The sequence below is a fragment of the Melanerpes formicivorus genome, unplaced genomic scaffold (genome assembly GCF_026170545.1).
Source record: "Melanerpes formicivorus ecotype bairdi unplaced genomic scaffold, bMelFor1.0.p_v2 SCAF_42, whole genome shotgun sequence".
NCBI lineage: Eukaryota > Metazoa > Chordata > Aves > Piciformes > Picidae > Melanerpes > Melanerpes formicivorus.
Window position 1 is genome coordinate 1052209 of NW_027142394.1, and position 140317 is coordinate 1192525.

The 140317-nt window shown below is 51.3% G+C and overlaps 1 protein-coding gene across 1 annotated transcript; it reads left to right on the forward strand.

Moving 5' to 3' along the window:
* Positions 1 to 1107: 1107 nt before the first annotated feature.
* Positions 1108 to 98199, forward strand: TAF4B (TATA-box binding protein associated factor 4b). The gene is made up of 16 exons (XM_068158739.1): positions 1108 to 1393; positions 11638 to 11786; positions 13648 to 13755; positions 20744 to 20911; positions 21050 to 21172; positions 22944 to 23033; positions 26249 to 26497; positions 27533 to 27862; positions 38701 to 38836; positions 40579 to 40684; positions 49953 to 50125; positions 53463 to 53593; positions 61206 to 61331; positions 62378 to 62434; positions 75389 to 75508; positions 96355 to 98199. The coding sequence occupies exons 1-16, from the start codon at positions 1108 to 1110 to the stop codon at positions 96520 to 96522; spliced, it is 2520 nt and encodes an 839-aa protein (XP_068014840.1). The 3' UTR covers positions 96523 to 98199.
* Positions 98200 to 140317: the final 42118 nt, after the last annotated feature.

A 140317-nucleotide genomic window follows, 5' to 3' on the forward strand; every position in this document is an offset into this window, starting at 1 on the left:
GGAGGGTACTCCAAAACCTGTCAAGATTTGCCCCGAACTTAGCTATGACAAGCCTCAAACCAGCACAACTTCAGGGCAGAATTACTCAAGGCCTTGCTGACATCCCTACCAAACAAGCAAAACTTTCAGTTGCTCGCTGTGTTTTTTTCAAAGCTCTATTGTCTGTATCCGGACAGAGTTCCACTCACTGTGCAGGGCAGAGCTGCACAGCCCTCCCCAGCCTTCCTCCAAGCCCAGCCCTGCCTGCGAAGGTCACACGGAACAACTTTGTCACTTTCATCCTCGCAGGCAGGTGCTGCTTTCAGCGTTTTGTTCTGTCCGCAAGATCAGCCCTGGTCCTGAACTGATAGCGAACTTCCGTCGCGTTTTGGAGCTCCTTCTGTGCCTACCGAGGCCCCCAGGCCAGGCGCAGCCCCCGGTGCAGCGGCAGCAGGCGGGTACGGCGGGAGGCACGGCGGCTGCCAGCTCTGCGGCGGACACAGAAGGCGTCGTTGCTCAGCTGCGGTCGGGCGGGCGGTGAGGCGATGCTGGGACCGCAGCCGCGCCCCGCAGCGAGCCGGGGGCAGCGTCGCCTCCCGAGCGAGTCCCTGCGGAGCCGCGCACCGTGTCCTTGGCCCGGCGCGGACGGGGAGGTGGGGTGCAGCCCCCTCCTCCCCTGCCTGAACCCCGCGCTCAAACCCCAGCAGGCGCGGGAGAGGATCTCACGACGCCACCAACTTTCTCCTCACCGGGGAGGGACAAGCCGAGCCCCGGCGCACGCCGGGCGGGCGGGCTCTGAGGGGCGGCGGGGCTAGGCCAGGTCGGGCGCCGCCGCAGTAGGGCGAGCCGGCGGCGTGGGCCCGCCCTCGGTCCGTCCTTCTCCCTCCTCTGTCCCTCCTCTCCTTTCCTCCCTCCCTCCCTCCTGCCGGCGGCAGGGGAGGCCGGGCCGGCCGGGCCCACGTGTGCGGCGCCCGGGAGCTGGCAGAGCGGGGTCCACCATGTGTTTCCGTCAGCGAGCCGCCGGCCGGCAGAGCAGCGCCTGAGCGTTCCCCCACCCGCGATGCTGCGGAGCGCTGCGGGGCTCTACGCGACGCGGCCGCCCCCTGTCCGCTCGCCGCCTCCTCCTCCATGAGCACTTCGGCGGCAGCGCTCCCCGTTAGGCTGATGCCCGGCGGGCACCCGGAGCAGGCGGCGGCGGGGGCCGTGCCACCCGTGAGGCTCCTCTGCGTCCCCGCCGCGGGCCCGGCGGCCGAGGGGGGCAGCCCCGCCGCCAAGGTGCCCGGCGGCCCGGCGCCTTCCGCCGCCCCGCAACCGACGCGCCTGCCGGCCGGCCCCGGGGGCCCGCGGCCGGTGGCACCCAAGGAGCCGTCCACGGCCACCCTCCGCTTACCGGCCAACTTCCAGCTGCCCCCAGGTGAGCTTGCGGGCTGGGTCCCACGGCGTGACTTGCCCTGGGAAGGGGCAGGTCGGGGTCTGCAGCCGGGAGCCCTCCGCCTTGCCCTTGGAGCGGGAGTGAGCGGGCCGGGCGGCGGGGGGTCTGCTGCGGGAGGGACTGCTTCAGGCAGCTGCCGAAAGTTGGGGGCGAGTTGCTTTTCTGCCCCGGAGCGGTGGGGATGGGGATGTTTGCCGGTGTGACAGGCGTCGGGCAGGGCCGTGGGGCAGGTCAGGCGGCGCTGGGGATGCTCCTGGCATCAGGGGTACCCCTGGCGCGTCCGCAGGATGGATCGGGAAGGCTCTGGATTAAGGCAACTTTTGACTTTGGTGGATGACGGCACGAGGAGCGGGGGGACTGACCGAAAGCGAAAACTCGGTGGCCAAGTTACTTGAGTAAAACTTGGGGCTTTCGGGGAAGGCAGGTGACGGAGCCAGGCAGGGAAGCGTGAGAGAGGCAGCGACTGCCAAGGGACTCCCACTCCAGTGCAAGTCATGCTGCTCTGACCCCCCCGCGGCAAGCTTCTCTGGGGAATTGCTTTCACTATGACCAGGCCGATGTGAACCGTTAGTGAAACAGAGTATTACCCCGATAAGGAGTGTCAGATAGAAATTCCAGTATGTGTTGCCCTCTGAAACGCCGCGTTCTATAGAGCATATGTGGGGAACGAGGAGTTCAGAGAGGTAGCACACTTCTGGGTGTCCTACAGTGGCAAAGGAAATACTGATGTGGGAGCAGTGCTGATAAAGATGGCTTAGTACTTTGGGCAGCGGCAGAGGTTTAGCCAGAGCTCTCACCTGCACTTCCTCACTGAAGGAAGTAACTGTTGTTGGTTCTGAGACTCCTGGTCCTGCTGTTAGGCTGCATTGAAATGCCTTCTGATAAAGAAAGTAGCTTTGATTACACGGCTCTTGGACTTACTATGTTGAGATCCCAAGATATGTAATCACTTTGTTGCTATTGTTGCTATGATTATTTCCTGCCAGGACAGTTCCTTTGCTGGAGCATGTGTTGTAATTACTTTCAGGTAGGATGTTGTCTAAAAGGATGACTGGTTTCAAATTAATTCCTCTGTTATGAATGCATAATTGCATTTTCCCTCTGTCTTTCTCTCTTCCCTTCCCTCTGTCTTTCTCTCTTCCCTTCCCTCTGTCTTTCTCTCTTCCCTTCCCTCTGTCTTTCTCTCTTCCCTTCCCTCTGTCTTTCTCTCTTCCCTTCCCTCTGTCTTTCTCTCTTCCCTTCCCTCTGTCTTTCTCTCTTCCCTTCCCTCTGTCTTTCTCGCTTCCCTTCCCTCTGTCTTTCTCGCTTCCCTTCCCTCTCTCTTCCCCGCTTCCCTTCCCTCTCTCTTCCCCGCTTCCCTTCCCTCTCTCTTCCCCGCTTCCCTTCCCTTCCCTCTCTCTTCCCCGCTTCCCTTCCCTTCCCTCTCTCTTCCCCGCTTCCCTTCCCTTCCCTCTCTCTTCCCCGCTTCCCTTCCCTTCCCTCTCTCTTCCCCGCTTCCCTTCCCTTCCCTCTCTCTTCCCCGCTTCCCTTCCCTTCCCTCTCTCTTCCCCGCTTCCCTTCCCTCTCTCTTCCCCGCTTCCCTTCCCTCTGCCTCTCTCTTCCCCTCTTCCCTTCCCTCTGCCTCTCTCTTCCCCTCTTCCCTTCCCTCTGCCTCTCTCTTCCCCTCTTCCCTTCCCTCTGCCTCTCTCTTCCCCTCTTCCCTTCCCTCTGCCTCTCTCTTCCCCTCTTCCCTTCCCCTCTGCCTCTCTCTTCCCCTCTTCCCTTCCCCTCTGCCGCTTCTTGCCCTCTTCCCTTCCCCTCTGCCGCTTCTTGCCCTCTTCCCTTCCCCTCTGCCGCTTCTTGCCCTCTTCCCTTCCCCTCTGCCGCTTCTTGCCCTCTTCCCTTCCCCTCTGCCTCTTCTTGCCCTCTTGCCCTCTCAGACACGTGTACTGCTCAAGGAAATGTACGATGCTAATGCAATTAAAGACAAGACTGCCTGTAATCAGCAAGTTTCACTATCGGTTTCCCAGCACTCACACGGGCAGTCAGCAATCAAGGAGTTTCAGTCCTTGCCAACTTTCCTCTGAATTCAACCATGTTGGGAATCCATTTATTCATTTTTGTAGAAGGACCATCAAGATCTTCAGGATTTCTATTTAATATTTTGGCTTTCTGGGACGTGTTGGCACCCAAGCACCTGTCTGTGTAGGTGAATGCTCATGTGAGCTGAGCTGCCTGTGCTTGGGGAACTGCAAGTTAACCAAACTTCTGGTTTTCCTTGTAGTTTGGGCTTGGTTTCATGAAGGCATGTTGCTGAATGCCATCTGACTTAGACTGTGGCACTAGCAGGTGTAAGAAAATCAGCATTACCCTTCATTGCATCAGCTCATTTGCCTTGCTCCTGGGACAAGAGACAAAGCAGGCAGAGCTTGTATTGGAAGTTCAGAGGAGCCAGTGCTGTGCAGCAATGTGCTTGGGAAAGTGGTGGAGTCGACAGTCCTGGTGGTATTTTAAAGTCATGGTTTAGTGGTGGCTTGGCAGTGCTGGGTTAATGGTTGGCCTTGAGGATCTGAAGGGTCTTTCCCAACCCAAATGATTCTGTGATTAATAGTAACTGTGTGGGGTTTCATGCTCTAGAAGAAGCACAGAAGTTGTCATATGGAGTGTAAAGAACAGGTCTTATGAGGAGTGGCTGAGGGGCCTGGGGTTGTTTAATCTGAGGAGGAGGGGGCTGAGAGGAGACCTGTTTGCAATCTACAACTCCCTGAAAGGAGGGTAAGGCTAGCTGGGGGTTGGTCTCTTCCTAGTATCAGCTGATAGGCCAAGAATAAATGGCCTCAAGTTGCAGCAGGGGTGGTTTAGGTTGGGTATTAGGAAAAATGTCTTTGCTGCAAGACAAGAGTGATAGAATAGGATAGAATAGAATAGAACAGGATAGAATAGGATAGAATAGACCAGACCAGGTTGGAAGAGACCTTGAAGATCATCATGTCCAACCCATCATCCAACACCATCTAATCAACTAAGCCATGCAACCAAGCACCCTATCAAGTCTCCTCCTAAACACCTCCAGTGATGGTGACTCCACCACCTCCCTGTGCAGCACATTCCAATGGCCAATCACTCTCTCTATGAAGAATTTCTTCCTAACATCCAGTCTAAGTCTCCCCTGGCACAGCTTGAGACTGTGTCCTCTTCTTCTGGTGCTGCTTGCCTGGCAGAAGAGACCAACCCCCACCTGGCTACAACCTCCCTTCAGGTAGCTGTAGAGAGCAAGAAGGTCTCCCCTGAGCCTCCTCTTCTCCAGGCTATGCAACCCCAGCTCCCTCAGCCTCTCCTCATAGGGCTTGTGTTCCAAACCCCTCCCCAGCTTTGTTGCCCTTCTCTGGACATGTTTTAGCAACTCAACATCTTTCCTAAACTGCTGCCAGAACAGGCTGCCCAGGGGGGTGGTGGAGACACCAGCCCTGAAGGCATTCAAGAAACCTGTGACCATGGCACTCTGGGACATGGTTTAATGGCCATGGTGGTGTTGTGATGAAGATTCCACTCGATCTCAGAGGGCTTTTCCAGCCCAAAGAGTTCTGTGACTGTATGTTTCAAACAGGGCACTGTTGCAGGAGAGCTTGTCTAAATAAACAGCCCAAGGACAACTGAAAATTGCATTGTAGCTTGGGTGAGGGTTAGCATTCCACCTCTGTCTTGTGTGGGGAGTCAGTTTTTAATGAATAATAAAAGAATTCAGAATTGTAAATGCAAGATGAATGGCATTGCAGCTGCAACTGTTACTGGCCTTCAAGGGAAGAGAGGAATAAGCCAGCCAGTGCTTAGGCTTGAAGCGTTTGTGTTGCAGATAGCTGGCAAAATCCAGCCATGCAGGATAAACTGCAGAAGGGAGAAGGCTTTCAGAGCACATTGTTCAACCTGTGGCACATGCAGAGAGAAATGCAAGCAGAAAGCTTCCCCCCCTTGACTTTCAGAGGGAGATACCTGAGCACAAGCCCTACGAGGAGAGGCTGAGGGAGCTGGGGTTGCTTAGCCTGGAGAAGAGGAGGCTCAGGGGAGACCTTCTTGCTCTCTCCAACTCCCTGAAGGGAGGTTGTAGCCAGGTGGGGGTTGGTCTCTTCTCCCAGGCAAGCAGCACCAGAACAAGAGGACACAGTCTCAAGCTGTGCCAGGGGAGGTTTAGGCTGGAGGTGAGGAGAAAGTTCTTCCCAGAGAGAGTCATTGGCCATTGGAATGTGCTGCCCAGGGAGGTTGGTGGTGTCACCATCCCTGGAGGTGTTCAAGAGGGGATTGGATGTGGCACTTGGTGCCAGGGTTTAGTCATGAGGTCTGTGGTGACAGGTTGGACTTGTTGATCTTTGAGGTCTCTTCCAACCTTGGTGATTCTGTGATTCTGTGCCTGATTCTGTGTCTTCTTAAGTGGAAGGCTCTTGCATGATCTACCCAAGGGCCCTTTCTTCCATTGCCCTCTTTGTTGACAAACAGGGTAGCAGCACTTCAGAAGGCTTTGCAAACAGCAGTCTGGGGGTCTGGCAGAGAGCAGACCAGCATGGGGAGTCAGTGCTGCCCCAGCCCTGAGCTCTGCTGCTTGTGTGGTCTGTGCTGATGCTCACAAAACTGCAAATGGCTCCTGTCATGGACCATCTGCTTCAAAGGACATTGTGTCCTCAGATGACCTGAGCCTCAAGTTGTTGTTCGGGGGGGGGGGGGGGTATGGGGGGAATGGTTGAGCTGTGCTGGTAACAAGACAAAATAGTTAAAAGGCTTGGGAAGGGCAAGGAGTGGCAAGGTGCCCATGGGCCAGAAGTGTCTGCAGCTCATCTTACTGCCTTTGGGCCCCAAAATGCTTTGGAAAGTAGAAAGAAAGACCAGGAAAATGAAAGGGAGAATTTTGGTCCTGGGATTCTGGTTTTTAATTTTCTTCTCCTGAACTTGTTTTTTTTTTGCCCCTTCTGTGTCTGTCCTTGTGGTTATCATTGTGTCCCTGCATGCTGAAGGACAGTTAGCAGATGTGTCTGCTTCTCTTGTGGAGGGACACAAAATAAACACAGACTCATGGAATAGTTTCAGTTGGAAGGGACCTTAAAGAGCATCTAATTCCAGCTCCCCTGCCATGGGTGGGGATGCCTCCTCCTAGACCTGGTGGGTCAAGGTGACCAGGTGCCAACCTGGTTTACAACACCTTCACCTCCAGAGCTTCTCTGGACAACCTGTTTCAGTGCCTTGCCACCCTCATGTGGGAGAATTGCTTCCCAATGTCTCATCTCAAATCCATCTTCTTCCAGTTTGAAGCCATCAGGCCTCTTACTCCATGCCTTTGTCAAAAGTCTCTCCCCAGCTGTCCTGTACCCCCCCTCAGCCCCCACCCCAGAGCCTTGTCTTCGCCAGGCTGAGCAACACCAACTCTCTCAGCCTGTCTTCATAGCAGAGGATCTCCAGCCCTCAGATCATCTTTATGGCTCTCCTTTGGACCTGCTCTAACAGTTCCATGTCCTTCTAGTGTTGGGGGTGCCAGAGCTGGACACAGGACGCCAAGTGGGATCTCATGAGAACAGACCAGAGGGGCAGAATCACCTCCATGACCTGCTGCCCACACTGCTTTGGATGCAGCCCAGGATGCTGGGGATCCTTCCTTGTTACCTTAAGATCTGCTTGTAGCAGGAGGCTCTTCAAAGAGCTCTCCTGATGCTACTGCTGCTGGTTACTGTTCACATCAGCAGCCTCTGGTGTGTGTTTCTCTGGTTTAGGCTGTCAGCAGGGCTGAGCCTGTGTGGTGTCAGCAAGAAGAGCTTGCCTGGAGCCTGCCATAATTTGCAGCAGGAAGCTGGTGCAAGGCATGGCCACCCTGTAGAGTTTCCTTTGCACCTGACTTGGAGGAGAATGGCAGCAGGCACAGGCTCTTGGTTTCTGTTTGCAGCTCACTTCTCTTCACTTTGATGTTTTGACCTGTCCTTGGCAGGTTTTCCAGAGCCTACAGCTTATCTGGGCTGATAGTGAGGAGGCGCTCAGGGAACACAAGCAGCGCTGTGCAGCTGGCCAGGGCTGTGTGGGAGGAGGGAGGCAGTTGGTGTGGGGACACCTGTGGATGGGAGGGAGAGAGATGATGTGAGTGTCCCAAAACTGCTGTGGGGAGGTACAGTCTGTTCTCACATCATGGTGGGGGGTGGAAGGGACCTTTGGGAGTCATCTAGTCCAACTCCTCTGCTAAAGCAGGTTTCTCTAGATCAAGTGGCCCAGGATTGTGTCCAAGAGGTCTCCAGAGATGGAATCACAGAATTGTTTTAATTGGAAAAGACCTCCAAGGTCATTGAGTCCAACCATCCACCTACCACCACCATGGCCCCTAAACCATGTCCCACAGTGCCATGGCCACAGGTTTCTTGAACACCTCCAGGGATGGGGACTCTGCCACCTCCCTGGGCAGCCTGTTCCAATCCCTGACACTCTTGCAAGACAGAAATTGTTCCTAGTCTCAAACCTAACCTTCCCCTGGCACAATTTCAGGCCATTTCATTCTATCATCTGATACTGGAGAGAAGAGACCAAGACCCACCTCAGTCCAGCCTCCTTTCAGGGAGCTGTAGAGAGCAATGAGGTCTCCCTCAGCCTCCTCTTCTCCACACTCAACACCCCCAGCTCCCTCAGCTGCTCCTCCCCAGCCCTCTTCTCCAGACCCTTCCCAGTTGTGTTGCCGTTCTCTGGACCTGTTCCAGCACCTCAATGTCCTTCAGGGAGTGAGGGGCTCAAAACTGAACCCAGGACTCAAGGTGCTGAGTCCAGAGGCATAATCCCTACCCTGCTCCTTCTGGCCTCACTGTTGCTGATCCAGGTCAGGATGCTACTGGCTTTGGAGCTCAGCACCCTCACAGGAAAGCTTTTCCTTATGGTTTAAGTGAGATCTCCTGTATCTCATAGAAGCATAGAATGATTTGGATTGGAAAGCACCTTTAAAGGTCATTTAGTCCAATGCCTGTCTCATTGGGCTTCTCTTAATTTTGCATAGAAACTGAGGTAAGCTGAAGAGGTGAGGGCTGGTAAACCTCTGGATGCTGCTGCCACTGCCATCTGCTTTTGAAACTGGCCTAATACCTCTCAAGTGCAGTGCTCTAAATCTTCCTCTTCATGTTCTAGTTGTTATTTCTTGAGTGGAAACCCCCATGAATTTGATATGTTCATGCTTGCACCTGGCCCTTCACTTGGAATGGGAGGTAGAGCTGACCTGAAAATACTTCATTTCCATTCCATGTGGTTAGGGTGAGGCTGTCTAAAGATTGTTTTAGCTTTAACAAGACAAAAACCCCACAGAAACCTCTAGATTCTGGATATTGAGGTGTCCCTGCCCGTGGCAGGAGGGTTGGAACTGCCTGAGCCTTGAGGTCCCTTCCAACCCTATCAATTCTATGAGGCAGTGTACCCTTTTATTTATAGCAAACAACAGATGTCCATCCCAACCACCTAAAGGAAATCTGGACCTCACATTGATTCTTGGAGGGACTGGAAATAACTGACAGGTCATGGATGTTTCCTGGGCATAGTTCCAGGATGGCACCACTGGTTCTGCTTGAATCCAGAGTGTATTTATGACACTTGAATCTCAAGAGGGTTTGGTTTTATTGTGGTAGGCATGGAGGATTCCCAGCCAAGGGGGATGATGGACTCAATCTCCAGAGCATCAGTAAAGATATTGAATAGGATTGGGCCCAGCACTGATCCCTGGGGGACACCACTAGTGACTGGCTGTAATCAACTTCTGTGGAGAGCTTGTGGGTACAGCACTGTGTTGTACTGGGCTGCCTGTGCCCTGTTGTAGCATGCAAATACTTTGGGATAATCACAGAATCACAGACTGTTAGTGATTGGAAGGGACCTCTGGAGCTCATCAAGCCCAACCCCCTTGCCAAAGCAGGGTCACCTAGGGCAGCTCACACAGGAACACATCCAGATGGGTCTTGAAAGTCTCCAGAGAAGGAGACTCCACAACCTCTCTGGGCAGCCTGCTCCAGGGCTCCAGCACCCTTAAGTGATGAAGTTTTTCCTCATGTTGAGGTGGAACCTCCTGGGTTCTGGTTTGTGTCCCTTGCCCCTTGTGTTTAAGAAGCAGAGATGTGGTGCTGAGGGACATGGTTTAGCACCAGACTGCTTCTGCTGTGCAGTATGACTCAGAGAAATATCACAGTGTCACAGTATCACTAAGGTTGGAAGAGACCTCAAAGATCATCAAGTCCAACCTGTCACCACAGACCTCATGACTAGACCATGGCACCAAGTGCCACATCCAGTCCCCTCTTGAACACCTCCAGGGATGGTGACTCCACCACCTCCCTGGGCAGCACATTCCAATGGCGACCGACTTGCTTGGTGAAAGTAGAAGTTATGCTTCTGATGGTTTGGCTTCACAAGCAAATGTAATGAGTAGTGACAAAATATCCAAACAGATGAAAACAAAACATTTCATGCATCCCAAGTCTCTAAAGGAGTTAGATGATGAATTTGTGTGTGCCTTCTGAAAAGGCAGAGCCAGCAATGGCATCTGAAAGCAGGCTTAGGATAGCCTAAAACCTGCAGGAGCAACACTTCTGCCACCCTGAATGAGGACCTAGGGCAGAGAGAAATGCTGTGGCCATCAAAATGTGATGTGAACAAGGAAAGAAAGGGTCACCCTGACTGATCATCAATTGATTAAGAATCACTGAGATGACATGACATAAAATTAGAAATCTGATGTTTTCCATGGTTCCAACTTTCCATTGATTAAATGAAGAGATCCCTCTGTACCTAAATGTAATTGTGGTGAAGACTTCAGTGGAGGAGGTGAAAATGGTGGAGCAACAGATGGGGTAACAGTGTTTTATCTGGACACACAACTGCCTTCTGCATCTGGTCCATTCTGCCACTCTGCTCTGGTGAGATGTCCCCTGGAGCACTGTGTCCAGCTGTGGGACCCCCCAACACAAGAGACACATGGACCTGCTGGAGCAGCTCCAGAGGAGGCCACCAAGACAATCAGAGGACTTGAGCACCTCTCTCATGGGGACAGGCTGAAAGAGCTGGGGCTATGCAGCCTGGAGAAGAGAAGGCTCTAGGGAGACCTTAGAGCTGCTTTTCAATATCTGCAAGGGAGTCACAGAATCATAAAATCAACCAGGTTGGAAAAGACCTCAGAGATCATCAAGTCCAACCTATTACCTAATACCTACCACTTCCTGACAACTAAACCATGGCTCCAAGTGCCACATCCAATCCCCTCTTGAACACCTTCAGGGATGGGGACTCCACCACCTCCCTGGGCAGCACATTCCAATGACTAATGACTCTCTCTGGGAAGAACTTTCTCCTCACCTCCAATCTAAACCTCCCCTGGCACAGCTTGAGACTGTGTCCTCTTGTTCTGGTGCTGCTTGCCTGGGAGAAGAGACCAACCCCCACCTGGCTACAACCTCCCTTCAGGGAGTTGTAGACAGCAAGAAGGTCTCCCCTGAGCCTCCTCTTCTCCAGGCTAAGCAACCCCAGCTCCCTCAGCCTCTCCTCACAGGGCTGTGCTCCAGACCTCTCCCCAGACTTGTTGCCCTTCTCTGGACACCTTCAAGTCTCTCAATGTCCTTCTTAAATTGAGGATCCCAGAGCTGGACACAGGACTCCAGGTGTGGCCTCAGCAGTGCTGAGCACAGGGCACAATGACTTCCCTGCTCCTGCTGGCCACACTGTTCCTGATGCAGGCCAGGATGCCATTGGCCCTCTTGGCCCCCTGGGCACACTGCTGGCTCATGTTCAGCTGCTGTCAACCAGTCCCCCCAGGTCCCTCTCTGCCTGGCTGCTCTCCACCTACTCTGCCCCCAGCCTGTAGCACTGCCTGGGGTTGTTGTGACCAAAGTGCAGCACCTGGCACTTGGATGCCATCCTCTTGGACTCCACCTATCTGTCCAGCCTGTCGAGGTCCCTCTGCATGCTAAGCTTGCAGTTGCATTTCAATTTGCACCATTTATGCACACTGGGTTGTTTTTGTGTGTGTGTGGCTGGCTGGTCAAGCGTTCCCCTTGCCTTCAGGAGTAGGTTTCTGCCATAAAATGCAGAGTAGAGCTGCTGCACACTTAGATTTGGCCTTTCTCAGCAGCTGTTCCTCGGGGTGAGAAACTAAACATTACATTATCTTACCAGTGTGGTCTAGTTATTATCCCCCTCCCAGAAGCATGGGAAAGCCACATTATTTGATTTCTAACAGTCTGGATGTTTTTCTCCAACAGGAACTATTCTTATCAGAAGCAATAATGGCCAACTGATGCTGCTGTCTCAACAAGCAATAGCACAGGCTCAGAAGCAGCCCCAAAATCACACAAGCCTGAGACCAGCTGTGCCGACCAGCACCCCTGCAGTCAGAATATGTGCTGTGCAGGTAACTTCTCCCACACCTTCAGTTCCATGTAGTTGCTGGGTGTGTAGCTGCAGCAGGGTTTGCAGGTAGGTTATGGAGGGTTAGTTAAGCATTTGAGTGCTTTCTGAATCATAGAGTCAGGGAATACACTGGGTTGGAAGGGACCTCTAAAGGTCATCTTGTGCAACCCTCCTGCCACGAGCAGGGACATCCCCCACTAGATCAGGGTGCTCTGAGCCCCACCAAGTCTGACCTTGAGTGTCTCCTCCACCACCTCCCTAGGCAATCTGTTCCAGTGTTCCACCACCCTCACAGTCACAACTTCTTCCTAATGTCCACTCTAAATCTACCCTGCTCTAGTTTCAAAACATTGCCCTGTGTTCCTATCACTACAAGCCTTTGTACAAAGTCCCTCCCAAGCTTTCTTGTAGGCCCCCCTCAGGCACTGGAAGGCTGCTCTGAGGTCTTCCCAGAGCCTTTTCATCTCCAGGCTGAACACCCCCAACTCTCTCAGCCTGTCTTTGTAGGAGAGATACTGCAGCCCTCTGACCACTCTCTTCTGGAGCCACTCCAGCAGGTCCCTGTCCTTCTTGTACTGGGAGCCCCATAGCTGGACACAGCACTGCAGGTGAGGTCTCAGCAGAGCAGAGGGGCAGAATCACCTGTCTCCTTCTGCTGGCCACTCTGCTTTTGATGCAGCCCAAGATGCCACTGGCCTCTGGGCACAAGTGCTCATTGTTGGCTCATGCCCAGCTTTTTGTCCTCCAGCACCCCAAAGTCCTTTTCACAGGGCTGCTCTCTGTCACAACATCCTCCAGCCTGGACTGATTATGGGGGTTGCCCCAACTCAGGTGCAGGACCTTGTCCTTGGCCTTACTGAAGCTCATGAGGCTCACCTGGGTCCACTTCTCCAGCTTGTCCAGCCTGGTGGTGGTTGGTTTTGCACACAGGCTGTGTCCTTTGTCAGTGTGAGAGCACCTGCTAGCTGGTACAGGTGCTGGAGTTCAAATGAAGGAATTCCTCTGGTGGTGTAAAGGGTTTGAAGAAAGAGCAAAACCCAAACCACTAAACTGAACAACCTAAACCCAAAGCCCCTACCCAAATTACTGCTGGCAACTGCAATGTTGTGATCCTCTGGTGGGGTACTTCTCTGAGGCTGAGTGAAACCAAGGACCTTTCCCATGCTCCCAGGATGTTCCTCCTTCTCTGAGCTCTGCTGGCTTTTTGCTGCCGTCTCTTGTAATGTGGTCAGCATGCAGGAGGAAGGGCAGGTACAAAAAAGCCACCATTTGCCAATTTCTTGCCAAATGCTCATCCTTTAGCTGTTTTATTCTGATTAGGACCCACAAGAAAGTTGGGGAGGGACTTTTTACAAGGGCTTGTAGTGATGGGATGAGGGGGAATGGATTGAAGCTGGAACAGGGCAGATTTAGACTGGAAATTAAGAAGAGATTAGGATTAGGTGGTGAGACACTGAAACAGGTTGCCCAGGGAGGCTGTGGATGTCCTCTCCCTAAAGGTGTTCAAGGCCAGGCTGGATGAGTCCTTGAGCAAGCTGGGCTGGTGGATGTGTCCCTGCCCATGGCAGTGGGGTTGGAACTGGATGAGCTTTAAGGTCCCTTCCAACCCAGCCCATTCTCTGATCTATGATTGGGTGTCATGTCTAAATGTCTCTGCATCCAGTCTAGCAGTTTAATAACTGGGGAGTGAACAGCTTTATAGAGCAGTGTTTAAACTGCATGGGCTGTGAGAGTGATGCCTATTAAGGGTGTCCTGGTTTACATCAGACATGAGCAGGCACCAGCCTCAGTGTCTGCTTTGTCCCTGACTTGTCTGACAGCTGCTCTCTGCACATGTTTTCTTGTTTGCTTTTTTTTCCAAGAACTCTGGCACCCAGTTACTAAAGAAAATAGCAGCTACCCCTGGGAAACCATCATCTCCAGCAACAAAGGCTGTGGCTTCTCCTGTTCAGCCACCTGCTGCAGTACAGGTAGGTGGCAAGCTTTATAGAGTGGTGGGGTAAGTGCCAGAGGGAGCTGAAGGAAACACAGATATAAGGATGAGCAGAGAGCTGGAGCACCTCTCCTGTGAGGACAGACTGAAGGAGTTGGGGCTGTTCAGTCTGCAGAAGAGAAGGCTCCCAGGTGACCTCATTGTGGCCTTCCAGTATCTGAAGGGGGCTACAAGAAGGCTGGGGAGGGACTGCTCAGGATCTCAGGCAGTGATAGGACTAGGGGGAATGGAATGAAGCTGGAGGTGGGGAGATTGAGGCTGGAGGTGAGGAGGAAGTTCTTCCCCATGAGAGTGGTGAAGCCCTGGAATGGGTTGTCCAGGGAGGTGGTTGAGGCCCCATCCCTGGAGGTGTTTAAGGCCAGGCTGGATGAGGCTCTGGCCAGGCTGATCTAGTGTGGGGTGTCCCTGCCCATGGCAGGGGGCTTGGAACTAGATGATCCTTGTGGTTTCTGTTTCTATTCTATTCCTATTCTATTCTATTCTATTCTGTTCTATCCCATCCCATTCTATCCCATCCCATTCTATCCCATCCCATCCCATCCCATCCCATCCTATCCTATCCCATCCTATCCTATCCCAGGTATAATTCCCAGGATCACAGAACTGGTATTTGAGAGGACAATAGGGATGTCTGCACTAGTCAGGCTGCTTTGCAGGTTTATGTTTTTTTCCCCCTCATTAAAAGCTGAAGGAAGGTCATAGCTGTAGGCCTGTATTCTCCAGCTGAATTTGGTACCCAGGATCCCCAGATACAACTGTAAGCAAACACTGGTTGGAAATGCCTCATTATTTTTAGGTAGTGGTTTTTTCCTTTGGTCTTCTTTCCAAAGTCTCTTCTGCTGGAGAAAAGTATTGTTGGACTCTTGTGAAGAGGCACTTGCTACCTGTAGAGTATAAAACTTCTCCTATCATAGTATCATAGAATCAGTCAGGGTTGGAAGGGACCACAAGGATCATCGAGTTCCAACCCCCCTGCCATGGGCAGGGACACCCCACACTAGATCAGGCTGCCCAGAGCCTCCTAGATACACCTTTTCCTCTGCTTTTGAGGATGTGTGATGAAAAGTAAGACTTCCTTCTGCAGCTAACATATTCTGTTCTCTTCATCAGCTGAAGGAGAAATCAGGAAGCAGTCTGACTTGTACACACCTTTTGTGAGCAAGAGCTTGAAGGAGACAGGGCTGTAGTGGTTGACCAAGCAGTCAGTAAATGAGCAGCATCAGTCATTAAAAAACTGGAGTGGTTGTATGCTCTTGACCTTGAGGGTGCTTGAAGGACTGGGGGTATGTTTGCTGACAGTGGTAACCAACAGTCTGACTTACAAATGTGTCCTCCTGCTGTTCTTCTCTGTCAGCAACTGAAATTAATCACAGCTCTCTCTCTCTGATCTTTCTTTTGTCTTCCTTCTCACTGCAGATGGATAATGTTGGGGCTCGAAGGGAAAACCTGGAGGCCTCTCTTAGTGCTTTTTCTATTCTGCTTGGGCTGGAACCAACATACACTTTGTGGCTAAGAACAGCCCTGCATAATCTTTACCCTCTCTTATTGTGGGGTGCTAGCTTGCAACCCTTGTGCTTGTGATGTCTGCATAGAGATCCAGAGCCTGTAAAAGCAGTAGTCATCTGCTGCCCTTGGCCTGCTAGGGGAGAGGAAGGTGAAGATTTCTGCCATCTGATGGATGAAGCTGCTTGCATCCTCACACTTAGCACTGAGATTCATCATGCTATTCACCCTTCCTTTTTTAACTTCCATCTGCCTTTTGACTTGCTGCTTCTGTTACTTTCTTACTTCAGTTTTTGCTGTGATCAGTTGAACTTGTGTTCTCCTGAGGGATTTAAGGAGGTGGACATGGGAGGGTTTTTGTAAGCCAGATGTTTTTCTTTGCTTCCATTGTAGGAACTTGAATGCTTCTAATGAGCCACAGAGCTGGATTTAAAGAGCAAGAATCATGGCTCTAGGAGAAATGAATAGTGCTGTTGTGTTTGGAGTGGCTTCCTTGGAGCCCTTCTCCTGCAGAGCCTTGCAAAGCCCTCTGTAGAAGCTGCTCATACATTTAAGACTAAAGGGCTGTAGTGTGGATACCTCCTGCCATGACAGGGCCACTGCACTCCTCACCCTGGGGTGGATGAGAGAAGAGAGCTGAAAAAGGGAGTCTGTGCATAAGGGTGCAGGAAACTTCTGGGGAAAAGAAGGAAGAGCCCTTGGGTCTGGTTTCCTTGGCAGCAGTACATTCATCAGTCCTAAAAGAATCATCAAATGGTTTGGGTTGGAAGGGACATGAAATATTATCTAGTTCCAACCCCCTGCCATGGGGAGGAACACCTTCCACCAGCCCAGGTTGCTCCAGGCCCTGTCCACTCTGGCCTTGAACACCTCCAGGGAGGGAGCATCCACAGCCTCCCTGGGCAAGCTGTGCCAGTCTCTCACCACCCTCACTGGAAAGAATTTCTTCCTAATCTCCAGTCTCAATCCCCCTCCTCAAGCTTCACTCCCTTCCCTCTCATCCTATCACTACAAGCCCTTGTGAAAGGTCACTCCCAGCTTTCTTGTAGGTCCCCTTGAAGAACTTGCTGATGGTAGTCTGGGCAGCTCTTTGAGCTCAGTGGAGAGCAGGGGAAGTCATTACAGAAAGTGGGAGAGAGCAGAGAGGGAACAATCCTTGGCTCTGTTATGCATCTCCTAGGCTGGGCAAAGTGCACCTCGAAGCACTACTCTCAGCCAATCCCTTTGCTCACTGGCGTCAGGATTATTCTCCTCACCTACAAAACCATTTCAATTCTTTATCATTCCTGCTCTGAGGGCAGACAAAATGCCTGCACTCTTTCATTTATTTATTTTTTTTCCCCCCTTCTTCCCAGATGGGGTCACAAAGCTGCAAAGTAGCTAATTAGCATCATGCTGGGGCACTTTCATTGAGATGCAGAGCACTACTCTTGAAATTACCTCCAAATATGCAGGATTAATGCCATCTTTTTGGCAACTGCTCCTCCGTTGTTGGAGGTGAGAATGAGAATTGTCAGTGGTGAAAAAGGTTGAGGGCAGCTGACAGAAGTCAATTCCCATGTATTCCTCTTCCTGGGAAAAGGGTCCAGCAGCTTTCCTGTTGTTCTCTCCCTCAGCTGATCAAGTGCTGTTCTGGTCTGGATGTGTAAACATGCTGGAATTTGCAAGAGATCAGCTCCCATGCACCTCATGCCTTCCACTTTCCAAAGCCCAGGGCGCTGCAGTTTGACAGCTCTGTACTCTGGCCCCTTCCATCTCCCTCCCGTCCATCTGTTTGTGGGATTCTCATGCCCAGTTTGCCTCCCTGTGGTCTTAGAGCTGTTGAGCCTCATCCTTGGAAGAGTCAGTGGTGGTGGCAAAGATCCTGCAGAGAGCTATTAAAGTGTTACCAACAGTGGGAGCCTGAGCTGGAAGCCTTGCTGGTAGCTGCCTGCTTTGTTCATATCAAACTGGCAGCAGCTTGGGAGGGGGGGACACCCACCCAGGAGGTGAAGAAAGGAAGAGAAAAAAGAATGACAGAAATGTGGGTTTGCTTTAGCTTTCAATGTCTGTTCATTGATTTTCTCTACCCTGCAAGACTTCAAAGCCCTTTGATATTCTACCTGATGTCTGTCCAGCTCTAATTAGGTTTTGTTTTATCCATGGTAGGTTAAGTTGGGCTCTTGTGTTACTGTCTGATCATCAATGCAATTAGCAAGTATTCATTTGTGATTGTTGAGTTCAACTGGGGTGTTCAAATGTGTTGAAGTCATAGAATCACAGAATGTTTTGGGTTGGAAGGACCTCCTAAGGTCTTCTGGTCCAACCACCCTTAAGCGAGCAGGGGACATCCTCCACTAGATCAGGTTGCTCAGAGCCTTGTCCAGCCTGACCTTGAATATCTCCAGGGATGGGACCTGTTCCAGTGTTCTACCACCCTCATGGTGCAGAACTTGTTCCTAACATCCAATCAGAATCTGCTCTTCTCTCATTTCAAACCCTTGTCTCTCATCTTATCTGTACAAGCCCTTATCATAAGTCCCTCCTCAGCCTTCCTGTAGCCCCCTTCAGGTACTGGCAGGCTGCTATTAGGTTTCCCTGGAGCCTTCTCTTCTCCAGGCTGACCAACCCCAGCTCCCTCAGACTGTCCTCACAGCAGAAGTGCTCCAGCTCTCTGATCATCTTTGTGGCCCTCCTCTGGACCTGCTCCATCAGGTCCATGTCCTTCCTGTGCTGATGGCTTTGGAGCTGAGTGCAGTGCTCCAGGTGAGGTCTCCCTGGAGCAGAGGGGCAGAATCATCTCTCTCCTTCTGCTGCCCACACTCCTTTCATGCAGCCCAGAATGCCACTGACCTTCTGGGCTGCAAGAGCACACTGTCAGTGAAAGCAACTGTGTGGATTTTGGCCTAGGAAGCCAGGCTTTCCCATTCCCTTGAGAGGTTTGGATGGAGAATGACTGTCAAATTCAGCTTTCAAATGCCAGCCTGAAACTCTTGATTTCTGTAACCTGCAGATTCTGTCAGTCTTTTAAGTTTTCAAGCTTGGGAAACCGTAAGCAGTGGGGTTTGTAGAGGAAAAGTGCTTTACTCTATTGTAAGTGGTTTACACTGACTGTTTTCCCTTCTATCAGGACTGTGTTGAGCTTCTTGGGTTGTTGATTGTGCAGGCTTTGGGTTCTGCTTTAAAATCTGAGCAGAAATAGTTCAGTTTAGTAGATTTTCCTCTCAAAACTACCATTTAGAATCAGAGAATTGTTAGGGTTGGAAGTGAACTCAAGGATCATCTAGTTCCACCCCCCCTGCCATGGGCAGGGACCCCTCACACTAGAACCATTTAGCATGGTTTGGAAAGGAGAGGGGAAGCTGTGCTCTTAAACTCAGGAGACCTTCATTGCTCTCCTTTCCCTGCAGCTTCTGAATCCATTGGTTCAAATTCTAAAGAGATTCTAAAAAGAGACCTCAAAAATAGCTGAATTTTGTAATGATTTGTGTCACAGCAGAGGAGGAGAGGGAGAGATCCAAGTCACTGCCCACAAGGAGAAGGCAGGAAGCACTTGTTAGGTGTTTGTGCTTAGCTGCCTGCTAAGTAGTACATGCATGCTTCCAGAGTGGACAATGTTCTGCCTCCTGTGCATGTGATAGGAAGAGTCAGGGGTGTTGCAACTAGGAGAGGAGCTGCAGGGGAAGAAAGGAAGAGAAATCATTGAATGGTTTGGGTAGGAATGGAATGGAATGGAATGGAATGGAATGGAATGGAATGGAATGGAATGGAATGGAATAGAATAGACCAGACCAGACCAGACCAGGTTGGAAGAGGCCTTCAAGATCATCAAGTCCAACCTATCACCCAACACCACCTAATCAACTAAACCATGGCACCAAGCACCCCATCCAGTCTCCTCCTAAACACCTCCAGGGATGGTGACTCCATCGCCTCCCTGGGCAGCCCATTCCAATGGGCAATCACTCTCTCTGTAGAATTTCCTCCTAACATCCAGTCTGAACCTCCCCTGGCACAGCTTGAGACTGTGTCCTCTTGTTCTGGTGCTGCTTGCCTGGGAGAAGAGACCAACCCCCACCTGGCTCCAACCTCCCTTGAGGTAGCTGTAGAGAGCAAGAAGGTCTCCCCTGAGCCTCCTCTTCTCCAGGCTAAGCAACCCCAGCTCCCTCAGCCTCTCCTCACAGGGCTGTGCTCCAGACCCCTCCCCAGCTTTCTTGCCCTTCTCTGGACACCTTCCAGCAACTCAACATCTTTCCTAACCTGAGGAGCCCAGAACTGGACTTAAAGATCATCTAGTTCCAACCCCCATACCACACCTCCTATTAGAACAGGTTGCTGAAGGTGAGTAGATGCCAGCCTGGCTTTGAACACCAGGCTTGGAGCCTCCTCAACTTCTCTGGTCAACCTGTTCCAGTGCCTTACTACTATTGTGGGAATTCATTCCTTCTTAACAGTCTTGTTTCTCTTCAGAGTGGTATCACATGGCTTAGCATTGTCCAAACTTCATTAGTCTTAAACTGCAGCAGCCTGGCAGAGTTAATTTGTTTCTTCAAGACAATTTTACCACCTTCTTCTCACTTGAAGTTGCAGGCAGTGCTTTGGGCTGGGTGAGCCTTTGTCATTTCATAGACTGATGGGTTCATAGGAAGCTGTTCAGCTTTCCTCATGCTCATTAGTTTACCAAAAGCAACCTGAACAGGTTTGAAAATCATAGACTCATGGAGTGGTTTGGTTTGGAAAGGGCCTTAAAGATCATCCAGTTCCAACTCTCTGCCGTGGGCAGGGACACCTCCTGCTAGCCCAGATTGATCAAGGCCTCATCCAACCTGGCCTGGAACACCTCCAGAGAGAGGGCATCCACAAGCTCCCTGGGCAACCTGTTTCTTCCCATTGCTCTTGATTTTCAAACAGAATTATGCCAGGGGAGTTCTGCATTGGGGAAGGAATAACACCAGGCACCAGCAGAGTCTAGGAGTTGTCCTTCTGGAAAGCATCTACATGGACAAAGACCTCAAGAGTCCCAGTGGACAGCAAGTTTCATAGTTTCAAGTTATCCTTTGTGGCCAAGAGGGCCAAAGTTATCCTGGGGTCCATCAAGAAAAGTGTGTCCAGCAGGTCTAAGGAGGTTGTCCTCCCTCTCTACTCTGCCCCAGTGAGACCAGTGTCCAGTGTTGGGCTCCACAATTCAAGAGGTGGTGGAAGCCTCATCCCTGGAAGTTTTTAAGGCCAGGCTGGATGTGGCTGTGAGCAACCTGATGTACTGTGAGGTGTCCCTGCCCGTGGCAGGGGGCTTGGAACTGGCTGATCCTTGAGGTGTCCCTTCCAACCCTGACAATTCTATAGGTCTGTATTAAATAGAGCCTTAAAAACAGAGGTAAAAGCCATTCACTGATGCTTTAAATGGTGCTGTGGAGGGAGGAGAATAATCCAGCATGTCTGTCACGTAAAGTCTTTGGTTCCAAAGTGTTAATTTTCCTTTCCAGGCAGCAGCTGCAGCAGGCAGTAGTACTGCAGTTACTGCTGCAAAGCCTTCGAGTACTGGAACACCTGTAAAACTTCCAGTTACAGGACCACCTGCACAAGCTATTTCCCCAAAGGCAGGCTCTGTGAAAGCAGAGGGCACAGCAGCAGCACAGACCAGCACTTCTACAGTAAGGAGAGAAAAAAAAAACCCCACCAACCCAACCACCCAACAGCTTTTTAATTAAAAATTAACAGTCTCTCTGTTCAGCTGAGGTTGGAGAGCCAGAGCAACCCCTAACGCTCCTCTCTCCTCCTTTCCCTGCTAGGAGATGCTAGAGAACGTGAAGAAATGCAGGAATTTTCTTGCCACACTAATAAAGCTGGCATCCAGTGGACCTCAGGCCTCTGTGATGGGGCAGAATGTGAAGAGCCTGGTGCAAAACCTCCTGGTGAGCTAAAATCTCTCTCATCTGTCTGTTGTTGGTGTCTTGGACTTTCAGCAGCCTTTTGTTCCCTGGGTTTTGGTTGGGTTTCTGCCTGGTTGCTTGGTTGGGGGTTTGTTAGGGGTTTTTTGTTTGTCTTTATAAAGCTGAAGTGTTGGCTTTGTGGCTGAGGCATAGAATCATGGAATGGCTTAGGTTGGAAGGGAACTTAGAGATCATCAACTCCAATCCACCTGCCTTGGGCAGGGAAGCCTCTCACTAGACTAAGTTGCCCAAGGCCTCATCCACCTCTATAATCCTTGCAGGTCCCTTCCAACCCTTAACACTCTGAGGGCACCATTGGCCTTGTTCCTTAGGTTGCTGTACCTTCCTGGAGGAGACAATGTTCTTGATGAATGTGGCAGGGCCACTGGGAAAGGACAGCAGTGTCTGGCCAATGGCATCCTGGCCTGGATCAGGAACAGTGTGGCCAGCAGGAGCAGGGAACTCATCCTGCCCTGTGCTCAGCACTTGTGGTTCGGCCACACCTTGAGTCCTGTGTCCAGTTCTGGGCCCCTCAGTTTAGGAGAGATGTTGAGTTGCTGGAAGGTGTCCAGAGAAGGGCAAGAAAGCTGGGGAGGGGTCTGGAGCACAGCCCTGTGAGGAGAGGCTGAGGGAGCTGGGGTTGCTTAGCCTGGAGAAGAGGAGGCTCAGGAGAGACCTCATTGCTCTCTCCAACTCCCTGATGGGAGGTTGTAGCCAGGTGGGGGTTGGTCTCTTCTCCCAGGCAAGCAGCACCAGAACAAGAGGACACAGTCTCAAGCTGTGCCAGGGGAGGTTTAGGTTGGATGTTAGGAAGAAATTCTTCCCAGAAAGAGAGATTGGCCATTGGAATGTGCTGCCCAGGGAAGTGGTGGAGTCCCCATCACTGGAGGTGTTTAGGAAGCGACTGGATGAGGCACTTGGTGCCATGGTTGAGTAGATCAGATGGTGTTGGGTGATACGTTGGACTTGATGATCTCTGAGGTCTTTTCCAACCTGGTTTATTCTACTCTACTCTACTCTACTCTAGTCTACTCTACTCCATACCATCCACCTTAGCCCTGGAGCTGTGGCACTGAAGTAGTGAGTGAGGGCTTTCAGGATTCTGCTGTGGCTTCCTCACCCTCCCAAGCCCTTGAGTCAGGTGTTTATGTTGGGGCAGAGCAGAAAGCATTAAGACAGGAGACACCTCTGTGAGGCTGAGGACTGTTACCGTGGTGGTATGCAGCGGTGATGTTCTGATGCTCAGTGCCTCCTGCGTTTGAAAGCCCATGCTAAGTGCTCTGCTTTATTATTCCTTAGGCTAGAATTGCCTTACAACAGCCAGGGAGTAGCCTTTTGTCTCAGGTCTCCTTAGGCAGAAAGCCTCTTTTACAGGCAAGAAGTGCTTGCAGTGGATTTAAAACATCTCTGCATAACAAGAAGGTGCTCCAAAGGATCAGTGCTGCTGGCAAACTTGTTTCTGTGGGTTCACTTCAGTGAAGGGCTGTCTGAACAAGTACCCTTCAGTGTGTTAACTGCCTGTAGTTGAAGGGAGTAATTGAATTTGATAACACCACATCTCAATGACAACATCACCCTACCCTAAACCCTTCTGTTTATAAATACAGCAGGGAAAAGGAAAAGGTTGAGTGCTAAAGGTGAACACTCCCACGGTGATGTAAGTGTCCATGAAGTTTTGATGGCAAGTGGGGGGAAAAAAAGGAAGTGGATTCCCAGTTCTATCTTAACCATTGTCATGGTGCTTTCCTCTCAGGAAGCAAAAATTGAACCAGAAGAATTTACCAAGAAGCTGTACACAGAGCTCAAGTCATCTCCACAGCCATATTTAGTTCCTTTTCTCAAGGTAAGTGTCTGATGGTGGATAGCTGGTGTGAAATGAGGGGAGGGAGGAGGACCAGGAAAGCAAAGCAAAGGGGCATAAAAGTTCATAAAAGTCATAGAATGGTTTGGGTTGGAAGGGACCTTCAAGGCCATCTTCAAGGCCATGAGAGTGGTGAAGCCCTGGAATAGGTTGTCCAGGGAGGTGCTTGGGGCCCTGTCCCTGGAGGTGTTTAAGGCCAGGCTGGATGAGGCTCTGGCCAGGCTGATCTAGTGTGGGGTGTCCCTGCCCATGGCAAGGGGGTTGGAACTAGATGATCCTTGTGGTCCCTTCCAACCCTGACTGATACTATGATGATACTATGACACTATGATCTGGTTCCACCTGCCTGCCATGGGCATTCCAGTAGGAATTTCCATGGGTAAGCTGAGGGAATGGTGCTGAACCTGGCTCTGTGTGACTGTTGCTCTTGGGAAGACAATTATCTTTTGGGTAGGGGGGGGTGTAGGATTTCAGCAGACTAATTGGTGCTGTGTTCTTAAACTGGAGAGTAATTATCCTCCAGTCGTTAATGGAGACTAATGCCTTGGAAGCTGCTGCCTCTGCACCAGAGCAGCTGCACTGAGGTGACCTCTTACTTCCTCATCAGAGCTGTAGCTGTTCTGACTCCTAATACATAGGACTGACAACAGTGGCTGTGCAAAGCTCACAGAACCATAGGATTATTTCACTTGGAAAAGCCCTCTTAAAAATCATTGAGTCCAGCCATCAACCCAACACCCCCCTGGCCATTAAACCATGTCCCAGGTGCCATGGCCACACCTTTCTTGAACACCTCTAGGGATGGTGACTCTACCTGGGCAGCCTGTTCCAATCCCTGACCACTCTTACAGCAAAGACATTTTTCCTAAGCTCCAACCTAACCTTCCCCTGGCACAATTTGAGGCCATTTCCTCTCCTTCTGTCCCCTGATGCTAGGGAGAAGAGACCAAATCCCACCAGGCTTCTTTCAGGGAGCCATAAAGAGCACTGAGGTCTCCCCTCAGCCTCCTCTTCTCCACACTAAACACCCCCAGGTCCCTCAGCTGCTCCTCACCAGCCCTGTTCTTCAGACCCTTCCCCAGCTTTGTTGCCCTTCTCTGAGCTTGCTCCCAGCACCTCCATGTCCTTGCACACACAGTATGCAGATTTTAAGTTCAAAGAGTCTACTTGAAGCTGTTCATCTGTCTGCTGCTTTGTGTTAAAAAAGAGGCAGGGGAAAAAAACCCAAACAGCAAATAAAACCAACCCCAAAACAAGGAAGAACTTCTTTGCAGTGAGGGTGGTGAGACACTAGAACAGGCTGTCCAGGGAGGTTGTGGATGCTCCCTCCCTGGAGGTGTTCAAGGCCAGGCTGGATGAGGCCTTCAGCAAGCTGGGCTGGTGGGAGGTGTCTCTGCCAGGGCCAAGCTGGTTGGAACTGGATGATCTTTAAGGTCTCTTCTAACCCAAACCATTCTTTCATTCTGTGATTTTCCACATCTGTTCAGGATGCATTAGGTCAATAAGTGAGCATGAGGAAAGCTGAGCAGCTTTGCAAAAAGGAAAGGAAGTGAGTGTTCAGGACAGTTGTGCTGCAGAAGGGATGCAAGCAATTTGCTCACTTGATGTATTAGCATGTGAGACATGTTCCTTTTGCACACAGCCCAGAGCAGCAGCATTGTGCTGGAGACTCACAAGCTGTTGAGGGGGTAAAAAAGGGGTTGTGAGAATATGCAGAGCTGAATCCCACTGGTTCTGAGCAGTAACAGCCTCTTGCCAGCGAGCCCTTTAGCAAGCACTGATCAGATGCCCTCTGGGGCTGCTCTTCTCCAGGCTCAACAGCCCCAGGTTACACAAGAGCTTGTTTCCCACCAAAAAATCCCAAGGGGGCTGGAGGAACATCAGGGACATGCACAACAGGGCTGTTGGGCTTCCCTTTCCTGATCTCTTTGAGGATGCTCCTGCTCACTGCAGGGGGTTGGACTCCATGACCTTTGGGGGTCCTTTCCAATCCAACCTACGCTATGCTGTGACATTCATAGGATCATAGAATCAACCAGGTTGGAAAAGACCTCAGAGATCATCAAGTCCTAATACCTAACACCTCCTGACAACTAAACCATGGCTCCAAGTGCCACATCCAAGCCTTTCTTGAACACCTCCAAGGATGGGGACCCCACCACCTCCCTGGGCAGCACATCCCAATGGCCAGTTGCTCTTCCTGGAAGAACTTTCTCCTCACTTCCAGCCTAAACCTCCCCTGGCACAGCTTGAGACTGTGTCCTCTTGTTCTGGTGCTGCTTGCCTGAGAGAAGAGACCAACCCCCACCTGGCTACAACCTCCCTTCAGGTAGTTGTAGACAGCAAGAAGGTCTCCCCTGAGCCTCCTCTTGTCCAGGCTAAGCAACCCCAGCTCCCTCAGCCTCTCCTCACAGGGCTGTGCTGCAGACCCCTCCCCAGCCTCATTGCCCTAAACATTGCACATAGTCAAGGAGAAACACCTGGAGAGGGCTGGTAGATTGTTCTGTCCATCAACCTCCTCAAACATGGGCAGTAAAAGCGTTGTGAGATACCTTTGCTGAAGCTCTGTTGCAGAGAGCTGACTGCCTTCAGTTGTGCTGCTGCAGCTGCACAGCCATCGCTGAAGCGCTGTCCCCCTCTAGCGTAGGCAGCGCTGTACTGGAACAGAGCTGCTCCTGCTTTGCAGCTTGGTTCTGGCTTGACTGGAGGGTTGGTAGCTCTCTGTCAGATGGTTACAATACAGCAGGGCTTTGGGCAAAGCAAGCATTTATTTATCGAAGTGGTAAAGCAGTGGAAATGATCGGATGCTGAAACACGAACTCCAGACTGAAAAGTAGAAGCAAAACCCAACCCCAACAAAACAAACAAAGCGGGGGGGAAAAAACAACCCCAACAACAAAACACACACAAAAAAACCCCAACATAGGGGATGGGTTTCCCTTCAAGTGCAATTTGCTCTGTGCTGTGAAGCCGTGGTGACTGCTGACCTTTGCTCAGCCACTGGTGGGGATTCTCGTGCTCCTCGCTGAGCAGTGTTGTCATCAGCTTCAGGGGGGCCTGATTTCTGGGGGAAGGAATTTATGGTCCTGTGAAAAATTCAGTGGGGAGAGGAGGTGGAGGAGGCAGCTGCTGATGTGTGAGTGCTGTGGAAGGTGCTGCTGATGTTACAGGCAGGGTTTTCTCCTTCTTTCTCCTAGAAGAGTCTGCTCGCCCTGCGGCAGCTGGTGCCCAACGCTCAGAGCTTCATCCAGCAGTGTCTGCAGCAGCCAGCCCCAGCACAAGAAGCTGGTTTAACTTGTGCCCCTGCAGCCCCAGCTCCTTCCATAGCAGTGGCAACCTCAGCTGTAGCAACAACTGCTCCTCCAGTTACAAACCCAGGGTCTGCCTCTGGAACAGTCACAGCCTCTGCAGTTGTGAGACCAGTGTCTGCCTCTGGAACAGTCACAGTCTCTCCAGAAACAAACCCAGTGTCTGCCTCTGGAACAATCACAGCTTCTGCAGTGGTGAGACCAGTGTCTGCTTCTGGAACAGTCACAATCTCTGCAGTTGTGAGACCAGTGTCTGCCCCTGGAACAGTCACAGTCTCTCCAGAAACAAACCCAGTGTCTGCCCCTGGAACAGTCACAGCTTCTGCAGTCCTGAGACCAGTGTCTGCCTCTGGAACAGTCACAGCCTCTGCAGTCTTGAGACCAGTGTCTGCCACTGGAACAGTCACAGTCTCTCCAGAAACAAACCCAGTGTCTGCCTCTGGAACAGTCACAGCCTCTGCAGTCCTGAGACCAGTGTCTGCCTCTGGAACAGTCACAGTCTCTCCAGAAACAAACCCAGTGTCTGCCTCTGGAACAGTCACAGCTTCTGCAGTCCTGAGACCAGTGTCTGCCCCTGGAACAGTCACAGCCTCTGCAGTTGTGAGACCAGTGTCTGCCTCTGGAACAGTCACAGTCTCTCCAGAAACAAACCCAGTGTCTGCCTCTGGAACAGTCACAGTCTCTCCAGAAACAAACCCAGTGTCTGCCTCTGGAACAGTCACAGCTTCTTCAGTCCTGAGACCAGTGTCTGCCCCTGGAACAGTCACAGCCTCTGCAGTCCTGAGACCAGTGTCTGCCTCTGGAACAGTCACAGCCTCTGCAGTCCTGAGACCAGTGTCTGCCTCTGGAACAGTCACAGTCTCTCCAGAAACAAACCCAGTGTCTGCCTCTGGAACAGTCACAGCCTCTGCAGTTGTGAGACCAGTGTCTGCCCCTGGAACAGTCACAGCCTCTGCAGTTGTGAGACCAGTGTCTGCCTCTGGAACAGTCACAGCCTCTGCAGTTGTGAGACCAGTGTCTGCCCCTGGAACAGTCACAGCCTCTGCAGTTGTGAGACCAGTGTCTGCCCCTGGTTCAGTCACAGCCTCTGCAGTTGTGAGACCAGTGTCTGCCCCTGGAACAGCCACAGCCTTTGCAGCTATAAAGCCAGCCCTTGCCAGAGCCCCAGTGAAGGCTTCTCTGCAGGTGTTGAAGCCTGCTCCTCCCTCTGCAGTGGTGCCAGCATCTCTCAGGCCTGCACCCTCAGTCCTCACCACAAGGCCAGCACCATCAGGCCTGAGTGCTGTCCAAGCTGTCAAGCCAGCCTTCACTTCTGCAGTAGTGACATCCTCCCTCCAGTCTGTGAAGCCAGTGCTGGTCTCTAAAGTGACCTCTTCCTCACCAAGCCCTCTGCAGCCCCTGAAGCCCGCGGCTGGAACTCCCATCAGTATCAAAGTCTCCCATCCAGGCTCCGTGGCTGCACAGTCAGTGGGTGCTCAGCAGGTGGTTAAGGTGAAACAGTTGGTAAGATGAATTTCTCAGGCTTCTTTGCTTTGACTCTTAGCAAAGAGGAAATTGATTGGGCCTTAGCTTGTTCTTTTCCAGCATGGGAAGGTGGCTGTCATGAGCTCATCAGGTATGTCTCTCACAGGGTGGGGATACTGAGCCCTTGTGGAGAAGGTGACCAAGGCCAAGTGCAAGGTCCTGCAGCTGGGTCAGGGCAATCCCAAGCACAAAGCCAGGCTGGGCAAGGAACGGCTCGAGAGCTGGCTGGAGGAGAAGGCCTTGGGGGTGTCAGTTAGAAACAAACTCCCCAGGAGCCAGCACTGGTCCCTGGCAGCCCACAGCCAGCTGAGTGCTGAGCTGCAGCCAGAGCAGGGAGAGCAGCAGCACAGGGAGGGGATTCTGCCCCTCTGCTCTGCTCTGCTCAGACCCCACCTGCAGCACTGCCTCCAGCTCTGGGCCCCCAGCACAAGGAGCTGAAACTGCTGGAGAGGGTCTAGAGGAGGCCATGCAGATGATCAGAGGGTTGGAGAACCTCCCCTGTGGGGATAGGCTGAGAGAGTTTGAGGCTGGAGAAGAGAAGGCTCCCAGGAGACCTTAGAGTAGCTTTCCAGTACCTGAAGGGGACCTAATAGGAAGCTGGGAAGGGACTTTTGACAAGGGCTTGCAGTGCCAGGACAAGGGGCAATGGCTTTGAGCTGGAAAAGGGCAGATTTAAACTGGAGATTAGGAAGAAAGTCTTTGGATTGAGGGTGGTGAGACACTGGAACAGGCTGCCCAGGGAGGTTGTGGATGCCCCCTCCCTGGAGGTGTTCAGGGCCAGGCTGGATGAGCAGCCTGGTCTGGTGGAAGGTTTCCAGGCTCATGGCAGGGAATTACAACTAAATGATCTTTAAGGTCCCTCCCAACACAAACCATTCTTGGAACCTGAAGCAAGCTGTAAGCTTGATCTCTTGCAAGCTCTGCTGACCACCATTGCACCAGACTGAACATCCAGCTTGAGGCAGGAGGGAATACAAGTTCTGACCCCTAGGCTAGGCTGGCATCTGCAGGGGAAGGCAGGGCATGCTGGTATCAGAAGTTGCTGGTGGGCTGCTGATGTTAATTACTGTTAGATGTCTTGTTAGGGCTGAGCCTCAGCCAGCCACCAAGGAGTCCAGGCTCTTTGCCTTGATAGTTCCTACCTTGGGTACAAGGCACAAGGGACTTGGAGATATTTAGTGATATGTTAACTGAAATGCACAAAGTAGCTCAAGGAGCTTTTCAAGCAGAGTTCTGACCTCCAGATTTACTGAGACATGTTAATTATGAAGTCATCCAAAAGTTTTCCATCAGGCCTCATTAGCTAACAAATTCCAGGAGGAATAAATGTCTTGATGAAACAATACCCTCAAAAGCAAGGTGTTAACAGCTTTCCTGCTTTTTTTCTCTTGGCACAGGTTAACTTCTTGCTAATGCTAATGTTAAATACCAACCAAGTGTGGATCACAGGCAGGCAAACTGCAGCACAGGAGGTTCCATGGAAACAGAAGGAGAATATTCCTCCTTTTGAGGGTCCAGGCTGCCCAGAGAGGTTGTAGAGTCTCCATCTCTGGAGGCATTCAAAGCCCACCTGGCTATGTGCCTGGTTTGTTTACTCTGGGTCATCCTGCTCTAGCAGTGGGGTTGGGCTGGATGGTCCCTTCTAGCCTCTACCATTCAGTGATAACCAAAAGAGTAACACTGAAATCCATGAGGTTTGGCTCATGGGTGTTTGAGGCAGTGAGGAGTGTGCTGCCTGACTGCTCTGCCTGTAAGGAACTCAAGTGTCTTGAGAGAATGTGAGCCAACAGTGTGTGCTTGCAGCCCAGAAGGCCAGTGGCATCCTGAGGTGCATCCAAAGGTCCTGAGGTGCATCAAAAGGTCCTGAGGTGCATCAAAAGGTCCTGAGGTGCATCAAAAGCAGCATGGCCAGCAGGTCAAGAGAGGTGATTCTGCCACTCTGCTCTGCTGGGGCCTCACCTCTGGAGTATTGTGTCCAGTTCAGGAGCCTTCAACACAGGAAGGACATGGACCTGATGGAGCAGGTCCAGAGGAGGGCCATGAAAATGATCCTCCTCTGGAGCACCTCTGCTCTGGGGACAGGCTGAGGGAGCTAGGGGTGTTCAGCCTGGAGAAGAGAAGGCTTCAGCAAGACCTTAGAGCAGCCTGCCAGCACCTAAAGGGGGCTACAAGAAGGCTGCAGAAGGACTGCTTCCAAAGGCATGCAGTGACAGGAGGAGGGGCAATGGTTTGAAATGAAGGAAGAAGAGATTCAGATTAGGTGTTAGGAACAAATTCTTTACTATGAGGGTGGTGGAACACTGGAGCAGTCTGCCCAGGGCGGTGGTTGAGGCCCCATCCCTGGAGACCTTCAAGGTCAGGCTCCACAAGCCTCTGAGCTGCCTGATCTGGTGGAGGATGTCCCTGCTGACTGCAGGGGAGTTGGACTGGATGAGCTTTGGAGGTGTCTCCCAAGCCAAACCATTGTATGACTAGTGTCCCTCTGGCAGATGACTCAGTTCTTGACCAGGACTTCCTTGTGCAGAATCTTTGTTTTTCCTTTGAAAGAGGGCAGAACCTTGGACTTCCCCTTAAGCTAGATCTGCTTTGCCAGCCCTTGTGGGTGACTCTCCTTTGTGGTTTGTTTGTTGTGGGCACCTGATTTAGCAGTATTCAGACCCCCCTAAAATCTTTGGCTTTTTGAGCTTGCCTCCTTTCACCATGCAGTAGGTGGCTGCAATGGTGAGAATCCTGCATTCTAAATGAAGGGCTTTAAGAAGAACAAAGCACTCAGCTCTGTGGAAGGGGTGGAGGGGCTCCTTTGGGGCTAAAAAAAAAGACCTACCAACCACACAAGCCCAGGAAAAGCCCCAAACAGTTACCCAGCATATGCACTGACAGGCTTTGATGCAGCAGCTAAAGCCAACTTGGAAAAGGGGTTGGTAGCCTTACTGTCTTTGAGGAGTGAATTTCACATTGCAGCCAGAAGAAAATGAGGACTTCTTAGGTTGTCCAAGGGCTGGAGAGCAGTTTGTTGGCTGCAGAGTAAGCCCTGTGATCCAGGGGAAAGGTTGGCCATCTGTGCAAGCAGAGGAGGAAGCTGAACTCAGCCCTGGGGAGCTGAAACAGTTCTTGAATGTGAGATTGGTGAGCTCAAGGAACGGCTTCAGCCTCCTGCACCTCTGCAGTGCTGCAGCCTGGTTTCTTTTCTTCACCATGCCTTGCCAACCCTGAACTGCATCCCAAGCATGCTTTTGCCCTCACTTGGGTAGGTCCCAGGCACAGTGATTGAAGTCCTTGGAGGCTTGCTCTTCAGAGCACCTGTTTCATTTTGCTCTTGCACGGAGCTGAAAGGCTGAGTTGAGCACTTTGCATCTTGGCTGTATCAGGAGCTTGATGTTTGCTCAGACAATCTCTTAGCACAAAGAGCAGGTTAGCTAGAAGCAGCTGCATCTTCTAGGGCTTCCCTGCTGCCTTTCCTTGAAAGGACAGAGGGTCTGTTTCCCCCTCACAAGAAAACAAATCTGGATCTCCCCTCCCCAAGCAGAAGGCTCCTGCTGCCAGCTGAAGGGAAGCCCATGCCAGCTGTGCAAATCTGTCCACACAATGCTGCCAGCAATTTCTTTCCCTTTCCAGCCTGCAGAGCTCTCTGCTGCCATACACTCCCTCTGCATGCCCAGTTCTAATTTAGGTCTCTTCTGCTTGAGCAGTGTAAAGTGAACTGCCACGTGCCAGCTCCAATGTAGTGTTGGTGGTGCTTAAGAATGCAGCAGTGCAGTGGTGTGATGCTAGAATCACCTCCAGAGTGTTGCAGCATGGAATTTCATGGAGCCATGGAATTGTTTGGGTTGGAAAAGGCAACTTTGAGACCAACCATTCTCTAACTCTACCAAGGTATCAGGAATAGTGTGGCCAGCAGGAGCAGGGAAGTCATTGTGCCCTGTGCTCAGCACTGGTTAGGCCACACCTTGAGTCCTGTGTCCAGTTCTGGGCTCCTCAGTTTAAGAAGGACATTGAGACACTTGAAGGTGTCCAGAGAAGGGCAACAAGGCTGGGGAGGGGTCTGGAGCACAGCCCTGTGAGGAGAGGCTGAGGGAGCTGGGGTTGCTTAGCCTGGAGAAGAGGAGGCTCAGGGGAGACCTTCTTGCTGTCTCCAGCTCCCTGAAGGGAGGTTGTAGCCAGGTGGGGGTTGGTCTCTTCTCCCAGGCAAGCAGCACCAGAAGAAGAGGACACAGTCTCAAGCTGTGCCAGGGGAGGTTTAGGCTGGAGGTGAGGAGAAAGTTCTTCATAGAGAGAGTGATTGCCCATTGGAATGTGCTGCCCAGGGAGGTGGTGGAGTCACCATCCCTGGAGATGTTCAAAACAGGCTTGGATGTGGCACTTGGAGCCAGGGTTTAGTTGTCAGGAGGTGTTAGGCCTTTTCCAACCTTATTGATTCTGTCATTCTATAAACCCTGTCCCTCAGCACCACATCTCTGCCTCTGAAACACCTCCAGAGATGGAGATTCAGCCACCTCCCTGGGCAGCCTGTGCCAGTCTTTCAGAACCCTCTCAGGGAAGAAGTTTCTTCTGATGTCCAACCTAAACCTCCCCTGGTGCAATGTGAGGTCCTCTCCTCTCATCCTGTCGCTTGGTGCTGGGAAGAAGAGACCACCACCCCTGGCTCCAGCCTCCTCTCAGGGACTCATTTCCACAGCATGATAATGAAAGCTCCTGGTTTGTGTGGTGGACACAAGGGGGGTGTTTTGCAGGGAAGCTGTTGGGATGGATCATATGCCTGTGCTGTGAGAGTTTCATGTTTGTGGAAGGGCTCTCTCCTGGTGGCTCTCTTAACACAGCCCCATTTGAAGGCACTGGCTTACAAAGAAGTTCCATCTTGGAAACGAAGCCTGTCTTGCTGTAGTAGTTTGTCTCTTGTTAAAGCTTCATGTTAGGCATAAAGAGCAAGAGTTTCATGGTGTAGTCCCTGCAATTACCATCAAGATGTGCTCCCTGGACATTGCTAACAGCTGAAGCAAGGAGTGAAGTGCTTGTGCTGTTCCAACTGCTTGTTCTTAATCAGGAGTTAGTGTCAAGTCCCCTCAGAGCTGAGCTTTCTTCAGCAGTCTCTCGGTTTTTCAAGAGCTTTTTTTTTGCCCTGGGTGTAAGGCATTTGCATTCTGCCGGTGAGGCTTCCTCCATGAAGCAGTAGTGCTTGTAGTGTGTGATGATAGCTCAACATCTCTCTGCTGAGCTCCCCACTTTGCTGTGTGAATGTAAAGCAGGTTCAAGTCAGGCTAATGGAGAGGCTCTCGCGGGCAGCTGTCTCTGTGCCGGCAGTGGATGTTGCATTCCCTTTCCCTTTTAAACTCAGGAGTGTGGATGATTTTTATTTGATGTCTCTGTCAACCTACTTAATGGGGCACAAAGGAACAGTCCCTTTTCTTTATTACTCCTTGCTGCTAACCTGAAGCAAAGAGGCAGTAGCTCTTTCTCACAGATATTGCCCATTCTTGTAACTCTTCTTCCTGGCGTCAGATCCTTGTCGGCCTTTCTAGGATTGCTGTCCTCTCCTGCTGCAAATCCCAAGGACTCACAGCTTTTGTTAGTCTAGCAGCTAGGATGGCAAACAGAACATCAGCTCTGCTGCCAGCACATCCCTTCTGTTTCTCCTGGATTCATAGCATCACTGAATCACAGCGTGGTTTGGGTTGGAAGAGACCTTAAAGATCGTCTCGTTCCAACACCCCATCCACACCTTGCACCAGCCCAGCCTCCTCAAGGCCTCACCCATCCCAGCCTTCCACACCTCCAGGGAGGGGCATCTATAACCTCCCTGGGCAACCTGTGCCAGTGTCTCACCACCCTCACTCCAAAGAATTTCTTCCTAATCTCTAGTCCAAACTTCCCCTCTGGCAGCTTCAATCCACTCCCTACAACAAGCCCTTGTCAGAAGTCCCTCCCCAGCTCTCCTGTAGCCCCCTTCAGGTACTGGAAGGCTGCTCTAAGCTCTCCCCAGAGCCTTCTCTTCTGCAGGCTGAACAGCCCCAACTCTCACAGCCTGTCCCCAGAGGGGAAGTGCACCAGCCCTCTGATCATCTTCATGGCCTCCAAACCCCAGCCTCAAAAGGTTTTTTTTTTGCTCCTGTGCTGTGTCAGTGTTCTGCATGCTGAGGATGAAGCATCATGTCCCCTGGTGGAAGGGAGAGTCTCTGGGGACCTGTCAGTGTGGGTGCTGGCAGAGGCTGTGAGCAGTTTGTCCAAGCTGGGTGGTGGCTCAGTAATGATCTGATCATCAGTGGTGCTGTGAAGCATAGCATATGGAAGCTGAGCCTTTCAGAAAGGTCAAACCCTGCTTTGTTCAAAACACAAGCAAATGTTAGTGCCTGCACTGCTGCAGGAGGAGGTGCTGGATGTGTGAGCCTTGACTCAGCCCTCAGCCTGTCCCTGCAACTCCCATGGTCCATTCCTCTCAGGGATCTTGCCTTTCTTCCACTGGCACAGGTTGCCCAGGGAGGTTGTGGATGCCTCCTCCCTGGACATGTTCAAGACCAGTCTGGATGGAGACCTTGAGCAAGCTGGGCTGTTCAGTCTGGAGGAGAGAAGGCTCTGGGGAGGCCATAAAGAAGCCTTGCAGTACCAGAAAGGGCTACAGGAGAGCTGGGGAGGGACTTCTGACAAGGGCTTGGTGTGATAGGAGGAGGGGGAATGGATTGGAGCTGAAAGAGGGAGACTGAAACTGGAGATGAGGAAGAAATTCTTTCCCATGAGGGTGGTGAGACACTGGAACAGGTTGCCCAGGGAGGCTGTGGATGTCCCCTCCCTGGAGGTGTTCAGAGGCAGGTTGGATGAAGCCTTGAGCAAGCTGTGCTGGTGGGAGGTGTCTCTGCCCATGGCAGGGGGTTGGAACTGGGTGATCTGTAAGGTCCCTTCCTAGCCAACCCCTTTATGACTCTGGGAACTGCCTGTTGTCTGCTTTTCAGACACCACCTTCAGCTCCCTTACTCTGCTGTTGGGATCCAGCCTCTCTGATACTCCAAGTGCCTCTTGCTGTGGATGGGGGATGCTTCTGATGATGATGTTTGCTGATAAACCTGAAGTTAGATGCCAGAAGGAGAGAGCCTAATTTCTTGAGTGCAATCAATGTCAGTAGTTTAATTACACTTGTGCAGTGTTGCTGTGCCAGCACTCCTTAGACTTTCAGATGTTAGAGTAAAAGCTGTAGAGGAGAAAGATTAGTTTCCTGACCCTGATAAAGTCCTTTACTAGCTTTTTGCTGCTGTAGAAATAGGATTCTATCTCAAGACATCAAAATCATAGAAGGGCTCCTGTTTGAAGGGACCTTAGGCATGATCTACTCCAATCTCCCTGCCATGGGCAGGGACACCTTCCACCAGCCCAGCTTGCTCAGGCCTCGTCCAACCTGACCCTGAACCACCTCCAGGGAGGGGACATCCACAGCCTCCCTGAGCAACCTGTTCCAGAGTCTCCCTACCTTTGTGCTGAAGAACCTCTTCCTGAGATGCAGTCTAAGTAACCTTCTGCTTTGGGAAAAGCACAAGTTTCTCCTCCTTGTAATCAAGAACCTTTGCAAAGGATGTACCAAAAGCTGCAGACCACATTTGAGTAGCCAGGAGGCTTTGAAATGAGGCTTGTGGGAAGGCTGCAATTTTATTCCTTTCTTGCATTTTAATGGCCTCTGAAGAGGAGGAATTGCTCTTGATCAGCTGTGCCTGTAGCTCTGTGTTGTGATGACATCCTGCTGGCTGCTTTTGCTTCTTTCAAGAGCCTCTTTAAACCAAACTATCAACCCCCTTCCTTTCCCCCCCTTCAGCAGTGTGCTGATGCTTTTGTGTGGCAGCTTTACTGACTGGAGGTGAGTAGTTGGTAGTTGCTGCTTCATGAGCCCATGTCTTCAGTGCACTTTTCCTTCTTGCTTTGAAACTCAGCAGCTCCATTTCCAAGCAGTGGTGTGGCTGCATCCATGGATCAGTAACTTTGTAGTGTGCTCTCCTAAGTTCTTGACAGGAAAAGGATTTGATCATAGTATCATCATAGTATCAGTCAGGGTTGGAAGGGACCACAAGGATCATCTAGTTCCAACCCCCCTGCCATGGGCAGGGACACCCCACACTAGATCAGCCTGCCCACAGCCTCATCCAGCCTGGGCTTAAACACCTCCAGGGACAGGGCCTCAACCACCTCCTTGGACAACACATTCCAGGCCTTCACCACTCTCTTGGGGAAGAACTTCCTCCTCCCCTCCAGCCTCAATCTCCCCACCTCCAGCTTCATTCCATTCCCCCTAGTCCTATCACTCCCTGAGATCCTGAGCAGTCCCTCCCCAGCCTTCTTGTAGCCCTCTTCAGATACTGGAAGGCCACAATGAGGTCACCTGGGAGCCTTCTCTTCTCCAGCCTGAACAGCCCCAACTCCTTCAGTCTGTCCTCATAGGAGAGGTGCTCCAGCCCTCTGATCATCCTCCTGGCCCTGCTCTGGACACCTTCCAGCCCCTCCAGATCCCTCTTGTCATAGGGGCTCCAGACCTGGAGGCAGGACTCCAGGTGGGGTCTCCCCAGAGCTGAGCAGAGGGGGAGAATCACCTCCCTTGCCCTGCTGGCCACACTTCTCCTGATGCAGCCCAGTATCTGATTTGCTTTCTGGGCTGCAAGTGCACACTGAGAGCTCCTGTTGAGCTTCTTGTCCCCCAGCACCCCCAAGGCTCTCTCCTCAGGGCTGCTTTCCAGCCAGTCCCTGCCCAGCCTGGATTTGTGCCTGGGGTTGCCTCGACCCAGCTGCAGGACCCTGCACTTGGTCTGGTTGAACCTCCTGAGGTTGGCTTGTGCCCAGCTCTGCAGCCTGTCCAGGTCCCTCTGGATGGATCCCTTCCCTCCAGCTGTCTGCTGCACCACACAGCTTGGTGTCATCAGCAAACCTGCTGAGGGTGCACTCAGTGCCACTGTCCATGGCACCCACAAAGATGTTGAACAAGCCTGGTGCCAGGAGTGATCCCTGAGGGACTCTGCTTGTCCCTGGCCTCCCCTGGGACATGGAGCCATGGACAGCCACTCTTTGGGTGCAGCCATCAAGCCTGTTCTGTATCCATCTAGTGGTCACCCATCACACCCATGTGTCACCAGTTTGGAGGCCAGGAGGTGGTGCGGGACAGTGTCGAAGGCTTTGCTTGATGCAAGACTCCTGGTTGTTTTGGTAGTCTCCCTTCCCAGCTAGGTGTATGTGATACTTACTCTCTTGACCTCATTGGCAGGCAGACTCAATATTCAATTCTGGGTCTGTTCAGCAAGGCTTAGAGAGAGGAAAAGCCTCTTAGTCTAAGGGCTTGTGTAATACTCAGTGAAACTCCTCTAATGGGGTTATCAATAGAGAGGAGGGAGAGCTCTGCTAATTAAATCAAGCAGTTAAATTAAGTCACTTTGACCAGCATGGTAACTTCTATGACTCCTTCCAACAAATCTTCAGTGCTCTTTGGGAAAGCTGCCAGTGTGCACTTGCAGCCCAGAAAGCCAATCACATCCTGGGCTGCAGCAAGAGAAGCAGAGTCAGAAGGGCCAGGGAGGGGATTCTCCCCCTCTGCTCTGCTCTGCTGAGACCCCACCTGGAATACTGCATCCAGTTCTGGAGCCTGTGTTACAAGAAGGATCTGGAGGTGCTGGAAGGTGTCCAGAGAAGGGCCACAAGGATGAGCAGGGGCCTGGAGCTGCTCTGCTATGAGGACAGACTGAGAGAGTTGAGGTTGTTCACTTTGGAGAAGAGAAGGCTCTGAGGAGACCTAATTGTGGCCTTCCAGGATCTGAAGGGGGCTCCAAGAAGGCTGGGGAGGGACTTTTGAGGGTGTCAGGGAGGGATAGGACTGAGGGGGATGGAGCAAAACTAGAAATGGGTAGATTGAGACTGGATGTTAGGAAGAAGTTTTTCCCCATGAGGGTGGTGAGAGCCTGGCACAGGTTGCCCAGGGAGGTGGTGGAAGCCTCATCCCTGGAGGTGTTTGCAGCCAGGCTGGATGTGGCTGTGAGCAACCTGCTGTAGTGTGAGGTGTCCCTGCCCATGGCAGGGGGGTTGGAACTGGCTGATCCTTGAGGTCCCTTCCAACTCTAAGAGTTCTGTGATTCTAATGTCCCTGCCTGAGCCTGGCTTCTGAAGTCAGTCACTGAAGTCTTGACTGCTGCATCCCTCCTGCATCAGGACCATTTCCACCTGGTGGGACCCAGTCTGCTGCCCCAACAGAGATGAGAATTTTTCAAAGATGAAAATGTTTCCCTGTGAGAGCAATCAGATATTGGCATCTTCTCCCCAGGGAAGCAGTGGATGCCTCTACATGGGACAGTTTGAAGACTCAGTTTGACAGGGTGCTGGGCCAGCTCATTTCAGCTGCACTATCACCTAGAAAGGTTGAATCATAGAATTGTTAGGCCTGGAAGGGACCTCAAGGATCAGCCAGTTCCAACCCCCCTGCCATGGGCAGGGACACCTCACACTACAGCAGGTTGCTCCCAGCCACATCCAGCCTGGCCCTAAAACCCTCCAGGCATGAGGCTTCCACCACCTCCCTTGGGGTCCCCTCCAACCTGGCCATTCTGGATTTTGTGTGAGCTTAAACCCCACCTCCAGGTGTGAAGAATTGTTGTCACAAAGTTAACAAACCAACCAACCAACACAAAACCCAAACCCAAAGAAACAAAATCACCCCCCAAAAGCTGAGGTTTCTCTGAGCAGGCTGTTTGCCCTACACTGGAAGCCAGCCATGCCTGTCCAGCAGCACTTCTGCCTCAGTGAGCACCTTGATACTTCTCTGATTGTTTAGCTTTTCTCACTCTTGATATTGGCTGTCCCCCTCCCAGGTAGTCCAGCAACCACCAGGAGCCGTTGTAAAGCAAGTATCCACACTGCCCCAGCCCTCAACACTGACCCTGCAGACATCTGCTGAGGAAAGGATGCCACTGAATCCCCTGCTTCAGACTAACCAGTTGCCTCCAGGTAAAGTGGAACTACTGCAATGCAGAAGGGAGAGGACTGCTGAGGTATAGAAGAAAGCCCAGGCTGTTGTAGGATGGTAAGAAGGTGGTTGCCTGGTGGGAGCAACCAGCTCTGTCAGGAGATTCTAAGAGTGTATCCAGTCAAGGGAGGTTCTCCTGCCCCTCTACTGTGCCCTAGTGGGGCTACATCTGGAGTACTGGCTCCAGTTCTGTGCTTCCCAGTTCAAGAGAAACAGGGAACTCATGGAGAGAGTCCAGCACAGGCTACAAAGATTCTGGGGTGCTGGAGCAGCTCCGTGAGGAGCAAAGGCTGAGAGCCCTGGGGCTGTTGAGTCTGGAGAGAGCAGCCCCAGAGGGGATCTGATCAATGCTCAGCAAGAGCTAAAGAGTGAGGGGCAAGAGGCTGGGGTCAGACTCTGCTCAGTGGTGCCCAGGGACAGCACAAGTGACAACAGGTACAAACTGCAACCCAGGAGGTTCCATCTGAACAGGAGGAGAAGCTTCTTTGGTGTGAAGGTGCTGGAGTCCTGCAGCAGGCTGCCCAGAGAGGTTGTGGAGTCTCCTTCTCTGGGTAGATTCCAAAGCCACCTGGACATTGTGATCCTGGGCAAGCTGCTGTGGGTGTCCTGCTTTAGCAGGGGGTTGGACTGGGTGATCTCCAGAGGTCACTTCCAGCCCCACCATGTTGGGATCCTGTATGATTCCGTGTGAAGCTAAACATCCTGACCTGTATCAGGAAGAGTGTGGCCAGCAGGAGCAGGGAGGTCATTCTGCCCTGCGCTCAGCACTGCTGAGGCCACACCTTGAGTCCTGTGTCCAGTTCTGAGCCCCTCAGTTTAGGAAAGATGTTGAGTTGCTGGAAGGTGTCCAGAGAAGGGCAACAAAGCTGGGGAGGGGTCTGGAGCACAGCCCTGTGAGGAGAGGCTGAGGGAGCTGGGGTTGCTTAGCCTGGAGAAGAGGAGGCTCAGGGGAGACCTTCTTGCTCTCTCCAACTCCCTGAAGGCAGGTTGTAGCCAGGTGGGGGTTGGTCTCTTCTCCCAGGCAACCAGCACCAGAACAAGAGGACACAGTCTCAAGCTGTGCCAGGGGAAGTTTAGGCTGGAGGTGAGGAGAAAGTTCTTCCCAGAAAGAGAGATTGGCCATGGGAATGTGCTGCCCAGGGAGGTGGTGGAGTCCCCATCCCTGGAGGTGTTTAAGAGCCTGGATGAGGCACTTGGTGCCATGGTTTAGTTGGTTAGATGGTGTTGGGTGACTGGTTGGACTTGATGATCTCAGAGGTCTTTTCCAACCTGGTTTATTCTGTATTCTCTTAATTCTGTCTCTTTACTGTCTGCTTGGAGTTGTGATGAGGAGCTCAGTGCCCTGTCTGCTTCTGTCATGTCCGTCAGACGTTTGTACTTGTTATAGTACTATGAGTAAGCTCTCTGCAGTGAAGGTCCTTTAGACTGTGATGCTTGGGAGTTGTTCCATGAGGCTTTGCTTTTTCCTTCAGCAGGTCTAGGCTGAGTTTGTCTTAGCCAGCCAGTCTCCTCTGGCCAGCACAGAGGAGGGGTTTGCTGAGAGCATGCAGGGATTTTGGCCACAGAGAGCAGAGTGAGTGCAAGACTCTGGAGTGTCTGCTTTTCAAATGGATCTCATTAGCAGTTATTGAGTAGCCTTTGCTAGCAGCATGAGCTGATTAAACACTCACCTTAGCATTTTTCTTCTTGACTCTGGCATGTTCTTTGTTTTGCTTTGTTTTAGGTTCCATTCTGAAACAGATCACCCTGCCAGGAAATAAAATTCTGTCCCTTCAGGCATCTCCTCTTCAGAAAGCTGAAAGAAAAGAGAATGGAGCAGCATCCTTCAGGTAACAAAGAAACAACATCAGTGTAGGGGTTTACTGTAGGAAGGAACAAAAGGACCAGATGGTGGGAAAAGGGCCCACAGAACAGCAAGTGTCTTTGGTAACTTGGTTGTGCTAGGTTTTTTCACCCTCTAATATTAATTGCCAAGGGAGAACCTAACCATTTTGAGCTTGTTGCAGATGTTAAGTATTCTTAATATAGGAAAACTGTCCTGGTGAGGTTGGATTTTTCATCATGCTGTCCCAGAAAGCTAGAGGTTGGAAGGGACCTCTGGAGGTCATCCAATCCAACCCCTGTGCTAAAGCAGGGTCACCCACAGCAGCTTGCCCAGGATTGCAATGTCCAGGTGGGTTTGGACTCTCTCCAGAGAAGGAGACTCCACAACCTCTCTGGGCAGCCTGCTCCAGGGCTCCAGCACCCTCACACCAAAGGATTTTTCCCTCCTGTTCATTTGGAACCTCCTGGGTTGCAGTTAGAATAGAATAGAATAGAATAGAATAGAATAGAATAGAATAGAATAGAATAGAATAGAATAGAATAGAATAGAATAGACCAGGTTGGAAGAGACCTTCAAGATCATCACGTCCAACCCATCAACCAATCCAACACCACCTAAACAACTAACCCATGGCACCAAGCACCCCATCAAGTCTCCTCCTGAACACCTCCAGGGATGGTGACTCCACCACCTCCCCAGGCAGCTCATTCCAATGGGCAATCTCTCTCTCTGTATAGAACTTCTTCCTAACCTCCAACCTAAACCTCCCCTGGCACAGCCTGAGACTGTGTCCTCTTGTTCTGGTGCTGGTTGCCTGGGAGAAGAGACCAACCCCCACCTGGCTACAACCTCCCTTCAGGGAGTTGGAGAGAGTAAGAAGGTCTCCCCGAGTCTCCTCTTCTCCAGGCTAAGCAACTCCAGCTCCCTCAGCCTCTCCTCACAGGGCTGTGTTCCAAACCCCTCACCAACTTTGTTGCCCTTCTCTGGACACCTTCCAGCAAGTCAACCTCCTTCCTAAACTGAGGGGCCCAGAACTGGACACAGGACTCAAGGTGTGGCCTAACCAGTGCAGTGTACAGGGGCAGAATGACCTCCCTGCTCCTGCTGGCCACACTCTTCCTGATGCAGGCCAGGATGCCATTGGCCCTCCTGGCTGCCTGGGCACACTGCAGGCTCATGTTCAGCCTGCCATTGACCAGTACCCCCAGGTCCCTCTCTGCCTGGCTGCTCTCCAGCCACTCTGACCCCAGCCTGTAGCACTGCCTGGGGTTGTTGTGGCCAATGTGCAGCACCTGGCACTTGGATGTGTTCAATCTCCTGCCCTTGGCCTCTGCCCATCTGTCCAGCCTGTCGAGGTCCCTCTGAAGAGCCTCTCTACCCTCCAGCAGATCAACTCCTGACCCCAGCTTGGTGTCATCAGCAAACTTACTGATTTGTGTCTCTTGTCCCTTGCCCTATCACTGGGCAGCACTGAGAAGGGCCCAGCCCCATCCTCTTGCCCACTCCCCTTTAGATACTTAGGAACTTTGAGATGATCTCCTCTTGGGCTGCTGTTTTCCAGGCTGAAAGGCCCCAGGTCTCTCAGCCTCTCCTCATCAGAGAGATGCTCCAATCTCCTCAGCATCTTCATAGCCTCCATTGGACTCTTCCCAGTGGTTCTCAGTCTTGTTTGAACTGGAGAGCCCAGAACTGGACACAGTACTCCAGGTACAGCTTCACTATGGGAGAGTAGAGGAGCAGGAGAACCTCCTTCAACCTGCTGGATGCACTTTTAGTGCCCCCCAGGATACCATTGGCCTGCTTGGCCACAAGAGCACATTGCTGTCTTCCAGTATTCCCAGCTGTCCTGGGTCAGGGCTGGGCTGGGCACTAAACAAGGGGCAGAGGCTCTCTGGGAACCCCTCTGCATTCCTAAAAGGGGAATAAGGGAAAGAAAGTGATGGGATGGGAAAGGAACTAAACCAGCTGGGATGGAAATAATAACAAAAAGAGTAGAATATATCCAGATAGAAAATGAGTATTGAGCCCAGCCCCCTGAGGGCAGTCAGTCACTGTCACCACTGATGCTGTGGCAGAAGTCCCAGACTGGACTCAGTAGCAGATGAGAACTGATTCCAGGGCTGGATTGTGGAATTCAGGAACTAGTGCATCAGGATAAAAGCAAAATGGACAGAGCCCTCCTCAGGCACCAGCCACTGAAGAAGAGAGTGAAGAAGAGAGAGGAGCTTGACCCTGCTGATGCCTCAGCTTTATCCTGATGATGACATCCATGGGCTGCAGTCCCTTGTTGGTCAGTTTAGGGTCACCTGTCCTGTCTGCTCCTCTCTGCAGCTGCAGCCTTTTACTTCCTGCACCCCAGTGTGGGGCATACACAGATGTCTGCAGCCCAACCCTTGGTGCTACCTCTCCCCATCACATTCTCACTGCTAGCAGCAGCCCCTGGCTGTGCAAACCTGCCCTGAGCTGCAGAAAGCACTGGCCCTGAGCAGAGACTGAGCTGGGAAGGGCCAGCAGTGAGCAGAAGCAGCTCTGCTCTAGCACACACCAGGACAGCAGCACAGCTGTCCTTTGTGACCTGTGATCCATCACACTGGTGATCATGTGTGAGGCAGAGAGAGGCACCGTGGCCCCCTCTGAGGTTTTATGGTGGGGTTGGCTCTGGGCAGAGAGCATGGTGTGTGATTGATGTGGTGGCACATGTGACACTCCAGACTGTCTGCTCTCATTGCCAGATCTCCTCCAGCCTTGCTCCCTCTGCCATTGTGTCTGGGCTAGGTTGGGATATGAGAAGGCAATACTCACTCAGAGGTACTTGGGAAGCTGTAATTTGACCTTGTCTGCTCTGTAATGGACTGGGGTTAGTTGCTTGAGATGAGCAGTAGCAAAAATGGTGATTCCCTCTGATTAAAGAAACCTTCTTGAAAGGATTTCAGCTAAGCAAGGGCATTGCTGGCACTTGGCTTGCTCCATGGCTTGCCTTGTAAAGGGCACTGCAAAAGCCTGGCACCTTCCCTTGAAGTACTGATCAGCACTGAAGAGATTCCCCTTCAGTCTGCTCTTTTCTAGGCTAAGCAGCCCCAATCCTCTCAGCCTTTCCTCATAAGAGAGATGATGTGGTCCCCTCAGCATCTTTGTAGCCCAGTTTAGCAGACTTGTTCTCCAAAGCCCATACAGCTCTGACTTCTGGTCTGGGAGGTACTAACAGTCTCAACTAGCAGACAAACAGCAGACAGCAAAGTAGAGAACATCCGAGGAGCTGCTCCTCCTGCTCCATGGGAGTGGCTCTTGCTCTGCTGAAGTTGTCCTGTCCCATGTAGTTGCCTTTGACAGTGCATGGAGGTTGGGATCAGTTGTGCTTTGCTGATTTTCCCTTTGAGCTCCTCACTCCTGGAAGGACACTAAGTTGCTGGAGTGTGTCCAGAGAAGCTGGTGAGGGGTCTGGAGAACAGGGCTGGTGAGCTGAGGAACCTGAGGTGATTTAGTCTGGAGAAGAGGAGGCTGAGGGGAAACCTCAGTGCTCTTTACATCTCCCTGCAAGGAGGTTGCAGTGAGGTGGGGATTGGTCTCAGGCTGGGGGCAGAGTGGCTGGAGAGCAGCCAGGCAGAGGGACCTGGGGGGTACTTGTTGACAGCAGCTGAACATGAGCTAGCAGTGTGCCCAGGGGGCCAAGAAGGCCAATGGCATCCTGGCCTGCATCAGGAAAAGTGTGGCCAGCAGGAGCAGGGAGGTCATTGTGCCCTGTGCTCAGCACTGGTTAGGCCACACCTTGAGTCTTGTGTCCAGTTCTGGGCTCCTCAGGTCAGGAAAGATGTTGAGCTGCTGGAAGGTGTCCAGAGAAGGGCAATGAGGCTGGGGAGGGGTCTGGAGCACAGCCCTGTGAGGAGAGGCTGAGGGAGCTGGGGTTGCTTAGCCTGGAGAAGAGGAGGCTCAGGGGAGACCTCCTTGCTCTCTCCAACTCCCTGAAGGGAGGTTGTAGCCAGGTGGGGATTGGTCTCTTCTGCCAGGCAAGCAGCACCAGAACAAGAGGACACAGTCTCAAGCTGTGCCAGGGGAGGTTTAGGCTGGAGGTGAGGATAAAATTCTTCCCAGAAAGAGAGATTGGCCATTGGGATGTGCTGCCCAGGGAGGTGGTGGAGTCACCATCACTGAAGGTGTTTAAGGAGAGCCTAGATGAGGCACTTGGTGCCATGGTTTAGTTGGTTAGATGGTGTTGGGTGACAGGTTGAACTTGATGATCTCTGAGGTCTTCTCCTAACCTGATTAATTCTGTATTCTCCCTAGTACCAGGTATAGGACAAGAGGAAATGGCCTGGAATTGTGCCAGGGGAGGGTTAGGTTGGAGATCAGGAAAAATTGCTTTGCTGCAAGGGTGGTCAGGCACTGGAACAGGCTGCCCCCCTGAGGAGTCCCCATCCCTGGAGGTGTTCAAGAAACCTGTGGCCATGGCACTCTGGGACATGGTTTAACATTAGGCCGTGGTGGTGGTAGGTCGATGGCTGCACTGGATGACCTTAGAGGGCTTTTCCAAGCCAAACAGCTCTGTGATTCTATAGAATGGAGCAAATGAAGATGGATTCAGGAGATGTGCATTGGTCAAACACCAGAGGGTGCCCCAGGCTCACTTTTCAGCCCGTACAGACACATTCACAGCTGTGCCCTGCATCTGCCTTGCTTGGGCTTCTCTTTCAGTGGCACTGAGTATCAGCCATGACTTCATGCAGGATAACCCTCAGAACTTGGTGTTTGTTCTCTTTCCCCCTCTGTCCTGACAAGCTTCAGCCACTGGGGATTTGTCACAGCTGGGAGAGTTTTCCTTCTTGATTTCTGGATGTGACCTGATCAAATGCAGGAGGGATGAAAGGGAGTGGTGGAGAAGAGAGGATTTCTGGAGGGATGGCAGAAAATGAAAGCAAGGCAGCATCCAACAGAAACATCTGCAGGGATGCTCTGGAGTCTTTGCCATTTAGCAGCTCAGAAGGATTTTAATAACAATAATAATAATAAACCAGGTTGGAAGAGACCTTCAAGATCATCACATCCAACCCATCAACCAATCCAACACCACCTAAACAACTAACCCATGGCACCAAGCACCCCATCAAGTCTCCTCCTGAACACCTCCAAAGATGGTGACTCCACCACCTCCCCAGGCAGCACATTCCAATGGGCAATCAATCTCTCTGTATGGAACTTCTTCCTAACATCCAACCTAAACCTCCCCTGGCACAGCCTGAGACTGTGTCCTCTTGTTCTGGTGCTGGCTGCCTGGGAGAAGAGACCAACCCCCACCTGGCTACAACCTCCCTTCAGGGAGTTGTAGAGAGCAAGATGGTGTCCCCTGAGCCTCCTCTTCTCCAGGCTAAGCAACCCCAGCTCCCTCAGCCTCTCCTCACAGGGCTGTGTTCCAAACCCCTCACCAACTTCGTTGCCCTTCTCTGGACTCGTTCCAGCAAGTCAACCTCCTTCCTGAACTGAGGGGCTCACTCCAAGTGCACAATGCCTTAGTATCATAGTATCAGTCAGGGTTGGAAGGGACCACAAGGATCCTCTAGCTCCAACCCCCCTGCCATGGGCAGGGACACCCCACACTAGACCAGGCTGGCCAGAGCCTTGCTTCAAATGATTGAGGATTGCTTGAAGAGCAAGAGCAAGGAGTTTTTAGTCTGTTTATAGTGTTAAGGTTGTACTTAAAGTACAAAACAGAGTAGTTTTTGCTCTTTCACTATTTACTAGGAATTTACTCTTTACTCCTGTTGAGCATTTTGCTATTTGCTGGGCAGTTTTTGCTATTTACTATGTAGTTCTAACTACTCTTTTTTATCCTTCTGATACTAACATCACATGGATTCTAACACTCAGCTGACTCTTTACTGAGCACTCCTTGATAGGGCATATCATGCCACATATAATGCTCCTTTCTTGGGGTGAAGTAAATTAAGGCCAGCAGCATTTCCATAGGTGCAAATTAATCTGCCTCTGACTAAGTACAGACTTCTGTCCCACAGAGATGAAGTTAGAATTCACAGGGTCACAGGATGTCAGTATGAAGGGACCCAAAGAATCATAGAATCATAGAATCAATAAGGTTGGAAAAGACCTCAGAGATCATCAAGTCCAACCTATCACCCAACACCTCATGACAACTAAACCATGAGATCATCCAGTCCACCCCCCCTGCCAGAGCAGGACCATACAATCTAGCTCAGGTCACACAGCAACACATCCAGACAGGCCTTGAAAGTCTCCAGAGAAGGAGACTCCACAACCTCTCTGGGCAGCCTGCTCCAGTGCTCTGGGACCCTCACAGTAAAGAAGTTCCCCCTTGTGTTGAGGTGGAACCTCCTGTGCTGCAGCTTACATTGCAGAGCTGGTCCTTAGTACACAGATGTCTGCTTGCCTACAAGCTCTGGAATGTGTGTAGAATGATAGAATGGCAGAGTTTGGGAGGGACTTCCAGAGATCCCTGGATCTCAGGGGTTGGAAGGGACCCAAAGAGATCATCAAATCCAACCCCCCTGCCAAAGCAGGATCACCCAGCTCAGGTCACACAGGAACACATCCAGATAGGGCTGGAAAGTCTCCAGAGAAGGAGACTCCACAACCTCTCTGGGCAGCCTGCTCCAGGGCTCCAGCACCATCACACAAAAGGTGTTTCTCCTCATGCTGGGGTGGAAGTCTCTGTGTTTCAGTTTGTACCTGTTACTCCTTGTCCTGCAAGAGAGACTGTCATGGAAATACTAAAGAAAATACCAAGCTGATAAGGGCAACCAAGCTGGTGAAGAGTCCAGAGAGCAGGGCTAGTGAGGAGCAGCTGAGGGAACTGGGGTTGTTTAGTCTGGAGAAGAGGAGGCTGAGGGAAGACCTCATTGCTCTCTACAGCTCCCTGAGAGGAGGTTGGAGCTAGATAGGGCTTGGTCTCTTCTCCCTAGTAACAGGACAAGAGGAAATGGCCTGAAGTTGCTCCAGGGGTGGTTTAGATTGGACATGGGTAAAAATGTCTTTCCTGCAAGAGTGGTCAGGGATTGGAACGTGCCTGACATGGTGGAGTCCCCATCCCTGGAGGTGTTCAGGAAACATGTGGCTGTGGCTTGTGGTTTAATGTCCATGGTGGTGTTGGGTTGATGATTGGACTCAATGATCTTAAAGGCCTTTTCCAACCAACACTTTTGATTCTATGAGTCCAGAAAAGCTCATTTCAGAGCACTGAAATTTAGGTCTGTAGGAAGGTGGATAAATGGTTACCTCCTTCTTGCTGGAGCATTCTAGTGTGAGGTGTCCCTGGCCATGGCAGGGGGGGTGGAACTAGATGATCCTTGAGGTCCCTTCCAACCCTGACTGATGCTATGATACTATTTGGAGTGTGTGGCTGGGTTAAAAGCTAAAATGATTTACTGGGAGTGCTTGCTGCACCCAAGGTGCAGGCATCCTCACTTGGGTTCCAGGAACAGCTCCATCAGGGTGATGTGAGGTCCCAGCACCAGCAGCTCTGCTGGCTTGTGCTCTCAGTGCTAGCTGTGCTGATTTGGTGATCTCCTTTATCAGCAGATCTGTGGCAGTCACTGCCACTGCTGGGGCATTCTTGTCTCTGCCACCAGCAAAGACTTTTCTGTAGCAATCATCAAGGAGAGGAAACTGGAGTGCCCTTGTGAAGATCAGTTAGCACTCAATTATCATGCAGGGAAGCTTCACTTGCATGCCTGTTGAAAGATCAGGGTCTGTGTTAGGCTGGTGTTGCTCATGAGGATACACTTACAACTGCTCAGTTACTGCTTGTGGAGGGATGGGAGGAGGGAAGCTGTTCTGGCTGCTAGCTGTGGTCAGTTAACCATCCTGACAGTCCTAGGGTTTAATGCTGCTCTTAGCATCATAACCTGGGGACACAAGCCTGGTCAGGAAGCTGTGGGTCTAGTTAGACAGCTTGAGTGTTGTGTTCAGTTCTGGGCCCATCTGGGTCCTGTCTTTGGGTCACAGCAACCTCCTGCAATACTCCAGGCATGGGGCAGAGTGGCTGGAAACTGACCTGGGGGTGCTGCTCAACATCCAGCTGAATGTGAGCCAGGGTGTGCCTAGGTGGCCAAGAAGGCCACCAGCATCCTGGCCTGGATCAGCACTGGTGTGGCCAGCAGGAGCAGGGCAGTGATTGTCCCCTTGTGCTCAGCACCTTGAGTACTGGGTTCAGCTTTGGGTCCCTCACTCCAAGAAGGACACTGAGGTGCTGGAGCATGTCCAGAGAAGGACAATGAGACTGGAGAAGGGCCTGGAGCACCTGAGCTATGAGGAGAGGCTGGGAGAGCTGGGGGTGTTCAGGCTGGAGAAGAGGAGGCTGAAGGTTGACCTCATTGCTCTCTACAGCTCCCTGAAAGAAGGCTGGAGTGAGGAGGGGGCAGCTTCTTCTCCTTGGTGGCAAGCAACAGAACTAGGGGAAATTGATAGAAGCTGTGCCCAGGAAAGTTTGGGCTGGATGTTAGGAAATATTTCTTTGTGGAAGGGATCTCAGACATGGGAATGGTCTGCCCAGGGCAGTGCTGGTTCTTGTGTGTGGCCAAGGTGCATTTGTAGCTTATGTGTTAAGGGTGCTCACTAAAAGAAAAGTGAAGCTCAGGTCTGTATCATAGTATCATAGAATCAGTCAGGGTTGGAAGGGACCACAAGGATCATCTAGTTCCAACCCCCCTGCCATGGGCAGGGACACCCCACACTAGATCAGCCTGGCCAGAGCCTCATCCAGCCTGGGCTTAAACACCTCCAGGGACAGGGCTGTGCTCCAGGTCTGTGCTCCAGGTCTGTGCTGGTGCACTTGTGCTGTGAGCTTCAGCTGATAGCACAGGCACCTCAAAATGGGCTCAGTTACAGTTCAGTGAGTCAATACTCAACTTCATTCAACACTTGGTTCTACCTAGAGAATTGACTTGGCTCTACCCAGTGAATTAGTGGCACAGAACACATTTTGGGACATAACAGCAGTAGTTCTTGGTGGGGGGCTTGGGGGTTTACCACAGTCCTTGGTTTCCAAGCTTGCTCAGAATTTCAGTTTGATGTGAGGGGTTTGCATGCCTAGCAACTGAGGCATTAGTCAAACTGATGTTTGAGAGGCTCTCCACTGCATTGTGGAGGCTTTAAGCAGCCAGCTGTGCTGCCCCTGCCCACACTAAACATCTGTGGTATGGAGGTGGCCTCTGAGACAGCTCAGTGTGGCTGTTTTGGTGGTAGCTGAGAGGCTTTTCCCTTGTGTCCATTCTGAGTGAAGAGTAAAATGTTGTTTCTCTCTTCAGCAGAGATGAAGATGACATCAGTGATGTGACCTCCATGGCTGGGGTCAGTGTGGCCGAGGAGAGTGCCTGCGTTTTGGCAGCCAGCTCTGAGCTCATCGGTACTGTCGTCCACTCTTGTGCAGATGAACCTTTTCTCTCCTCAGAAGCACTTCAGAAGAAGATCTTGAAGATAGGTGGGTGAGAGCAGAGCACATGTACCAGATGGGTATGGGTGTAGTATTCCCTTGCCCAGCTTCCTGTGGGCTGGTTTCAGCAGCCAGCCTCTGCAGACTTGGAAGATCAAGGGAGGTTCTTCCAGCAGAGCCAGGGAGGTTCTCCTCCCCCTCTGCTCTGCCCTGGTGAAACCTCACCTGGAATATTGCATCTAGTTCTGGGCTCCCCAGTTTGAGAGGGACAGGGATCTGCTGGAGAGAGTCCCAACAGAGGGCTGCAAGGATGCTGAAGGGACTGCAGCACTGCCTGGTGAAGAGAGGCTGAAAGCCCTGGGGCTGCTTGGTCTGGAGAAGACTGAGAGGGGATCTAATAAAGATCTATAAATATCTGAGGGCTGGGGGTCAGGAAGGAAGGGACAGGGATAGCCTCTGCTCACTTGTGCCCTGGAATAGGACAAGGGGCAGTGGATGGAAACTGCAGGACAGGAGGTTCCACCTCAACATGAGGAAAAACTTCTTTACTGTAAGGGTCCCAGAGCCCTGGAGCAGGCTGCCCAGAGAGGTTGTGGAGCCTCCTTCTCTGGAGACTTTCCAGCCCTGTCTGGATTTGTTCCTGTGTGACCTGTGCTGGGTTCTATGGTCCTGCTCTGGCAGGAGGTTGGACTGGAAGATCTCCAGAGGTCCCTTCCAACCCCTGACATCCTGTAAGCCCGTGAAGAGCTGAAGCTATTAAGGTCTGCCACCTCAGTTCATGTGTTCCTACCCAGCTACTCTGAGCTTTTGCTTCTCCTTTAGGACACAACTGTTCTCTTAAGTTTTTAGGTGGAAGTAGCCTAAAGCACAAGCAGGAAGAAGAGATTGCTGCCACTTTCACACATGAGGCCTGAGAAACTTCATTCCTCTGAATGGAGCACACAACACCCACATAGATGCTAGTGTCAAGCCAATCCCTTCAGCATGCTTTGCTCTTTCTGCAGCTGGATGCATGGCACTGCCTTCCCTGACAGCTTTGATAGCTGAGCAGGCTGAGGAATGCATGCACTCTATGGCCAGCATTACAGATCCTGCCCATCTGGTGAGGAAGAGGTTTCACACTGCCAATATGGACACAGCAAGCCTCTGTTTATGACTCCCTGTGTAGGAAAAGCTCTGCCATTAATTTTATGCAAAAGAGCTGTTCAAGCTGTTTGTATCAATGAATAATAGTTGGGCTGTGTTTAAGCCCAGGCTGGCTGAGGCTCTGGGCAGGCTGATCTAGTGTGGGGTGTCCCTGCCCATGGCAGGGGGGTTGGAACTACATGATCCTTGTGGTCCCTTCCAACCCTGAGTGATACTATGATGCTATGATTTCCTGTCTTTATCAATGATCTGGACAAGGGGGTTGAGGCAGCCTCAGTAAGTGTGCAGGTGACACCAAGCTGGGAGGGAGTGTTGACCTGCTGGAGGGTAGGAAGGCTCTGCAGAGGCACCTGGGCAGCCTGGAGTGGTGGGCTGAGGTCAGTTGTGTGAGGTTCAAGAAGGCCAGGTGCTGAGTCCTGCATTTGGGTCACAGCAACCTCCTGAAAAACTCCAGGCTTGGGGCAGAGTGGCTGGAAACTGCCCAGCAGAAAAGGAGCTGGGGGTGCTGGTCAGTATCCAGCTGAGCATGAGCCAGGGTGTGCCAGGTAGCCAAGACCACCACCAGCATCCAGGCCTGGATCAGCAATGGTGTGACCAGCAGGAGTGGGTAGTGATCGTCTTCCTGTACTCAGCACCTTGAGTACAGCTCAGTACCTTGAGCTTCAGCTTTGGGTCCCTCACTCCAAGAAGGACATTGAGGTGCTGGAGTGGGTCCAGAGAACAGCAACAAAGCTGGTGAAGGATCTGGAGAACAGGGCTGGTGGGGAGCAGCTGAGGGACCTGGGATTGTTCAGGCTGGAGAAGAGGAGGCTGAGGGGAGACCTCATTGCTCTCTACAGCTCCCTGAAAGAAGTTTGAGCTTGGTGGGATTTGGTCTCTTCTCCCAAATAACAAATGATAGGACAAGAAGAACTGGCCTCAAGTAGCACCAGGGGAACTTTAGGTTGGATATTAGGAGAAGCTTCTTCCCTGAAAGGGTTCTGAAAGACTGGCACAGGCTGCCCAGGGAGGTGGTTGAATCCCCAACCTTGGAGGTGTTTCAGAGCTGCAGAGATGTGGTGCTGAGGGACATGGCTTAGCCCCAGGCTTGGTAGAGTTAGAGAACAGTTGGACTGGATGAGCTTGAAGTTATTTTCCAAGCCCAACAATTCTGTGGTTCTCTGACATCTGGGGAGACATCACAGCTTCTCCCTGCCTGTGAGGCTGCTCCTCATTTTCAGTGAGAGCAGCAAGGCAAAGGCAGCAGGTGATGAGTTTTTCCACACTAGGCTGTTTATCCATTCTTAACCCTCCACTTGGCAGTAAACAGGGAGCTGGCTTCTGAGGATGTGCTGTGTGTTGCTCCATAAAGCATCACAGCTGCTGGGAGTGCGGCGAGGGGCAGGGAGGGCACCGCTGACACGTGCAGCCTGGGAGGGATGTGGAGCTGCAGCCTGCTGTGCCCACCAGGGAAAAGTCACTGCTGTCCAGGTGTCTTGGAGGAGTCCTGTCGAGTGATGGATGGTGTCAAGCAGGGGAAGGCTTCTCCCTCAGCAGAAGGTTGCAGAGGTGATGCCCAGCTCCGGGCACGGGGCTGGCACAGCTTTGCCTGCGGCCGCGGTCGCAGCTGCTGGAACGTGGGGAGGCAGCAGCAGCCCGGGAGGAAAGGTTGAAGGTGGTGGCATGATGAGCCTGGCTGGGCTGGATCTGTGCTGTCCTGCCTGCTGCCATGGGATGGTCAGCTCTATCTGCCCTGTGCAAGCTGTCGGAGGCAGGTGAGGGGGTGCCGGGTGCCTGGGGAGCGCTGCCAGCCCCGTCCCAGCTGCTGGAATAAATGTCATGGGTTGTTAACAAGCAGGGTGTCAGGCAGGGCAAGATGTAATACTCCAGTTTTTGTTTAATTACTGGAATTAACAGAACCTGGCACTAATTTCTACAGCTACTGCTGCCCCCCCCCCCATCCCTGAACACGAAGCTTGATTTGTGTTCTTATTAACTTTGTCCTATAAGTGACCTTGCAAGGAGAGTGGTTCTGGAGGCTAAGTGAAACAATGTCTATATTTTCTGAGGCTCCAGGCTAAGTTTTATTAATGTAATGTCTGAGATCTTTGAAGTTGTGACTTTACCAGGAAAATCATAATCTCCAAACCTTTCTTCATAATGGCTATGACTTCCAGGGGGAACAGAATACCTGCTGTGCTAATTATTTCAATTATCAGCTGCTCCTAAAACACGTAATGGATTCTCTCTGCTTCCACAGGTGAGAGGCATGGCATTGTGGAGCTCAACTCTGAGGCTGTGAACTTGATCTCCCAAGCTACCCAGCAGAGATTAAGAGGGCTCCTAGAAAGGCTGACTGTAATTGCTCAGCACAGAGTATCAACCCACAAGGTAAAAGGGAAATCATGAAGCAACTTCTTGCGCCAAAGTTTGCCTCGTCAGGGTGGCTGGAGAGCAGTCAGGCAGAGAGGGACCTGGGGGGACTGGTTGATAGTAGGCTGAACATGAGCCTGCAGTGTGCCCAGGTGGTCAAGAATCATAGAATCAATAAGGTTGGAAGAGACTTCAAAGATAAGATGGCCAATGGCATCCTGGCCTGTATCAGGAAGAGTGTGGCCAGCAGGAGCAGGGAAGTCATTGTGCCCTGTGCTCAGCACTGCTGAGGCCACACCTTGAGTCCTGTGTCCAGTTCTGGGCTCCTCAGTTTAGGAAAGATGTTGAGATGCTGGAAGGTGTCCAGAGAAGGGCAGCAAGGCTGGGGAGGGGTCTGGAGCACAGCCCTGTGAGGAGAGGCTGAGGGAGCTGGGGTTGCTTAGCCTGGAGAAGAGGAGGCTCAGGGGAGACCTTCTTGCTCTCTCCAACTCCCTGAAGGGAGGTTGTAGCCAGGTGGGGGTTGGTCTCTTCTGCCAGGCAACCAGCACCAGAAGAAGAGGACACAGTCTCAAGCTGTGCCAGGGGAGGTTTAGGCTGGATGGTAGGAAGAAGTTCTTCCCAGCAAGAGAGATTGGCCATTGGGATGTGCTGCCCAGGGAGGTGGTGGAGTCACCATCACTGGAGGTATTTAGAAAGAGCCTGGATGAGGCACTTGGTGCCATGGTTTAGTTGATTAGATGGTGTTGGGTGATAGGTTTCCAACCTGGTTTATTCTAGTCTAGTCTAGTCTAATTACATACTATTCTATTCTTTGCAGTCTGGAAGGGAAACCTCTTCCAGGTACAGGCACACCATATTCAATATGTGTGTGTGTACAGGTCTGGGGGCCCCAGCACAAGAAGGACATGGAACTGTTGGAGGTGGTCCAGAGGAGGCCACTAAGATGATCAGAGGGCTGGAGAACCTCCCTTATGGGGACAAGCTTAGAGAATTAGGGCTGTTCAGCCTGGAGGAGAGAAGGCTCTGGAGAGACCTTAGAGCAGCCTTCCAGGGCCTGAAGGGGACCTAACAGAAAGCTTTTTTTATAAGGGGTTGTGGTGCTAGGATTAGGGGCAGTGGCTTTAAGCTGGAAGAGGAAAGATTTAGACTGGAGATTAGGAAGAAATTATTTGCGGTGAGGGCAGTGAGAAACTGGAACAGGTTTCCCCTGGAGGTTGTGGATACCCCTTCCCTGGAGGTGTTCAAGGCCAGGCTGGATGAGGCCTTGAGGAAGGTGGCCTGGTGGAAGGTGTCCCTGCCCATGGCAGGGAAGTTGGACCTAGATGATCTTCAAGCTTGTTTCCAACTCAAACCATTCTATCTGCCTTTTCACTCTCTACCAAGGGCTGGGTTTGTTGTATCTGCTTACAGCCTCTAACTATTCCTTGTGTTTTCCATTCCACTTGTTGGATAGCTGCCCTTAAAGCCCAGCATGAGAGTAAATGTATGGGTTTGTTCTCTTCCCAGTGACTGCTACACAAAATCACTCCTGCACAATAAATGCAAAGCTATTTTGGAATGCTCTTGGTTGTTGGGTTGATTCAGGGGCTGTGTCTGCCTCATGCACTTCCTGGTGATGAAGCTGCAGTGCTGGCTCAGTGCAAAGCCTTGGGAAACCAAGTGGAGTGTTTTATTTTTAGAAAGTGCTCCATGTGAAGGCAGAGACCCTTTTGATCTGAACATTTCTGGAACTACTTGGGTTTTTCTCTCTGCCAGTGCTACTGAAGATTCCCTTCCCTCCCTTTTGCATTAGCTCCATTCGCTAGAAAGGGTATTGGGCCCCAGTAGCCCTTCAGATTCTTGTGTGGAATGGAATGGAATGGAATGGAATGGAATGGAATGGAATGGAATGGAATAGAATAGAATAGAATAGAATAGAATAGAATAGAATAGAATAGAATAGAATAGAATAGAATAGACCAGGTTGGAAAAGACCTTCAAGATCATCAAGTCCAACCTATCACCTTCTAATCAATTAAACCATGCCACCAAGCACCCCATCCAGGCTCTTCCTAAACACCTCCACTGATGGTGACTCCACCACCTCCCTGGGCAGCACATCCCAGTGGGCATTCTCTCTTGCTGGGAAGTATCTCTTACTACCATTCAGCCTAAACCTCCCCTGGCACAGCTTGGGACTGTGTCTTCTTCTGGTGCTGCTTGCCTGGGAGAAGAGACCAACCCCCACCTGGCTACAACCTCCCTTCAGGGAGTTGGAGAGAGCAATGAGGTCTCCCCTGAGCCTCCTCTTCTCCAGGCTAAGCAACCCCAGCTCCCTCAGCCTCTCCTCACAGGGCTGTGCCCCAGACCCCTCCCCAGCTTTGTTGCCCTTCTCTGGACACCCTCCAGCATCTCAACATCTTTCCTAAACTGAGGAGCCCAGAACTGGACACAGGACTCAAGGTGTGGCCTCAGCAGTGCTGAGCACAGGGCACAATGACTTCCCTGCTCCTGCTGGCCACACTGTTCCTGATGCAGGCCAGCAGATGGGAAGCAATAATCTGCTAGCAGCCAAAATAGCTCTTTCAGGGTTGGGTTTGCTGTTGTTGTCATTCAATAATAAAACATTAGTCCTTACTTTTTTTTCCAGTATCAAGCTCTTTTAGAATGAGATTGGGACTTGGAAGCAGATTGTCAGCTCCTAAGTTCCTATTTGTGTGGCTGGAAGTTAGTCTATCTTTTAGCTCCTAAATTGGAAGTTAGAGGCAGATTATGTGTCAGCTCCTCTAAGTTCTTGTTTGTGTGGCTGGGTTGGGTTGGTTTTCTGTTTGTTTGTTTGGGACTTTTTACAGGAACTTTATACTTCCAAGTGTTTTAACAAGAGCTAATTGATGAATCATAGAATTGTCAAGGTTGGAAGGGACCTCAAGGATCATCCAGTCCTGCCATGGGCAGGGACACCTCACACTACAGCAGGTTGCTCACAGCCACATCCAGCCTGGCTGCAAACACCTCCAGTCATGAGGCTTCCACCAACTCCCTGGGCAACCTGTGCCAGGCTCTCACCACCCTCATGGGGAACAACTTCTTTCTCACATCCAGTCTGAATCTAGCCATAGGAGTTATTTTTGTCCTCAAGACTTTTTATAAGCTTTTAAGTGCTAGACAAGCAGCAGTAAAAAGCAGGAAGCCTTTGGAAACTTCCAAGTATTTATAGTGATGTCTGGAGCAGTTGGAGTATGATGTTCCTTGGCAGAAGAAGATGCAGTAGGAGAAAAAGCCCCAAAGAATACACAAATAGAACAGAAGGGTTTTTTTTATGAGAAGCCTTTAGGAGTGTCCAGGTTCTGTGGTGTCTCTACAAAGTGTGAGAACCACTGGAGCCCACGAGCAGAAGTGAGGTGAAGTGAGCAGAAGTGAGGTCCAATGCCAGGTGCTGCACTTTGGCCGCGACAACCCCAGGCAGAGCTACAGGCTGGGGTCAGAGTGGCTGAGAGCAGCCAAACAGAGAGGGACCTGGGGGTGCTGATCAACAGCCAGCTGAACATGAGCCAGCAGTGTGCCCTGGTGGCCAAGAAGGCCAATGGCATCCTGGCCTGCATTAGGAATAGTGTGGCCAGAGGAGCAGTGAAGTCATTCTGCCCTCTACTCAGCACTGCTGAGGCCACACCTTGAGTCCTGTGTCCAGTTCTGGGCCCCTCAGTTTAAGAAGGACATTGAGAGACTTGAAGGTGTCCAGAGAAGGGCAACAAAGCTGGGGAGGAGTGTGGAGCACAGCCCTGTGAGGAGAGGCTGAGGGAGCTGGGGTTGCTTAGCCTGGAGAAGAGGAGGCTCAGAAGTGACCTCATTGCCCTCTACAACTACCTGAAGGGAGGCTGTAGCTGGGAAGGGGTTGGTCTCTTCTCCCAGGCAAGCAGCACCAGAACAAGAGGACACAGTCTCAAGCTGTGCCAGGGGAGGTTTAGGCTGGAGGTGAGGAGAAAGTTCTTCACTGAGAGAGTCATTAGTCATTGGAATGTGCTGCCCAGGGAGGTGGTGGAGTCCCCATCCCTGGAGGTGTTCAAGAGGAGACATGGTGCCATGGTCTAGTCATGAGGTCTGTGGTGACAGGTTGGACTCGATGATCCTTGAGGTCTCTTCCAACCTTGGCAATAGTGTGAAAGCCAAACATAGAATCATGAAATGGTTTGGGTTGGAAGGGAGCTCTGAAGATCATCCAGTCCAACCCCCCTGCAGTCAGCAGGAACATCCTCCAGTAGAGCAGCCTGACCTTAAATATTTCCAGGGATGGGGCCTTGACTGCCTCCCTGGGCAACCTGTCCCAGTGTTCCACCACCCTCATGGTGCAGAACTTGCTGCTAACATCCAATCTAAATCTGCTCTTCTCTCATTTCAAACAATTGCTCCTTCATCCTCTCCCTGCAGGCCTTTGCAGACAGTCCCTCTGAAGTCTTCTTGTAGGCCCTCTTCAAGTACTGGAAGGCTGCTGTTAGGTGTCCCTGGAGCCTTCTTTTCTGCAGGCTGAAGAACCCCAGTACCCAGTAGGATGTGATGTCTTGCAGACACCAAGGACAGAAGGGCAATGGGCTTGATAGGGCTGATTTCTTTCTCATTGAACTTAAGCAATAGAAAGCTTGATAGATTTCTATCTAGATGGAACTGCCAGAAGCAATGATGAGATTGGAGGACTGCAGCCAGCCTGCTTGCTTTTCCTACTTTTCTCCAAACCAAACCAAAAATGACTGAGCATGATAATCCCAGAGGCCCAGGTACCCCCTTCTGTCAGGAAGACAGTACAGAGGAGTGTCCTGCAGCACTGTGTTGATGCTGTGGTACTCTTGTGAGAGATGCTGACAGGCTTTTAGGTGTCTAAATTCAAGAACAGCAGAGGATTTTGGAGCCCTGCTGTATGTTTATACATTGAGTAGCTGTCCTGTAAGGCTCTGGGGGTGGTCTCTTCTCCCTAGTATTGAGTGATAGAACAAGAGGAAATGACCTCAAGTTATACCAGGGGAGGTTTATGTTGGAGATGAGGGAGAATTTCTTTGCTGTGAGAGCGGTCAGGGATTGGAAGAGGCTGCCCAGGGAGATGGTGGAGTCCCCATCCCTGGAGGTGTTCAGGAAACCTGTGGCCATGGCACTCTGGGACATGGTTTGGTGGCCATGGTGGTGCTGGGTTGATGGTTGGACCTGATGACCTTAGAGATCTGTTCCAACCTTAATGATTCTGTGACTAAATTTAGCTCAGTTAAAAGTAAACCAAACTTTGTTAACTGGCAGATCTACGAAGTTCAGCTTTGGCACATCCAAACCTAACCATGCTCTGTCTGGTGGTTCTGTGCTGCATCTGCCTGTGACTCCAGCCTCAGTGTACACCTTTAACAGCTACAGTTGTAGATGGGGACAGTTTGTCCTTATGTGAGGAAGTTAACCTGGTGTATGGACCAGGCTGCCCAGGGTGGAGTGGTGGAGTCTCCATCTTTGGGGTTGCTCCCAACCCACCTAAATGCCATCCTGTGCAACCTGCTCTAGCTGAACCTGCTCTGACAGGATGGAGGTTGGACTAAATGATCTCCAGAGGTCTTTCTAATCCCTTACCACTCTTTGTGGGCAAACACTGACTCCAGCTTGCTTCCTCAGCAGTAATAGCTGCACATTATGAACAGATACACAGCACAGATACACAATCTTCTGTCTAAGCAACTTAGTGCTGCATGATCACAGAGAACAAGCTCATTGAGTAGGGCCAAATATAACTGCAGCTGCTCCTCTTCTACAAAGTCCTGAAATAAGTTATCTTAAGCCAGTCATTGGTGAGCTGAAATCCTCTCATGGATGCACCCATTTCTTGCCACCATAAGCTCATGGTAGGGCCTTGAGTTGAGGGCCTTGAGGGCCTTGGTTGAGGGGCTTGCTTTCCTAATTGGCATAGGGTCTTGGACTTGGCTTTGAAAACAGAAGCCTCTGACTCTGACTTTGGGCATTCCAAAGCAAAACACTTCTAAACTTTGGGGGGAAAAAAAGTAATCTTCTGGTAATAAGGCTTCCTCCTTTGTCCCTTTAAAGGGATTGTGGCATGGTGGTGGATTATCATCCTCTGCTGCTTAATCATGAATTGTGCTAATGCTCTGAGGCTGGCTCCATGGAGGGCAGCAAAAAAAACCCCCAAACCACCTCGAGCAGCATGAGAAGAGGAGGCAAAGGTTTGCTGAACTTGTTTGCAGAGCCACAGACGCTGCTTCTGAAAGAAAGTCTCCTTGGTTGCAACACAGGGTGTGATCTGAGCCACAATTGGTGCTGTGTGACAATGTGGTGGCTCGTTGAAAGGCACCAAGCTCAACACCAGAAGTGGGATTGATTTTTGTGTGCTCTGGCTGGGTTGTGAGAATTCACACTGGGAGAAAACAATACCCCACAGGAAAACTTGGGCTCTCCTCCCAGCTTTTACATTTATATGACTGACCACCTGTGTGAGACCACACCTGGAATACTGTGTCCAGTTTCAGGCTCCCCAGTTCAAGAATAATAGGGATCTGCTGGAGGGAGTCCAGCAGAGAGCTATGAGGAGGCCTGAGGGACTTGAACATCTCTGCTATGAAGGAGGACTGAGAGACCTGGGGCTGTTTAGTCTGGAGAAGAGAAGGCTGAGAGAAGATCTGGTCAATGTCTATAAATATCTGAGGGGTGGGGGTCAGGATGAAGGTGCCCAGTGATAGGACAAGGAACACTTGGTATAAACTGGAACACAGAAGTTCCACCTCAAAATGAGGAGAAAATTCTTCACTGTGAGGGTGATGAAGCTCTGGAGCAGGCTGCCCAGAGAGATTGTGGAGTCTTCTATGGAGACTTTCAAAACCTGCCTGGATGTGTTCCTGTGTGACCTGCCCTGGGTGACCCTGCTGTGGCAGGGGGGTTGGGCTTGATGACCAGGTGGCCAAGAAAGCCAAGGGCATCCTGGCCTGCATCAGGAATAGTGTGGCCAGCAGGAGCAGGGAAGTCCTTGTGCCCTGTGCTCTGCACTGGTTAGGCCACACCTTGAGTCCTGTGTCCAGTTCTGGGATCCTCAGTTTAGGAAAGATGTTGAGCTGCTGGAAGGTGTCCAGAGAAGGGCAAGAAAGCTGGGGAGGGGTCTGGAGCACAGCCCTGTGAGGAGAGGCTGAGGGAGCTGGGGTTGCTTAGCCTGGAGAAGAGGAGGCTCAGGGGAGACCTTCTTGCTCTCTCCAACTCCCTGAAGGGAGGTTGTAGCCAGGTGGGGGTTGGTCTCTTCTCCCAGGCAAGCAGCACCAGAACAAGAGGACACAGTCTCAAGCTGTGCCAGGGGAAGATTAGGCTGGAGGTGAAGAGAAAGTTCTTCCCAGAGAGGGTCGTTATCCATTGGGATGTGCTGCCCAGGGAGGTGGTGGAGTCCCTATCCCTGGAGGTGTTCAAGAGGGGATTGGACATGGCACTTATGGCACTTGGTGCCATGGTTTAGTAGTCATGAGGTGTTGGGTGATGGGTTGGACTTGATGATCTCTGAGGTCTTTTCCAACCTTATTGATTCTCTGATTCTATTCTATGATTCCCTGGCCTCTGGAGGTCCCTTCCAAGCCCCACCATTCTCCCATTCTGTACAAAAGCCTGGTTGTATCTAACAAACTTCTCTCCCCAGGGCAATGAGAGGTACATGGTATCTAGTGACACCAGAGCACAGCTGAAGTTTCTTGAAAAGCTGGACCACCTGGAGAAGCAGAGGAAGGCTGAAGAAGAACGGGAAATGCTGCTTCGAGCAGCCAAGGTAGGAGCTTCTCTCCTTGCTTCCCAAGGATCTAGTGGTTGAGACTGGGGAACATCTTCAGGTCCCTCCTCTTTCTGCTTGAAGTGTAGTAACCAGTAACTGGAAATCCATCATGTTTAGCATAGCTTAGGCTGCACAGAAAAGGATGTTTAGCTTTTCACAGTCTTCTAAACAATCACAGGAGTCCTTGCAGATGTCTGGGGGGAGGAGGAGGAGGGGGTGGGCTCTTCTTTTGAAATGATTCCTGCTGGCCACAATGAAACAGCAGAAGGATTCACATAACAGTAAACATCCATCCTGACTCTCTTTCTGGCCCTGAAATTGGTCTGCCTTTCTCCAGATCCCTTTGAAAATATGGCTTCACTCTGCTTGTTCAGGTTGGTGGGGCCCAACTGCTCTGCCAGATGTTTCTTTTCCATGGTCAGATCAGAGGGGGCAGCCTTGGAGCTGGTACCCTCACAGCTGCCAACCTCTGATGGAGCCACTGCTGCTAGTACAGACTGAGTGGCTTTCTTCCCTCTTCCTTCCCCTCAAGAGCAGGAGCAACAGAAAAACAATTGGTAGGTGTTGCTCCATCATGTGTGGCTCCACCAGCCTCTCTTTGCTGGGGTTGTTTTGTTTTGTTGCAGGCTGAATTCAGGAGCCCCCTGGGTGGGAGCCTGCTCGGGAGTTGGAAGAATCACGTTGGACTTGCAGGAGTATGACTCCCTTTCTTTCCTGTACTTCCTGTCCTTTTTTCAAGTGTCTGCTGCTGACATGAACAACATCATGCCTAGACTGGACCTGACTGACAGTGTTAGCATCATTTTCAGCTTAATCTTGCTCCAGGCTAGAGCAGAGGCAGCCGGCCCAGATGAGGAGGGGGGGGGGTGCGCGTATGTGCGCGGAGGGGGGGGAGGGAAGCCAGTCTGGATTGAGGCATTCACCCCTGCAGCTAAATCTTTCAATCACCAGAGAAAATTGTCATTTATTAAATATTTAAGGGATAGGATGCTGTTTGGATGCCAGTAATTTCTGTTCCATCTTTTCCCCTCTTCCTTTGGTAGAGCCGTTCCAGCAAAGAGGATCCAGAACAACTGCGGTTAAAGCAGAAAGCGAAAGAGGTAAGCGAGGGCTTCCCAGTTACCATGCCTGCCTTTGTGTGCTGAGAGGAGGTTGGCAGCCCTGTCCTGGCAATTAGGTCAGGGTTTATTTTGCTGCTGCATACCATTTGCAGAGGCCTTGGGGAAGGACAGGAACTGCCACAGGCAAGGGCAGCGCTTCAAATGAGGTCAATGAATTATGAGGCTCTCTCTTTTCTTTTCGCAGCTTCAGTCCCGTCTAGAAACAGCCCTTTGTAAGCTGCAGCAGCGCACTGGGTAGGAATATAATGTGGGATTAGGAAGAGGGAGGGGAGGGGGGGGGTGAAAAAAAATAAAAAGAGAGAGAAACTTTGAGATTTAGCATCTGGGACTGTACAATAGGCTACATTTTTCCAGGGTAATTGTTCGTTTTGTAAATCTGATACTGCTTATAATTCTTTGGCTGGGAGGCGGTACTGGGATTTAGTTTTAAATGGAAAACGCCTCTGGCTTTTAATTTTCTGGGCCCAGCAGTTTTCTGTTCTGGAATGGAGCCCTTGTTTCACACAGTTCATGTTTAGCTGCAGGGGTTTTAGTTTATAGCTTAGACTGGTTAAGCTTTTACTCCCAGAGGCCTCTGCATAGCAACTGTAGAAATCAACAAATAAGTTCATTTATGTCTGCAGCCTCCTCTCAGTAGCTGACTTTTTACATTTCCCAATATCCATTTCCTGACTTTTCTAGCCTGGGAGAAAAAAGCTCCACTAATTGGAGCTTATTTTAATTGAGCCTTAATATTGGATCTCGCTGGAGCTGCCCCCAGAGCTACTGGGAACAGAATGAAATGAAAAGTACCTCAGGTTGAAGATGTGTGTGTGTGTGTGTGTGTGAGAGTGTGTGTGTGTGAAATTTTTCACTTGACCTACAGATTCTTTTCCCTGCTGAATAAATCATCAAGCCTGCTCACATCTCTGATTAAGGATCTGACAGCAGACCATAATAAAGACAATTGAGGTGTGAGACGTGTGATCCAGAGCTGAAGAAATTGGTTTCTATAGTTACTTGACTGATTTCATGCAATTTTTTAGGGATCTTTGTGCTAAATGAGAGTGATGATTTTTTTTTTTCCTCCCCTTTTCCCTTAACTGTGCCTCTTGAACTATGAAATTTGTTGTTGCTTAACATTGCTGCACTTGGCTCCTAGGTGCCAGCAGCAGCAGCAGCAGCAGGTTATTTATGAATGCTTTAAAGGCCCTTATTGTTTGGATTAATGGAGGAGCCCAGGCAAAACAAATGGAAATCCAGTAAAATGGTATTGGAATCGATGCTCTGGGTTGGCACCACAGCAGCAGGAATTTGTAAAGTAAGAGGAGAGGCGAGGAATTTGCTTCTCTCTGTATCTTTTAATTGTTTTCTTTCTGCTTGCAACTCTTCCTGCTTGCAATCTGCGAGGACAAAGTTGCCCCGGAGCCCTTCCCGGTTTGCCTGTAGTGCCACCAGGCTCAACAATCAGTGGGTGATGCTAATTTGTCTTGTTTTGGAGGTGGCTTTACCTCTGCACCAGGAGGTCATTTCTGGAGGTTCTTTCTTTTGCTGAAACACACTGCAAAGCAATTTGTTCCTGCAGCTCCTTTTCTCTCTTCCTCCTTTTTTCTCTTCCTCCTTTTCTCTCTTCCTCCTTTTCTCTCTTCCTCCTTTTCTCTCTTCCTCCTTTTCTCTCTTCCTCCTTTTCTCTCTTCCTCCTTTTCTCTCTTCCTCCTTTTCTCTCTTCCTCCCGACAATGAAGGTGTAGGAAGCTTGAAAAATGCTCTTGTGATTCAGATGTTTAGAACAGAACTTAGTTAGATGTGGGTGCTTTGAGTCACCTTTGTAGATTGATTGGTATTGTTCATGAGATCTCTTTTTAAAAGTCACATCTTGGTGTACAAAAGAGGAGCCAAAAGGTGCCTGAATTTAGTACTTAATGTTCTGGAGAGATGTTGGAACAGGTTGCCCAGAGAGGCTGTGGATGCTCCCTCCCTGGAGGTGTTCAAAGCCAGGCTGGATGAGGCCTTGAGCAATCTGGGCAAGTGGAAGGTGTCCCTGCCCACGGCAGGGGGTTGGGACTGGTTGATCCCTGAAGTCCCTCCCAACCCAAACCATTCTGTGATCATGAACAGACATGTGTGCTTTCATGTCCATGAGCTGGAAATAGAGATCTCAGTTCACACCCTTCAGTGCATCTTGTCACTTCATCACCCTGATCCTCCTCATTTCTCCAGCACTCCTGGTGCTGCTTCCAGAGAGATGGCCTCCCAACTGCTTCACACAAAGCAGAAGAGGCAGATGTGCCTCTTGGGACAACACAGATCTCTGTGTCAGGATTGCCTTGTCCTCAGTCCTGCTGCATTGTTCTCTGGAGAATAAGGCAGCCAGAACTTGTGCAGGCTTCACAGGCTGGATGGGAAACCCTCCTTCTGTGCCAGGGGGGCTTTCTTATCTGTGAGACCCTCTCAGGCTTAAGTGGAAATGAAGCCAAATGCAGCTGGTCAGCTTTGGAGCTTTATTGAGAGCGTGGAGTGGAATGGTTAGCAAACATTTGCATTAACAAATGCAGACTGGATTGAGAGCAAAAGAAAAGTCATCAAAAATGCCAGGCTGAAGCTGGCAGCACAGGGGCACAGTGTACACTGGCACCAAAGGCTGCAAAGAAAAGCTCACCATTGTCTGTCTGTCTCGTTGTCTTGTGAGTGCAGCCTGCTCCTTAAGAAACACCACTTGGGGGTTTTGATGCCTCTGTCAGCTGGAATCAGGTCCCTTCCAGACCACTCTGGCTGAGTGTCCCCTGGAAGGCTTGCTCTGCTGCACTTCAAGTTCTTCAGCCATGGATATGCTCCTTGCTTCCTCAGAGCTGTCCCTTCTGTGTTGATGGTGACCTCCACCAGGGAGCGGGTGTGGGGTGATGGCACTGGAGCGTGTTCTAAAGCAACGCTTCCCAAAATGCAGAGTGCACATCCTAACAATGAGTGCTCATAAATCCAGGGTGTGCTGTCATCCACCAGCTGCAGGCAACATCTTCACATTGCTGGAAGTACAGCCAGAGCCTCGGCAGAGGCGTCTTTGATCCAAAGGGCTCTGCATAATTGCTGTGACCTTTTCATCCCTTTTTGCATGACCTATTGCCTCAAACTTCCCCTCTGCTAAGTCATTTACTGTCCTGTATTCTTAGTCTATGAATTAAGTCTTTATTTACTTCCTCCTTTCACCTGTTTCAGCAGATTTTAATACCTATGGAGAGTGCACATTCCTTCTGAGACAGCTGCAAGCCAGGCTTGCCCCAAGCTGCTCCTTTGTGCACTCAAGAATTTAGTCCTCGCTCCCCTCATGGGCCAGCCCTTTGTGCTTCTTCAGCCTTATCTGCCACAGCAAGATGGAAGGGTAGAGTCCTTGCATTGTCCCCTGATGCTTGCACTTTTAAACCATAACTTTTTTGAGGTGCTTTCTGCTGTTTCCAATTCTGCTTTTAACTGCACTTCCAGTTACAAAGAAAATGTTCTGTTCGTAGATTCCAAGAATTGTTTGGGTTGGGAGGGACCTGAAAGATCATCCAGTTCCAACCACCCTTGGCCATGGGCAGGGACACCTTCCACCAGCCCAGCTTGCTCAAGGCCTCATCCAACCTGGCCCTGAACACCTCCAGGGAGGGGGCATCCACAGCCTCCCTGAGCAACCTGTGCCAGTATCTCCCCACCCTCACTGAAAAGAATTTCTTCCTAATCTCCAGTCTAAATCTCCCCTCTTCCACCTCCAATCCATTGCCCTTCTTCCTATCACTACAAGCCCTTGTAAAATGTCCCTCCCCAGCTTTCCTGTAACCCACTTCAGGTACTGGAAGGCTGCTCTAAGGTCTCCCTGGAGAAGTTCTTGTGTCTGTATTTACAGTTTTATCTCTGGCTTCAGCCCTTTTCTGAAAGGAGCTTATTTAAATGGAGTCTGCATGTAGGATGCTGTCAAATGTGCAAACATATGGACAGTGCATCCCAGAAGAGCTGTAAAAACATCAGTGTGAAGCAGTGTGTGCTGGAGGTTTAAACAAAACCCCTCATCTCTTGTACTTCTGTCTCTCATCTTCAACAGGCAGTGTGCTCATAATGTGGCTGCAGGAAGCTTAAGGCTGAGGCTGGGCAAAGCTTTCAGTTTGTGTGTGTGCAGGATGGCTGCCTGGGTTGAGCAGGTCTGGCCTGCATCAGGAATGGTGTGGCCAGCAGGAGCAGGGAGGTCATTGTGCCCTGTGCTCAGCACTGGTTACGCCACACCTTGAGTCCTGTGTCCAGCTCTGGGCCCCTCAGGTTAAGAAGGACATTGAGAGACTTGAAGGTGTCCAGAGAAGGGCAACAAAGCTGGGGAGAGGTCTGGAGCACAGCCCTGTGAGGAGAGGCTGAGGGAGCTGGGGTTGCTTAGCCTGGAGAAGAGGAGGCTCAGGGGAGACCTTCTTGCTCTCTCCAACTCCCTGAAGGGAGGTTGGAGCCAGGAGGAGGTTGGTCTCTTCTCCCAGACAGCCACCAACAGAACAAGAGGACACAGTCTCAAGCTGCACCAGGGGAAGTTTAGGCTGGAGGTGAGGAGAAAGTTCTTCACTGAGAGAGTTGTTCATCATTGGAACATGCTGCCCAGGGAGGTGGTGGAGTCCCCATCCCTGGAGGTGTTCAAGAGGGGATTGGATGTGGCACTTGGTGCCATGGTTTAGTCATGAGGTCTGTGGTGACAGGTCGGAGTCGATGATCTTTGAGGTCTCTTCCAACCTTGGTGATACTGTGATACTGTGAAAGTCTTTAAGACCACTCCTGTGGCAGGGGAAAAGGAAACTCCCTGGTTAAATCATACCCTCTCAAAGGAGCAAAGAGGATGCTGCAAGCAATAGATCTCATCACTATCAGTTGGCTTTTCATGAGCCTTCAGTGACATCCTGAGAGCTTCTGCTTAATTATCTGATTTATATGATCTTTATTGCTCTCTGGTGTTTCTTGCCTGCTTCTGCATGTTTTGAAAGCAGAGCAGGATTATGGACCAGGCAACCTGTGACAGAACAAGAGGACACAGTCTCATGCTGCGCCAGTGGAGGTTTAGGCTGGATGTTAGGAAGAAGTTCTTCCCTGAAAGAGAGATTGGCCATTGGAATGTGCTGCCCAGGGAGGTGGTGGAGTCACCATCCCTGGAGGTGTTTTCAAACAGCCTGGTTGAAGCACTTGGTGCCATGGTTTAGTTGGTTAGATGGTGTTGGGTGATAGGTTGGACTTGGTGATTAAGCAGTTCTTTTCCAACCAGCTTAATTCTGTACTCTGTACATTTTGTTGCCCTGCAGTGTTAGCCTCACAGATAGCAAAGGGTTACCAGCAGGGCTGTGCAGAAAGTCAGGGATGGAAGTGTCCTGTGAAGTGTTAGGTTATTGAGCAAACTCAGCATGAATTGGTTGCATCTAAAGGGAGGAGGTCAGTGGCTTGATGTCCAGATGGAGATGGTTGACAAGTGGTGTCCCTCAAGGCTCTGTACTGGGACCAGAGCTGTCCAATATCTTCATCAATGATATTGACAGAGAGATGGAGGCACCCTCAGCAAGTTTGCTGAGGATTCCAAGCTGAGTGGTGGGGCTGATAAGTCTGAAGGATGGGAGGGGTGCCATCCAGAGGGACCTGGACAGGCTGGAGAGGTGGGCTGAGGAGAAGGAACTTATTACAAGGGCTTGTAGTGATAGCACAAGGGGCAGTGGATTTAAACTGGAGATTTAGACTGGAGTTAGGAAACAGTTCTTCCCAGTGAGACACTGGCACAGGTTGCTCAGGGAGGCTGTGGATGCTCCTTCCCTGGAGGTGTTCCAGGCCAGGCTGGACGAGGCTTTGAGCAAGCTGGGCTGGTGGGAGGTGTCCCTGCCCATGGCAGAGGGGCTGGAACTGGATGATCTTTAAGGTCCCTTCCAACCCAAACCATTCTTTTACTCTGTGATAAGCAGGGACATCCCCAACTAGATCAGGTTGCTTGAAGCCCCATGAAGGCTGCCCCTTAAAGATGTGCAGCAAAGGGTCAGGAGCAAGGAGCCATGGAGGTGTTCAGGTTCTTTTTCCACTGTTCACCCTGGAAAACAGCAAATGTTGATTGTTTTGCCACAAGTGGCTTGGAATTTGAATGAATTTGTTGCTGCATTTCTTTCTTGTGGAAGCTGCAGGAACCAGGGGGTTCTTCCTCTTTTCTCTGCCTCCTTCCTTCGCTTTTAATCCCCCCCAAGTCTTATACAAATTCTTGTTCATCTACTTTAGTGCTTTTATTACTCCTGATGTACTTATTGCTGGGTAGCACACATAACCCTTAGGCATACATTAACTTGTCTTCAGCCTTCCCTGGTTTCCTTTTCTGCCAGTTCTGCTGCTGCTTTAAATATTTATTTAATCTCTCCCCTGCTCTGTCAGCCTCCACTGTCATATCTGGAGACATCCCCACTTGGGTTGTTGTTCTGCCTTTCCCCTTGATGTTAAGCCCAGTATCTTGTGCATGCACCTTGTAGTCTTTCCTTTGTATCAGTTAGACTAAGAGCAGAATTGTGGTGTTCAGCTTCCCCACCTGTCTCACCAGCGTTCCTTCTGAGCTCATCTGCATCCACACAGGGCTGCATGGATTTGTTACTCTTTTGTCAGGGCTGCTTTGGGAAGGTTTATTCCTAAACAGAAGTTCCTAGCAGTTAAACTTGAGAAGCAAGGGGGTGGGGGGAGGGGAAAATCTCTATTCATTTTATTTGCTAGTGCTCTGTGTAGTGAAACTCCTGCAGGAGTGGCCTGTGCTATGAGAAGAGTCCAGAGAAGGGCAACAAAGCTGGGGAAGGGTCCGGACAACAGGGCTGGGGAGGAGGACCTGAGGGTGTTTAGCCTGGAGGAGGCTGAGGGGAGACCTCATTGCTCTCTACAGCTCCCTGAAAGGAGGTTGCAATGAGGAGGGCTCTTCTCCCTAGTAAAAAGTGGCAGGAGGAGAGGAAATGAAGAAAACTCTACCTTGAAAAGCCTCTCAAACCTGGAACATGTGAGGCCTTGAGCAACCTGGTCCAGTGGGAGGTGTCTCTGCCTGTGGCAAGGGGTTGGACTGGATGATCTTTCTAATCTCCAGCCTGAATCTCCCCTCTTCAAGCTCAAATCCACTTCTCAACCTATCACAACAACCCCTTGTAAAAACTACCAGGGGAAAAACTCATGTTTTCAAGTCACAGACCTGACTATGGCAGTTTGTGTCCTATTTCTATTCTATTCTATTCTATTCTATTCTATTCTATTCTATTCTATTCTATTCTATTCTATTCTATTCTATTCTATTCTATTCTATTCTATTCTATCCTATCCTATCCTATCCTATCCTATCCTATCCTATTCTGGGACACCAATGTTGGTAAAACCGGTCCCTAGAAGACTGGAGAGGAGGAAGAAGAAATTCTTTCCAGTGAGGGTGGTGAGACTCTGGCACAGGTTGCCCAGGGAGGCTGTGCATGTCCCCTCCCTGGATGTGTTCCAGGCCAGGTTGGAAGATTCCTTGAGCAAGCTGGGCTGGTGGGAGGTGTCCCTGCCCATGGCAGAGAGGTTGGAACTGGATGATCTTAAAGGTCCCTACCAACCCAACCCACTGTATGATCCTCAGCAGAGCATGGATTTCCCTTTCTTCAGTTGTGTTTAAGGGACTTCCCTTTGCCTTGTTTGGGAAAACTCTTGCATTGGAGGTCTGGCAGTGCCAGCACCCACATTCCATGGCCTTGTCAGTGAGTTTCAATCAGCCTTGCAGTATTGCTTTACAAAAGCCAAGTCTCAGCCTCTCATAGCTGAAGTACACAATACACACAATTAGCCAGGTTGGAAAAGACCTTCAAGATCATCAAGTTCAACCTATCACCCCACACCATCTAATCAACTAAACCATGGCTCCAAGTGCCTCACCCAGGCTCTTTTTATATACTTCCAGTGATGGGGTTGAACATCCAGCCAGTACAATCCAGCTGTGGACACCACAGGTGGCAAAGAATCACAGAATGCCAGGCTGGAAGGGACTCCAAAGATCATCTGATCCAACCTTTCCAGATGATAGTGGAGTTGAAATGAGCTGGCCCAGCACCCTGGCAAGCTGAGTCTTAAACTGCCCAGTGTAGGGGAATCCATCACTTCCCTTGGGAGATGATTCCAATCTCTGACTGCTCTCATGGGGAAAGTTTCCTTTAGAGTCCAATGGGAATCTCCCCAGTAGTACCTTGTCCCCATCACCCCTTGTCTTATCCTTGTAAGAAGGGAGTCTCCATCCTGCTGGTAGCCACCCTTTATGGACTGGTCCATGCCAACAAGGTCTCCTCTAAGCCTTCTCTCTTCAAGGCTGAGAGCAGGACAGAAATGATGCCTGACAGCAGGATCTGCTCTTCTGCCTGCTCTGCCTCTTCCTGTGAGTTTGTCCATCCAGAATCTAACAAACCCTGGACAAACAAACCTCCAAACTTTCTGTCTTCCTATGCAACTTGAAACGGTAAGACTGGCTCTTCAAATGCCAGCAAAACCTCTTTGGTGCAGCAGTAAAAAGAGCTTTTGCCTCTTTCCTGAAATGTAGAGGATGGGAGGCTGTGGTAGTTTTAGGCTCTGCTTTTAAAAGTCTGTTACAAATTTTGGACAGAAAAGGAGTGAAAAGGAAAACCAGGGCTAGCTCTAGAAAGGATTCCATTGGAGAAACACCTGCTGTAAGACTGCCTGTAGCAACACAAGCTTTCCTCTTCTCAGCTCTTCTCTGCTGGCTTTGCTTGGGAGAGATTAACCTGCTTCTGCTTGACCTTGGCTGCATTGTTTTGGGATGAGCCTAACAGCTCCTTTCTCTCTGCTCCCTTCTCCCTTTTGTGCTGCCCAGGGAGGTGGTGGAGTCCCCATCCCTGGAGGTATTCAGAAAAGGATTGGATGTGGCACTTGGAGCCATGGTTTAGTAATGATGAGGTGTTGGGTGACAGGTCGGACTTGATGATCTCTGAGGTCTTTTCCAACCTTATTGATTCTATGACAGGGGGTGGAGGGGCAGAGGGACAGCTTCCCTGGGCTCTGACCAGGGGGCTTCTCCTGTTGTTTGTTAATTGTAGATATCTGTAAATATTGTAAATCATAGAATCAACCAGGTTGGAAAAGACCTCAGAGATCATCAAGTCCAACCTATTACCTAATCCCTAACACCTCCTGACAGCTAAACCATGGCTCCAAGTGCCACATCCAATCCCTTTTTTAGTACCTCCAGTGATGGTGACTCCACCACCTCCCTGGGCAGCACATTCCAATGGCTAACAACTCTCTCTGGGAAGAATTTCTTCCTACCATCCAGCCTAAACCTCCCCTGGCACAGCTTGAGACTGTGTCCACTTGTTCTGGTGCTGCTTGTCTGGGAGAAGAGACCAACCCCCACCTGGCTACAACCTCCCTTCAGGGAGTTGGAGAGAGCAAGAAGGTCTCCCCTGAGCCTCCTCTTCTCCAGGCTAAGCAACCCCAGCTCCCTCAGCCTCTCCTCACAGGGCTGTGCTCCAGACCCCTCCCCAGCCTTGTTGCCCTTCTCTGGACACCTTCAAGTCTCTCAATGTCCTTCTTAAACTGAGGAGCCCAGAACTGGACACAGGACTCAAGGTGTGGCCTATCCGGTGCTGAGCACAGGGCACAGTGACCTCCCTGCTCCTGCTGGCCACACTATCCTAATACAGGCCAGGATGCCATTGGCCTTCTTGGCCCCCTGGGACATTTTGTACACATTCATTGCATTCCATTGGAGATTGTAGTTTTGCCTGTAAATCCAGCTTTTCATTTGCTTCCAACTGGGTTAGTCTGGCAAAGTTAATGTTGGGGGGGCGGGGAGGAGGGGAGGGGATTTCAACCCACCACAGAGGTAAGTGAGATGGAATTTCTGTGAGCAGGAACAGGAATCTTTTCCAGAGCTGAGGCCTGAGTGTGGAATGAGAGAGGTCAGTTGGCAGAGCTTTCATGTTGTGTGATTACAGCCATGCTGCAAATGCCATTTCACTAGGAGGGAGGACTTTCAAGCCTACCTTCCTGCCTGATTTGTGCTGCAGGTCAGATTAACTGAAATGGTTATTGTGTCACCTGAGAGACTCCTGCTTGCTGCAGGACCAGACTTTAAACCCTATTTTTATTATTAAAAAGGCCAGCAGCAACAAAGACCATTTTACCAGGCCTGAGACATTCTCATAGCAATTTGCTCTTTATACACAGGTTTTTAGGACTCTTTGTGCTGCCATTCTTAGCCCTGTGTTAAAACTCAGAAAGAAGAGAGAAGGGGCATGAGATTGAACACATGCAAGCTCTGGGTTCTGCACATTGGCCACAGCAACCCCATGCAGTGCTACAGGCTGGGGTCAGAGTGTGTGGAGAGCAGCCAGGCAGAGAGGGACCTGGGGGTGCTGGTCGATGGTAGGCTGAACATGAGCCTGCAGTGTGCCCAGGGGGGCAGCCAGGAAGGCCAAGGGCATCCTGGCCTGCATCAGGAACAGTGTGGCCAGCAGGAGCAGGGAGGTCATTCTGCCCTGTGCTCAGCACTGCTGAGGCCACACCTTGAGTCCTGTGTCCAGTTTGTGCCCTCAGTTTAGGAAGGATGTTGAGATGCTGTAAGGTGTCCAGAGAAGGGCAACAAAGTTGGTGAGGGGCTTGGAACCCAGAAGAAGAGGAGGAAGAAATTCTTTCCAGTGAGGGTGGTGAGACACTGGCACAGGTTGCCCAAGGAGGCTGTGGATGTCCCCTCCCTGGAGGTGTTGAAGGGCCAGGTTGGATGAAGCCTTGAGACCTTGGAATGGAACTGGATGATCTTTGAGGTCCTATCCATAAGGTCTCTTCCAACCTGGTCTGGTCTATTCTATTCTATTCTATTCCATTCCATTCCATTCCATTCCATTCCATTCCATTCCATTCCATTCCATTCCATTCCATCCTATCCTACCCAACCCCTTCTCTGACTCCACGAAGGGAATCTCGAAGGGAAGCAATCCTAGATGCAGCTTCTCTCTGTCCTGTTTTGACACTGCTTGGACTGCTTCTTTTCCTCCAGTGATCTTTCTGCCCTGACTTGTGTGCTACAAAACTGTCTGCTGGAGAAAGCTCCAAGTCAACACAGTTGCCTCCTGCTCCTCCTCGCTCTTGTTTAGGAAAAGCCAGCAGCAGTTAGCCAGTATCCTCGGGTATCCCTTCATGTTATCTGCATCTCTTCTCCTTATCCTGTGCTTTCAAGTGCTCCCACAATGTTTGGACATTTAATCTCACACTTCTTCATGGAACAAAACTTGATGAAAAGATGATTTTTACTGGCTTCAGCAGGGTGATTTGGATGCCTGCCCGTGGCGCTTAATGGGGATCTGTTGAGTCCATTATGGAGTCTTGAGTGTTTAAATTCATTTGTCTTAATTATGTTCTTGGAAAAGTCCCCAAGATGTCTAGAATGCAGCCAGGCTCTGATTCCTCTTTTCTCCCCCCTCCCCTCCTTCTCTTTTTTCCCTTTTGCTCTGAAACACTGGTGAGATTCTGCCTGCTTTGAAAAAAGGCTGTGAGTGGTTTACGAGGTGGAAAATGGCTCGGGGAGAGCAGATGATGGCAGTGACAAGGGCTTCTAGCATTGTCTGGAGCACTACGTGGTCAAAGCTGATCAGTGGTGTTTCTAGAGAGCACATCTGGTTCATGCCATCCACCAAGTGGCACCCCAGCCTTCCTCTTGGTGGCTTTAAGTGCAGTTCCGGGCCCCTCAGTTCAGGAAAGATGTTGAAATGCTGGAAGGTGTCCAGAGAAGGGCAAGAAAGCTGGGGAGGGGTCTGGAGCACAGCCCTGTGAGGAGAGGCTGAGGGAGCTGGGGTTGCTTAGCCTGGAGAAGAGGAGGCTCAGGGGAGACCTTCTTGCTCTCTCTAACTCCCTGCAGGGAGGTTGTAGCCAGGTGGGAGTTGGTCTCTTCTGCCAGGCAAGCAGCACCAGAACAAGAGGACACAGTCTCAAGCTGTGCCAGGGGAGGTTTAGGCTGGATGTTAGGAAGAAGTTCTTCATAGAACGAGTGATTGGCCATTGGGATGTGCTGCCCAGGGAGGTGGTGGAGTCACCATCACTGGAGCTGTTTAAGAAGAGCCTGAATGAGGCACTTGGTGTCATGGTTTGGATGATAGGTTGGACTTCATGATCTTGAAGGTCTTTTCCAACCTGGTTAATTCTATTCTATTCTATTCTATTCTATTCTATTCTATTCTATTCTATTCTATTCTATTCTATTCCTATTTCTATTGATGGGGTGCTTGGTGCCATGGGTTAGTTGTTTAGGTGGGTTGGATTGGTTGATAGGTTGGACGCGATGATCTTGAAGGTCTCTTCCAACCTGGTCTGGTCTATTCCTATTCCTATTCCTATTCCTATTCCTATTCCTATTCCTATTCCTATTCCTATTCCTATTCCTATTCCTATTCCTATTCCATTCTTTCTGCCCTCCAACAGCAGTGCTCATCCTGTGGGGCACCTGTGTTAGCAGCAGGCCTTGGCAGCTTGAGTTGCCAGGGGTAGCTGGTGATGGTGGCCAGGTGCTACCCAGTCCTTAGCCAGAGCTGCATTCCAGCACTCCACCAAGAGGCACTCAACCCATCCTCTCCTCTCCATTCTTTGCTGATGCCAACCCAAAGCCCTCTCCCTATTTAATTCATAGCTCTGTCTCTTGTCAGCTTCTGGGCTGAGGAACCAGCAGCAAAGCTCCAGCTAAGACTACATTGAGGCTACAATGTGGTCTCCATAAAAAGGGTGAGCTACACCATGCTACCTCCAGGGCCATCAGGGCTCAAGGCTCTAAACATGACTGACTATGGGAACTGAAAGACAGGAAACCATGCTGTGAAATGATTTGTTTCCCAGGGACCCCAGAAACTGCTGGCTGAAGCTGCCCCAAAGAGAACCAAGACCTTCAGGACACTGTTGCATAATTAATGGAAATGTTTTCTTTCTCAATTAGATGCAACAAATGGAGTTAGCACAGATGCAGCAAAAAGAAGCCAACCTCACAGCTTTGGCAGCCATTGGACCAAGGAAGAAAAGACCATTGGATTCATCAAGTGGTGAATCTGGGCTGGAGGTAAGGAGGTGATTTAGATGTGGCTGGATCTTCACGTTGACTTCTTTTTATCCTTACCTGCCAGAAGTGAGCACTCTGGGTAAGAACATCAGGGCAAGCATTAGGGACTTGAAAGGAGAGTTTCTGGTGCACTTGCTGGGGATGTTTCATGGTGTGCTTTAGGAGGAGCTGTGGATAAGAGCAACATGTGTGAAGGACTGTCTGAAATGAGGGCTCAGAGAAACTGCCATCTGCAGGGGAGAGTAAGCATGGAATCATCATCCAACCCCCTGCCATGGGCAGGGACATCTCCCACCAGCCCAGGTTGCTCAAGGCCTCATCTGACCTGGCCTCGAACACCTCCAGGGATGAGGCTTCCAACAACCTCCCTGGGCAACCTGTGCCAGTCTCCCACCACCCTCATGGGGAACAACTTCTTCCCAACATCCAATCTCAATCTACCCATTTCCAGTTTTGTTCCATTCCCCCCAGTCCTATCACTCCCTGACACCCTCAAAAGTCTCTCCCCAGATTTCTTGGAGCCCCCTGCAGATACTGAAGGCCACAATTAGGTCTCCTTGGAGCCTTCTCCTCTCCAGACTGAACAGCCCCAACTCCCTCAGTCTGTCCTCATAGCAGAGCAGCTCCAGCCCTCTGCTCATTCTTGTGGCCCTTCTCTGGACACCTTCCAGCCCCTCCAGATCCTTCCTGGCACAGAGGCTCCAGAACTGGACCCAGAGCTCCAGCTGTGGTCTCAGCAGAGCTGAGCAGAGGGGGAGAATCCCCTCCCTGGCCCTGCTGGCTCTGCTCCTCCTGCTGCAGCCCAGGCTCTGCTTGGCTCTCTGGGCTGCAAGTGCTCACTGCTGGCTCCTGTTGAGCTTCTCCTCCACCAGCACCCCCAAGGCCTTTTCTTCAGGGCTGCTCCCAAGCCAGTCCCTGCCCAGCCTATATCAGTGCTTGGAATTGCCCTGACCCAGATGGCTTTTGAAATGTCTCTTGCTTTGGCTGTGGACTTTTCTCCATGCACAGTGCATGGTGCCTCCTCAAATATGCTGTGAATTCACCTTGGCAGGGTGCACAACCCCTCCCCAAGAAAGAAGGAACTAAAGCAAGTTAGCCCATGCAAGAAGGCAGATCACCTTTCCTGCCTCGTGCTGCAGTTTGAAAGTGCCTAGAAAGCTCTTTCAGCAAATCCTGGCCTGGACAAATCTCTTCATGCTCTGGAGATTAAGTGTTTCTAGGACTTGGGAAGCTTATGGGGCTGCAGCAGTTCCTTCCAAGGAGACAATCTGCAGACAGGAGAAATGTGTTGGGAGCTGCCATTCAAGTGGTGCTGCCAGCTTTGCCTCTCTCTCTCATGAAGCCTCAAGGTCTCTGAGGTGGACAGCTGGTTGGCTTGGGAGCACAGTGGACAGAAGCCTAGAAAGTAACTCTTCTGTGGAAGAAGTGTTAGGGAAGTTTTCCCAGCTGACAGACCTTAATTCCTTTTCATTCTTGTAGCCCAGGAAGCTGAAATAGCTGCTGGGAGTGCCAATGCCCTGGCACTTCTGCATGCTGCAGTCTGGAAGGACCTTGTGCAGCACTCAGTTATTTGCAGTGCAGCTTTGGGGCAGTAGTGGCATCTGTCCTGTAGGTTTTGGTCAGGGTGGCTGGAGAGCAGCCAGGCAGAAAAGGACCTGGGGGGACTGGTTGACAGCAGCTGAACATGAGCCAGCAGTGTGCCCAGGTGGCCAAGAAGGACAATGGCATCCTGGCCTGCATCAGGAACAGTGTGGCCAGCAGGAGCAGGGAAGTCATTGTGCTCTGTGCTCAGCACTGCTGAGGCCACACCTGGAGTCCTGTGTCCAGTTCTGGGCCCCTCAGTTTAGGAAAGATGTTGAGTTGCTGGAAGGTGTCCAGAGAAGGGCAAGAAAGCTGGGGAGGGGTCTGGAGCACAGCCCTGTGAGGAGAGGCTGAGGGAGCTGGGGTTGCTTAGCCTGGAGGAGACTCAGGGGAGACCTTCTTGCTCTCTCCAACTCCCTGAAGGGAGGTTGTAGCCAGGTGGGGGTTGGTCTCTTCTCCCAGGCAAGCAGCATCAGAACAAGAGGACATAGTCTCAAGCTGTGCCAGGGGTGGGTTAGTCTGGGTGTTAGGAAGAAATTCTTCCCAGAAAGAGGTTGGCCATTGGGATGTGCTGCTCAGGGAGGTGGTGGAGTCACCATCCCTGGAGGTGTTTAGGAAGAGCCTGGATGAGGCACTTGGTGCCATGGTTTAGTTGATCAGATGGTGTTGGGTGATAGGTTGGACTCCATGATCTCTGAGGTATTTTTCAACCTGGTTAATTCTGTATTCTGTATTATTTTCTTCAGCTGGACTGTGAGCAGAGACCTCTGCAGGGAGGTGAGGCAGGCTTGTTTCTCTGGGTTCTTTGTTGTGGGGTTTGGGCTTTTTGCCTTTTGACACAGTTTGCTTCTTGTGTGCTCCCTGTTCACCACAAGCCAAGCAACCTGTCCCTCACCAAGGTGCAGGAAGCAGCATTCCCAGCTTCTTGAGCAGCTGCTTTTCACTTCTTTGAAGCTTTCAGAGGCACTTTCACACGAAGCTGAAGGTGCAGTTGTTTTATTCTTGGGTTTTTTTTTTTACAAGGCCACTGGAAAAACTTGAATGAAACCCCCAATGAGTCTGGCACAAGGAGAGTTCTCTTTCTCCTCTTCTCCTCTTCCCCCCCCAGCTTCTCTCTAGTGACTATTCCTGTTCTTCATGGTGGTTTTCTGGTAATTGTTGCCAGATTTGTTTCTGAAGGTTTAACAAATCTACCTCTTAGGTCCTTTTCAGCTTTCTCATCACAGTATCACAGTATAAGTAAGGTTGGAAGAGACCTCGAGGATCATCAAGTCCAACCTGTCACCAGAGACCTCATGACTAGACCATGGCACCAAGTGCCACATCCAATCCCCTCTTGAACACCTCCAGTGATGGTGATTCCACCACCTCCCTGGGCAGCACATCCCAATGGCCAATCTCTCTTTCTGGGAAGAATTTCTTCCTAACCTCCATCCTAAACCTCCCTTGGCACAGCTTGGGACTGTGTCCTCTTGTTCTGGTGCTGCTTGCCTGGGAGTAGAGACTGTCATTCTCAGTTCTGGGCCCTTCACTCCAAGAAGGACATTAAGTGGATGGAGTGGCTCCAGAGAAGGGCAACAAAGCTAGGGAAGGGTCTGGAGAACAGAGCTGGGGAGGAGCAGCTGAGGGTATTGGGGCTGTTTAGTCTGGAGAAGAGGAGGCTGAGGGGAGACCTCATTGCTCTCTACAGCTCCCTGAAAGGAGGTTGGAGCCAGGTGGGGTTTGGTCTCTTCTCCCTGGTATCAGGTGAAAGAATAAGAGAAAAGGACCTCAAGTTACTCCAGGGGAGGGTTAGGTTGGAGTTCAGGAAAAATGTCTTTGCTGCAAGAATGGTCAGGGACTGGAACAGGCTGCCCAGGGAGTCCCCAATCCTGGAGGTGCTCAAGAAATGTGTGGCCCTGCCACTGTGGGACATGGTTTAATGGTCACAGTGGTGTTGGGTTGATGGAGGCTTTTCCCAAGCAAAACAATTCTATGATTCTTTGGCTTTTTCAATGTGCCTAAAGCTGAGCAGAAGCCTTTGACCATGTTTTGTTGTCACAGGTTTACAGCTGTGCTTTAACATGTTGCTTTCCTTGGTTGCTTTACTCCACTGAGCTCTAAAGGGCAGTAGAATCATAGAATCAATAAGGTTGGAAAAGACCTCAGAGAGTAGGTGACAGCAGTCCTCCCAGTGACACTCCTTTTGTCTCACACTGTCCAACCTGGTTGCCTTCTATGAGCAGGTGACAACATCAATAGCTGAGGGGAGAGCAGCTGATGTTGTTTACCTGGAGCTGAGCAAAGCCTTCAACACTGTCCCACACCACATCCTGGTCTCCAAGCTGGTGACACATGGGTGTGATGAGTGACCACTAGATGGGTAAAGTACTGGCTTGATGGCCAAAGAGTGGCTGTCCATGGCTCCATGTCCCAGGGGAGGCCAGGGACAAGCAGAGTCCCTCAGGGATCAGCCCTGGCACCAGGCTTGTTCAACATCTTTGTGGGTGCCATGGACAGTGGCACTGAGTGCACCCTCAGCAGGGTTGCTGCTGACACCAAGCTGTGTGGTGCAGCAGACAGCTGGAGGGAAAGGGATCCATCCAGAGGGACCTGGACAGGCTGCAGAGCTGGGCACAAGCCAACCTCAGGAGCTTCAACAAGAGCAAGGGCAGGGTCCTGCAGCTGGGTGGAGGCAATCCCAGGCACAAATCCAGGCTGGGCAGGGACTGGCTGGAAAGCAGCCCTGAGGAGAGAGCCTTGGGGGTGCTGGGGGAGGAGAAGCTCACCAGGAGCTCTCAGTGTGCACTTGCAGCCCAGAAAGCCAACCAGATCCTGGGCTGCAGCAGGAGAAGTGTGGCCAGCAGGGCAAGGGAGGTGATTCTCCCCCTCTGCTCAGCCCTGGTGAGACCCCACCTGGAGTCCTGCCTCCAGTTCTGGAGCCCCTATGACAAGAGGGATCTGGAGGTGCTGGAAGGTGTCCAGAGAAGGGCCAGGAGGATGAGCAGAGGGCTGGAGCACCTCTCCTGTGAGGACAGACTGAAGGAGTTGGGGCTGTTCAGGCTGGAGAAGAGAAGGCTCCCAGGTGACCTCATTGTGGCCTTCCAGGATCTGAAGGGGGCTACAAGAAGGCTGGGGAGGGACTGCTCAGGATCTCAGGCAGTGATAGGACTAGGGGGAATGGAATGAAGCTGGAGGTGGGGAGATTGAGGCTGGATGTGAGGAGGAAGTTCTTCCCCATGAGAGTGGTGAAGCCCTGGAATGGGTTGTCCAGGGAGGTGGTTGAGGCCCTGTCCCTGGAGGTGTTTAAGGCCAGGCTGGATGAGGCTCTGGCCAGGCTGATCTAGTGTGGGGTGTCCCTGCCCATGGCAGGGGGGGTGGAACTAGCTGATCCTTGTGGTCCCTTCCAACCCTGACTGATACTATGATACTATGACATGCAATCCTGCATTCCAGTGCCTGGTCCTTAGGCTTCATGCTACCAGAAAGCAGCTCCCTGCAGACCCTGTCTGAAGCTATGCAGGATGGCAAACTCGAGAGGGATGCTCAGACTTGGACTTTTGAGCCTCCCAATCCATCTGAGGCAGGATTTACAAGGCTTAAGCCTTCTCATGGAGAATAAAGAATGGTTTTGACAAACACTCTCTAGTTCAAGGAGCAGAACATTTGTAATGCATTCATGATAACATGGCAAAACATCCTGAGCAGTAAACAACATTCCATTCTTCAGAGATGAAAGGAGGCCTTTGAAACTGAAAGCAAGTACAAGATGGCCTGAGGCTGCTGTGCATTTTGGGCATCTTTAAAATCATCTTTTTGGGCAACCTGTCTGAGAATAATTTAAGCAGGCAGGGTGTGCTTTCTCATTTCAGATGGCAAACACAGACAGCTTTGCTCTCAAGTAGTCTTAAATGTCAGAGCTTCCTGACTATGCCGTGGCGAGGAGGGAGAGCTGTGCAGAATACTCCTGTGGCCATTTATTTCTGTGGGTTTTTGGAAGCTTAATATCTGGGTAGACAGGTGTGATGGAAGGAGTTGCTCCTGAATATGCATCATCCTCTCCCAGCATGAACTGAACTCCCTGGTGCTAGCTGCAGCTGGCTTTTGAACTAAGACTTCAACTTTGCAGGGTGTTTGTGTCTCCTCCGTCCGTCTCAGAGCAAAGCTGGCTCTGTTCAGCTCCTTGTTATCATTGCCTCTTGCAGTAATTAAAGGAGAGGAATTGTCTCAAGCTGTTGTGGAGGTAAACTGAAGCCCCAAAGGTGTTTGGGGAGGCAGGGATGAAATAATCAGTTGCAGCCTGTGTTTAAAAAGCGAAGCTCTGTCAGGAGTTCTGTTGCATATTTGCTTTGCTTTATTTAGTCAGTACCAAAGTGTAATGGGTGCTGGAGGAGTGCAGCTCAGCAGGCTGGCTTGGTATGGATCTGCTGCCTTTTGTTACAGCAATAGCAAGTGTTAAGGGCTAAGAAAACATCCCAGGCTTCCTTTCTCCACAAATGAGTATCTGCTTCACCCTGGGCGTATCCTGGGCTGCATCAAAAGCAGTGTAACCTGCATGACAAGGGAGAGGATTCTGCCCTCTGCTCTCCTCTGCTCTGCTGAGACCCCACCTCCAGCACTGCATCCAGTTCTGCTGCCCCCACCACGAGAAGGACCTGGAGCTGCTGGGGCAGGTCCAGAGGAGGCCACAAAGGTGATCAGAGGGCTGAAGAACCTCCGCTATGGGGATAGGCGATGAGAGAGTTGGGGCTGTTCAGCCTGGAGAAGAGGAGGCTCTGGGGAGAGCTTAGAGCAGCCTTCCAGTACCTGCAGGGGCTCCAGGAGAGCTGGGGAGGGACTTTGGACAAGGGCTTGGAGTGACAGGACAAAGGGCAATAGATTGAAGTTTGAGGAGGGCAGATTTAGACTGGAGATTAGGAAGAAATTCTTTGGAGTGAGGGTGGTGAGAGGCTGCCCAGGGAGGCTGTGGATGTCCCCTCCCTGGAGATGTTCAGGGCCAGGTTGCATGAGGCCTTGAGCAACCAGGGCTGGTGGAAGGTGGGTTAGAACTAGATCTTTTAAGGTCCCTTCCAACCCAACCCATTCCATGAAGGGAGGAGGAGACTTGATGGGGTACTTGGTGCCATGGGTTAGCTGTTTGGGTGGGTTGGATTGGTTGATGGGTTGGACACGATGATCTTGAAGGTCTCTTCCAACCTGGTTTGGTTTATTCTAATAAAGGTTTATTCTATTCTAATGAATCAATGAACTGGGATGGTTCTTTGGCCCTAGGTATCTGCACCCTCTGTACTCTGCCACCTTTGCTCCTCTTCTAGAAAGGCTTTGTCCTGGGACAGTTGGATGCCTGGTTCCTGCACGTTCCTCCTGTCTTGTTCTCTGTCTGCTACTGTCAATCATTTGGAACCTAAAAGCAGTATAAGAGGAGTGAAGTATATCTTGCCATGATTATTGCTTGAAGAGGCTGTAGAGGCAAATCCATGAAGGCCATGGATTGGGGAAAAGTGAAAATGATGTTCTAGGGCTTAATTAAATAACAACAACCACCAACCAAACAAATAGTGAGGAAAAAGCCCATCAGTATCAATCCTTTTCCCCTTCTGACTGGAAACACTGGGATGGGTTTGCACTTTTTCTTCTCTGCAACTTCACATTTGAATGGTATTGTTCAGAAAGAGTAATTGGAGGCAGCCCTGGCAGGGGAATCCCTCTGGTGTGAATATCTGTTAATTGGAGCCACTTTTATTCCAGAGGTGGTAATGTCTTCATCTCTCTCCTTCTGGGCCCTCTGGACACTTGGATATGATGAGTGAGAGGCCTTTGGATTGCATTCCTAAGTGGGTTTTGGTTTGTGTATTTGTTATCCACTTCTTTCTGCCTTTTTGGGGGCCATGCCATGAGCAGTGCTGCAGCAGTGCAGGCTGGGAGGGGATCTGCTGGACAGCAGCCCTGTGGAGAGGGACCTGGGGGTCCTGGTGGATAACAAGTTCTGCATGGGACAGCAATGTGCCCTGCTGGCCAAGAAGGCCAGTGGGGTCCTGGGGTGTATTAAGAAGAGTGTGTCCAGCAGAGCCAGGGAGTTTCTCCTCCCCCTCTGCTCTGCCCTGGGGAGACCTCATCTTGAGTACTGTGTTCAGTTCTGGGCTCCCCAGTTCAGGAGGGACAGGGATCTGCTGGAGAGAGTCCAGCAGAGGGCTGTGAGGAAGATGAGGGGACTGAGCACTGCCTGGTGAGGAGAGGCTGAGGGACCTGGGGCTTTTTAGTCTGGAAAAGAGAAGGCTGAGAGGGGATTTAATAAATGTTTATCAATATCTGAGGGCTGGGGGTCAGGAGGGAGGGGACAGGGACAGGCTCTGCTCACTTGCTCCCTGGGATAGGACAAGGAGCAATGGATGTAAGCTGCAGCACAGGAGGTTCCAGCTCAACATGAGGAGGAACTTCTTGACTGTGAGGGTCACAGAGCACTGGAGCAGGCTGCCCAGAGAGGTTGTGGAGTCTCCTTCTCTGGAGACTTTTAAGCCCCATCTGGATGCATTCCTGTGTGACCTGTGCTGGATTGTATGGTCCTGCTCTGGCAGGGCGCTTGGACTTGATGATCTCTTTGGGTCCCTTCCAACCCCTGACATCCTGTGAGCTGTGAACAGTAATGAGTGAAAGGGTGGGAAGAGTGAAAACTTAACTCATCCTGAAAGGGGAGAACACTGCTAAAGCAAGTGGGGGAAGAGTCAGCTGGAAGCCCCAGGTCTGTCCCCATTCTGTGTTCTGTTTCATAGCTTTTCCTGGTTGGTAACATGCCCCAGAATGCTTCCAATGCTGAGAAACACTCAGGGATTATTTGGGATTAAGTTCTGCTGCTTTTCTGATGACAAAGCTGTTTTGCAAATAGCTCTCTCACTGTTTGACAGCCCTTGCAGGTATTTAAAAGTTTCTTCCTGTGAGGAAGCAGGCTGTGCCTCTGAGTCCTTAAGCTTCCTTTCCTTGTATCCAAAGGTCCTCCAGGTCCCAGGTCATCTTTGGCCTTGGGCTGAAAGCAGTGTTACACATAAGGGAGGAAACAAGTCTAGATGTGGTTTGGAAAACAGCAGTAAGAGACTGGTGGGGCCCAGAGATGGATAAGGAGCATTAGGGATAATCACAGAATCAGCCAGGTTGGAAGAGACCTCCAGGATCATCCAGTCCAACCTATCACCCAGCCCTATCCAATCAACCAGACCATGGCACCAAGTGCCTCATCCAGGCTTTCCTTGAAGATCTCCAGGGACAGTGACTCCACCACCTCCCTGGGCAGCACAACCCAAAGGCCAGTCTCTCTTTCTGGGAAGAACTTTCTCCTCACACCCAGCCTAAACTTCCCCTGGCTTGAGACTGCGTCCTCTAGTTCTGGTGCTGCTTGCCTGGGAGAACAGACTGGCCCCCACCTGGCTACAACCTCCTTTCAGGCAGTTGTAGAGAGCAAGAAGGTCTCCCTCAGACCAGAGGAAGTTGAGGCTGGAGGTGAGGAGAAAGTTCAGTATTCAGTATCACTAAGGTTGGAAGAGACCTCAAAGATCATCGAGTTCTTCCCAGAAAGAGCAATTGGCCATTGGGATGTGCTGCCCAGGGAGGTGGTGGAGTCACCATCCCTGGAGGTGTTCAAGAGGGGATTGGATGTGGCACTTGGAGCCATGGTTTAGTTAGTCCTGAGGTGTTGGGTGACAGGTTGGACTTGATGATCTCTGAGGCCTTTTCCAGCCTGGTTGGTTCTATGATCATCAGGGTCCCTTCCCACCTAGATTCTCTTTTTTCCCCTCACAGAAACAGTCAAAAATCTCCTCAGCCGCCATTCACACGCTTCAGCAGTACACTCCACTGGCCCCTGCCTTGCCTCCTGTGCTCTGGAGATGAACTTAATTCTCCTGGGTGAAAGATATCTGCAATTTAAATGACTGATTGCACCCTGGCTTTAGGCTGAACGTATCGGGAAGGCACCGACGCTGCTGACATGTGAAGGGGTCAAGAGATTTATAATTTACTTGACAATGCAGTGCTTAAAATGATGTGGCAAAGAGCCAGGAAATCTCAGCTTAATAATTGTCTATTAACTAAGATGACATATTTGTCTAGTGCTCATTACCTCCAGGTACAGATGAAGCAGCTGATGTGGCCACACGGAGTGCCATGCGTAGTTGGAGCTGGGGCACAGGAGGGAATGAACTGACATCACATTCCCAGGCATTTGTTTCAGGATGTAAAACATGTTGCCTACAGTTGAAAGGACTTGTAGGAATGTTGCAATGAAATCTGAGGGGGGTTGAGGGGGGGGTGGGGATGGGGAAATGAGTAGTTGAACAGTGTTCTCTGTTAGAGAATCCTGGCGGCTTCCTGAGGCCTCTTTGTATGCTGAAAGCATGAGGGGCACTGGCTTGGAGCTGGAATAGGGGAGATTGAGGCTGGAGGTTAGGAGGAGATTCTTTAGAGTGAAGGTGGTGAGACACTGGAACAGGTTGCCCAGGGGGTTTGTGGATGCCCCCTCCCTAGAGGTGTTCAAGGCCAGGCTGGATGAGGCCTCGAGCATCCGGGGCTGGTGGGAGCTGTCCCTGTCCATGGCAGGGGGGTTGCACCTGGATGATCTTTAAGGTCCTTTCCTTTATTTAGAATAATCTTTATTTAGAATAAACCAAACCAGGTTGGAAGAGACCTTCAAGATCATCGTGTCCAACCCATCAACCAATCCAACCCACCCAAACAGCTAACCCATGGCACCAAGCACCCCATCAAGTCTCCTTCTGAACACCTCCAATGACGGCGACTCCACCACTTCCCTGGGCAGCCCATTCCAATGGGCAATCTCTCTCTGTGTATAGAACTTCTTCCTAACATCCAACCTGAACCTCCCCTGGTGCAGCCTGAGACTGTGTCCTCTTGTTCTGGTGCTGGCTGCCTGGGAGAAGAGACCAACCTCCTCCTGTCTACAACCTCCCTTAAGGTAGTTGTAGAGAGTGATAAGGTCACCCCTGAGTCTCCTCTCCAGGCTGAGCAACCCCAGCTCCCTCAGCCTCTCCTCACAGGGCTGTGCTCCAGACCCCTCCCCAGCTTTGTTGCCCTTCTCTGGACTCATTCCAGCAAGTCAACCTCCTTCCTAAACTGAGAGGCCCAGAACTGGACACAGTACTCGAGGTGTGGCCTAACCAGTGCAGTGCACAGGGGCAGAATGACCTCCCTGCTCCTGCTGGCCACACTGTTCTTGATGCAGGCCAGGATGCCATTGGCCCTCCTGGCTGCCTGGGCACACTGCAGGCTCATGTTCAGCCTGCCATCGACCAGCACCCCCAGGTCCCTCTCTGCCTGGCTGCTCTCAGCCACTCTGACCCCAGCCTGTAGCTCTGCATGGGGTTGTTGTGGCCAATGTGCAGAACCTGGCACTTGGATGTGTTCAATCTCCTGCCCTTGGCCTCTGCCCATCTGTCCAGCCTGTCGAGGTCCCTCTGCAGAGCCTCTCTACCCTCCAGCAGATCAACTCCTGCCCCCAGCTTGGTGTCATCAGCAAATTTACTGATGATGGACTCAATGCCCTCATCCAGATCATAACCCAAACCCAAACCACTCTGTGATGATGAATAGACATGTGTGCTTTCATGTCCACGAGCTGGAAATAGAGATCTTGGCTTGATCTACCCTAATGTTCTATAAGAGTTTAGAGAAATACTCCCCCCAACCCCAACCCCCTAAACACAACCAGTCCCGTTAAAAAATCATCACAGAATAGGTTGGGTTGGAAGGGACCTTCAAGATCATCTAGTTCCAACCTGCTGCCATGGGCAGGGACACCTCCCACCAGCCCAGCTTGCTCAAGGCCTCATCCAGCCTGGCCTTGAACACCTCCAGGGAGGAGCATCCACAGCCTCCCTGGGCAACCTGTGCCAGTGTCTCACCACCCTCACTGGAAAGAATTTCTTCCTCATCTCCAGTCTAAATCTCCCCTCTTCTACCTTCAATCCACTGCATTGCCCCTCATCCTGTCACTATAGACCCCTGTAAACAACCCTTCCCCAGTTCTCCTGTAGTCCCCTTCAGGTACTGGGAGGCTGCTCTAAGCTCTCCCTGGGGCTTTCTCCTCTCCAGGCTGAACAGCCCCCACTCCCTCAGCCTGTCCCCACACATTCATAACCATTGAGTGCTGAGGGCTTTCAGTGCTGTGACTGTGGCAGTGTTTCTGTCAGACTGAGGCTTGTTAGACTCAGCATCAGCATCACCAAAGTGATTCCAACTTCTTTCTCTTTGCTAAAAGTACCTCAGTCAGGTACCTTTCCGTACCAACAAAGCTGTCACAGTTCTGGCAGAGTCTCTTCTTCCCCTCTGCTGCTGTGGGAGTCCAAGGGAAGCATTTGAGCACTGCACAAAGTGCTAATGCCTTTTCACCTCATTTTCCTCCTGTGAGACAAGGATGGATGTGTTCAGTGGGAAGCTGATGTGCTGGATACCACCCACCTCAGGGTGGCTGCAGGTGACAGAGCTGGAGGGGGGTTGAAGAACCTGGATGCTTTTGCCTCTGTTCACTGAGTGCTCTTAGCACCTTTCACAATGTCTCTGCTGCTCACAGTGTCATTTTGCAGGGCAGATGTCTCTGGATACTGTCCTGTGCCTTCCCTTCCTTCTGCTGGTGGGATTTGTATGGTGTGGAGCAGAGCTGCAATGGCAGTTTGATCTCTTGGGATCTTGGTTCTGGGACAGGGACATGTTTGTGCCACACCAAGAATTGAAAGGAGAACTGCTGCTTGACATTTACCATGAGACAGAGCACCTTGCTCCCTCAGAGTCCCTACTTCTCATGAGTTTGAAGCTGTGATTGTGGTTGGTGTGAAGCCATTGAATGTGAGAAGGGAGCTCCACCAGGAACAGCTCACTGAGCCTGACCCAGACTTGGTGGGAAGGAAAGTATCTGCTGACCCCTCTGAGCTTTGTATCAGGGCCTGTGGAATAGCTCTAAGCAGCTTTGATATCCTTATCAGTCCCTATGATCCAGACTTGTGGATCACATGCTCCAGATACCTTGGGGGCTAGGAGTAAAGGGGTGGGGGTGGTAGCTCAGGTAAGGGAAGGGCCTGGTAGTGAGCTGTAGCTCTGGGTCTACTTCACTCCTGTCTTTCCAGCCTGGTATTTAATTCTCAGTGCAGCCACTGGAGAGAGCTCTGGAGATCTTAAAAGAGCTTCCAGGAGGAACCTCTCCACAAAACAAGCTGCACACCAGGTGTGGGACTACAGCAGGAGCACCTCATTGTCTGCTGCTGCTGCCCAGGTCAGTGAGAGCAACTGATCCCCATCAGGTGCTCAAGAAAGGATCCAGCCTGCAAGGATCAGGAAAGGGTGACAGCAGACTGGCAAAGCTGCTGGTTGGATTTGGCTCTGAGGGCTGGCTGAAAGCAGGACTGCAGCTCTTGTGGCCTCCTGGGGCTGGCTTTAAGCCAGCTGGTGGCCTTGGTGCTGTGAAGGGTCATGCAGCACCTTGCTGGCTTACCAACAGGGTCTGTCAGCTCCTGATCCCCAGGCTCACTGCTGGTTACCCCTTCAGGGCTGCATGTCTGTGTGGCATTTGCCTTTGAGAGGGAAAGTGTGGTGCCTGGGGTTCAGTGAAGGGCAGGAACTGCAGGGCATGGCTGACACCAAGAGATGATGAAAAAAGGGAAAAACCCCAAGAAGCTGGTAGCTAAGCACAGAGAAGTAGATGCTGCAGAGAAGGTGCAGGCTGGTCCCAGGACCCTTGGCTAGGATTGGTTCACAGGGGTGCATTTCATGTTCCCTTATCTTTGCACTTCCCTGTGGCCTAGCAGCATTTGTCAGCTCCCCTCAGAGGAGGCTCACACAGCTGCCTTGGGGCTGGCTGAAGGCTTTTGCAGTGAAGAGTCCTCCAAAATAACAAGATGGCAAGTGGTGGCTGCCCAGCTGGGAGGAACAGAGGGCTGGAGCAACTCTCCTGTGGAGAGAGTTGGGGCTGTTCAGTCTGGAGAAGAGAAGGCTCTGAGGAGACCTAATTGTGGCCTTCCAGTATCTGAAGGGGGCTCCAAGAAAGCTGTGGAGGGACTTTTGAGGGTGTCAGGGAGTGATAGGAGTGGGGGGAATGGAACAAAACTAGAAATGGGTAGATTGAGATTGAATGTTAGGAAGAAGTTGTTCCCCATGAGGGTGGTGAGAGCCTGGCACAGGTTGCCCAGGGAGGTGGTGGAAGCCTCCTGCCTGGAGGTGTTTGCAGCCAGGCTGGATGTGGCTGTGAGCAACCTGCTGTAGTGTGAGGTGTCCCTGCCCATGGCAGGGGGGTTGGAACTGGATGATCCTTGAGGTCCCTTCCAACCCTGATAATTCTGTGATTCTATGAATGTAATGGAGATGTCTGGGAGCAAGGAGTGGGCTGGTGTTGTCCTGACCAGGGTATTTAAGCCTCTGTGCAGGAAGGGCTACATGAGATGTAAAGGAGAGTGCTGCTAACTGTTGCCTAGGGCCAGACAAGTCTGACCTGCTGCCCAAGGGGAAATTGCTTAAGAGCAGGCTCTGAGAACTGAGCAGCAGTGTCCTTGTGTCAGCTGGAGAGCTCATTGCTGGGTGTTTCTTAAATAAGGCCTTGGATGTTAACAGAGGCCTGTGGTGGTTCATTTTGATGTGCAGATGGCATCTTAACTTCAAGTGTTTGCTCTTGTACATGTTTCACTGCAAAAAGACAGGCAGGACATCACCCTCCACTGCTTGGGCCAAAGTACAAGCATGAGGGACCAGTGTGGAGGACAATAGCCAAATGTAGTGCTCACCCCCATACAAACTTAGCTCAGAGAGAGCTCTGCAGCACAGTCCCAGTCTGGACTGGAATGACCTAAGCTGTCTGCTGACTTGTTTAATTTCAGACCATCATAGAATTGTCAGGGTTGGAAGGGACCTCAAGGATCAGCCAGCTCCAACCCCCCTGCCATGGGCAGGGACACCTCACACTACAGCAGGTTGCTCACAGCCACATCCAGCCTGGCTGCAAAAACCTCCAGGCATGAGGCTTCCACCACCTCCCTGGGCAACCTGTGCCAGGCTCTCACCACCCTCATGGGGAACAACTTCTTCCTAACATCCAATCTGAATTTACCCACTTCTACTTTTGCTCCATTTCCCCCAGTCCTATCACTCCCTGACACCCTCAAAAGTCCCTCCCCAGCTTTCTTGTAGCCCCTTCCAGATACTGGAAGGCCACACTGGGAGCCTTCTCCAGACTGCACAACCCCAACTCTCTCAGTCTGTTGCCATAGGATAGGTGAGAAGGACCTTCTCTTTTAGCTTGGATGTGGCAGCAGCTCTTGGTTTAGATGTGTTCAGTAACTAGCCAGTGAGCCCCTGGCCCCTGCAGTGCTGCACTTGGTACCTCTGCTAAGCTGGTGTGATGCCACCTGCAACGTCCTGCTGGGAGCTGGCTGTCGGCACACAGGAGCCCAGGGCAGGCTTTGGGTTTGGAAGTGGTGTTGCAGCATACCGTGGCTTCATGCCCCTGTAGTGGGCATGCTGGGTAAGAATGCAAGAATAAACAAATCCATAAGCCTGCCTCAGATGCAGGCAGCTTGGACCTTCTCACAGCATCTTGCAGCTCCAACAGCTTCCAGAGCAGGCTGGGGGTGGGGGGGGTCTGTGCTGGCTGCATCCTCCTGCTAAGGGAGCGAGCAGGACTGAGGTGGCCTTGCCTGGCCTCTTTTTCAAGGTAAGATTTCTGGTCTAATGACTGTTTAGAGAGAAAATACTTTCACCCCAGTAAAGTTCTTTGAATTATAAAGGGCATTGCTGATGGGTTGCAGGAACCCCTTGGGCTTTGTTTCATTTATAACACCGCCTCAAGGCCTTCTGCTGCATCCTGTTGGACTGACCTCCTTTTCAACCCGCGCTGGCAGCTGCATTGCAGAGCTCTCTCTCTCTCGTTGGGTGGGTTGGGGGTTGTTTGTGTGGGTTGCTTTGGGGTTTTTTCCCCCCTTTTCCCTGGATCCTTCAGGGCTGTCATATGACAAACTTGAGCTGTGACCCTTCAGTGTCTTTACCAGGCCAGCAGTGCCCCGTCGGAGCGCGGGGGCCGGCAGTCCCGCTGCCCCACGCACGCCTTTGTTCCAGGCCATTTAACAAACTGAAAGTTCCAAACGCTGGCAGTTCAGAGTGTTTAACAGCATCGACTGCAAAGCAAATGAAATGCTGCTGAGTGCCCTGCCTGCTGCTGCTGCTGCTGCTAGCAAGAAACACAGCTTCCATTTCTGCAGCGTGCCCTGCCTTCTCTGGCCTTGCTCTCTGCTGAATCTCTTTCTGTGCTCTTCTTTGGCTTTGCTTTGTTTTTCTTTGCACTTCAGCCAGCTCAATGCTTCCTCCCCCTCTAACAGCAGCAGCAGTCACTGCTATAGCCAGCCCTGCACTGGTAGGATCACAGTATCACAGTATCACAAAGGTTGGAAGAGACCTCGAGGATCATCAAGTCCAACCTATCAACACAGACCTCATGACTAAACCATGGCACCAAGTGCCACGTCCAATCCCCTCTTGAACACCTCCAGGGATGGGGACTCCACCACCTCCCTGGGCAGCACATCCCAATGATGAACAACTCTCTCAGTGAAGAACTTTCTTCTCACCTCCAGTCTAAACCTCCCCTGGCACAGCTTGAGACTGTGTCCTCTTGTTCTGGTGCTGCTTGCCTGGGAGAAGAGACCAACCCCCTCCTGGCTACAACCTCCCTTCAGTGGTTTCTAATAGATGGGAGCAGGGTTTTGTTTTGGTTTGTGGGGGTTTTGCAGGGTGTTTGGTGGGTTTTCTTGTTGTTCTTATTGGTGGGTTTTTGGTTTGTTTGGGGTTTTTTGTGGGGTTTGGTTTTTTTCCTTTCCCTTTATCCATTTCAATGCTTCCCTCCCCTAACAACAGCAGCAGACACTGCTACATCCAGCCCTGCACTGGTAGTTTCTGATAGATGGGAGCAGGTTTTTTTGGTGTTGTTTTTTTTTTTGTGGGAGTTTTTTGGTTGGTTGGTTTGGTTTGTGGGGGGTTTGTGGGGTTTGGTTTTGTTTTGTTTTGCTTTGTTTTTTGCAACAAGGCTGGGGAGGGGTCTGGAGCACAGCCCTGTGAGGAGAGGCTGAGGGAGCTGGGGTTGCTTAGCCTGGAGGAGAGGAGGCTCAGGGGAGACCTCATTGCTCTCTACAACTCCCTGAAGGGAGGTTGCAGCCAGGAGGGGGTTGGTCTCTTCTCCCAGGCAAGCGGCACCAGAACAAGAGGACACAGTCTCAAGCTGTGCCAGGGGAGGTTTAGGCTGGAGGTGAGGAAGAAGTTCTTCCCAGAAAGAGGAATTGCCCATTGGCATGTGCTGCCCATGGAGGTGGTGGAGTCACCATCCCTGGAGGTGTTTAGGAAGAGCCTGGATGAGGTGCTTGGTGCCGTGGTTTAGCTGATCAGATGGTGTTGGATGATAGGTTGGACTGGATGATCTCAAAGGTCTTTTCCAACCTGGTTTCTTCCCTTCCCTTCCCTTCCCTTCCCTTCCCTTCCCTTCCCTTCCCTTCCCTTCCCTTCCCTTCCCTTCCCTTCCCTTCCCTTCCCTTCCCTTCCCTTCCCTTCCCTTCCCTTCCCTTCCCTTCCCTTCCCTTCCCTTCCCTTCCCTTCCCTTCCCTTCCCTTCCCTTCCCTTCCCTTCCCTTCCCTTCCCTTCCCTTCCCTTCCCTTCCCTTCCCTTCCCTTCCCTTCCCTTCCCCTCTACTCTACTCTACTCTACTCTACTCTACTCTACTCTACTCTACTCTACTCTACTCTACTCTACTCTACTCTACTCTACTCTACTCTACTCTACTCTACTCTACTCTATTTCAATGCTTCCCTCCCTTACAGCAGCAGCAGTCACTGCTCCATCCAGCCCTGCCCTGGCAGCTGTTTCTAATAGATGGGAGGAGGCTTTTATGTTCTGTGTTGGTTTGGGTTTTTTTTTTTTGGGGGGGGGGGGGTTTGTTTGGTTGGCTTTTTGGGGTGTTATTTTGTGGGTTCTTTTTTGTGTGTGTGTATGTGTAGGGTTTAGTTGTTGGTGGTTGGTTGTTTCTTTTCCCTTTATCCATTTCAATGCTTCCCTCCCTCACAGCAGCAGCAGTCACAGCTCCATCCAGCCCTGCCCTGGCAGCTGTTTCTAATAGATGGGAGGAGGCTTTTTTTTGGGGGGGGGGTGGGGGGGGTGGTTGAGTTTGGTGGGTTTTTGTTAACCAGATTTCTCTAAGCAAAGTGGGCAAAGCCATTTTTGCTGAAGTCTTGCAGAGAGTGTTAGGGTAAGAACTGATACAGTTAACACAGCAGCCAAGCAACACCATCATCATCTCCAAGTGGTGTTGATGCTGGCAGGCATTGCCTGGCTGAAGTTACAGAGACTGAGCACTCGTATTTGTACAAATTGCATTCATTACCAGCAACCCTCCAGTAGTGATAAGAGACTGGCTGTGCAGCAGAGATTGGCTCCAAGATAAGTAGCCAGTCTATTGTGCAGCTCATGGTAATCTTCCTCCTCCCCACCCCTAATAATAAATCTTGGGGCATTTTGGAATGCGTGGGGGTTGCTTGTTCCAGTAGCCTGAATGCAGAAGTGCTAAGCAGCAGCAGCTCCTTCCACTTGTGCTTCTGTAACCAGCAGAGGCAGCCAGCTGGGATGGAGAGGCTCAGGCACAATGCTCTCAACATGCAGGTGCTTTGACTCCCTGCATTTGTTGTCCCCCTGAAGGACAATGCACAGGTGATGGCCAGGGTAAGAGTGTCTCCTGGACATATTTAGACTAGACTAGACAGGAATACACTAGACCAGACCAGGAATAGAATAGACTAGAATAGACTAGACTAGACTAGACTAGACTAGAATAGACTAGACTAGACTAGACTAGACTAGAATAGAATAGAATAGAATAGAATAGAATAGAATAGAATAGAATAGAATAGAATAGGCCAGGTTGGAAAAGACCTTCAAGGTCATCGTGCCCAACCTATCATCCAACACCACCTAACCAACTAATCCATGGCACCAAGCACCCCACCAAGTCTCCTCCTGAACACCTCCAGTGATGGTGACTCCACCACCTCCCCAGGCAGCACATTCCAATGGGCAATCACTCTCTCTGTGTAAAACTTCCTCCTAACCTCCAGCCTAAACCTCCCCTGGCGCAGGCTGAGACTGTGTCCTCTTGCTCTGGTGCTGGTTGCCTGGGAGAAGAGACTAACCTCTGCCTGGCTACAACCTCCCTTCAGGTAGTTGTAGAGAGCAATAAGGTCACCCCTGAGTCTCCTCTTCTCCAAGAGAGCAATAAGGTCACCCCTGAGTCTCCTCTTCTCCAAGAGAGCAATAAGGTCTCCCCTGAGTCTCCTCTTCTCCAGGCTAAGCAACCCCAGCTCCCTCAGCCTCTCCTCACAGTGATGGTTTTCTTCAAGAAGAGATGGGAACAGCTGGAGCTTGGGTGTTTGCAAGTGGGAGTAAGCCATGCACAACCTGGAGCTCTGCATAGGAGCTTCAGCCTGGAGAAGTCCCCAGAGGATTGGCTGAGTGAACTGGGATTGTGCAGCCTGGAGAAGAAGAGGCTGAGGGGAGACCTCATTGCTCTCTACAGCTCCCTGAGAGGAAGCTGCAGTGAGGTGTGAGTTGGGCTCTTCTCCCTAGTCTCAGGTGACAGAAGGAAAGGAAATGGCCTGAAATTGTGCCAGGGGAGGGTTGTTTTGGAGATTGGGAAAAATGTCTTTGCTGCATGAGTGGTCAGGGATTGGCACAGGCCACTCAGGGAGGTGGTGGAGTCCCCATCCCTAGAGGTGTTCAAGAAACCTGTGGCCATGGTAGTGTTGGGTTGATGGTTGGGCTCAATGACCTTGGAAGGCTTCTCCAAGCAAAACAATTCCATGGTTCCATGTAGCTGGTTGTCCTTCTCAGTGGAAGTGGCTGCAGTGGCACAGGAGTTCTTTGTCTGGCTGTGATAACAGGCTTTTAAAGAAAGAATTTTCTGGTTGCCTTGACTGGAATGAACCACCAGCTGGCAAGTGCTTGCTTGCTCTTGTGGAGCATCTGGTGTGGGTCTGTTACCTGTGGAGCATCTGATGTGTGTCTGTCACCTGTGGAGCATCTGATGTGTGTCTGTTACCTATGGATTATCTGATGTGTGTCTTTTACCTGTGGATGTGTGTCTGTGGAGTACCTGGTGTGTATCTGTAAAGTATCTGGTGTGTACCTGTGAGGTATCTGGTGTGTATCTGTAAAGTATCTGGTGTGTACCTGTGAGGTATCTGGTGTGTATCTGATGTGTATCTAGTGTGTACCTCTGAGGTATCTTATGTGTATCTGATGTGTCCCTGTAAAGTATCTTGTGTGCTTGTGAAGTGTCTGATGTGTATCTGGTGTGTACCTGTGAGGTATCTGATGTGTATCTGATGTGTATCTGATGTGTACGTGTGAGGTATCTGATGTGTACCTGTAAAGTATGTGGTGTGTGCTTGTGAAGTGTCTGATGTGTATCTGGTGTGTTCCTGTGAGGTATCTGGTGTGTATCTGATGTGTATCTAGTGTGTACCTGTGAGGTATCTGATGTGTATCTGGTGTGTATCTGATGTGTACCTGTAAAGTATCTGGTGTGTGCTTGTGAGGTATCTGGTGTCTGATGTGTATCTGGTGTGTACCTGTGAGGTATTGTATGTGTATCTGATGTGTACCTGTAAAGTATCTGGTGTGTACCTGTGAGGTATCTGGTGTGTGCCTATGGAGTATCTGATGTGTACCTGTGAAGTATCTGATGTGTATCTGTGAGGTATCTGGTGTGTGCTTGTGAGGTATCTGATGTGTATCTGGTGTGTACCTGTGAAGTATCTGATGTGTATCTGTGAAGTATCAGGTGTGTGCTTGTGAGGTATCTGATGTGTATCTGGTGTGTACCTGTGAAGTCCAAGGACTTCTGGCTTGCTGGGGTTTGGTGTGTAAAGCTGAACATCAGGACACAGTACCACAGTACCACAGAGGTTGGAAGGGACCTGCAGAGATCATGGAGTCCAACCCCCCTGCCAGAGCAGGGTAGTCCACACAGGAATGCATCCAGACAGGTTTGTAATGTTCACAGGGTCACAGGTTGCACTGAGTTGGAAGGGTCCCCCCCAGAGGTCACCTTGGCCACCCCCCCTGCAGTCAGCAGGGACACCTCCAGCGAGCTGTGTGTGAGCAGGCAGCATGATCCAACTGGTATGGTGCAAACCCTGCATTTCCATGGAGTTCTGATTGATTGATTGATTGATTGATTGATTTCTCTCTCTCCCTCCCCCATGTAGGGCTTGAATGGCAATGGAAGTGCTCCTGGATCAGCAGGTTTCAGCCTCTCCAAGCAGCTGCTCTGCCCGAGAATCACCCGCGTCTGTCTCAGGGACTTGATCTTCTGCATGGAGCAAGGGCGGGAGATGAGACACTCCCTGACCTTGTACCGTGCCCTGCTGAAGTGAGCTGGGGCTGGAGTTCCACCTGGCTCCCTACTGCCAAAGAAAACACTGAAGCATTGTTGCACTCTCCTGCAATTCCCGTCTCTGGGAGCTGGTCTGCTGTAAGGGCAGCTCTTTGTTTACAGATCACTGTTTTTATTAAGGACCTGGAGGGGGTTTGATGATCCTTGGCTGAAACCAGCCTGGAAAGCAGTCAAAAACCACTGAGCTGCACACACTGGCACCTGACTACCTGCTTGCATTTCACTGTCGTGATACATGTCCCTGGTTTGTGTGTCATGTTGCTTGTTGTACTCCAGAGTCTGCAACAGCTGTTCTCCATGTAGTGCCTTCTGATCCAGCCTTGTTTAGGGGAGGGGAAAAAAACAACACAAAACCAAAACACTTTCAAGGCACTTCCCAGCGTGGCAACTGTGTTTAATCATGAGCCAGCAGTCAGCATGCTAATGGATAGCCTGACTCAGCAGCTCCTCACATCCTGAGTTTGGAATTACTCCTGGGATGCTCGTTTGTGGAGAGCAAAGCAGCAGGCTAAAGGAATGAGGGGAGCTTTCTCCTCCCCACCTGGCCTGAGCTGCCCTCCTCCTTTCCTCTGGGAAAGTGACTGAGGGAAGGTGAACACGTTGGCTGTGGCTGTGATTGAGGTACCTGGGGCAGTGTGGCTCAGGCACACTTCACTGTTCAGGGAAAGTCTGCAGTTGCTAAAGTGGAATACAAGGGGAGAAAGAGCCTAGAAACGAAGGGTAAGCAGAAGGAACAGTTCAGCCTTCTGTAGATACTAAGCCCAGCACTGAGCTCAAGCAGAGATGTAGAAAGTAATGAACAAAGTCAATTTGCTGAGTGCAAAAGGGGAAAACTTTTGAGATGCACTGGAACCTTGCAGCTGGAGCCCGAAGGGGGAAAGCAGTGTTTGCAAAGCCTGGGGCTCCCTGCTTGGTTCCCAATACTGATTTCATACCTTACTGTGACATAACAAGGATCCTTCCCAAAGAGTGTTTAGCCAGCTGCCTGGTTCCCATGCAGTGGTGAGGAGGACTCCAGGGGATTAGCACTGCTAGAGTAAGGCAAAGCTTTTTCCTCCTTGCTGGTCAAGACCAGCGTGTGGTGGAAGGAGAAGCCTCCAGATCACTTCCCCCCGCAAGCCTCCAACCACTTCTTTTCCCACCCATGACACTGCATGGCTGTTTCCCAGGTCTGGGGGGAAAAGGAAAACACACTGGACTGTTTGGAGAGGCTTTGTCCTTTGGGAGGGGCAAGCTCCCTGTGCTTATTTGCCACGCTGCTTCCAAACCTCCCAGCGCCCTCCTCCGTCAGGGACCGCTGCGGATCGTTACCCAGTTGACTGAGGTTTGGGTTGGTTAGGGTTTGGTTGGGTTTGTTTTCTGGGTGGGTTTTTTTGTTGTTGTTTCTGTTGAAGCAGTTGTAAACCAATCCAGTCATTGAATGCTGTAAATTAATATATATGTATATATAGCACACACACACACACATATATATATATATATAAGAGAAGCAGTACTTTGAGCTCTCGTTTGCAAGCTGTTGACGGCGTCGGGCGAAGTTGTTTGGTACCCACAAAATGCTTGGCTTTACTTTTTCTGTAAAGTGCAGCATTTTCCATCTTCCTGTACTGTACCTTCTTGACCAGAGGTTGAAAATTATTTTAAATACTGCATTAAAGCAATTATTTTATTAAAACAAACTAAAGCAGGGGGCTTTTGTTTCCTCCAGGGGAGAAAGGCGGCGGCCGAAGCTGTCGCCAACCCGACTGGGAGGCAGCCCCAGCTCGCTGCCCCTCACAGGCATTGGCACCCTTTGGCCCCCACCTCATGTATTCACCAGCAGCATCTCTGTTGGAAGGGTTTTCAACAGAATGAGGTGCCAGAGCAAAGGAGGTGTTTGAATCCCCATCCCTGGAGGTGTTCAGAAGACATGGAGGTGTGGTGTTGGGGGATGTGGGTCACAGAATGATAGAGGTGGGTGAGCTTGAAGGTCTTTTCCAACCTGGTTAGGTCTGTGATTCTGTACTGGATGAGGCACTCAAGGCCATGGTTTAATTGATTAGATGGTGTTGGGTGATAGGTTCATAGTATCAGTCAGGGTTGGAAGGGACCACAAGGATCATCTAGTTCCAACCCCCCTGCCATGGGCAGGGACACCCCACACTAGATCAGGCTGGCCAGAGCCTCATCCAGCCTGGGCCTAAACACCTCCTTTACAAGGTCTCCCCTCAGTCCTCAGGCTAAAAAGCCCCAAGTCCCTGACTCTTTCTTCATAAAGGAGATGCTGTACCTCCCTCATCATCTTTGTAGCCCTTTGCTGTACCCCCACAACCAGTTCCCTGTCCTTGAACCACCGAGTCCAGAACTGGACCCAACGCTGCAGATGAGGCCTCAGCAGGGCACGGCAGAGGGGGAAGAGAACCTCCCTCAGCCTGCTGGCCACACTCTTCTTGAGCACCAGCCTTGGCAGAGTGAGAGAATGGCTGGAGTTGATGACCTTAAAGGTCTTTCCCAAGCAAAACAATTCTGTGGCTTGGGGATGTGCAGGGAGAAAAAGTGTCTTAGTTGTCTGATTTCCCCCAGTCAGTCAACACAGAGGCTGGGTTGGGTTTAGCTGGGTGTGGGTTGGGTCTGTTAACAGCTGGGCAGAGGTGAGGCCTCTGTACATGTCCTGGGAAGTACAGACAGAGGAACCATCTCAGGCTTCAGCAATGTGCAGTGGAAGCATTGTCCTAAATTAATGCCACTCATGCTTAACTAAGTGCAGGTTGGAGAACAAAGAGGAGCATCTGCACGTTGGCCTGCCTCTGTCTTCTTTAAAGCAGCGTGGTGCTGGAATGAAAGGTCCTGAGCTGATAAACACAGAGTGTGACAACGGTGCTCTTGTGGCCTGCCAGCAGCACAGGCTTCATGCTTCCACTGCTGCCATAGCAAACTGTCTCCTGTGCCAGCAGCTCCTCGCCGTGTGCCACTTCTCCTCCCACACACAACACACAGCCCAGCCCCCAAACTTGTGTCCTCCAAGGAGGGGCAGACGTTTTCAGAAGGGTTTTCAGGAGGTCTTTGGGCCTAATTTTAGACAGGGATAGATGAGGCTTTGGTGCAAAGGATAAAAATACTTTTCCTCCTCCCAAGGGCTCAGCCTGGCCCTCCTTCAAGTTCAGCTTTGCTTCTGAGAAGAGTAAGTGCCTTCACAGAATCAAAGAAGTGCCATGGAAGGGACTTTAAAGATCATCCAGCTCCAAACCCCTGCCATGGGCAGGGACACCTCCTCCCAGCCCAGCTTGCTCAAGGTCCCAGCCAGCCTGGCTTTTAACAATTCCACCCTTGGAGCCTTCATGACCTCTCTGGGCAACCTTTTCCAGTGCCTCACCACCCTCATGGAAAAGAATTTCTTCTAATGTCTAATCTTAATGCAGCTTCTTCCAGTCTGCAGCCATCACCCCTGTCCTGTCACTCCATGCCTTTCTTAAAAGTCCTTTTCCAGCACTCCAGGAGGCCTCCTACAGGTACTGTGGAAGGTTTTGTAAAACATTCCTTGGAGACACTTAGTCTTTGCTCAGCCACAGCAGGAGTTAAAGGAGGTGACCAGGGGTTCACTTCCCTCCTTTTCCCCAATGTTGCTGCCCTTGTGAGAGTCCTTAACCCCAGTCATAAGGTGATGAGGACCACCCCTGCCATTTTGCTCCCTTTCTTGCAGTTCTTGGCACATTCATGTGTTGGGAACCCCACAGCACTGATCCTGCAAGGGGTCTGAAGCTTGCTCTGGGCCCTCATTGCTGTCCAGATGGCCTCCTAGCCCAGGGGCTGTATCTGATGCACTGAGCTGCCTGGGCAGCCATCCCTGCCACTCAAGTAGTCAGTCTCTAGACAAGGCAGTGCTTGGGTTGTTGTTGCTGGTTCTTGACTGCTGCTGTCTCAGCAGCCTGGCATGCCAAGCTGTGTGTGGTGACAAAAGGGACCCTGCTCTCTTTCTCCTCCAGCTGCTGCTTTTCCCCAGTCTCACTCCTGACCCCAGCACTTCGTGCTGCCTCTGACTCCAGCCTTCTGCCCCTGGGACAGATGATAGCTGTGGTGCACTAAGCCCTGCAGCTCTCTTCAAGGTTTAATGAGGAAGGCAGCAGGAGCCTGTGAGACCTTGCTGGATGGTTCCTCAAAGCAATTGCACTCTCTTGGCCACCGACAGGAGCACCTTAAGGCTACTGTTTGCATCAGGTTGTTCAAGGCCCACCTGTGTCCTGCCATGGGAGTGCACTCTGTGCAGCCAAAGGGCTCTCAGCTCTTCCCAAGGCTCATCCCTTTGCTCTGCTCTTTGCTTTCCTCTTCGTTTGTAATCACTGGGCTGAGGAAGGAAAGACTAAAGCAAATGAGGATGTCCTGGAGGGGCAGACAGTCCAAGTGCAGGCCTTGGTGAAATGGGCTTGCTCCCAGCAACTTTTCAAATGAGCTCTGCTGTGTTTCTGAGGCCATGATGCACACAGCGCCTGCACACAGCCCTTTTATCCCAAGTGCTCTGGCTGGAGCCTGCAGCTCTGCAGGTAGCTGTAGTTTCTAGGGAAGCCTTTACTCCTTTGATCAGTGCAGAACTGAGTGCCAAGGCTGAGGAATGTTGCACACTGGACCTCTCTCTTTAGCTGCTTGGCTCATTACCACCTGTCAGTGGCTTGTCCAACCCTGCTGGCCAGGGTCAGGGTTGCACTTGCCAGACAAGGACCCCCTTGGGCTTTGTAGCACTTTGAAGGAATGATCAAGAAACTTTGTCTTTTCCTTCCAGATACATCAGCCCTTGTTCCTACCACCTCTCCTTTCCTCCTCTGCTTACAGGCATGAGCTGGCCACTCCTGGCCTGCTCTCTAGCTGCTCTGATGTGTTTGTTGGCTGCTAACTTTGCTACTCAGTCTGCCTTCAGGCTGCCCCGCTTCAGAGTTCACAGGCTGCCTCCAGACAGCCTGCCTTGGAAAGGGGTTTTGCTGTGAAGAACAGAGGAAGAGGGGGAGCTCCATCCTGGATTTGAAAGTTGAAAGGCTGCTCTGGAGTGGAAGGAGGTGGTGGTGCAGGTCAGCTGATGTCAGCCCCAAGGTTGCCACTTTCTGTGCAGGGAGCAGATCCTCGCAGGACGGTTGTGTTTTGTGGTGGTCAAGCATCCTACCATTAGGTGCTACTTAGAGCAAGAGTTTTCCATAAGGCCCTTGCAGCAGCAGTTGCTTCCCACCTTCCAAGGGATGTTTCCCTGGCAGAGCCACCTCAAGTTCCTGCTGGAGCCCCCATCAGAGCCCATCATCCATCCTCTCCCCCAAGCTCCATCCTGCAGTGCCACAGCTCTTCCAGATACCTACTCTTCAGTCTCTCTTGGACTTGATGATCTTTGAGGTCTCTTCTAACCTTGGTGATTCTGTGTGGTGACCTCATTGCCCTCTACAACTACCTGAAGGGAGGTTGTTGCCAGGAGGGGGTTGGTCTCTTCTCCCAGGCAACCAGCACCAGAACAAGAGGACACAGTCTCAAGCTGTGCCAGGGGAGGTTTAGACTCAAGGTGAGGAGAAAGTTCTTCCCTGAGAGAGTTCTTAGCCATTGGGATGTGCTGCCCAGGGAGGCGGTGGAGTCCCCATCCCTGGAGGTGTTCAAGAGGGGATTGGATGTGGCACTTGGTGCCATGGTCTAGTCATGAGGTCTGTGGTGACAGGTTGGACTTGATGATCCTTGAGGTCTCTTCCAACCTTGGCGATACTCTGATACTGTGATACTGTGTGTATGGAAAGTAGGAAAGGGGATAGAGCCATGGCTTGTGTGATTCAGGTGGGCATTGGGTGATACCTAGACCTGCACTGAGCCCCCAGGGGGGTGCCCAGTATAGCTGTTTCTCCAGAGCTCTGCCCACCAATAGTGTCACTGAAGGACTGCCACCCCTGGGGCTGTGCCCCAGTAGGAGGGAGAAAAGGGGGGGTCCTGGCTACTGCTAAGGTGAAAAAGTCATCTTGATCTCAGCAGCTAGGCCTCCTCCTGCTCCCCAGGCTTTCCCTGAAGAACGGTGGTTATCAGTTTCTCTCTCTACCAAACCACAGGGAATATTGTTTGAAACCTATGTGGAATGACAAATGATCTGGCAGGTGATCTCTGCCTGTTTTGGAGAGGTAATTCCTGCTTGCATGAGATATTTGCACTTCCACTTTGAAGTGCTCAGCGTGACAGGGTTGGTTTATTTACAGTTATTTGAAGGTGTTTCTTCTTTGCTGTCCTTGGAAACTGGGGAGGAGGAGGAGGAGGAGAGGAATTTCCCTCCAGCTAATTATTTGGGACTGTCCCTGCACTCAGTGTGCAGACAGGTGGCTAAGGAACTGGAGCAGGGGAGATTGAGGTTGGTCACTAGGAAGAAGTTTTTTACAATGAGGGTGGTGGAACACTGGAACAGGTTGTCCAGGGAGGTGGTGGAGGCCCCAGCCCTGGAGAGATTCAAGGTCAAACTTTATGGGGCTCAGGGCAACCTGATCTAGTTGGGGATGTCATAGAATCACAGAATCAGGAAGGTTGGAAAAGACCTCAGAGATCATCCAGTCCAACCTGTCACCCAACACCTCATGACAACTAAACCAAGTGCCACATCCAATCCCCTCTTGAACACCTCCAGGGACAGTGACTCCACCAGCTCCCTGGGCAGCACATTCCAATGACTAATGACTCTCTCTGGGAAGAACTTTCTCCTGACCTCCAGCCTAAACCTCCCCTGGCACAGCTTGAGACTGTGTCCTCTTGTTCTGGTGCTGCTTGCCTGGGAGAAGAGACCAACCCCCACCTGGCTACAACCTCCCTGCAGGGAGTTGGAGAGAGCAAGAAGGTCTCCCCTGATCCTCCTCTTCTCCAGGCTAAGCAACCCCAGCTCCCTCAGCCTCTCCTCACAGGGCTGGGCCCCAGACCCCTCCCCAGCCTTGTTGCCCTTCTCTGGACACCTTCAAGTCTCTCAATGTCCTTCTTAAACTGAGGAGCCCAGAACTGGACACAGGACTCAAGGTGTTGCCTAACCAGTGCTGACTGCAGGGTGTTGGGCAAAATGACCTTTGAGAGTCCCTTCTAGCCTGATGCTATCTGTGATTCTAACCAGCAGCTGAAGCCCAGCGCAGCAGTCCAGCCACTGCAGGATCTGGGACAGAAGGGCATGTGCTGTCCAAGGGAGTTGGTGGCCTGACTGATACGGAAAGAAGAGGCTAGAATGAGCAGAAGATTCACAGGTTCACAGATTGCACCAGGTTAGAAGGCAACCTCTAAGTCATCTTGTCCAGCCCACTGCAGTCAGCAGGGACACCTCCAACCAGATCAGGCTGCCCAGGGCCATGTCAAGTCTGATCTTGAATGTCTCCAGGGCTGGGGCCTTAATCACATCCCTGGGCAACCTGTTCCAGTATTTCACCACTCTCATTGTGCAGAACTTCCTCCTGATGTCCAACCTAACTCTGCCCTGCTCCAGTTTCAAACCATTGCCTCTTGTCCTATCATTCCAAGCCCTTCTAAACAGGCTTGTTTAGGGGACCTGTAAGTCCCCTTTTGATGCTGAAATACAGCTCTCAGGTCTCCCCAGAGACCTTCTCCAGGCTGAACAGCCCCATCTCTCTCAGCCTGTCTTCACAGAGGAGCTGGCCCAGCCCTCTGATCATCTTGGTGGCTGCTCTGGGCTCTGTGCTGACACCAGATGTGCAGACACAGCACAGGCTACTGAACACCCTGGAGCTGAAGCGCTTCTCCTCTGCTGCTGTGGATGAACCACGGATGGAGGCTTACAGCCCAGGTGATGATCTGCCTGGCTTGGAGCTGACATGGGAATCAGGGCTGTGCTGCCTCTTGCTGGGGCCAGGGCTGTAATTTTCTGCAGCCTGCCTTTCCCCAGCTGATTCATTAGCCCTTTGCAGCAGGGCTGGCGGGCGGTGTGAACCCAGGCAGGCTTCATCTCACACGGCTCTCAGAGGCTGTGCTGGGTCTAATTTGAAAGCTTTCACCTTCTTTATTACAGGGGGGGGGGAAGGGAAAAAAATAATTAATTGAAAGTGACCCAAACTTCAAGTACAGAGGGCAAATAGTAAAAGTAAGGTTGGTTTCTGCCTTTGAAATTCCTCACTCCTTAGAGACTGGTGGTGAGTGATGATGCCCCAGAGCTGGGGAGGATGGCTCCAGAAAGAGATCCCCTCAAGAGCAGTCTGCTGGGGATGCTCAACCAGAACTCAGGGTTTCAAGTTTGGTTGTGGGGTGTTGTCTTTTTTTCCTTTCCCATGCTGCAAAGGAGAACCTGTGGGAAGGTTCTGCCTCTGTCCTCACACAAAACCAGGATATCCAGTAATTAGTGCGAGATGCCTCTAGGGCAAGCTCAAATTTTGCAACACTTCCCAAGGCAGGGAAGATGCCTTGGGCTAGGGCAGTCTTGGGAAGAGAGTGAGTCAGGAGGGGTTTGGTTGGTTGTCTTGTCTTTTTTTTCCCCTCTCTCTCTCCAGTCTTGATCAAGGCAAAACTCAAGAAAACTTTACAGAGGCACAACTCTTCCAGACCTCCCTCTACCTGGGGGAGGCTCCTCCACACCTGAGCTATCCAGCTGCCCTTGCAGGCTTTTTCTCTGTAAGAGGTTAAACCTTTCGCAGCTCTGTGCCACAGCTCTTGAGGATGGCTGGGCGTGAGGAATCCCCCAGGGGAGAAAGCTGGAAGGTGCAGCCCAGCCCCTGCAGGGCGGCCAGGGTAGGCTGCTGCTTCTTTAGGGGACCTTTTCCTCCCCGAGACAGGTTTCTGCGCAGGATTAAAAACCCCAAACAGATGCCGCTTGCCTCGGGTGGTGCTTTGGCACATGGAAGCCGAAGCAGGATTGGGTTGGGGCAGGGTGGGGGGCAGGGGGCCGATGGGTGGTGGGAGTGACTCGCCCGTCAGCGCCTGCTGCGCGGGGACCTGGTGCTGGGAAGGGCGCTGGGGCTGTGCCGCCGGAGACAGCCTTGAGCAAGAGCCTGCTTGGCCGAGCGCCCGGAGGAGCAGGCACCGCCCCGGGGCCCCCGGGCATGCCCAGCCCAGCCCAGCCTGCCGGGGCCGCGGAGCCGCCGCGGGACTGCCCTGCCCTAGCCGCGGCTCTCGGCCGGGCTGGGTGGGACGCCTGGCTCTGGGGGGCTTGGGGCACTCCTTGGGTTGGGCAATCCCCCTGGGTGCGCCTTGTTCGCAGCACCCTCCGCTCGGCCCCCTTGGACGCGCCCCGCTCCTTGGCCAGGCAGGCTCCGTGCGGGCAGTGGAGCACATGCGAGGGGCTCCAGCCCCTGACACCGGGCTGTGGCACAGCTGCTCCCTGGAGCTTTGAACGAGGATCCCCAGACACACCTGGCTGAGACGTGGCTGCAGTGGCTCAGCTCATCCTTCCCACCCTCGCCTTTCACCCCTTCCCCTGGCTTTCTGTGCTGTTGGATCTCCTCCTCACCTCCCCGCTCCCACCCCGGCTGCCCTGGCTTTGCATTTTGTCCTCATCCTCATGCCTTGCAGCACGAACACACCACAGCACTGCCTTCCCTTGCTGCTGTCCCTGGCCACTGCCCAGGGTTTTAAGCCCTGGGAATGATTTGTAATCATGGAGTGAGCTGTCTGCTTTGGCCAGGCACCCTGCAGCCTGGCTTTAGCTTCCGTGCTGAGGTGAAGCCCCAGGGATGGCCGAGCAACATCCAGCCCAGGTGCTACCACCCTCAGCTTGCACAGCTTGTTGGGCACTTCTGCTCTTCCCTTCTGCTTGCCTTCCTCTTCAGATGCTCCAGTTCTCCTCCCCATCCCTCAGATAATCTGTTTCCCTTGGATGGCTACCATCCCTTCCCAGCCTTCTTCAGGCCTTGCACAGGAGACATCTCCTGCAGGAACAGCTCCTGAGTTGCCCCTTGTCTGGGCTAATGGCTCACAGATCTTGATGGCAAACCTGTTGGCCTCTGCAGAGGCAGAAGTGGTGAGCCCCTGGAGGCCCTCTGGGCACGCTGAGACATTAAATCAGGTTCAAGAGGGCTACAATGGGGCTCGGTGACTTTCTCTTCTCCTGACCTTTGTTAGTGGCTCAGCAGTGTCAATTCTCTTACGAGCTCCCAAATTTTGGCTGTAGCTTCTGGAGAGCCTTGGGAAGCTCTGGCTGCAAAGCTCATCTCCAGCTTCCTCAGGTGTTGGAGACATGGATTCCCCACCAGGACAGGACAGGACAGCCTTCCCTGTCCCCCCGTGTGCTCCTGCAGCAGGAAGGAGGCAGGCTGGCCCAGGCTGTGAAGCCATTCCATTTTGGATGTCTCCTTCAGACTGGGCTTTGCTGCCATGCCAATGAAATCTTGCCCTTGGTAGGTTTCTGCAGAGCACTCTCCTCTCAGCAGCTAAAGCCCTGTGTTGGGGATTTCCCTCCATCTACCTCTGGTGGTGCCCCATCCCAATGTGCCATCCTCTGGGCATCTCCTGGGCACGCCGCAGCTGGAGGCGGCGAAGTCGCGGGGCGGCAGGGGCTGTTCACACCTCCCTGATACTCACCACAACAAAGCCCTTTGCTGAAATGAGCCTCAAGTCCCAAACACACCAGCAAGGTCACAGCCTGTAGCACATCCCCTGCCTGGCCCTGCACACCCAGAGCATGTTGCCAGCCCGTTTGGGGCTGGCACCCTGCAGACCCTTGCAGCAGGGCTCCCTTTTGCTCCCTGGCTGCTGCTCTGCCTTCCAACGGGCAGGGATCCCTCACAGGGAATGGAAAACAGACTCCACTCCCATGGGTGTGGGGTTTTGCCTTCTGCCATGCCAGCAGCAGGTTGGCTCTGGGAACACAGATGGTGCCCAGCACAAGCTCCAGGTAATTAATGCTGTTTCTTTGAGCTAAGGTAGCACTTATGTCCCTGATTGATATCACCAGCGATAAAGGCACAGTCCCTGCCACAAGTGGATGAGAGGGAAAACCAGGAGATTTTGCTCCTTGACTGAATATGGCTCCAAACTGCTCACACTTGCTCTCCCCATCCTCATTCCATGACCCCAGGAAAGGCCCAGGTAAGGGCTCTCCTCTGGGCTTATGTGCCTGGGTGCACCCCAGACCTCCCTCCCCAGAACAGAGCTCTTGGAAACAGGACCTCAGCGTTCCCATAGAGAAGTCCACCACAACGGTCCAAAGCTTGTCCACAACGGTCCAAAGCTTGTCCACAATGGTCCAAAGCTTGTCCACCGGCCCCAGGGTGGCTGCAGTGGGGATCACATCATTTTCCTGCTGCTCCTTGGGGAGAGGAGTCCTCTCCCAGTCTATCCTGCCCCAAGGCAAAGCAAGAGGAGGAGAGGAGCTGCTCCAACCTGCCATGGTTATTTTAGACTCTAAAGTTAGGGGGGGAATTTTTTCCCCCCTTGCTGTTATTTAGTGAGCAGCTCCCTGTGAGTTTAGCAGATGGGGTTTGCTGTCGGGAGCAGCTCCCCTCACCCCCTTCATCCCCCCCAGCAGTTTATTTCATGTGCACAAGAGTGAAAAGGGGGAAAAGCAAGAACACCTCTGGGGGAAAACACAGGGTTGGGAAATGGCTGTGAGTGCAAGCAGAGGATTGCCAAACCCACACGTTCAAAAAGCATGAATCAGATCTCCAGGAATCACAAGACTGGTGGTCTGAATTTCAACTAGGGAATCTGGGCAGTGTCTGAAGGGTATTTCCCTCCCTGTTTGCAGTGCTCTGGGGGCAGCTGCATGCCTCCTGGGGGAGAAAGCGCTGACAGGCTGCAGTCCAGGCTTACATCTGCTCCTAGGAGCTCTTCCTCACAGCATCACAGAGTGGTAGGGGTTGGAAGGAACCTCTGGAGATCATCAGGTCCAGCCCCCTAACCAAAGCAGACTCACCTAGGGAAGGTCACACAGAATAGGTGAGTTCTGAATTAACTCCAGAGATGAAGGCTCCACCACCTTTCTGGGCAGCCTCTTCCAGCGCTCTGTCACCATTAAATTAAAGCAGTTTAGATGGAGCTTCCTGTGTTCAAGTTTGTGCCTGTTACCTCTTGTCCTGTCACTGGGCACCACTAAAAAAAAGCCTGGCCCCCTCCTCCTGACAGCCTTGAAGTGTTTTATAAACAGTCTCCTCTTTTCCAGACTAAAAACCCCAATTCCCTCAGTCTTTCCTCTTCAGAGAGGTGTTCAGTCCCCTCAGCATCTTTGTAGCCCTTTGCTGTAACCTCTCTAACAGTTCCCTGTCCCTCTTGAACCAAGGAGCCTAGAACTGGACACAGTACTCCAGATGTGGCCTCAGCAGGGCAGAGGAGAGGGGGAGGAGAGCCTCCCTCAACCCGCTGGCCACACTCTTCTTGAAGCATCCCAGGCCAGGATGCCATTGGCCTTCGTGGCCACAAGGACACATTGCTGGCTCATGGTCATCCTCCCCATGCTGGAGGTGGGCATCTCTCCCTGCCAGTCCCCTAGGCTTGCCTCCTGGAAGTGCTGTTCCCAGCATCACTGCTGCTCCCTCGCATCCCAGCTGCACTGCCTGGAAGGACAGCCAAGCCCCAGTGCCCACCTCAGCGCCATGGGGAACAGCAGCCACTTGCACCAGGGGCTGTCTTCTCCCCATGGATAGGTGGGGAGGAAGCAGCAGCTGAGTTTTGTCCTGCAGGGTTTGCCAAGAGGGAACCACCACTCTGAACAGCTCAAAGATATGCACAGCCTGGGCCAGCAAACCAAAGCAGCACTGCCCAGGGCAGGGAGAGTTGCCCACAAGGCCTCTTTCAGAGCAACACAAATGGCTCTCCATGCTATGCAGGAGCTCTCTATAGCACAGAGCTTGAGGTATTTGGTCTGGGCCACCCCCAAAAGCTGGGAGGGAGAGTGCCAGGGGCAATTTCCTCAGTGCTAGACTAAGTTGCCCAGTCTGAGTGCCTGAGCCCCCAGGCAGAGCAGCCTTCACCCACACCTCCAAATATGGATGTGCTGGCAGGAGAAGGAAGCTTCCTCTGTCTCCTGCCTCACTTGAGGGCCTCTAGATCTATAGGTGATCTAAACTGCTGTTGCCCAACCAAGCCTTGCAGAGTCAGCTTTGCTGCAAGTCCTTTCTTGTCTCTCCCTCTGGAGTCCCTCAGCCACTGCCAGCACCACAGTGTTGGTCCTTGCAAGCTCTTTGGTCATGGTGCAGCTGCTCAGCTCTAGCTGTCCCAGCTGGAGGACCAGCAGGGTGACCTCCATGAGAGAGCTCCCTGGCTCCCTCTCCCAAGGCTGATTGCCTGTGTGGACCACGAGATGCTCTTCCCAAGCCCAGGTGCATTAGTGTTGCCTCCCTGCACTGGACCAACACTTCTGCTTCAGCAAAGCCACCCAGGGGTGGCCCTGGGTGCTGCAGGAGCACATCCATCAGGGCTCCATGGTGTGCAACAGGTCCCAGGCTGCCTGGGTCTTCCTGAGCTCCTGTCAGGCAGGCAGGGAGAGGATCCAGGAGACAGAGGGAATTGCAGGCAAATGGGAAGAGCGAGCAAAGAGGCCCAGTTGTGGCAGAGCTGCTGAGGCTGGGCTGTGCAGCTGGCAGTGCACCTGCTGCTCCCAGGGCTGGAGCAGCCAGGAAAGCCTCACTGCCTTTCTCCTCCCAAGCTTGGCCTGGTGTTTTGCTCCAAAGCATTGGTGCCACCCAGCCATGGCAGAGGAATGCAGGTGAGCTGCAAGCTGCCAGGCAGGGACAGCACCCAGCGGGCAGCGGAACCACTGCAGTCTGACAGCAGCAGGAGCTCTGCAATGGGAGCTCACCGGCAGGAGCTGGTTGCCTTCCAGGGCAGCAATGACTCACCACTGCTTGATGGCTACCTGTGAGCCATCAAGCCCAGCTCCAGGCTCCCTGGGGCCTGCTGCAGCAATGTCTGCTTCCTGAGCTGGGAGAAAGGGAGAAGAGGTCTGGCTCCCTATTGATGAGCATCGATGAATCCACTCTTGCCTTAGCTTGGAGGTAATTCCAATGGCACCACATGATTCTTCCTGCTGCATAAGAAGCCAGTGTGGGAGTATCCTGGCCTGAAGGAGCAGGTATAGAATTACCTGACCTGCAAGGGATCTGTTAGACCTGTTAGAAAGTAGGAGGGCTCTGCAGAGGGACCTTGCCAGGCTGGACAGATGGGCAGAGGCCAACAGGATGGCATTCAACAAGTCCAAGTGCCAGGTGGTGCACTTTGGCCACAACAACCTCAGGCAGTGTTGGGCTGGGGGCAGAGTGGCTGGAGAGCAGCCAGGCAGAAAGGGACCTGGGGGTGCTGGTTGACAGCATCTGAACATGAGCCTGCAGTGTGCCCAGGGGGCCAAGAAGGCCAATGGCATCCTGGCCTGCATCAGGGACAGTGTGGCCAGCAGGAGCAGGAAAGTCATTGTGTCCTGTGCTCAGCACTGGTTAGGCCACACCTTGAGTACTGTGTCCAGTCCTGTGTTCCTCAAATTAGGAAGGACATTGAGAGACTTGAAGGTATCCAGAGAAGGGCAGCAAGGCTGGGGAGGGGTCTGGAGCACAGCCCTGTGAGGAGAGGCTGAGGGAGCTGGGGTTGCTTAGCCTGGAGAAGAGGAGGCTCAGGGGAGACCTTCTTGCTCTCTCCAGCTCCCTGCAGGGAGGTTGTAGCCAGGAAGGGGTTGGTCTCTTTTGCCAGGCAAGCAACACCAGAACAAGAGGACACAGTCTCAAGGTGTGCCAGGGGAAGTTTAGGCTGGAGGTGAGGAGAAAGTTCTTCCCAGAGAGAGTTGTTAGCCATTGGAATGTGCTGCCCAGGGAGGTGGTGGAGTCCCCATCCCTGGAGGTGTTCAAGGGAGGATTGGATGTGGCACTTGTAGCCATGGTTTAGCTGTCAGGAAGTGTTAGGTATTAGGTCATAGGTTGGCCTTGATGATCTCTGAGGTCTTTTCCAACCTGGTTGATTCTGTGATTCTGTGAAGCATCTACATCAGAGAAGAGCTGAGAACAAGGCATATGCACAAGGCTGGTGTCAGTAGCACTCCTCAGGGTGCCTGCTTGCCTCCTTAGAGGCTGTCTATCTACTAGATGGTCTCATTTGTCAATATAAATACACCCTGGCTAGTGGCAGGCTAGTGATGTGTGCAGCTCAGGAGCAGCTGGAAGAGCAAAATGAGCCCAGCACATGTGAAGGTCCTAGGAAAGGAGCATCATGAGAGCCCAGGAGGACAGACCCAGCCATACCCCAGTGGAGTTGTCACTTTGTTCCTCTTCCCCGAATCTCTCTTGAACCACAAATACCTGATGGGGAGAGAGAATCACAGAACTGTCAGGGTTGGAAGGGACCTCAAGCATCATCCAGTTCCAACCCCCTGCCATGGGCAGGGACACCTCACACTACAGCAGGTTGCTCACAGCCACATCCAGCCTGGCTGCAAACACCTCCAGGCAGGAGGCTTCCACCACCTCCCTGGGCAACCTGTGCCAGGCTCTCGCCACCCTCATGGGGAACAACTTCCTCCTAACATCCAATCTGAATCTACCCATTTCCAGTTTTGTTCCATTCCCCCCAGTCCTATCACTCCATGACACCCTCAAAAGTCCCTCCCCAGCTTTCTTGTAGCCTACTTCAGATACTGTAAGGCCACAATTAGGTCTCCTGGGAGCCTTCTCTTCCCCAGACTGAACAGCCCTCAGCTCCCTCAGTCTGTCCTCATAGCAGAGCAGCTCCAGCCCTCTGCTCATCCTCGTGGCCCTTCTCTGGACACCTTCCAGCACCTCCAGATCCTTCCTGTAATAGAGGCTCCAGAACTGAACACAGAGCTCCAGGTGGGGTCTCAGCAGAGCTGAGTAGAGGGGGAGAATCACTTCCCTCGACCTGCTGGCTCTGCTTCTCTTGATGCAGCCAGAAAACCAGAAGTCTTTTTCAATGCTCCCTGGGTCACTTATGGTACAGTAGCCAATACATTTGATTGGAGCCAGGTGATCAGACCTTGGACTGATCCCAGAGTGACTCTCTGTGCTGTGGTTTCTCCAAATGAGGACTCTTAGCTCCTTCTTCACCCTCAGTGCACAACTAGCTCTCACAACCCTTTTGCTACAAGAGTGCAGCCCCTGTGGGCCACACTTCCTAGGAGATGTCCCAGCACAGCATGTGGGCATCCTGGTCCCTCATAATGCTGCCTCTAGGGATAGAGAATGTGGAGCTCCATGGCAAAGCCATCTCTGGCTGTTCCTGGGCAGCAGGAGCTGTGCTACACCTGTGTCTCCCTCCAAATGCTGCTGTAGGTAACACAGTGAGGACCTTCCTGATCTGCAGGGAGTTTCCACTCTTCCTTGGGACCAGGAGTGCACGGTGCAGGGTGCAGGGCTTAGCCTTCCAGTCCTCTTGTCCACATGGCAAATCCTACTGGCTCAGCTTCCTGCTGTGACTTCCCACATCCAGTTGCTGCCTGCACCCTGGCTGGTGAGGTGTTCCCCACAGCCCCTTATGCACCAGTCCCGGCTGCCTCTCCCCTGGGAGCAGCACTCAGTGCTTCTCCTGGCACTTGGAACATCAGCACACCAGTGGTGACTGAGTGGTTTTTTCTCATCCCAAGTTCCCCCATCACATTCTTCAAGGTGTGCAGGCTCTGCAAGAGCTCTCAAGGTTGTTTGGGTTTTAGCTCCATGTGCTTCCAACCCACTGAACTCTCCCCTTTGGAAGGGGAGGGATTTTCTCCTCCTTCACTGTGAACTTCCACTGCTCCCAAGGGTAGCCTGGCCTGGGCAAGGTGGCCTGGGAGGAGCTGGCTCCATCCCTGCTTCCTGCATAGGGCTGACTCTGGCAGACTGGATGTGCTGCTGGGTCCTGCTGCTGCAGCAGCCCTTACCCAGCTAAATTCAGCTGGGGGAATTCCACCTGTAAGACGTGCAAGTAAGGGCAAAGACATCCTCTGCTTTGTCCCTGTCAAGTTTCTGCTCCCCAAGGCCTTGCTTTCTCTGTTGGTAGCTCCTGCATGCAGCAGCAAGCCTGCTCCCCATGTGTTTCACTGAGGCTGAGGTGCCCACACATTTTTTCCATTGTGAACCTGGCTAGGTCCCTGCCAGCTCAGGCAGCTCAGCTATTGTTAAGCCATTGAGTCATCCTCTGAGCCCACGCCCAAGCAGCCTCTTCAGCCTGAACCCACGGCAGAAGCACCACTGCTGCTGTGGCTTTGGGGGACACAGCCTCTGTCCAGGAGGGTGGCAGCAGTGGAGGCACTCCAGATGGGATAAACGTGCCTCTTTGGATGCCTGTCCTTGGCTTCCCACCTCCCAGCCATCAGTAAGAGGAGCTTCAAGTGATGCACCAGAGCCAGCAGCTCACCCCTGTGCTGCAGCTGGCTGCCTCCTGATGCTGCTGGAAAGGAGAATCCCAGGAACAGCCAGGTTGACAAAGACCCTTGGGATCATCAAGTTCAAGCTAACTGTACAAAGCTCACCCTCAACCATCTTCCCCTAGGGATTCTTCCTTCCTGTCTTTATCCACCTTGTCATTAGCAGGGCAAATCCCAGCGCAGCTTCCCCACCGCCGGTGCTGCTGGTGCCTCCTCCTGCTCTCTGCTTGACAGGAGGGATTTGCACTTCACTTTCGCTTTGGCAGGGCTGCTGGCTCCCCAGCTTCAGCACTCAGGGCATTTGAGAAGTGCAGTGAGGGTCCCTGGGGCTTCATGTGGTCATGTTTAGGCTGACACGTCCCTTGGAGTATTATTTTCTCTCTTTTTAGTTTATTTTTGCTTTCTCTTTTTCTCTTTTTTTTTTTTTTTCTTTTTCTTTATTTTTATTTTTCTTTTTTCTTTTTCTTTTTCTTTTTCTTTCTTCTCCTTTTCCTTTTCCTTTTCCTTTTCCTTTTCCTTTTCCTTTTCCTTTTCCTTTTATTTTTCCTTTTCCTTTTTCTTTCCCTTCTCCTTTCTCTTTCCCTTCTCCTTCTCCTTTCTCTTTCCCTTCTCCTTCTTCTTTTTCTTTCCCTTCTCCTTCATCTTTTTCTTTCCCTTCTCCTTCTTCTTTTTCTTTCCCTTCTTCTTTTTCTTTCCCTTCTTCTTTTTCTTTCCCTTCTCCTTCTCCTTCTCCTTCTCCTTCTCCTTCTCCTTCTCCTTCTCCTTCTCCTTCTCCTTCTCCTTCTCCTTCTCCTTCTCCTTCTCCTTCTCCTTCTCCTTCTCCTTCTCCTTCTCCTTCTCCTTCTCCTTCTCCTTCTCCTTCTCCTTCTCCTTCTCCTTCTCCTTCTCCTTCTCCTTCTCCTTCTCCTTCTCCTTCTCCTTCTCCTCCTCCTCCTCCTCCTCCTCCTCCTCCTCCTCCCCCTCCCCCTCCCCCTCCCCCTCCCCCTTCCCCTTCCCTTTCCCCTTCCCCTTCCCCTTCCCCTTCCCCTTCCCCTTCCCCTTCCCCTTCCCCTTCCCCTTCCCCTTCCCCTTCCCCTTCCCCTTCCCCTTCCCCTTCCCCTTCCCCTTCCCCTTCCCCTTCCCCTTCCCCTTCCCCTTCCCCTTCCCCTTCCCCTTCTCCTTCCCCTTCTCCTTCCCCTTCTCCTTCTCCTTCTCCTTCTCCTTCTCCTTCTCCTTCTCCTTCTCCTTCTCCTTTCACCACCTTTTTTCCATAGGCAGCCCAATCTCTGGGCACATTTTCAGAGGAGGGAAGCTTAAAACCCCAACCAAAAAGGAAAAAGAAAGAATGAAGAAGGGAAAAATCCCCCAAGTGAATGACTAAAGTTTCTGAGGCTAATACTTTCTGGGGCTAGTATGCACAGGCCTGGGGCCTTCAAGATAATATAATCTAATACTTGGGAGATCCCCTGATGAAAGGCACTATATATGCAAAGTGTTTTATAAACATTAATTAGTTAATGTTGAAAAGTTTGCCCAAGGCAAAAAACAAACAAAGAAAAAGAAACAAAAAGGGGAAAAAATCCTCCCCCAAAATCCCCCTTCCTTCCCTCCCTCCCTCCCTGCCTCCCTTCCCCCTTCCAGTCCTTAACTATCCAAAGTTAATGATTCTCTGTGTGCAGACTTGGAGCATGTCTGAACTTCTGTTTACTTCTGGGGAGGTGGAAGCACTGGAAGTGTTTTCATAGACCTTTGTGCTCCTGCAAGGATTGGTAACGTGGCTACTCCTCCTCCTGAGTGCTCTGGGCTTCAGGAATGAGGGCATCTCAACATCTACAGCATAGCCTTGGCCACTGTGTTGGCAATAAAACTGCTCAGGCTCTGCTAGCTCATCCCTACGTACTCTGTAATCATCACACAACTATCCAACCAGCCACCCAACCATCCAGCCAACCAACTATTCCACCATTCAGCCAACCAAGCAACCAACCAGCCACCCAACCATCCAGCCAACCAACTATTCAACCATTCAGCCAACCAACCAGCCACCCAACCATCCAGCCAACCAACTATTCAACCATTCAGCCAACCAACCAGCCACCCAACCATCCAGCCAACCAACTATTCAACCATTCAGCCAACCAACCAGCCAGCCACCCAACCATCCAGCCAACCAACTATTCAACCATTCAGCCAACCAACCAGCCACCCAACCATCCAGCCAACCAACTATTCAACCATTCAGCCAACCAAGCAACCATCCAGCCAACCATCCAGCCAACCATCCAGCCAACCAGCCACCCAACCATCCAGCCAACCAACTATTCAACCATTCAGCCAACCAAGCAACCAGCCACCCAACCATCCAGCCAACCAACTATTCAACCATTCAGCCAACCAACCAGCCAGCCACCCAACCATCCAGCCAACCAGCCACCCAACCATCCAGCCAACCAACTATTCAACCATTCAGCCACCCAACCATCCAGCCACCCAACCATCCAACCAACTGACCAACCATCTAAGCAACTAACCAACCACCCAACCAACTAACCAGCCAGCCAACCAACCAACCAACTATTCAACCATCCAACCAAATAACCAGCCAATCACCTAACTAACCATCCAACCATCCAACCAACTATCCAACCATCCAAACAACCAACCAACTATTCATCCAACCAACTACCCAACCATTGACCCACCCACCCAAGCATCCAACCAACCAATTATCCAACCAATCAACCACCCACTCAAACATCCACCCACCCACCCATCCAACCAACCAATTATCCAACCAACCAACCATTCAAACATCCACCCACCCAACCATCCATCCAGCCAACCAACCAACCAACCAACCAACCAACCAACCAACCAACCAACCATTCATCCAACTAAACAACCACTCAACTACCCAACAACCCACCCAATGAACCATAAAATCATAGAATCATAGAAGGAACTTAAAGATCATCCAGTTCCAACCCCCCTGCCATAGCCAGGGACACCTCCCACCAGCCCAGGTTGCTCAAGGCCTCATCCAGCCTGGCCTTGAACACCTCCAGAGAGGGGACATCCACAATGTCCCTGGGCAACCTGTTCCAGTGAACCATCCAATCAACCAACCATCCAACCAAGCAAGCATCTATCCAAATGTCCAATCAGTCAACCAACCAATCAACCAACCCATGTGTGAAGGTCTCTGCAATGATAGCTTTCATTCCAAGCTACCTTTCCAAACCCTGGGGAATCCCTGAGTGCAGGACAGCTGCTTTGAATGTTGTCACCACCCCCTGTGTCATCATGTAACATAGGCACAGACAGCAAGGGACCAGGAAAGACCCTTGTTAGTCACTGCAGCAGGAGGGGAGCTGGGCAGTCTGAAGGAGAAAGGCAGCCTTGGCTTTTGCTGCATGCAGCATCAGGTGGTGTGTAAAAAGCAACAAGTTCTGCACTGATGTTTCCTACCAGGAGTGTGTTCCATCTTCCCTTCATGAGCCTTGCTGGGGAGAGTTCAGCTTCCAGAGAAAGCTGCAGGGGGTAGTTTGCCTGACCATAGAATCACAGAATTGTCAGGGTTGGAAGGCACCTCAAGGCTCAGCCAGTTCCAACCCCTCTGCCATGGGCAGGGACACCTCACACTACAGCAGGTTGCTCACAGCCACATCCAGCCTGGCTGCAAACACCTCCAGCAATGAGGCTTCCACCACCTCCCTGGGCAACCTGTGCCAGGCTCTCACCACCCTCATGGGGAACAACTTCTTCTTAACATCCAATCTGAATCTGCCCACTTCTAGTTTTGCTCCATCCTCCCCAGTCCTATCACTCCCTGACACCCTCAGAAGTCCCTCCCCAGCTTTCTTGGAGCCCCCTTCAGATACTGGAAGGCCACAATTAGGTCTCTTGGGAGCCTTCTCTTGTTCACACTGAACAGCCCCAGCTCCCTCAGTCTGTCCTCATAGCAGAGCAGCTCCAGCCCTCTGCTCATCCTTGTGGCCCTTCTGTGGACACCTTCCAGCACCTCCAGATCCTTCCTGTAATAAATCAGTGGCAATTGTTGATGGGGTCTTGGGGAAACCAAAGGCTGCAAAGGTTTGTACTGGACTAGTCCAGCTGCTGCCCCCTATGTGCACAGTCAGATGCAAGTCAGGTGAGCTGTGCTGGGGTAGTTTTGCCTGCACAGGAATCCAAGAGCAAGCTGGTGGAGAGCAGTAGCTGACACAAGCACCTAACACAGATGTGCCTGAATGAGCTAAGCTCTGCTTTCATCTCCTGCAGGTAAGGATGTTTCATTTTAATCCTGTGTCAGTGGGGAGAAAATAAAAAACAAAGTGCTGTGAAGTCCTAGTAAATAAACCATGGCACTGAGCAGTGTGATCAGCACATCCTGGCCGGCAGCAGGGCAGGCAAAGCTGCTTTCCAGCGCTGCAGGCTGCTTTACAACATCCCTGCAAAGCGATGCTCCTGCAAAGCCAGCCGTGCAGCAGTGCTGCTGTGGTGACTCCAGGTCACCAAGCATGTGCCATGCTGGGGGTGTGCAGCACCAAGGCAGCATCAAAACATGAAATATTCAGCTGACTTGAGAACTCCTGCAGAGCTCTGATCTTCCAAAACCAGCTCTCAGATGGCCTGGCTGCTTTCAGGTGCATCGTGCTGGGCAGCTGCCAAGGCTGGAGTCACAAAGCTGCTTGGAAAACCTAGATGGGAGATGGAGATGGAGGAACCTGCCTCCACTGCTGCTGCTGAAGTTACTGATCTTTACCTCCTCTGCTTTCAAACTACTTCACAGAGTTATTTGCTTCTCCAGGAGACAGCTCAAGGGTCTGGAGAACAGGGCTTATGGGGGGCAGCTGAGGGACCTGGAGTCGTTCAGTCTGGAGAAGAGGAGGCTGAGGGGAGACCTCATTGCTCCATGAAAGGTGGTTGGAGCCAGGTGGTAGCTGGTCACTTCAGGTGATAGAATGAGAAGAAATGGCCTGAAATTGTGCCAGGGGAGGTGTTAAGTTGGAGATGTTTGCTGCAAGAGTGGTCAGGGACTGGAACAGGCTGCCCAGGGAGGTGGTGGAGTCCCCATCCCTGGAGGTGTTCAAGAAACCTGTGGCCACGGCACTTAGGGGCATGGTTTAATGGGCATGGTGGGGTTGGGTTGAAGGTTGGCCTTGAGGATCTCAGAGGCCTTTTCCAACCACAATGGTTCTGTGAACTGGAAATGTAAACCATGAGAGACCTCTTTTGTAGTGCAACAGGCAAAGACTTGATTTTCCTGGGATTTCTGGAGTGCTTCAACCCTGGTTGGGCTCCCACGGCAGCACCCAGCACAGGGATCTGTTGTGTCTCAGCCAGATGCTCCCAATTCCACCCCAGCAGCCAGTCTGTGCCACAGCAGGCATTTGCAATGGGTATTAGGACAAAGGTTCCCTGATGAGCTTTTATGTGTAAAACCTCCCTTTCCCTCTGTGCTGAAGCAGACACTTGCTTTGATATAGTTATATGAAAAAACCCCAAAATACCTTAACTTTGCTTGGGGATATTTATACCCAAAACATGCAGAATTATTGCAACAGAAAGTCTGCTTCCCTGGGCTTTAGCTGTTTTGAGAGGGGAAAGAAAAGAAGGGAAGTAGGGGGGGGGGGGGAAGAGGGAAAGAAAAAATGGTGAGAAGAAGAAAGGGGAAAGAGAAGAAGGAATGAGAAGACAAAAAAGGGAAAAGAAAAAGAGAGGAAAGAGAAGGAAAAAAAGGAAAGAGAATAAAAGGGAAAAGAAAAAAGATAAAAAGAAAAAGGAAAAGAAAGGAATAGAAGAAAAATGAACAAAAAATAAAGAGAAGTAAAAGGATTTGATCTGCTGGAGGGTAGAGAGGCTCTGCAGAGGGACCTCGACAGGCTGGACAGATGGGCAGAGGCCAAGGGCAGGAGTTTGAACACATCCAAGTGCCAGGTTCTGCACATTGGTCACAACAACCCCATGCAGTGCTACAGGCTGGGGTCAGAGTGGCTGAGAGCAGCCAGGCAGAAAAGGACCTGGGGGTACTGGTTGATGGTAGGCTGAACATGAGCCTGCAGTGTGCCCAGGCAGCCAAGAAGGCCAAAGGCATCCTGGCCTGCATCAGGAAGAGTGTGGCCAGCAGGAGCAGGGAGGTCATTCTGCCCCTGTACACTGCACTGGTTAGGCCACACCTCGAGTCCTGTGTCCAGTTCTGGGCCCCTCAGTTTAGGAAGGAGGTTGACTTGCTGGAATGAGTCCAGAGAAGGGCAACAAAGTTGGTGAGGGGCTTGGAGCACAGCCCTGTGAGGAGAGGCTGAGGGAGCTGGGGTTGCTTAGCCTGGGAAGGAGGAGACTCAGGGGTGACCTTATCACTCTCCAACTCCCTGAAGGGAGGTTGTAGCCAGGTGGGGGTTGGTCTCTTCTCCCAGGCAGCCAGCACCAGAACAAGAAGACACAGTCTCAGGCTGTGCCAGGGGAGGTTTAGGTTGGATGTTAGGAAGAAGTTCTATACAGAGAGAGTGATTACCCATTGGAATGTGCTGCCTGGAGAGGTGGTGGAGTCACCATCACTGGAGGTGTTCAGGAGGAGACTTGATGGAGTGCTTGGTGCCATGGGTTAGTTGTTTAGGTGGGTTGGATTGGTTGATGGGTTGGATGTGATGATCTTGAAGGTCTCTTCCAACCTGGTTTATTCTATGTATTCTATGTATTCTAAAAGGGGAAAAAAAGAAAAAGAACAAAAAAAAAAAAGGTAAAGAAGAAAGGAAAGGAGAAAAAAGCAAAGAGAATAAAAGGAAAAAGAAAAAAAGAATGAAAAAAGAATGAAAAGGAAAATGAACAAAATTGAAAGAGATGTAAAAGGGGGAAAAAAGACAAAGAACAGGAAAAAAAAAGGGAAAAAAAGGTAAAGAAAAAAGGAAATGAGGGAAAAAAAAGGAAATAATAAAAGGAAAAACAAAAAAGAAAAAGGGTAAAGAAAAGAGATAAAAGGAAAAAGGAAAAAGAAAAAAAGAAAGAAAAGGAAAATGAACAAAAATTAAAGAGAAGTAAAAGGGGAAAAAAGACAACAGAAAAGAGGGGAAAGAAGGTAAAGAAAAGAGGAAATGAGAGAAAAGGAAAGAGAAAAAAAGGAAAAAGGAAAAACAGAAAGAAAAGGAAAATGAACAAAAATGAAAGTGGGGAAAGGAAAAAAAAAGACAAAGAAAAAAGAAAGGAAAAAAGGAGAAAGAAAAGAAGAAATGAGGAAAAAAAAGAAATTAGAAAAAAAGGAAAGAGAATTAAAGGAGAAAGAAAAAATAGTAAAGAAAAAAGATTAATGGGAAAAGGAAAAAGGAAAAAAAAAAGAGGAAAGGAAAATGAACAAAAATGAAAGAATTAAAAGGGGGAAAAAACAAAGAACAAAAAAAAGGGGAACAAGGTAAAGGAAAAAGGAAAAGAGAAAAAAGGAAAGAGAATAAAAGGAAAAAAAAGAAAAAGGCAAAAGGAAGAAGAAAAAAGCAAAATTAAGAGGAAAATTAATAAAAAAGAGAAAAGGGAAAAGAAAGGAAAAAAAATAACTGGAAAAAAGGGTAAAGAAAAAAAGGGGAAAAAAGTAAAAGAAAATATAAGAAAAAAGAAACCTCTGAGGCCCTGTCCCTGGAGGTGTTTAAGCCCAGGCTGGATGAGGCTCTGGGCAGCCTGATCTAGTGTGGGGTGTCCCTGCCCATGGCAGGGGGGTTGGAACTGGATGATCCTTGTGGTCCAGTCCAACCCTGACTGATACTATGACACTATGAAGTAACAACTACCTGAGTACACAGAGCACCTTTCAGGTCTACAGCACTGTGTCGTCCCAGCAATGCCACCAGTTTGATTGAAAAGAGGCTGCAGTGAGGTGGGGGTCAGCATCCTCTCCCCAGTCTCAGGTGATAGAAGGAGAAATGGCCTCAGGTTGCCCCAAGGAAGGGTTGGGTTGGGGATTAGGGAAAATATCTCTGCTGCAAGAGCGGTCAGGGATTGGCAGAGGCTCCCCAGAGAGGTGGTGGAGTCCTCATCCCTGGAGGTGTCCAAGAAACCTGTGGCCATGGCACGTGGGGCCAGGGTTCAGTGGCCATGGTGGTGTTGGGTTGCTGGTTGGACTCAATGACCTTGGAGGACTTCTCCAAGTGAAACAATTCCATAGTTCTATGAAATCCAAAGGCAAAAGCTAATGCCATTGATGTGCTGCCAATTAACCTCAGCCTTGGCCTTGTAGATCACGGGATCACAGTAGACTAGAGGTTGGAAGGGACCTCGAGAGATCATCGAGTCCAACCCCCCTGCCAAAGCAGCATCACTTAGGGGAGTCCACACAGGAATGCATCCAGGAGGGTTTTGAATGAGTCCAGAGAAGATCACCCCTCCACCACATCCAACCCCTCCACCACTGCATGTGGGGACAGGCCAGAGGAGCAGCAGAGTGACAGTGCCCTGGTTCCTCAGCCCTGCCCCGCCAGGGGCAGCTGCCAGCTCTGGCTGCGGCGCACTGGGAGGGAGGGCGAAGCGCTGGGGGAGGCAAAGGCACAGGGAGCTGGCGGGCAGGCAGAGCGAGACAGGAGAGCTTTAATTGCTGCCAGACGAAGGGGAATGGCTGGAGCTGGTGTGCAGCAGCACAGCCCTTCTCCCTCTGCCAGCTCCCCATTTACCCAGGCTCAGCACCAAAGGCCAGGATGACATCAGAAGCCCTGTGGTGTTTCGCCGTCGGGCAGCAGCCGGTAGAACTGGTTTCAGCTGGCAGCTGAGCGTGTGAGCTGAGGTAATTGGTGTGTTCTTTGCTGCCTCAGATTCCTTATCTCATCCTCACTATTCCCAGAACCTCCCTTTTTGCCTTTTTCCTTTTTTTTTCTCTCTTTTTTTCCAGCCCTTTTGTTTCTCAACAAAAACAATATTTACATTGCAATGCAGCAGTGGGAGCCTGGGGAGCACATCACAGCCAGAGAGAGGCACAGGTGCCCCTGGCTCGGAGCAGCCTGCCAGCTGCAGCACAGAGAAGCTGCAAATGGGAGGACCTTGTCCTAGTGAGACATTTCCTACTGAACAGGAGGGCTCTGAACAGGCACCACTTGAGTCATAGAATCATAGAATCAACCAGGTTGGAAAAGACCTCAGAGATCATCTAGTCCAACCTGTCATAGTATCACAGTGTCACAGTATTACCAAGGTTGGAAGAGACCTCAAAGGTCATTGAGTCCAACCTGTCACCCAACACCTCATGATGAAACCATGGCACCAAGTGCCACATCCAATCCCCTCTTGAACACCTCCAGGGATGGTGACTCCACCACCTCCCTGGGCAGCAAATCCCAATGGCTAACAACTCTCTCTGGGAAGAACTTTCTCCTCACCTCCAGCCTAAACTTCCCCTGGTGCAGCTTGAGACTGTGTCCTCTTGTACTGGTGCTGGTTCCTAGAGAGAAGAGACCAACTTCTTCCTGGCCACAACCACCTTTCAGGTAGTTGTAGACAGCAAATAGGTCTCCCCTGAGCCTCCTCTTCTCCAGGCTAAACAATCCCAGCTCCCTCAGCCTCTCCTCATAGGGCTTGTGCTCACCCAACACCTCATGACAACTAAACCATGGCACCAAGTGCCACACCCAGTCTCCTCTTGAACACCTCCAGGGGTGGTGACTCCACCACCTCCCTGGGCAGCACATTCCAATGGCCAATCTCTTTTCCTGGGAAGAACTTTCTCCTCACCTCGAGCCTAAACCTCCCCTGGCACAGCTTGAGACTGTGTCCTCTTGTTCTGGTGTTGCTTGCCTGGCAGAAGAGACCAATCCCCACCTGGCTACAACCTCCCTTCAGGGAGTTGGAGAGAGCAAGAAGGTCTCCCCTGAGCCTCCTCTTCTCCAGGCTAAGCAACCCCAGCTCCCTCAGCCTCTCCTCACAGGGCTGTGCTCCAGACCCTCCCCAGCTTTGTTGCCCTTCTCTGGACACCTTCAAGTCTCTCAATGTCCTTCTCAAACTGAGGAGCCCAGAACTGGACACAAGACTCAAGGTGTGGCCTAACCAGTGCTGAGCACAGGGCACAAGGACTTCCCTGCTCCTGCTGGCCACAATCCTCCTGATGCAGGCCAGGATGCCATTGGCCTACTTGGCCCCCTGGGCACACTGCTGGCTCATGTTCAGCCAGCTGTTAACTGTCCTTGATAAAGAATCCTCATCAAAACCAGCTGCTGCTCCATCTTTTCCCACTCCTGAGATGGAATTGGGGTTATTTTTCTGTGCTCTGTTGCAACTGAAGGGTCAAAACCCAGCTGAGTGTGTCAAGGGTACAGTGTGGGAGTCTTTCTTTCTACAGGATTAACAAGGATGGAAAAGACCTTCAAGATCATCAAGTCCAACCTATCACCCAACACCTTCTGATCAGCTAAACCATGGTACCAAGTGCCTCATCCAGGCTCTTCTTAAACACTTCCAGTGATGGCTGCATACAACCAGGGCTTTTTCCAGGGCTGCTTTGCCAGCATGGCCATCCCAGGCTATGCAGAGGTTGAGTGGGCTTGCCATGGGCACCCACCCCTTGCACCAGACATAGAAGCACAGAATCACAGAATGGTTTGGGTTGGAAGGGACCTTAAAGATCATCAAGTTCAAAAACTCAGTGCCTCATTCAGCCTTCCCTTGAACACCTCCAGGGAGGGGACATCCACAGCCTCCCTGGGCAACCTGTTCCAGTGTCACACCACTCTCACTGCAAAGAATTTCTCCCTAATCTCCAGTCTCAATCTCCCCTCTTCCAGCTTCAATTCATTGTCTCTTGTCCTGTCACTCCAAGCCCTTGTCAAAAGTCCCTCCCCAGCAATCTTGTAGCCCCATGAGGTACTGAAGGCATCTCTGAGGTCTCCCCAGGGCCTTCTCCAAGCTGAACAGCCCCAACTCTCCCAGTCTGTCCCCATAGGGGAGGTTCTCCAGCCCTCTGATCATCTTGGTGGCCTCCTCTGGACCCTGTCCAACAGTTCCATGTCCTTTTTGTGTTAGGTTGACCACCTAGGTGAGGTCTCATGAGAGCAGAGCAGAATCCCTGCTTTGCTGGCTGAGGAGAGCTGGGTCATAGAATAAACCCTGCCAGCAAAAGCTGATTTTCTAGCATACCACTGACTGCACATCTTGGAGCTGTTGGTCATTAGCTGTGTGGCTGAGTGGCTTCATCCATCACAGCTGTTGGTCTACAGGACACAGGTGCTCAGAAACCTACCAGCAAGCAGCACCACAGCCAGGTAAGGAGTCTGTAAGCTGGGTGATGGGGCAGACACTTCTGGCTTGCCTGGAACATTAGGACCTTTATGAGCTGCCCCTGAAAAGACATTGGAAGGCACAAAAAGATTTTCTCTTTCCTTCCAAGTGTACAACTGATAAATCAAAACCCAGCAGAAGGCCTGGATATGGTGGCTAGCAGGGACTCACTGGAGATCATAGTATCACAGTATCATAGTATCAGTCAGGGTTGGAAGGGACCACAAGGATCATCTAGTTCCAACCCCCCTGCCATGGGCAGGGACACCCCACACTAGATCAGGCTGCCCAGAGCCTCATCCAGCCTGGGCTTAAACACCTCCAGGGATGGGGCCTCAACCACCTCCCTGGAAGGTCCCTGCTCTGACACAGACCAGGGAGGATGTTGCCTGTGTCTCTGTAGCCTGAGGGAAGGTGGCCTGCTTCTCAGAAACTGTGCTCTTCCTGCTTCCAGGTCCCTTTGGAGATGGAAAGAGCTGGAAGTACTTGGGAATATGGTTTAATGGCCATGGTGGTCTTAGGCTGATGGTTGGACTCAAAGATCTTCGAGGTCTGTTCCAAGCAGAGCAGTTCCATCACTCTCTGATGCTGTGAGCAGCTTGGGAAACATGGCCAGAGACAATCCCAGACACTGAGTTTCAGTCTCTGACTTGGGAACATTTTGAATGGATTTCTCCCTGCTCCTATGGAAATCACTGGGGAAGCTTCCCACTGAGGTCGAGCTGGATCCCCAGTCTGTAAATCCTGAACATATTAAGAGGGAGAAGAAAATGCAGAACAGAAGACAGAAAAGGGGAGCCCTTAACCTGCTGAACAAGGCCAGAACACAAATCTGGTGGTTATGTTAAACAGCCCAAATGAGCATTATCCAAATGCACAGGATTAGAGGAGAAGAAAGAAAAGAGATGATGAAAAATGGGCTAAGGGAGGAGAAAGATATAAAAAGGTGGGAAAATTAATGGGAAAATCCACTCTGGGATGAGAGAGAGGCCAGAGAAGCGAAAGGAGGACAGCAGTTTGGTTGGAAGCACCAGTGGGGATGGACACAAGGTCTTTGACACCAGGGTCTGGGCCCCACTGACTGCAACAAGAGAAATCCCCTGACACATCCAGGGAGGCTGGAAAAGGTCTGAGCTGTTTGTGGTCTCTGGAGAAGGGGTAATGGGGCAGGGAAGGAAGGCAGAAGGGTCACCTTGTCTTTCCCACCTTGCTGGCTGTGCCCCAGGGACCAAGCCTGGGCAGGTGCTGCAGGAGCCTCTGCTTTTTCATGAGGAGCTTTAGGGTTTCCTGCAGGACTGAGGAGCACAGAGCCATCCAGAGACTCGTGTGAGCAGCACAGTGGAGAGGGCAAACCCAGGTAGATCCTCCACCTGTATGTCCCTGGCACACATAACCCTCTTTGCACCATCCTGTTGCTCCCAGCACTTGGGGGGATGCTGAGGGCCCGTGCAGGTGGGCGAGGGGCTGCAGCACTCTGCTCTCTCTACACAGATAGCCACGATTACAGATGGATTCTTAAGAAGGCTTAGGCTTGTGCTGGTGCTTTTGCTGCCTGCCAAAGCAGCTAAATCCCTTTTGCAGTAAATCCTCCATCCTGAGCTGAGAAGCTGCTGTGGGGATAGCTCATAGCTTTAGAGAGGGGAAAGCAACGTGGCCACGGAGTGGGATTTTCTTTGGAAGCATATTGAGACCATGGCAGGAGAAGATGTGGTGCCTTCAGTTGTTCAGAGCTGAAAAAGAAGATCAATAGTTAGCCCTCCCAGCACTAAAACAAACTAAACAAATCAGGAAGAATGAACCTTGGGCAAGCTGTCTCTGGTGTCTTCTCACCTCTCTTCCTTTAGGGATCTAAGGAGTTATTTTAGGGATCTAAGAAGTGTAAGCAGCAGAACGAGGGAGGGGATTCTGCTCTCATCAGACTCTACCTGCAGCACTGTGTCCAGCTCTGGTGCTCCCAGCACAAGAAGGACATGGAACAGGTGGAGCAGGTCCAGAGGAGGCCAGGAAGATGAAGGCTGGAACATCTTCTCTGTGGGGACAGGCTAAGAGAGTTGAGGCTGTTCAGTCTGAAGAAGAGAAGCCTCCAGGGAGATCTTACAGCAGCTTTCCAGTACCTGAAGGGGGCTACAGGAGAGCTGTGGAGGAACTTTTGACAAGGGCTTGGAGTGATAGGACAACAGGCAATGGATTGAAGCTGGAAGAGGGGAGGTTGAGACTGGAGATCAGGAAGAAATTCTTTACAGTGAGGGTGGGAAGACACTAGAACAAGTTGCCCAGGAAGGTTGGGGATGCTCCTCCCTGGAGGTGTTCAAGGCCAGGCTGGATGAGACCTTGAGCAAGCTGGGCTGGTGGGAGGTGTCCCTGCCCATGGCAGGGGGTTGGAACTGGATGATCTTTAAGGTCCCTTCCAACCCAAACCACTCTGTGATTCTACCACAGCAACGGCTAAGGACAGCCTGAAATGCCTTCCTAAATCCAGGGGCCCATGGCAGAGCTTTGATGGGCCCCCAGGTCTGCCTTTCTTAAAGCTCAGTTTGTTTGCTCTCCAGCAGCACTGCCATGTAATTATGAGCTGCAGCTTCACTCTTGAGGAGTTCCTATGAGTAATACATTAAATATAGTTCACTACATCCAGCTCAGCACTGGTACCCAGTGGCTTCCAGCCCCCACCAGGGCTCAATCCCCATTTCATTCCCTGCTGACAAACAATGCTGTAAGATTTCTCTCTTGATTGATTAAAGCAAGAGGCCAGAATTGAAACCCCAGATAACTGAGCAGGGGGAGGAAAGCAGAACAAAGTGATGTCTTACTTCTGAGGAGCTGCAGGACAATTGTGGTGCTCCAGTGTAAACAGTGGAACTTCAGAGTGACACTTGGAGGAAGAAATGCATTTGTGGTCTCTCTGGATCTCTGAGCAGTGCAAGGAAGCATGAAAGCCCTCTCCCTGCTGTTTTATATTCTTCAGGCAATGCATGCAGTCTGTTCTCTTTCTGAAGCTGCTTGGAAGGCTCTGGTTTTATTTATGCTTGTGCTTCATGAGAGTTCCTGCATGTCACTTGGGAGAAGAGCTCTTCCTGCAAGCCAGTATCAACCTGCCATGTGAGGGAAGGCTTGAGAGAGCTGGGTTTGTTCAGCCTGGAGAAGAGAAGCCTCCAGGGAGACCTTACAGCAGCCTTCCAGTACCTGAAGGAGGCTACAGGAGAGCTGTGGAGGGACTTTTGACAAGGGCTGAGAGAGAGGGAAGGGATTGAAGCTGAAAGTGAGGAAGACTGGAAATTAGGAAGAAATTCTTTCCAGTGAGAGGGAGTTGGGGTTGTTCAGTCTGGAGAAGAGAAGGCTCCCAGAAGACCTAATTGTGGCCTTCCAGGATCTGCAGGGGGCTCCAAGAAAGCTGGGGAGGGACTTTTGAGAGTGTCAGGGAGTGATAGGACTGGGGGGAATGGAACAAAACTAGAAATGGGTAGATTCAGATTGGATGTTAGGAAGAAGTTGTTCCCCATGAGGCTGGTGAGAGCCTGGCACAGGTTGCCCAGGGAGGTGGTGGAAGCCTCCTGCCTGGAGGTGTTTGCAGCCAGGCTGGATGTGGCTGTGAGCAACCTGCTGTAGTGTGAGATGTCCCTGCCCATGGCAGGGGGTTGGAACTGGGTGATGCTTGAGGTCCCTTCCAACCCTAACAATTCTATGATTGTGTAATTCTAAGTCCAACCTACCACCCAATACCTTCTGATCAACCAAACCATGAAGTGCCTCATCCTGTTCCTTTTTGAAACCTCCAGGGATGGTGACTCCACCACCTTCCTGGGCAGCACATTCCAGTGGCCAATCTCTCTGCGAAGAATTTCTTCCTACCATCCAGCCTGAACTTTCCCTGGTGCAGCTTGAGGAGCCTTCCCTGTTCACGCTGTGCTCTGTTCTTCCTTCTGTGTGCTGCTTCCACCTTCTTGCACTGCACAGCAGGGACTGGGACCCTGTGCTGAGCCTTCCACCCAGCTGACTTCTCCCAAGGACAGAGGTGGCCTGGTCCCAGCAATGCCCTGCTCACATCCCTACCTGCTTCACCAGCACTCTCAGTCCTCAGGAGGGCAAGGTGGTAGAACAAGAGAAAATGGCCTGAAATTGTGCCAGGGGAGAATAGGATAGGATAGGATAGGATAGGATAGGATAGGATAGGATAGGATAGGATAGGATAGGATAGGATAGGATAGGATAGGATAGGATAGAATAGAATAGGATAGGATAGGATAGGATAGGATAGGATAGGATAGGATAGGATAGAATAGAATAGAATAGAATAGAATAGAATAGAATAGAATAGACCAGTTTGGAAGAGACCTTCAAGGTCATCGAGTCCAACCTATCATCCAACACCATCTAATCAACTAACCTATGCAACCAAGCACCCCATCAAGTCTCCTCCTGAACACCTCCAATGATGGTGACTCCACCACCTCCCCAGGCAGCCCATTCCACTGGGCAATCTCTCTCTCTGTGTAAAACTTCCTCCTAACCTCCAGCTTAAACCTCCCCTGGCACAGCCTGAGACTGTGTCTCAGGAGGGTTAGGTTGGAGATTAGGAAACATGTCTTTGCTGCAAGAGTGGTCAGAGATTGGAACAGGCTGCCAAGGGAGGTGGTGGAGTCCCCATCCCTGGAGGCATCCAGGGAATGTGTGACCATGGCACTTGGGGACATGGTTTAGTGGCCATGGTGGTGTTAGGTTGAAAGTTGGACTTGATGCTCTTGGAGGTGGTTTCAAACCAAAACAATTCTGTGATCCTATAAATCTCTAAGTCAGAACAGTGCAGTGTAGTTTAAGTGAGGGCACAGTAGGTAAAAGCAAGAAAAAAGACAAAGGAAAGGAGTAGCATTCATAGAATCATAGAATCAATAAGGTTGGAAAAGACCTCAAGGATTCAGTACCAGTGCGTGCAGGAACGTCTTGCTCACCAGCTTCTCATCACCATAGGGTCCCACATCTTGTCTTTGAAGAGCTACACCATGCACAACAGGCACCAGGAAAGAAGCATTTCCTATGCACTCTGGGAAATGCACCTTTTCTCCCGTAGCAAAATCAATTCCATGCTGCTCTAATTGATTTATATCTCAACAGGGCTGTAGTTCCTCGCTAGCCTTCAAAGCGCCCCAAGTCCCCTGCCCATGCAATGTCTGGTTGGAGGCAAACCAGGGTGGCACTTTGCCTGAGCTCTCAGAATACAGAATACAGAATTAACCAGGTTGGAAAAGACCTTCAAAATCATCAAGTCCAACCTATCACCCAACACCATCTGATCAACTCAACCATGGCACTGCCTCAGCCAGTCTCGTTTTGAACACCTCCAGGGATGGGGACTCCACCACCTCCCTGGGTCAGCCCATGCTCTCTTTCTACGAAGAACTTCTTCCTACCATCCAGCCTAAACCTCCCCTGGCACAGCTTGAGACTGTGTCCTCTTGTTCTGCTGCTGCTTGCCTGGAAGAAGAGACCAACCCCCTCCTGGCTACAACCTCCCTTCAGGCAGTTGTAGATAGCAATAAGTTCTCCTCTGAGCCTCCTCTTCTCTAGGCTACATTCAGCCTTTCCTCATCACAGAGCTGTTACAGCCCCTTCAGTATCCTCATAGTCTTTGTTGGACTCTCTCCAGTATTTCCCTGTCTCTCTTGAATTGGGGAGGTCCAAACTTGCCAGAAAAATACCTGAATCTCCACCAGGGCAGATGGGAGAAGAGACCAACCCCCACCTGGCTACAACCTCCCTTCAGGGAGTTGTAGACAGCAACGAGGTCTCCCCTGAGCCTCCTCTTCCCCAGGCTAAGCAACCCCAGCTCCCTCAGCCTCTCCTCACAGGACTGGGAAAATATGCTTGAAGTCTGCAATTCACAGGCAGCTGCAACATCCTCAGGAAAATGCTTTGTGGTGGTTTGTTGGGGCTCTCATTTGTTGTGTTTTTTTTTTGCTGTAGCCTGAAAGGATGTCACAAACCCCACCAGAATTATGTGCTGGCTCCCCCTCCGCCCTCAGTCCTCTTCACCTCGGGAAGAAACCCCCAAATTGTACTCTTCCAATTACAGGGCCAGTTAAAAATCAATACAAAGGTGGGAGAAAACAGATCATTTTTCTCATGGAAGTAAGTGTTTTCATTAATTTTTCATTAGGCCTGCTTTTGTTGTGCTATCCATCACCGAAGGAGCTGCTCGGCAGTAGATTACATTTAGGTTATCTTCCATGCTTCCAGGATTTAGCAGATATTGCCTGATAAAGCTGCGAGCTCTGTGGCTTTAACTTACAGCTATCAATAATGCATCAGAGGAGAATTTTTCTCTCTCCCTTCCTGCAGAACAGCTGTTCCTCAGCCAAGCAGCTTTCTGCTGGAGTAGCTGCGCTGCTCGTGGCAGGGGTGAGAGCCCGGCGTCGAAGCCGCTCGTCTGAAGGCTGCCACCGTGAGAGGGAGGAGCAGGTGCTTTGGGAGGGAGATAATCCACGAGGGCTCCAGCCCCAGATTCATGCTCCTGGCATTTTTCTTTTGGAGCCTTGGAATCAGAGATTCTTTGAATGGTTTGGTTTGGAAGAGACCTTAAAAGATCATCCTGTTGCAGCCCCCTGCCATGGGCAGGGACACTTCCCACCAGCCCAGCTTGCTCAAGGCCTCATCTGACCTGGGCTTGAGCACCACCAGGGAGGAGACATCCACAGCTTCTTGGGAAAACCTGTGCCAGTGTCTCACCACCCTCACTGGAAAGAATACATTCCTCATCTCCAGTCTAAATCTTTCCTTTTCCAGCTTCAATCCATCCCCTCTCATCCTATCACTCCCAGCCCTTGTCAGAAGTCCCTCCCCAGCTCTATTGTAGCCCCCTTCAGGTACTGGAAGGCTGCTCTAAGGTCTCCCTGGAGCCTTCTCTTCTCCAGGCTGACCAGCCCAAATTCTTTCAGCCTGTCTTTAAAGCAGAGGTGCTTCAGCCCTATGACCATCTTTGTACCCTCCTCTGGACCCACTCCAGGAGGTCCATGTCCCTCTTCTGTTTGAAGTGCCACGGCTGGACACTGCAAGAAAGAGGAGCAGATGCTTAAGGAGGAAGATTTGAGGGTTTGAGCCCTAGTTCCATGCTGTTTTCATTTTTCCTTTTGGAGCCTTTGAAGCCAAGAGCCAGCTGTGCCTTATCCCATCTCACAGCCACACCTGACAAATGCCCCTGCCATGGACCCTGAAATATGTCCCTGCCATGGACCATCCTGGTGTGCATCAGGATTCTGTTGTGACTATTACCTGAACAAGCAAAGCTTGCTCACAAATGACACATGAGCTAGTGATTGCTATATTTTTTGTCTCCCCACCTTGTAGTGCCTGATTTCTGTGGTAAGCAGCTGAAATATCATAAACAGAACATTGCAGTCACTGATGAAGAGCTGAGCTAGAGCAGGGAAGTCATTCAGCCCCTGTACTTAGCACTGGTTAGGCCACACCTTGAGTCCTGTGTTCTGGGCCCCTCAGTTTAGGAAAGATGTTGAGTTGCTGGAAGGTGTCCAGAGAAGGGCAAGAAAGCTGGGGAGGGGTCTGGAGCACAGCCCTGGGAGGAGAGGCTGAGGGAGCTGGGGTTGCTTAGCCTGGAGAAGAGGAGGCTCAGGGGAGACCTCATTGCTCTCTCCAACTCCCTGAAGGGAGGTTGTAGCCAGGTGGGGCTTGGTCTCTTCTCCCAGGCAAGCAGCAGCAGAACAAGAGGACACAGTCTCAAGCTGTGCCAGGGGAGGTTTAGGCTGGATGTTGGGAAGAAATTCTTCATAGAGGGAGTGGTTGCCCATTGGAATGTGCTGCCCAGGGAGGTGATGGAGTCACCATCCCTGGAGGTGTTCAAAACGAGACTGGCTGAGGCAGTGCCATGGTTGAGTCGATTAGATAGTGCTTGGTGATAGGTTGGACTCAATGATCTCTGAGGTCTTTCCCAAGCTGCTTAATTCCATTCTATGATTTTTAGCAAGGAGCTGAAGCCATCAGGAGATGTAGGCTTAAACCAGGAAAATTAAATGAATTTTATTTAGTTTCTTTTTTTTTTCCCCCTCCCACTTGAGAAGGAATTGGGGAGGGAGAAAACCTTCCCAAAGATCCCTCAAGCCTCACATGCTTGTGGTGTTACTTTTCAAGCCTATTGAGCCATCTCAGGGGTGCCTTGGATGTGCTTGAGTAGCTTGCAGCTCTCAGCTTGAATGCCCCACCTGTCACTACCTCCTCACCAAGGCCAAGCTCCTCCTGCACTGCAGGAGGGGTTGTGAAAGAGGGTGGTGGTTAGTGTGGCTCTGGAAGCACCACTTCCCACCCTGGTGGGTGGAAATTGAGCCTCTTCAGCCTCCCCAGCTGCAAGATGAGCTTATTGCTACCTTCTTCCCTTACAGGTAGGGAGATGCTTAATTGAGGGTTTGTACAATGCTTTGAAGAGGCCAAGAGCTGCATTAGGGCCAAAATTATTATGCCTGAGCTGCCCAGGCACAGCCCCACTTCAAGCAGAAGCAAAACAAACCTCCTGAACGGGAGAAAGGGAGGGGGAAATGCCCTCCTCGTATTTTCTGGTTGTGTGCTTTGACTGTGAGCCACCCAGAGCTGAAGTGCTTGCTCAGAAGCAGCAGGGCTGAGTGCAGTCCTGGCCCCACATCTCCAGCACTCATGGCCATGCTCAGCTTCTTTTGTCTTTTGTTGTGGCAGTTACAGTATCACAGTATCACAGTATAGCTTAGCTTGGAAAGGACCTCGAGGATCATCGAGTCCAGCCTATCAACACAGACCCCATGACTAAACCCTGGCACCAAGTGCCACGTCCAATCCCCTCTTGAACACCTCCAGGGATGGTGACTCCACCACCTCCCTGGGCAGCACATCCCAATGACGAATGACTCACTCGGTGAAGAACTTTCTCCTCACCTCGAGTCTAAACCTCCCCTGGCGCAGCTTGAGACTGTGTCCTCTTGTTCTGGTGCTGGTTGCCTGGAGTTGCTTGGAGGTTAATCAGATGAAACATCAAACATCCAGCAGGGAGCCTCAGTCAGCCCTCTGGTCTGAGCTGGTGCCAGAATGAGTGCAGCTACACAAGTTTAGGGGACTTCAGCACATGCAATTCCCATTCTCAGTCATTGCCCACCTGGCAGGCTGCTGCCTTGCCCTTCAGACCACATCCTACCACCAGCAGGCAGGAACACTGCACATGTTCCTCAGGACAATTCATGACAACACTGACAGGCTACAGAACAGAAGCTAGGAAACCATTTGGGACTATAGATAAGGTCATTTATCAGTCCAGACTTCAGAGTACCAAGACACATCTCCCCCCTTCCATCTCTCCCCAGAGCAGCAAGCCAGGAATGCCCTCTGAGGGCCCAGGGATGGGGTTTGCTGGGCTGGGGAAGGGTACCAGCACCTCATATGCCTCAAGGAGCACAAACTCAACTTGTTCACAACAGTGACAGCCTCTCTGGAAAGAAAAGCTCATGGACATACATGTTCAGTGGGGCTGAGGGAGGACTCTAATCACGCTTCCTAGATGATTCTCCTAGATGATCTTTAAGGCCCATTCCAACCCAAACCACTCTATGACTCTTTCTAGATGATCTTTGAGGCCCATTCCAACCCAAACCACTCTTTGTCTCTTGCTAGATGATCTTTAAGGCCCATTCCAACTCGAATCACTCTTTGTATCTTTCTAGATGATCTTTAAGGTCCATTCCAACCCAAATCACTCCATGACTCTTTCTAGATGATCTTTAAGTCCATTGCAACCCAAATCACTCTATGACTCTTTCTAGATGATCTTTGAGGCCCATTCCAACCCAAATCACTCCATGACTCTTTCTAGATGATCTTTGAGGCCCATTCCAACCCAAATCACTCTATGACTCTTTCTAGATGATCTTTGAGGCCCATTCCAACCCAAATCACTCCATGACTCTTTCTAGATGATCTTTAAGGCCCATTCCAACCCAAGTCACTCCATGACTCTTTCTAGATGATCTTTAAGTCCATTGCAACCCAAATCACTCTATGACTCTTTCTAGATGATCTTTAAGGCCCATTCCAACCCAAATCACTCTTTGTCTCTTTCTAGATGATCTTTAAGCCCATTGCAACCCCAAACACTCTATGACTCTTTCTAGATGATCTTTAAGGTCCATTCCAACCCAAAGCATTCTATGACTCTTCCTAGATGATCTTTAAGGCTCCTTCCAACCCAAACTATTCCCTGGCTCTACAATTCCTCAGATCTGCAGTAGAAGTATTGTGGTGTTTAGAAAGAACAAGCAACAGGGACAACATATTACAGCTGTCAGCTCAGTGACACTGACAACTGATCACCACACCGTGCCTCTTCTGATATTCCCTAACGTACATCCATCTAAACTTCAGCTCATACCTTGGCTCTGAATGTGGAGAGCAAAAGATGGGATCTGGCCCAGAATATCTGACATCAGATGGAAAGCAATAAAATAATACTCTCCAATATTTCAGGGGCACAGGACTCAGTAACATATAAACCCAGAAATGTGTGTGTGTGAGGGTGATGGAAAATCAGAGATCCAAGGGAAATTGGACTTTTCCCCATCTGTCAGGAGCTCCCTCCAATTCTGGAGCTCATGCTTGCACAAACAGAAGACTCTTCAGCAGGCTGGCAATAGGGTTTACCTCCAGCATTGATGTTACCAGCTAGCAAAGAGGATGACCTCCTGTACTATGTGCTTGCATCTTGTTCAGGGAAGAGGAGCAGGGATAGGCTTTTAGCACTTTGAGTCTCAAATAAAGGATCCCAAATGCTAAGCCAGCTTTTAGGGGTCTTCTATAACCAGATCAATGAGGCAGCAGCCAAAGCCAACACAGGGACCTGAAGAAATGTATTGATTTTTGGTGGTGGTGATCCCTCCAGACCCTCCAGAAATAATAAAGCACTCAAACTGAAGCCTGAGTAAAAGCAACTGGTCTACAGGCCCTCAGGATGTCTTGGTTTCATTTCCACTGTAAATAAACCTCAGGCAGCATGAGTGCCGACATACAAATACCAGTTGTCCCTAGAAATAATTCATAATACAGAATCCTGCAGTCAAGACATGACAGATGGAAATAAAGGCCTTTATTTCTCTGAAAAGCTGACCACTGGGTCCAGAAAAATCCTCTTCTCAGCACCCAAATATCAAACCCTTCCTCTGCCAAGTCCCCCCAGACCATAGAATCACCAAGGTTGGAAGAGACCTCAAAGATCATCAAGTCCAACCTGGCACCACAGACCTCATGATGAAGTCATGGCACCAAGTGCCACATTCAATCCCCTCTTGAACACCTCCAGGGATGGGGACTCCACCACCTCCCTGGGCAGCACATTCCAATGGCTAACAACTCTCTCTGGGAAGAACTTTCTCCTCACCTCCAGCCTAAACCTCCCCTGGCACAGCTTCAGACTGTGTCCTCTTGTTCTGGTGCTGCTTGCCTGGGAGAAGAGACCAACCCCCACCTGGCTACAACCTCCCTTCAGGTAGTTGTAGAGAGCAAGAAGGTCTCCCCTGCGCCTCCTCTTCTCCAGGCTAAGCAACCCCAGCTCCCTCAGCCTCTCCTCACAGGGCTGTGCTCCAGACCCCTCCCCAGCCTCCTTGCCCTTCTCTGGACACCTTCAAGTGTCTCAATGTCCTTCTTAAACTGAGGAGCTGTAGCCATTAAAGACCAATGCACTTGAGCAGTCATTTGGGTGATGCTGAAAAGCCCTTTAGTTAGTTTAGCAATCAATTTTGAAAGGTTGGTAGGTGCAAAAATGTTTTTGCTCAGGAACAAAATGTTCCTCTTCAAATGGAAACATTTTTCAGGGGAAAAAAGAGCATTAACCAGATCACTCAGCTTGAACTTTATCACAGCACAAAAGGTTGTCCCAGCTGGATTTTTAGATTCGTAGAGTCACAGCTTGGCTTAGGTTGGAAGGGACCTCAAGGCTCAGCCAGTTCCAACCCCCCTGCCATGGGCAGGGACACCTCACACTACAGCAGGTTGCTCACAGCCACATTCAGCCTGGCTGCAAAAACCTCCAGGGATGAGGCTTCCACCACCTCCCTGGGCAACCTGTGTCAGGCTCTCACCATCTTTATGGGGAACAACTTCTTCCTAACATACAATCTCAATCTACCCATTTCTAGTTTTGTTCCATTCCTCCCAGACCTATCCCTCCCTGACACCCTCAAAAGTCCCTCCCCAGCTTTCTTGGAGCCCACTTCAGATACTGGAAGGCCACAATTAGGTCTCCTGGGAGCCCTCTCTTCTCAGACTGAACAACCCCAACTCCCTCAGTCTGTCCTCACAGCAGAGCAGCTCCAGCCCTCTGCTCATCCTCATGGCCCTCCTCTGGACACCTTCCAGCACCTCCAGATCCTTCTTGTAACAGAGGCTCCAGAACTGGACACAGTGCTTGGAGTGACTTCTGACTCAATCAACAGTCAATGTAGGCTTGGTGGGAGGGTGTACAGCTAGATGGGGATCTGGAAGAAGCACAAAGGTATCTTTGGTCTCATTGAGTGGGACAGGAATGTGCTGAAGAGGCAAAGCCACCAGCTGAGCACAACCTGCCAGCTTGGGGAGCAATGTAACAAAAAGCATCAGTGGCAAAACTGAGGAAGCCCTCCAAACCTAGCCTGTGCAAAGGCTGCAGGTAGGGTGGGTGCTGTGGGGTCAATTTTGGGGCCAGCCAGGCCTGGGATATCCTCTGGCCAAGCAGCAGAGAGGGGAGCTGTAGCCCCACCAGCTCCAGCCTGCACCAGAGCATACATGCACATGCCACCACAGTGGCTAGCAGGGCAGGGCTGGATGCCAGAGTACCTTTGGGCTACAGACAGTGTAAACACATCCCTGGGGTACAGTGTGGAGGTCCCAGAGGTGAGGCTCCTCCTGAAAGCACAGGGAGGGTGTCTGCAGCAGTGTCTGAATCATCAGGGAAGTGGCTGAATCCCCATCCCTGGAGGTGCTGAAAAGAGGCAGAGATGTGGTGCCGAGAGCCATGGTTTAGCCCCAGCCTTGGTAGACAGAGAATGGTTGGAGTGGATGAGCTTAAAGGGCTTTGCCAACTCAAACAACTCATTACCCTTGGGAGGTGGTGGAGTCACTGTCCCAGGGGGTGTTCAAAAAAGGATTGGATGTGGCACTTGGTGCCATGGTTTAGTAGTCAGGAGGTGTTGGGTGACAGGTTGGACTGGATGATCTTTGAGGTCTTTTCCAACCTTATTGATTCCATGATGCCATGAACTCTATGATTCTATCCCATCACCTTGCACTGGTGCCCAGGTGCTCTCAGCTCATGGGGACAGGCATCTCTTTTGACATTCCAAACTTCATTCCACTTCCAACCCTTCCAAGCTCTGCTGCAATTATTTATGTCCCAGGGTTTTAGATTCCCAACTTCTATGGAAACTCCCAACCAAACTGTGGGCTGCAGGGGCAAGCATTTGTTTATTTGATAAGAGGACTACTTGCTGCTAATTGAAAACAGGCACTTGAAACAGGGCAGCTGCTTCAGCACTGTGAATAGACAAATCAGCATCACATTGAAGAGCTAACCTCCCACTAATAAACCTTCAATTTTTTGGAGCCCACTCCCTCACCCATTTCCACAGCTCAGGCATTTCAAAACCACTGATATGTTGCTGCCTTTAGAGTTAATTTAAGGATCCTCCCTTAATTTAAGGATCTCCCCCTCTGCTCAGTTCTGGTGAGACCCCACCTGGAGTACTGCCTCCAGTTCTGGAGCCCCTGTGACAAGAGGGATCTGGAGGTACTGGAAGGTCCAGAAAAGGGTCATGAGGATGATCAGAGGGCTGGAGCACCTCTCCTGTGAGGACAGACTGAAGGAGTTGGGGCTGTTCAGGCTGGAGAAGAGAAGACTCCCAGGTGACCTCATTGTGGCCTTCCAGGATCTGAAGGGGGCCTACAGGAAGGCTGGGGAGGGACTGCTCAGGATCTCAGGCAGTGATAGGACTAGGGGGAATGGAATGAAGCTGGAGATGGGGAGATTCAGGCTGGAGGGGAGGAGGAAGTTCTTCCCCATGAGAGTGGTGAAGCCCTGGAATGGGTTGTCCAGGGAGGTGGTTGAGGCCCTGTCCCTGGAGGTGTTTAAGCCCAGGCTGGATGAGGCTCTGGGCAGGCTGATCTAGTGTGGGGTGTCCCTGCCCATGGCAGGGGGGTTGGAACTGGATGATCCTTGTGGTCCCTTCCAACCCTGACTGATTCTATGATTCTGATTCTCTCTGACACCTTTTAATAAAAAACAGGGGGAGAATTGGGCAGCTGTTTGTGGTTTGGTTTTCTTAGTTATCAGATTCTATTAAAAACCTTCTTACATGTCATCAACAGGGGTTTTCTTTTTGCTTTTTGCCTTTTTTCTCTTTTCTTTCCCTTTTTTCTTTTTTTCCCCTCTTTTTCTCCTTTTTTCTTTCTCCTCTTTTTTCCTTTTAACTTTTTCTCACCCCCTTCCCCCCCCCCCCCCCCCCCCCCCTTTTAAAATAAGTACCAATGTGTCACCCAAATGAGTGGAACGTTGGCACCATTGTGCCCAGAGAAACTTCCATACTGGGAGGAACAGGCAGTCATAGTCTGGAATATTGCATAAAAGGAGACTTTGGAGGAAAGGTGGTGGTTGCAGGTGCATCTGAGGTGGTGAAAGCATCAGCCTGTGAAGGGTACCACGCAGCAGCCTCGTGACGTGGTGCCCGCAGGCTAAGAGCTCAGCAGCCCGAAGCAGGTGGCTGCAAAGGTGGCCTCAGTGAGACCCTGCAAGAGAACAACTGGCAGGACATCTAAGACAGGACATTTCAAGATCAGACTGGATGCAGCCCTGGGCAGCCTGCTTTAGCTGGAGGTGTCACTGCTGACTGCAGGGGGGTTGGACAAGTTGACCTTTGAGGGTCCCTTCACCACCCAGTGTGATCTGTGACTGTGCCACTGACTTAACGCCGGCTGTCAAGAGCAATGCCGCTGATGGCACAAGCCAACAAACGGCTGCCCACCTCACACCTACTTCTTCTGCCCCAGAGTGAGGTTGGCAGCCCTTTGTTGTTTGTTTTAAATGAGGGAAATGAACAGCATTGAAAACAACAGGGCTGACACCCAGCAGGGTGAGGGCTTGGGAAGGTGAAGCTGCCAACTCCTGGGTCAAGAGAGGAGGAGGCACCTATTGGCTGTTAGGTAGAAGGTAACACAACCAGCTGCTGTTCTTTGCTGGATATACTCAGGCTGAGCTGGTGATAGGTTAAAGTCTGACCAACAGCCTCTCTCCAAAGCAGGGCAAAGTTTAACAAGGACAGTGCTGAAGGAAGACCAGCAACGT

Bases quoted from the DNA above. Each gene is read 5' to 3' on its own strand.
- TAF4B (XM_068158739.1), top strand. From the start codon at position 1,108: ATGAGCACTTCGGCGGCAGCGCTCCCCGTTAGGCTGATGCCCGGCGGG. The intron at 26,498-27,532 runs GTCTCTCCAGAA...GCCCCAGTGAAG, and splicing joins CTGCCTCTGGAACAGTCACA to GCTTCTCTGCAGGTGTTGAA. The intron at 75,509-96,354 runs GTAAGGAGGTGA...TCCCCCATGTAG, and splicing joins GTGGTGAATCTGGGCTGGAG to GGCTTGAATGGCAATGGAAG.